Here is a 122,684-nt window from a genome sequence, read left to right as displayed (position 1 = left end):
CAATAAGTGTTTACAAGCCAGATTTACAATTCAAACCTCAGAGTTCAAATGCAGCGGAAAGCAATTTAGAGTTGAAAACAAGCTTCAAAATACTGTACGATAACCAACTTCGCAAACAAAGACGAGCTTCACATCTTGCCCACTGATGTGAGGCTCACCTGCCCGAACTTCATGGAGAAGACGGGACCCACTCGACCGACCAACCCGGAGGAAGTGGTTGACCGATCCACGAGGCGCAGATCTCCTCGGAGTCCTCCGGAACGCATCCTGCTAAAATAGATGGCAACAACAAGCCTGAGTATTCTAATACTCAGTAAGGCTTACCCGACTATTGGTATATACTTAGCCGACTCCTAGACATGCAAAGCTGTTTGGCTCTGGGGTTATTTTGCTAAAAAGCTACTAACAGTGAATCCTTACTTTCAGTATTTTAGCTCAAGGTTATTATACAAATACCAACTAGGTTTGCACCAACATCTAGAGCACAAATAGTTGATCACATTATCTTTTCAGAGTACCACAGCAAACATTCTCAGTTCAATCTCATTCCACTTCTTTACTACGATGTGACGAAGTGACCAAGGTTCTCTTAACCGAGAGAGACGGCGAATCGATCCGATTTAACCTTGGAAGATGGACCTAACACACACGTCACATATAGGCCCCGTCGGACCCTACGTGGCAACCCTTCACATATGCACACCGAATAGCCGAACTGCCCTACGACCCGGGACTGCTAGCCCCACCGATACCAACGAAGGGTCAGCCATGAGTTTGCATACTAGCTCCACTGGTGAAGACAGTATCAAGTCCACCTACCGGTGCACATATGGTACTGAGCTTACCGGTTTCGACTACCTCCTACTCCCGGCATGCGGTTAGTACTGTTCAAACTCGGTCAGCACGGCCAACAACGGTACAGTCCTTAATCGACACAGGCGGATGCTTACTTTCCATCCATTCCATATCCATAACCAAATCCATCTCCGCCCGGTCTCCATTTTTCCTTTCTTCTTCTCAAGGATTCGTTCTCCAGTAACTTTTTCATAAGTAACAAGACCTATATCTCGCGAGTGACAGGAATCACTCGTCTTCTACCGAATCCTAATTAAGTATTACAGTACTAACGACCTGTATACTAGTAGAGTGACTGAGGAAACCTAGGGATCATGCATCTAAGGTTCCAATCAACTCCTAGAAACTTAAATGCACAATAATTATATAACAAATATTGAATACTGAAATTAAGGGTTATGCACCGGGGCTTGCCTTGCCAGTCAGCGGGGTTAGCGACTTCTGGATCTGGCTCGACGGCTGCTTCGGCTTGCGGTTCCCCTGCTTGCGGCTCCGGGATCGGCTCAGCGACTATCTTGTAGACGGCTTCGCTCGTGACGTCTATACGTAAGGAAAGATGCCATGCACTAATTAAAATGGTGCAAAGAAATGACACAAGAGATCATGATGCAATGATAACACCGAAAGAAAGATTTTATGGCAGCGCAAAAAGGAAAACTGCGGCTAGGAGCGAAACACGTGCAGGAACTCAACTTGCCGACATGAATAAAGTAGCAACATTTTACTAGCATGAAAAATACATTGACAACACATGCAAGAAAAATTTATTAACTTTTATTGCAAAAAGGAAACATTTATTTTTGCCCTAGCAAAATAAACTGAGCAACAATAGATCCACAAACACGCACATAGGCTATGCACCTGAAATTTTTTCAGTGAACTACACATACAAAAATTAATTTACTGAATAAATTTCATAATTTTTAGAGCAGCGAAACAACCGGTATTAAATAAACTAGCTTAAACGCAAACCAAATTCTTAGTAGGGCAAAAGTGACATTTCACATGCCTGAGTATTTTTTCTCTGAAGATCTTGATCTTAGAAACCCAACAAAATTTAGTTTGCATTTTTCACATTTTTCTATATTTTTCTACACATTTTCAAAGTTTTCAGCCGAATAAATAAATAAATATGGAAAACAAAAAAAAGAGGGGGGCTGACGACTGGGCCCCACCCGTCAGGGAGCCCAGCCCGCCCCCTCCCCTGTTTTGCTCGTGACATGGCCGGCGCGCGGTCAGGTGGCTCGCGGCGGCGCTCCTCGCGCCGGCGGTGGCCGGCCGGCGGCGCTGCTTGGCCGGGTCGCGGCCAGGGCGCCCGAGTGGCAGCGGGCGCGCACGGGGTGGGGCGGAGGCGCACGCGGGGCGGCGGCGGCGCACGGTGTCGGCAGCGGCGTTACGGTCGTGGCTGGGCAAGGCGGTCGCGGGAGGGAGCGGCGCCACGCTGAAGGAGGCCAAGCGGCCCCGGGGCGCGCGCAGAGTGGCGCGCGGGCCCGCGCAAGGGTGCTCCGCAGCGAACGAGCGGCGGAGGTGGCGCGGCCACTGCGGCGCGGCGACATTCCAGAGGCGGCGGCGCTAGAAGGGGAGGGGAAGGAGCTCGGGGAGGACGAGGGGGACTCGGGGAAGCTCACTGTGACCTTCAATCGGACTGCGGAAGGGCGGAGGAGGGTCGTCGACGAGAGGGCAGAGCTTCGGCGCGGCAACGATGGCGGACGCGGGTCGGCTCGGGGAAGGGGCGTTGGAGGTGGAAGGCGAGGTTAATCGGCTTGGGGTGCGAGCAATCGAAGCGGAGCGGCAAGGGGGTGGTCGGAGCGGCGAACGGTGACGAGCTCCGCTCGTGCTCGGGCTCATCTTGACGAGGACGCGAGGAAGGAGAAAGGAACGAGGACGAGAAGCCTCCAGAGCTCGCGAACGGATAAGGCACGCGCGGAGAGCGAGGTTCGCCGGCGGTCGCGACGCGTGGAGGTCACCGGCGCTGTGACGGTCGCCGGTATGGCGTCGGGGTGCACACAGTAACACCACAGGGAATAACAGTAATGTGTTTGACTGTTTTTGACTCGGTTTTGATCGCCCAAAACTCAAAATTCCATATTGGCACTCGAATTTCGGCCAAAATAGGAGTTGTAGAGAAAAAGATGTTCTACAACTTTGCTTTTGGGCAAAAGTTGATTCGAGGCACGAATCAAGGAGAAAAATGAGATCGAAAATGGCTAAGCGAACATTTACTATACGGACTTAATTAGCGCTAATGACCTTGATTTTCCCTGATTAGCAACTAAACACTTGATTAGCGTCAAAATTAACGCCGGGATGTTACAGCGGCTTCATTGTCTTTACCGCTTCTTGACTCTTCAAGCCGATCTCGATTCCTCGCTCATGTACCAGGAATCCTAAGAACTGACCGGCCGATACGCCAAAGGCACATTTCTTCGGGTTCATTTTGATACCAAACTTCCGAGTCCGCTCCAAAACCTTATGCAAATCTTCCAGATGCCCCCAGCCGATGTGGACTTGACCACGACATTATCAATGTAGATTTCTACCAGCTTGCCGATGAGATCATGAAAAATGTAATTCATGGCGCGTTGATACGTTGCACCGGCATTTTTCAATCCAAAGGTCATAACCAAGTACTCGAACAAGTCGACTGCGCCTGGTACTCTGAACGCGGTCTTGCTTATATCCTCTAGGGCCATGAAGATCTGGTTGTAGCCGGCGTTACCATCCATAAAGCTCAGTATTTTGTGACCGGCAGCAGCGTTGATCAATGTTTCTGCCACAGGCATCGGATATTCGTCCTTTGGCGTCGCTCTGTTGAGGTCTCTGAAATCCACGCAGACTCTCCATCGGCCATCCTTCTTCTATACAGGGACCACACTGGAGATCCATTCTGCATACCTACATGGCCTGATGAACCCTGCGTCCAACATCTTTTGCACCTCTTTCTTGACCTCCTCCAGGACTTTAGCCTTCATCTACCTTGCTCGTTGTTGAAACGGCCGAAATCCTTTCTTAAGCGGGAGCCGATGTTCGACGATGCTTCTATCCAGACCAGGCATTTCAGTATACTCCCACGTGAAACAATCCCGGTATTCCCTCAACAGTGCTATCATCGGCTCACGCAGGCTCGGGTCTAGCTTCTTGCTGATAAATGTTGGTCGCGGCTTATCCCCAGGACCGATATCAACTTCCTCCAAATCGTCAGCTGATGTAAACCCGTACCCCAACTTGCCATCGCCTGTAAAATCGAATGTGGATGCAGGCGGCTCGTCATCATCTGCCACGTCGACAGCAAACACGAGGAGATGACAAAAGAAAATTTTTGGCCGACCGCAAGGGCCGGCCGTCTCTATATTACCCCTCGAAACTGAATGCTCATTAACTAACCAACTGCCAGAGCCGGCTAAAGTCTGTCCGCAATGTAACAGTTTCGACTCTAAACAAGAATTGTCTATTTTTTGGGGCCAGTCGCTGGGACCGGCCTCTCTAAACCTGCTAGGCTCTGTAGCGTGCCAGGATGTATTTATTCTGTGAGGCTAGTGGATAAGACCAGCCTCAATCCGTTTTTTGTCGCTTCGATCCGATCACAGTCTTCTAGCGCGATCCCTGAGATCGGCTCTTGCCCTTCCGCGTCCCAGGCGTTCATGTCTGCGAGCGAAACCTCGCTGGAGTCATCTGCACGGACCACCTCCACTTCATTGCCATCCCATTGGACCAAACACTGGTGCATCGTGGAAGGAACACAACAATTGGCGTGAATCCAATCCCTCCCAAGTAGCACTGTGTACGTACTCTTACTGTTGACGATGAAGAACGAGGTTGGGACGGTCTTGCGGCCAACTGTCAACTCCACATTGAGGACGCCCTGTGCCTCTGACGGCTGGCCATTGAAATCATTGAGCATCACATTGGTCTTGATAAGATCAGTAGCAGAACGACCCAATCGGCGCAGTACTGAGTACGGCATTAGATTGACCGCGGCGCCAGTGTCGACCAACATCCTGTTCACAGGCTTGCCGTCGATGAGGCCCTTGAGATATAATCCCTTCAGGTGCTTGTAGCTTTTCTCCTTGGGCTTCTTGAAGATGATCGGCTGTGGGCCAAGATCCAGCCGCGCGACGGCCAATTCCTCCGGTTGGGGCGCCCGAAACTCCAACGGGAGCACGAACACCATATTCACATCAGCCGATGGCTTTTCATCGGCTCTTAGCTGCTTGGGGCGCCACTCCCTCCTTGGAGGGCGCCTTTCCACCCTTCGCGGGTGCCTGACTTGCTCCGCGAGATCCGGACGCGCTTTCCTCAGTACGTCGAGGTACCTTGCTTCTGCCTCCTCGAGATTGCGTAAGCGCTGCACTCTGTGCTTCTGTGAGCGGCTGAGCCCGTCAGGACACCATCGTGGACGATGATACTTATCTTCCCCTTCTAGCTCAAGATCATCCCTGGATGGCCGCTCAATATGGTCGTTGTGACGTGCTTTGGGCCCCAAGCGCTGGAACACCGACATCTTGCCTGGCTGGCGTCCCCGAGGCCTGCACTCCAAGCAATCATCGATAGTAGGCAATCGGCTCATGCCGGAATTCCAACAGTACCTGAAGAACGGGCAATGCCAGTGGTCGCGTATAGCCTGGCGCCTCCCCAGCATCCTCTCTGTGCGGTGCTCATACTCCTCCTCTTCCGATTCATATCGGCGGCGCAACTTGTACTGATATTGGTATTTTTCCAGAAGCCGATTGGAAGATGGGAGTTGATTGCGGTTGTGACGCACTTGTTCTTCAGTAACATGTTGCTGCTCCGGCTCGTCTTCATCCTGGGGCCGTTTGCCAGAAGCGGCCTCTTTCCTCTGCTCGTCACGACGATGCATGGGTCCCGCCATTTTAATCTGGAATGCCAAGTTCTGGTCCTCAGGTCTAAAATCCGACAGCTCCACCATGTTAGCTTGTGCGAATGGTTTATTGTCCACCTTCATCGTGTGTTGGGCCAGAATTAATCGGCCTTGCTCGATAGCCGATTGGATCTGCCGACGCAGCTTCTTGCAGTCATTCGTGGCATGGGTGAACGAGTGATGCCACTTGCAGTACAGCCTCCCCTGCAGCTCTTGCGTCGTTGGCAGCTTGTGATTCTCTGGGAGCTTCAACTGCTTTTCCTTGAGCAGTAAGTCGAATATCTGCTCTGCCTTGGCCATGTCAAAATCAAAGCCCTTCACAAGCCCCTTCTGTTTGACCCACTTGCACGGGACGGGGTTTGCCCCCTGGGTCCACTCTGCCACAGCCATTTCTTGTTCCCCGCTAGAATCATCAGAATCATCTGCTTGGGCCATATTCACATGACGCTTGAATTTTTCCTGGTACAGCTCAGGGTGATAGTGTTCATACGTCGTGAGCTTCTGTACCATGTGGTGAATTCCAACTGATAAGCCAGATCCTTGATCGGCTTAGCGAGCCCCAGAACTGCCAAATCGACTGCCTCCTTTTCTGTGATGCGCGATGAGTAGCATCGATTCTTAACCTCTCTGAAGCGCTGCACGTACTCCGACACACTTTCCCCTCGCTTCTGCTTGACTTGGGCGAGGTCGGCAATCCCGGCTTCAGCAGCCTCTGAGTGATACTGGGTGTGTGGAACTGATCTTCCAGCTGCCTACAAGTGCGGATCGAATCTGGGGCAAACGATGTGTACCATCCAAAGGCTAAGCCCATGAAAGACTGGCAGAAGAACCGGACCCTCAGAGGATCCGATAACGAAATCATCCCGAGCTGAGTTAGGTATCGGCTCACATGCTCGATGGAGCTGGCCCCTTCTGACCCGCTGAACTTGGTGAACTCCGAGAGCTGATACTTGGGTGGTAACAGGATCAAGTCGTATTCGCTTGGGTACGGCTTGGAATAGCCGATCGCCTTTCTCTTGGGCAGAATGCCGAACTGATCCCTTAGTATTGCGCTGATCTGATCCACACTAAGAACTCCTGGGGCCGAGGGCTCAGCACTCGTCCCGGTCGCGTACTTCGCTAGCCATGCCTGTTTCTCTGCATTTGCCCCTGAAGCTTCTGTACCCACCAGATGTCCTGCGCACGTTGGACTGATGCTGTCAGGTATGTACACGCACGTGTAGCCGTGCGGGATCTCCTTAGGCGGCTCGTTCAGGAACTGGCCCTCCCCGGGATCACCGCCGATCTTGTAGACGACGTAGATCGGCGAAGCCTGCGGACCTGGATTTGTGAGCGAATACGATATTGGCGGCCTAGACTGAAGTGAGTCCTCTCCCCTGTGACTCCCCAGGATTGGTTCTGATGGGGAGTACTAGTTCTTGATCACCTCCTGGACGACACGGTGTGCCACACGCTCGAGCTCATTCACCAAGCTTTCTGAGTGCCGATGAAGCGTGTGAGCCACCATGTAGTTCATCTCCTGGCGCAGAGCTTTGGTGCGCTCCTCTGATGGTACGGACAAGTCAATGTTGTCAAGAGCGCCTTCGGGTGAGAACCCCTTCCACCTGATGCCGTGGTTGCGGGTCCTCTCGAAAGAGCCGATGAGATCGGCTTCGAACTGAGCTTTGACCTCATTGTATTTCTGCTTGTGCTCGGGGGTCAGCTCTTCATACGTGACAGGGCTGGTGATCGGCGCTTGGCTCTGAGGTCCAGTCATTCCGGCGGTGGACGTTGTTGCTGATGAGTGTCCCACCGGGTGTGCCAGAATGTGTTGTCGGTCAAAATCCACCGACGAGTAGTGACAGGCAACACAAGGAGCTGGGAGGCTGCCGGGGCACTGGCTGGCACCGGTCCCTCGATCAACGGCCCAGATCCTGGCACACGCCGTCGCTTCCAGAGATGCAGGGCGTGCCACCTTATCTATACCCGATCAGGAGGGTGCGAACGTGCCTTTGACGATTTGCCTACAAGCACAGACACGTGTAAACATTAGTCCGAGCTATGGTCGGCTCCCCGGGACGACTCTTGCATCGGCTTTAAAGAGTCGATCGAGTCCCGGTGTCAGATTGGATCTGCATATCCAGATGGTAATAGATCAAGCAAATAACTGCAAAAACTGCTTCAATTAAATCTAGCTAATCTAATCCACGACGGTAAAAGCTTCACTGCTAGATCGGAACATCCTACACGTAGTTAGGCCTAGCGAGTGTAAAAGATAACCGAACCTTGACCAGAAAAGAGGCCTAAGAACAAGCAAAAGCCGATTCCCGGATCAATCCCTATTAAGATCAAGGCAAAACATCTAATACGTCGCCAGATCGTCCAACCCGTTTGCAAGGCCTAAACTAGCAGATATTACGCCAATTCTTAAGTATAAGAACTAACCATAACAGATTAGATCTATTAGATAAAAAAGGAGCAGAGTGTCATTTCTACGCGACTAATTCCATGCAACGAGAATTAGTGTAAGATTAAAACATGATTGCGCAGAGATGACATGATGTTCGTAGATGATAAGCAACAAAAGCACGATGAACCTACTAAAAATCATGCTACGAAAATCAAGATAACTAGCACTACTCGCTATCAAAAATGCTTCAGTACGAGTAATACCAAGGTAAAAGCAAGAACAACGCTGCCCTGGTCGCAAGAAGCGATCAGGGCAGCATGACGCTTACTTGGACGAAACCATAGAATTAGGGGTGGTGGTGCGCCGAGAGTTGTTGTTTGTAAAACGTGATGACGATCTCCTTTGACAAATGTCATAGAGTACATATTTATAGTCCGGAGACTTGGACAACAATATAAACTAACGTGTCCATATCGGACTCTATCTCTAACTCAAACTAAACTAAATCTAAATATACATAGCCCACATGGCCCAAATGCTCACGCAGGAGCCGATTCGTAAGCCTCCTTTAATTTCTTCATTAAGCCCAACTCACTCGCGACCCATTAATTAACCTGTTAATTTATGGCGATAACACACTTACATACAACGCTACCCATCTCCTCCCTCAAAATATCTCCCGCCATCTTTCATGATGCTGAATGTCACGATTTTGACCTTAGCAATGAGGAGAAGCCCACCATATTAGCATGCATTCTCGTCCAGATACTATGGTCTGATGAACGAGCCAACCTTTTTTTGCTCGCCAATTGTTCGCTCGCCGATGTTTTCACCAGTTTTCTTATGTGATTACCTTGCTATATATGGTTATCTTGCGAATGTCGCCTACATGTTTATGGCGTGGTGTACTTGGTCCTGCTCATGATCTTTCACTTCACCTCTTGCTAATTATTTGTTTATAAAGTAGATAAATCAACCTCAATTTCAAGTTGGAGGTCACTACAACCTAGAGGTGAACTCTCCGTCCACTTTCAATTCTTTATCTAGTGAAAATTTTAATGACCAAAATTAATAACAAACTAAGGACATAGTTTGTTCTTTCTAGAAATAGGAAGAGATATTATTTGATATGTTAGAGGTCAAGTTGAGCATGGGTCTAACCTAGAGCTCATGAGCTCCAACGATTCGAGGTCGAGCTATTCGATGAAGTTTGAGTATTTCTATTTGCATGGATCATTACCTCTAATAAATTTTCAACCATCCAAAGTTAAAGTAATATAGCTGGAGGCTAGAGCGTTTCATTAGCTAGCGAGCATTCTGTTACCTAGCGAGCTGTTGTGTCGCACGAGCTAAAAAATATAAAATAATAAAACTAATAATAAGACTAGATGTCTAGGTATGTATTTTTTCAATTTCTCTTCTCATTTATTCATTGATCGCTTATACATACTTATTCTTATCTATCCTATTGATGCTATGGATATATGGTGTGAACAAAAATTAAGAACATCTCAGGCTCAGATCTGCCTCGGCTCGAGACGCTGCACCTTGAGGTGGCAGGCTCGCTCGAGCTCGGCTCATTGACAGCCCTCCCGCTCAGGGCTCAGGGCTCCACGGCTCACGGCTCAGGACCTCAGATACCCTCTCCTTTCCCTCCTCTCGAACCCTCTCCTCCCTTGTTCTTCCTTCCCTGGCGGTGACGGCTGGGCGAGCGGCGGCGCCATTTATCACGTCTTCACCCAGCCCTTTGCCGGCACCGGGCATCCACCAGGTATGCCCGCCCTTTCTCTTTCCTTCTGCTATGCGAGACGGAGCACCCCGAACCCTAACAAAACTATTTGTATTCGGATCTGAATCCAGTGACAATATATTACCTACTAACTTCGATTTCGTTTGCAAAAATTATCGGGTGTACATGTGTACACCCATGTCCTATACAGCTATACTGGGTCCGCCCTGAGTCATAGTACTGTGGAGTGGATTGGGTTAGGAGGAGGTTGTAGAGATGCTCGCTCGTATGCTATGCAAATATGCAATTGATTTCCGTGAGGGCATGGTTGCTCATTGTGGTGTGTGTTTTGGTTTGCAGGGAAGAGTTGCATCTCTCCTATGAGAGGATCAATGTCCAATTATCACGACTACCACGCTGAAGAGATGGAGGATGATTATGATTACGACATGGATGATCCTGTTGATGGCATGGTCGATGAGCATCAAGAGCGAGGGTTTAGGGACTCCGATTCGGATGATGATGATGATTATGTCCGCTCTCGGTATGTTTCCCTTTTATTTTGTCACCTTTCATGGTGCGCGCTTCTTATTGGGTGAGTAGAATTCTATGTGGCTGACAACTAGAAATGTATATTGTTACTAATAATGTTGCCTTCTCGTATCCTTTGCATAGCCCACGTACTACTTGTAATGGTAGGTCTCGTTTGATCAGTCACAATATTATGGGTTGCAACAAAATCGATCATCAACAGTTTACACTTAATTTAATCTAAACAATCCTTCGCATAACATAAAATTTGTGTTCAACTTGAACATTGGTCTGGTTGATTCACTAATCACTTGAATGCTCTAATGGCTGTCTGCTGTCAATTTTATTTTTTCTGTTCAGAATGCTGATATCCCAGATACTTCATCAGCAGACGCAAGAAAAGGAAAAGACATGCAAGGAATAGTCTGGGAGAGGCTAGCTGTAACTCGTGAAAAATACAGGCAGACCAGATTAGAACAGTACAAAAATTATGAAAATGTCCCCAATTCTGGTGAAGAAGCAATGAAGGTGTGCCTTCTAATCTTTTAGGAGGTTCAACCCTGTAAAATATCCTGTCTCATGTGGTTGACACTTGTCATGGAACAGGATTGCAAACCAACAGAGAAAGGTGGCATGTATTATGAGTTCAGGCAAAATACTAGATCAGTAAAATCAACTATTCTACATTTTCAGGTGAGCTAACTGCCTTTTCTTTCATTTTTGGCCTTTGCGCTATTTCTCAAATTTGTTTTGATTTTGCTGTTATAATAAATTTTCTGAGTGTCGAATACTAACATAATATGAGAAGTTGCTAGATTCTGTCAAATTGTGGCTTAGTTGGTTTTCTTGGTTGAATAATGAGACACCCAAAACTTAATGAAACATGAAAATTTACTTAAAGTTTGCATGGATACTTGGATAGTGACACTTCTTCCTTTCTAAAGGGCACGAGGTACCCCTGTTAACTCTGTAAAGAATTGTGTTACCTTTTTCACCAATTCATCTCTATATCTGCTATCTGGAGATGTTCTACTGAGGTAAAAAAAATCAATATATTCAGGGTCCTGGGGCTATCTGCATGATCTCATATGTGGTTCTACCTATGTTCTCTTCTCAAAACTAAACAAAGATTCCACTGTGTTTGAGCTTCCTTGCAATCAGTGTTGAACTCCTTATCAATATCCATCCTCTCTTATATGGTTTTAATGCGTAAATGTTGAGAGAAACCAACATGTCTGGTTTTGTGCCTGCAGCTGAGAAATTTGGTGTGGGCTACATCTAAGCATGACGTCTACTTTACGTCACATTACTCAATTCGTCACTGGTCAGCATTGAGTGGCGCCAATACTGAACTGATGAATGTCGAAGGACATGTAGCGCCAAGGGAGGTATGATGTGTCATTGTATTTTCTTTTTCTGTATCGGACTTAAGGGGTCTCTCTTGCCATTCAACTTATATTATTAATGACCATCTTTATACAGAAACGCTCGGGAATTTTATCAGAGGGTTTTTCTCAGACTCAAGTTAGTACCTTGGCGGTCAAGGACAATTTGCTGGTAGCTGGTGGTTTTCAAGGAGAGCTAATCTGTAAAGTAAGTTATTTTCAATCAAAACTGTTGATGTATCTATGGCACTGTACTAGCTTTGACATGGTCATATTATTTTGATTCACTTATTCAGTATGTATCAATTCGCTCTTTTACTAGATACTCATGGCTAACTTAAAGGTCGTAGTGCATACTTATTCTTATCGATGGTGTTTTCTCTCATGGAAATTCAAATGTTATGGTGAATGCAAATATGAGACCAGTATAATAGCTGATTTTGATATATATAAAAAATAGACTATCCAATGACTCCTTTTACTACCAAATAATAAACTGATCACTCTTGTGCTTGTGTTCATATGGTTAATCTGTTTGTTTGTTCTAAATAACGATCTTTTGTTCAACTGATTATCTTCTGTTAATATGCATTGCAGCACCTTGATCGGGAAGGAATTAGTTTTTGCTGCCGAACAACTTATGATGACAATGCTATTACCAATGCGGTTGAGATATTCAATACCTCTAGGTAACATCCTATCTATGTTACTAAAGATGCTACCTATGAACGTATGTGTTCATTTGAGTTCTGATTTTACACCCTATGAACGTATGTATTCATTTGAGTTCTGATTTTACACCCCCAGCGGTGCCGTTCACTTCATAGCATCAAATAACGACTCTGGTGTGAGAGACTATGACATGGAGAGATTCCAACTCTGCAAATATTTTCAGTTCGAATGGCCAGTGAATGTAAGTTACTTTGGTTTCTTTTACCTTGTGCTTTGTTTGGAACAACGCATTGGTTGCATCACTACTGTTGAAACAGACATCCCTTTTTGCTCACACGTTATCAACACTGGTATTTACAATTTTTATTTTTTTGGAATAACTGGTTCAGTGACACCCAAAGTTTCCAGTTTCAGAAATATACCATTGAACTGACATAGTACGCTTCATTTCCATTGAAAGGGCGCGCCGTTTAGAAATGTCCTGCTCCATCCACTTCCATTACAGGCTCCCCCCCCCCCCCCAACAAATTTTCTGTTTAGGCTGGGAAAGGTGAAATACCATCTTTGCCCCAGGGGCTGGGGGTGGGGGGTTCTGTTATCATTTGATTTGAGAGGCAGAGGCCACAAGCAAACTGCTGCTTTGTTGGTACCATTGATGTCACCTCATAGAAGCTCCCCTCCTGGCTGTGGAGGTTAGTGTCAGCAACCTAAACCTGGTAGGCCACATTGGCGGTTGGGACAGAAATTCGGCAAGACCTTGGCAAGTATCACAGTTGTTTGCGCCTGGCAGCATGCAATGGGGACCACAAATCTGTTTGCTCTGCCAGGAGTCACTCACCCAGCAACAGCACCTGAACTACAGGCTGATGAAGGAGTCCACTGCACAGACGAGGTGGTTGCCAGGGAGATCTTCTGTGACTTAACCTGGTGATGGATTGTCAGTGTCACTCATCAGGCATTCAACCAGCCCAGAACACCAGCTGTGGAGTTGCCGTGGCCTAAGGAACATACACAGGGACATGGAACATTGCCCATCCGACAGCTTCTGCTCCGAGACAACGGGTTCCATTGATTAGAGCCCGGTGGTGAAATGGATGCCTGGGAGCAGCTCATGGCTGTTTGATGGAGGAAGGGAGCAGTCCCTTCAAGGGCAGAAAGGTTTGAAGTTTCATTGTTATCGGTTCACCCACTGAACATTGTATCATGGGCCACCACAGCTGTTTGCAAACCTGAGCACCTGCCATTCTGGAAGCAAAAGTTGTTTCTTAGCTTCCACAAACTCCAATGACAGCATAATTGAACATATTCAGCACAGCATGTTTCTTGGTGCGAAGCCAATAGTTAGCTAGAGATTCAAAAATCTGAAATCATATTCCAACCTAACTGTTCAGATAATGATCACCAGATCTCTCTAGCTACACACATTCAACGAAGAGGTAGTGAGAACTTTTGTTCCCACAACCAAATAAACACTTTCCACCCTCTTCCGTTTTCCTCTAAGCCACATTATCTCTTGTTAGGAGCTTGTCCATAGATAGACGCCAAAGGAAGATATTGTGCACTCGTGGGGGAATGTGGATTTTCTAAACCACAGGGTTGAACACAGGAGTGACTCTAAAATTCAATACTTTGTACAAGGACTGAGAAGAGTACAGTACATAGAGCTGTACTGCAAAATTACTTCATCCTACTCATGAAGTCATGAGTAAAGGATATGCTAAGCCAGCTGCACCGCCGCCTCCCAATTTCTATGCTGATCCACAGTTGTACACCTAAAACTGCACTTTAGGTTCACACCGTCCTATATGCAGCTACCATTTGCAGTTTGTTCATTCACTAAAACATATCAATACTAGAAAAGGATTGCAATGTAGCTGAACCTAGCCAGTTCTTCCCAAAATTTAATTTTCTGTATCTCATCCTTGCTACATCTGATGCCCACATAACCCCTATCCAAAACAACGAAGACTTGATCCCCATCCAAAACAACAATGACTTGTTATCCTTGTAGGCAAAAACATTAGGTTTTCGGTTTTTTTATATTTAATTTGACAAGTTATTTCCACAGCTGATCCTCTTGAACATATCTTGAGGTCTTTGAGGTCAGGAACTCCCAATCCCCCATAATACTTTCTCGTACACACTGAAGGCCAGCTAACCAGATGGTATGTCCTATGCCCATCAAAGCTATACCATGGGAAATGAGCCAAGTGAGAGTTAATGATCTGCATGGCCCATTGTGGGAACTTGATGAAATAGAAGTGGTTTAGGGAATGCTCATTAAGCAGGTCTTGATGAGCACTAGCCGTCCTTCATAAAATAGCGCTAGCCCATTTTGGGAGCTCAATTATCTTGTCAACTACTGGTTGTTTCTTCCCCACTTTAAGTTTGGAAAAATGAAGAGGCACACAGAGATACTTCATAGGCAAGCTCCCCACTGCCCACTGGACACCCCAGGAGAAGTTAGGTCAACTTGATCAGGTCCCAAGTTCATGGCTATTACCTCACTTCTGTGAAAATCAATTCTCGTCCCTGATAGCTGCTCAAAGCAAGATAAGATGAATTTCACCTTTCTCAATAACTCTACCCCAGGGGACGAAAAAGTGACCGTGTTATCTGCATATTGCATCAACACAATAACAGCTGGACTAAACTAGTTAGGAGCCCTCGGATTAGCCTCTTATTTGCTGCTCTCTCTCCAACGGCCTTGAAGTACAGCACCTTCTAAGTAGAACAGAAGATGAGAAAGAGGGTTGGTCTGCTTCCCTGAGGCCCATCCCAGTCTTGAAGTGCCGCTTTTTCTCCGACCATAATTCCAACCGGTCCACCTTAAATTTACTCCATAGACCAATTATATGTTGATACCTGCTAATAGCTTCTTCTTATATTTATATTCTAGATATAATGATTAATAAAAGAAAGAATGACATTGCCCCGCTGGCACCCTTCAAGGCACTTCATCACATAGCAACCATGGAAACTTTTACTTTCCTCTTTCTTGTTGCTATGAGAATGAATTGGTAGATAGTAGGTCAACTTCAGTGAATGTTTCCATACTTTTATTATTGTTTCTGTTCTTACTATGTATATTTTGTTGATGCAGCATACTTCATTGAGTCCTGACAGAAAGGTGGTTGTTATTGTGGGGGATGACCCTGATGGTTTACTTATCGATGCCAGCTCCGGAAAGGTATTCAGTCGCCATGAGGATGCTAACTAAGCTCAGATCAATAGATCCTTCACATTAAATTGCTGGTAGTTACATGCGATTAACTGAGTTCACCATTACCTCTGGTTGCTTGCAGACTCTTCATTCCATAAAAGGTCATCGGGACTACTCATTTGCATCGGCTTGGAGCCCTGATGGGCGAACGTTTGCTACTGGTAACCAAGACAAGACATGCCGGATCTGGGACTCGAGGAACCTCTCAAAAGCCGTCCATGTTCTTAGGGGTAACCTAGGAGCCATCCGGTCAATCCGCTTCACCTCGGATGGGCAGTTCATGTCGATGGCGGAACCAGCCGACTTTGTGCACATCTACGATGTGAAGAGCGACTACAACAGAAGGCAAGAGCTGGACTTCTTTGGCGAGATATCCGGCACGTCCTTCAGCCCTGACACCGACATGCTTTTCGTCGGGGTCTGGGACAGGGTGTACGGCAGCCTGCTTCAGTTCGGCCGCCTGTACAACTACTCGTACCTTGACTCCCTCTTTTGACGTGGGAACCAACCAAACGGGTGTTGGGGCCTGATGTACCGCAGCTGCGCTGGTTGCTGTCACTGTCAGCATAAAGTTTCAGGTGGTTATCGTTATATCGGAACTCTAAGTTGACCTGATAATTGAATTAATAAATGTTGTACCATGCTCGATTTGTGTATATATAAAAAAATGTACAGCAGATAACTATATAGGTAGCCTTCATGAGGATGTGGTGCGGCCGTGCAGGTCATGTGTTAGATTCCGATGAACAGAGTCCTGAGGATGTGAGGCGGTTGGAGCTGTGCTCTGCCCTCGTTGCCTCGCTCTAAGGTGCCCGAGTGAAGAAATGAATTTCGTGAAACATGTATGCTGGGATGCGACTGAATTTTGTTGCATGTGAATTTTGCCTCGGTTGTGATTGCTTGCAGTGTCTACACCAATGTCAGTGTAGCAGCGACAAGTGAGCCCAGTAAAGCCCACGGCGCAGAACCGCCTCCAGGGAAGAAAAAGTCGGAACAAAATTCCGATCTCTCCTATCATGAACATGTATGCTGGGATCCGATCTTACCCGTTTCCTGCATCATACTCTTTCTCTGAATCATATGCCACGTTTTTTTCGGTACAGTGTAGTGCCTCCGAAGTCGGATCGCGGAAGAGGATCGTACACGGAATACAGCCTATACATTGATCTCGCAGGTCGGGTGCACGCGATCAATCTCTCTCCAGCGGTAGCACGTCCGTACCAAGTACCAACGCAGCCTTGGCCTGAACGAATAGGGTTTCCCCAGTACTGGTAGCGACTAGCGAGGGAGGATGGGATTGGAGCCTCTCAGAGGACGGATCCGGAGGGAGCTCCGCTTGATATGGGTCGAGCCGCCGGCGTTCTGCCAGCCCGGCGCGTCGCCGGTGACGGACCTCCTCCACTGGGAGGTGGTCATCGACGGCCCCGACGGCAGGCCCTACGCCGGAGGGACGTTCCCCGTGGACATCAACTTCGTCGGCAACTATCCCTTCAAGCCCCCAAAAATCACCTTCAAAACCAAGGTGCGTACTCCAACAATTGCATGGTTTGTTTATTTCAATCGATCCAACGATCTCTAACCGTGCCATCCATCATCCTCAGGTGTACCACCCAACATCAGCGCGGAAGGGGAGATGACGCTGGACATCTTCCGCGACGAGAGCTGGAGCCCGGCAACAACGACTGTCCACAAGCTCCTCCTCCTCATCGTCTCCGTGCTCCGCGACCCCATGCTCGACGACCACCCGACCAACGACGAGGTGTAACATCAAGCCTCGCGGACAGTCTCCTTGGGGCTGCGGACGGTCTGTGACAGCTCTGTTTCACCTGCTCCTCCGTGACCGAGGATCGTCGGTCGCCGCCACGTGCCGACCGTCGAGCTCTCCCAGACCTCCCCGTACGCCGCATTGAAGTCGCGCACCGCCCTCCACCCACTCCGCGCCCAAGCCCTCGTTCTCTCTCTCCCTCAGTTCACTCTCTCTCTCCCGACGCCATGGACGGCGCGTGAGCACTCCCGTTCGTCGGCCGATTTCGCGAGCTCTCCCCCATGGATTTCAAATCCACCGCACCGGAAGCTCGACCACCTCCCTAGCTCCCTCCTCAACCTCTCCAACCACAGCCACAACCCCCACCTCACCGGGAATCTCGGATTCCCCGGCCGTCGGTCTTAGTTTGGTCCAAACTCGACCTCACCATGGAACTCCATCGTCCGAGCACCGTTTCCTTCGCCCAAGGGCTCAAATCGATTGTAAGTGAGTCGCTAATGCTCATGCTCCCCTCGTTCCTCCACGTTCTTATTGTTTCCACGCACGTTCACGACGATATCGTTTTGACCGCCACGGGCCGCACGTCGCCGACTAGGTTAGGCTTGAGTTCTTTGCGTGCATCACCCATGCCCATGTGCGCCTTGTCCAGTAGATGGTTAGTGCTAGCCTCGCCGTCGGTCGGGCCATCGTCGGCGGGAACGGCGCGCCGCGGCGCCACGCCGGCCTCACTGGTGGCGGCGCGCGGTGTCAAAAGATAGGAATCGCGGACGGTTCGCCTAGGAGGGCCGGACAGTCCGCAGGTCAAGTTAGAAGTTGTCCAGAGATGATGTTGTCTCTGGTGTTTTCGTAGGATTGAACTGCGGACGGTCCGCTATTGGAGAGCGGACAGTCCGCCGTTGAGTTCGAAATTTGTCCAGAGACGATGTTGTCTCTGGTGGGTTTCGTAGGGTTGAACTGCGGATGGTCCGCTAATTGAGAGCGGACAGTCCGCCGTAGAGTCTAGAATTTTGTCCAGAGACGTTATTGTCTCTGGTGGAATTGGCAGAGTGAACTGCGGACGGACCGCCAAGGAGGGCCGGACAGTCCGCCGTAGAAATTAAAAATTTGTCCAGAGGCGTCGTTGCCTCTGGTGGTTTTGCGGAATTAAACTGTGGGCAGTCCGCTATTTTGGAGCGGACAGTCCGCCATATAGATTTGAAATTGTCCAGAGAGGTAATTGGTTCTGGTGGGTCTGCAGAGTTGAACCGCGGACGGTCCGCCACTTGGGTGCTGACAGTCCGCAGGGCATTTCAGTTTGAAGTATAGTAGTTGCATCATTGAGCTGCACTCAATTATTTCATATACATTCGTGTAGCATCCGCCGTTGAGGACGTCGTGTTTGAGGTGATTGCGGCACCGCAGGAGCAGCCGGAGCAAGCCCAGGAGGAGAGGCGTGAGAACCCGGCCCAAGGCCCGCCTGACCCTAGCTCTGAGCAACAGCCCGAAGGCAAGCCCCGGTGCACATCCGATTATTTCAAATTATGACACCTTTATATGTCTCTATTATTTGTGCATTAGGTTTAGGAATTGTTTGAAACCCTAGTTGCATGATCCCTAGGTCTCCTTGAGTTATACTAGTATGTATAGGACGATAGAAGTGCTATGCTTAATGGTTTCCGGTAGAAGACGAGTGCTCTCCTGCCACTCGCGAGATATAAGATGATTAGAAGGCGAGTAATTTTCTGTTACTCGTGAGATATATGATATATGGCTATTTCAGTACATGAATATTTGAGTATGATTTGAGATAAATGGATAATGTGAGACCGGACGGGGAAATGATGACAATGTATAGGTATGGCAGCAGGACAGGGTTTTTGAGTGTCTTAGCCCCGTCTGTGTCGATTAAGGACCGTCTGTTGTTGGCAGTGCTGATCGGGGATGGAATTGTACTAACCGCATACCGGGAGTAGGAGGTAGTCGAAACCGGTAAGCCTAGTACTACCTTGCTTCGAAAGTACAGGACTTTTCCCCACCCCTTAGGGTAGTCGAGTGGCCGCGGAGAATTGGCTTGCATGTATTTACTTTTGGTGGTCTCTCGTAGGGCTCGGCTGACTATACGCTGGTGGGGCGGTCCTGTAGTTCGTGGCGGGGAGGGGAATGGTTGGTGCGTGTAGTTCGACGGGGCCTAAGCGTGCCGTGTTGGTTAGGTCTACCTTGCAAGGTTAAATCGAATCGATTCGCCGTGTCTCACAGATATGAGGGCCTCGATCTCTTTGTTGTCTCGTAGAAATGAATTAAAAATATTAGTGATAAATGATGGAACTATTTTGAATCATTATTGTAATACTCCAACATGATTGTTGTAGATATGCCAACATTAGATGGGAGTCTTTCTATATAGAACATGTGGCTAAAACATTGAAAGTAAAGATTCAACTATAGATGCTTTTCAGCAAAACAACCCGCTGGCCAGAAAGCCGTGCATGTCTAGATACGGGCTATGTATACCCCTGGTCGGGTAAGCTTTGCTGAGTATTAGTATACTCAGGGTTTGTTGCCACAATTATTTCAGGACACCCGGACGTTGACTTCTGTCCCTGCTGCGTTAAGTTCATTCATCGGGACGCAGTGGGATGGGAGGTTGTGGAGCCCGACGCCTAGTTAGGGGACTTCTCGTTGTACACTTATGGCAGATGTAGGTCTTTTACATATGTTCGAACTCTAGATTCGGTGATGTAAAGTTTGTAGATTATGCAGGTATTTAAATTTGGTTTGAAAAACTTATGGCAGAATCTCGTGTATATTGTTGTATTTTCAAATATGTGTCGTGCTTTTACCATCTGCGCTCACCTTTGCATGAGACTATTGGTGATGTTTCGATCGGGACGTGGGCTGAGAAAGGGCTGTCAAATTAAATCATTAAGTTAATGTGCCCGATATGTTCAAATGACGGTCATTACGTTTAATTTAGAGTTTTAATTTGGCGGTTCCGTCACACGAGGCCAACGAGGTGTACGAGAGCGACCTCGAGCTCTATGAGCAGATGGCCATGGCGTGGACCTAGGAGTACTCCTCCACGCCCATCATCTCCTACTACCCGCCGATCGAGAAAGACGAGCGGCCTTCTGCCGACGAGCCGGAAGATTGGCTGGAAGTGAACCGCCGCTGCTAGGCATTCTGCCAGAGAGGCGGAAGAGTGGCTGCACCACTACGAGGTGGAGAAGAGGCGGCTCCGCCAAGAGCAAGAGGAAGAGATGTTGTTGACCGCGTCGTCGCCCGCACATGAGAGTTGGATTGCGTTGCCCCGCGTGATGTGGAACCGGGCGGTGGCGTTTCTCCAGGGATGGGCCGTCGCATTACCATTTCCTACCTTTAGGAGGCGAATTTCTTCTGCCGTACTCCCTTTGTCAAACTATAATGGACGCGCTTGTTTTTAGAAGAAGATCATCCATGGATGATGAAGAAGACATTAGAAGTGGATTTGTATTTTAACAAGATCTCACTCTTTTCTCAGACTTTCTATATATATATGGACCTAGTTGAGGATTATTTAGGTCATTTCACTTATTTTGTTACAAAACTACTCGTAAAAGTTTTGTTTATAGATTGTGTGGATGTCCAAAATGTTACCTGCAAATGGAGGAAATATATGCAAGTCATTTTTACTGCAAATGCATCCCATGTTCCCTTGATGCTTGGTCGGTATTCGTAGCTCTGTTGTTTGGATGATAGTTTTTACCGGTGAGGTTTGTTGTCATTGTGTGACACCCGGATACTCCGGCCATTGGCCCGGATACTCCGGGCGTGGAGTTTCTATTTCCCTAATTTAGTCATCTGGGTCCAATAAATATAATAAATACTCTATTTTTTTCTCTCACCCTCATCAGCACTCTCTCCCTCTCTCATGCCACTCCCTCTCCCTCTCACTCCCTCACCGTGGCCCCCCTCTCCCTCACAAGCTCTCCCTCTCCCCAAACCCCAAACCCCAAACTCCAAATCCCCCACCCCGAATCGATCCCAAGACTAGGGAGACTTCGAATCCGCGTGGAGGGCCATCTTCCCCACGTATTCCTTCCCGGGGTGCCCTCGGTTTCAAGTTCTTCGCGCGGAGAAAAACTCATCCTAGGTATTCAAACTTGTGCCGCCCCGATCTATGTTTCTAGGAGGTTCTAAGTGATTTCTTTTGGTCAATCAACTCTATATGCATCCCTCAACTAGGATCTAAAAGGGTTTTGATTTTGGTGGGTTGGTTTTGTCAAAATCAAGATTTCAGTTTTTGGGGCGAAAATGCTGTTAAGCCCGGAGACTCCGGGTATAAGCCCGGATACTCCGGGTTTTGAACACTCCGGGCGAAACTCCGGGTATAAGCCCGGATACTCCGGGGGAAACTCCGGGTATAGGCCCGGAAACTCCGGACTTGGGGTCCAGATACTCCGGGTATTCGTCCGGATACTCCGGATTTTTGGGGAATGTTTTGGGTCAGGGAATGCAATTTTTGTGTAAATTACTTGTGGTAGCATCTAGTCATTGGCTATTTTAAGATTGCAACCCATGCATGCATTTTCATATCATTATGCATACGTATAGCAGCCGCGGCAGAAGAGGTCGTATACGAGGTGGTTGCGGAGCCACAGGAGCCCCAGGGGCAAGCCCCGTAGCAGGAGGATCGTGGGGAGTCAGCCCAAGGCCCCACTCACCCCAGTGTTGAGCAGCAGACGCAAGGCAAGCCCCGGTGCACATCCTTTTATTTCAAACTATGACACCTATATTTATGTTGCTATTATTTGTGCATTAGGTTTAGGAATTTGTTGGAACCCTAGTTGCATGATCCCTAGGTTCCCTCGAGTTGTACTAGTATGTAGAGGACGATAGAAATGCTATGCTTAATAGAACTCGGTAGAAGACGAGTGATTTCGGGTCACTCGCGAGATATAGGGTATTTAGTTATTTTGAATATATGGAATATCGAATTAGGTAAGAAAGGAAAAGAATTTGGAGACCGGGAGGGGAAAAGTTAGCCCCGTCTGTGTCGGTTAAGGATCGTTCGTTGTCTGGCCCTGTGATTGAGTTTGAACAGTACTAACCGCATGCCGAGAGTAGGAGGTAGTCGAAACCGGTAAGCCGAGTACTGCTTTGCTTCGAAAGTATAGGAACCCGCACCCAACTCCTGGGGCGAGTCGAGTAGTCGCGGAGAATTGGGATGCATATGTTTATTTTTGGTGGTCTCACGTTGAGCTCGGCTGACCATATGTCGTTGTGCTGGTTCCTGTAGTTCGAGGCGAGGAGGGGAAAGGTTGGTGCGTGGGGTCCGACGGGGCTTTTGCGTGCCGTGTTGGTTAGATCCACCTTGCAAGGTTAAATCGGATCGATTCGCCGTCAGTCGCTCTCGGATATGAGCACCTTGATCGCAGCACCGCATCGTAGTAATGCTATATGGAATTTTAAGTGATGTTTGGAAATGACTATCATGAATTATTATCCCATGTTTGTCATGATTTACTTAGCAGGTGCAAATACTAGTTAATGATTTTTGTACATTAAATTTGGAGCTAAAAGTGGAAAAAAAGGACTTATTTTAGAAACTTTTTATGCAAATTAACCACCAGCCAGAAAGCTTTGCATGTCTAGTTAGGTGGGCTAAGTTATACCCACTGGTCGGGTAAGCCTTACTGAGTATTAGAATACTCAGGGTTTGTTGCCACATCTATCATTGCAGGACACCCGGACGTCGACTTCTGCCCCTGTTGTGTCAAGTTCATCCGCCGGGATGCAGAGGGGTGGCAGGTCGAGGAGCGGGACCCATAGGTTAGGGCGCTGTCGAGTTGTACACTTGTGGTCTGACTGGTCATGGTTAGTCAGGGCTTTTGCAGGCTAGTGTAGTTGTAGGATCTAGTCTATTCGAATTTTAGTGAAAAGTTTGTAAATTATGCAACTCTTGTAAATTATACGTATAATTGAACTCGGGTTGTAAAAACCTAATGTTTTGTGCTCATTTGGTGTTGTATTTTAAGTATTATGTTGTGCTTGTACCATCTACGCCCTCCTTCGCGGGGACTACCGGTGTTGTTTCGATCGGGCCGTGGGTTGAGAAAGGATCGCCAAATTAAGCCGTTAAGCTAATGCGCCCGATGTGTTCAAATGACGGCCATTACGCTTAATTAGAGTTTTAATTTGGCAGTTCCGTCACTGCTGGTATCAGAGCCGAAATGCACTTGGGGTGGTACGAGCATGACTAATTTTGAGGTTTTTACGACTTAGAAACGAATTTCAACTTAAGACAAAGGTTATTTAGTAGCGTGGGCGGGGGGTTAATTGTAATAGCCCTGTATGGTTAATGTTAGAGTCGCAGCTAGATTATTGGGATGGAGATGAGAGGTCACCGTAGGACGGTCATGCATTGTGCATCATGTCATTCATTGATTTAAAAAGAATTCTTGCATTTTGAGGGTGGGGAGGAACTGAAACACAACGAGTGTATCCGGAGACTCCGGACATAGGTCCGGATAGTCTGGGTGGGGATATCCGGATATTCCGGGTGAGAATCCGGATAGTCCGAATTTAGTTGCAAAAAGAATTCCGGCTTTTGATTTAATTTACGCTTTCTGCATTCTTCCAGGGTTGATTGTTTTGTAATAAAAAAAATTCGGACTGACCCAACCATGGTTGAATGCAGAATGGGCGAACCACCGAACCCTCCTGATTTGGCCCAAGCCATTGCGGCCATGCTCACCGGACGCGATGAGCAGACGGCACTCCTCCGGGAGATTGTGGCGCAAGGCAGGGCACAGCGGCACGAACATCATCCCCAGCCCCCAGCTCCTGGATATCCGGAGTTTCTGGCTACTCAGCCACCACTCTTCCATAAGGCGGATGAACCATTGGAGGCGGACAGCTGGCTTCGGACTATTGAGTCCAAGTTCACCCTGCACCCCTACAATGACAACGACAAGGCAGGGTTTGCAGCTCAGCAGCTCCGGGGTCCCGCATGCACATGGCGGGACAATCATGTGGCAATGTTCCCCGCGGACACCCGGTTCACTTGGGCACAGTTCAAGGAAGCCTTCAGGGCACATCACATTCCAGCGGGGGTGATTAGGAGGAAGCTCACAGAGTTCTTGGCCCTGAAACAGGGCAATAACAGTGTGCTACAGTATTCCTAGGCCTTCAACACTCTATCACAGTATGCCGGGTACCATGTGGACACCGATGAGAAGAAGTAGGCCTGTTTTAGGCAGGGGCTCAGTAGCAAGCTCCAGGATCGCTTGGCAATGGTCAAGTTCGACAGTTTCAGTGAGCTAGTCAACGGGGCTATCATTCAGGAGGACGCCCACCTGGCTCATAAGGTAGAGAAAAAGAGAAAAACACCGGCAGCAGGATCTTCGAGCAGCGCCCCACAGCGGTTTCGATTTGTCCAGTCAGGATCACAGAGAGCCCCCTTTCAGCACCAGCCACAGCAGCAGTGGGGGTATCGGCCACCCCAGTACACACAGCCTCAGGGGACGGTCAGGCCTCCTATTCCTCAGCAGAGCAAGCAGAAGGTCTGGGTGCAGCAGCTGGGGTACGCCCCAATTTGTTTCCGTGTTACAACTGTGGGCAGCCGGGGCACTTTGCACGGAACTGCCCGATGCCACCAAAACAGGGCCAGCAGTCCGGTCAGCAGAGCCAGAAGCAGCACGTGGCTCATTTCAAGCCGGGGCAGGTGCACTACACCACCCTCGAGGGTATTCCTGAGGGCGCTCCAGTGATGGCGGGTATGTTCTCAGTAAACGATCGACCCGTTACAGTATTGTTTGATTCAGGGGCATCCCATACTTTTATTAGCAAAGAATGTGCGGTTAGATTAGGGCTGAAGATAGAGAGCATGCCCAAACCGTATCATATTTACTCACCTGGGGGAAAGTTAATTACTAATCAGTTTGTCAAGCAAGTACCCCTGCAATTGCATGGAAAAAATTTTCCTACAGCCCTGATAATGTTACCAACACAAAGGATAGATATTATATTGGGCATGAATTGGATGGAAGGTCAGGGAGTTAATCTGGACACGACCTCACAATCTGTGCACATCAAATCTTCTATCCATGGTAGTATGACCTTGAACTTGAAGAATCACATGTCAGTGACTCCCATGGTCAATCAGGTTGAGGGCAAAAAGTTAGCCGACATACCAGTGGTATGTGAGTATCCGGATGTCTTTCCGGATGAGTTGCCTGGAATGCCTCCTGATCGTGATGTGGAGTTTGCCATTGAGTTGCAACCAGGCACGGCACCCATTTCCCGAAGACCCTACCGTATGCCACCCAATGAGTTAGCCGAGCTAAAGAAACAATTGCAAGAGTTGCTTGATAAGGGTTACATTCGTCCTAGCACTTCACCTTGGGGCTGTCCTATACTCTTTGTGAAAAAGAAAGATGAAAGCCTCAGGTTGTGTGTGGACTATAGACTTCTGAATGCCGTCACAATCAAAAATAAATATCCCCTTCCCCGGATTAATATTCTGTTTGATCAGCTATTCAGGGCCAAAGTATTTTCCAAGATTGATCTCCGCTCTGGCTATTATCCGATAAAGATTAGAGCTGAGGATATTCCCAAGACGGCTTTTTCCACCAGATACGGACTTTTTGAATATCTGGTCATGTCTTTCGGGCTAACGAATGCCCCTGCTCATTTCATGTATCTCATGAACTCGGTGTTCATGCCCGAGCTAGATAAGTTCGTCGTGATTTTCATTGATGACATCCTGATATTTTCCAAGAATGAAGAAGAACATGCAGAGCATCTCTGCATTGTGCTTCAGCGCCTGCGGGAGCACAAGCTGTCCGCCAAATTCAGTAAATGTGATTTCTGGCTCAAGGAAGTCCAGTTCTTGGGCCACATCATCTCAGACAAGGGGATTTCTATTGATCCTAGCAAGATTCAGGATGTCCTGAATTGGAAGACACCAGAGTCTGTTTCAGATATCCGGAGTTTCCTTGGGCTAGCAGGCTATTATCGCCGGTTTGTACCGGAGTTCTCAAAAATTACTAGGCCCATGACTGAGTTACTCAAGAAAGGGGTGAGATTTAGTTGGGACGACAAATGCGAGCAGGCCTTCCAGACTTTGAGAAAGCTTCTGACGTCTGCCCCTGACCTCGCTCAGCCAGATATTACCCGGCCTTTTGATGTGTACTGTGATGCATCAGGTACGGGTCCCGACTACGTTCTCATCCCTGTTTGTTTTCACCGGACATTACTCGGCCATTAATACTTGTTGTAATGCATCAGGTACGGGACTAGGCTGCATCCTTATGCAAGACCAGCGAGTAATTGCTTATGCCTCCAGAGTCCTCAGACGACATGAGGAGAATTATGGCACTCATGATCTAGAGCTGGTAGCAGTCGTGCATGCATTAAAGATCTGGCGCCATTATCTTCTGGGCAATCCTATTCATATATACTCAGACCACAAGAGTCTCAAGTATATCTTTACCCAGAGCGAATTGAATTTGCGCCAGAGACGGTGGTTAGAGTTGATAAAGAATTATGATTTGGAGATTCATTATCACCCGGGTAAGGCGAATGTCGTTGCGGATGCACTGAGTCGCAAGGCAAGTTGCAGTTGCACCTCAGCCTCAGTGGTGCATGAAACCTTGTGCCAAGAAATGGAAAAATTAAATCTGGCTATTGTATCTGAAAGCACGCTTACTAATCTTACCCTCACACCTACACTCAGAGATCAAATTGTGGAGGCTCAGAAAAATGATACGGGCATGGATAAGATCAGGCAACGGCTCGGTGAGAATGATCCTCAGGTGCAGTGCTTCCATCGAGATAGTGAGGGGGTTCTTTGGTTTCAAGATCGGTTAGTAGTGCCTAAAAATTTTGAGCTTCGGAAACAAATCCTTGATGAGGCTCATCTTTCCCGATATTCTATTCACCCGGGCAGCAACAAAATGTATCGAGATCTAAAATAGCGATTTTGGTGGACGATGATGAAGCGGGAAATTGCCAGATATGTATCTGAGTGTGATATTTGCAGAAGGGTGAAGGCGAGTCATTTGAGACCAGCTGGTCCCTTGCAGCCCCTGAGTATACCATCGTGGAAGTGGGAAGATATTAGTATGGATTTCATTGTTGGGCTTCCCAAGACCTCAAAGGGGTACGACTCTATTTGGGTGATTGTGGACCGTCTCACGAAGTCAGCCCATTTCTTACCGGTGAAGACCATCTATAGGGCACAACACTATGCGGAGTTGTATATCAGTCGGATTCTTAGCTTGCATAGGGTACCCCGGACTATTATTTCTGACCGTGGTGCCCAGTTTGTTGCACGCTTCTGGGAGCAGTTACACTCAGCCCTCGGTACTCAGCTCATTCGTAGTTCAGCTTATCATCCTCAGACGGACGGTCAGACGGAGAGGATCAATCAAATTCTGGAGGATATGCTGCGAGCCTATGTACTCTCTTACAGTAAAAAAGTGGGATGAATGTCTGCCACTTGCAGATTTTTCTTACAACAACAGCTACCAGGAGAGTATCAAAATGGCTCCTTTTGAGGCATTATATGGACGGAGGTGTGGGACACCATTAAATTGGTCGGAAGCTGGGGAGAGAAATTTCTTTGGGCCTGATATAGTTCAGGAAGCTGAGGAGCAAGTTCAACTCATACAGAAAAATTTGAAAGCGGCTCAAACCCACCAAAAGAGTTATGCGGACAAAAAGCGACAAGCTATCTCCTTCCAAGTGGGAGACCATGTTTACTTGCGGGTATCTCCGATGAAAGGAGTCCAGCGATTCGGTGTGAATGGAAAGCTCGCCCCTCGCTATGTCGGGCCTTTTCCTATCATTGAGCGGTGTTGGCCGGTAGCGTATCGCCTGGAACTTCCTACCCAATTATCCGCGGTTCATAATATTTTCCATGTCTCTCAGCTTAGAAAATGCCTCCGTGTTCCAGAAAAGGTGATTGACATAGAAAAGTTGCAACTGGAGCCCGGTCTTGTTTATCCAGAGCATCCTATCAAAATTGTGGATCACAAGACTCGGGTCACTCGCAACTAAACCAGCCATTTCTACAAAGTCCAATGGAGCAATCACTTCGAATGAGAAGCTACCTGGGAAACGGAGGAGTTTGTTCAGTCAAAATGTCCGGAATTGCTCCAAACTCACCACGGTACCTGATTTTTTTCTACATTGTTCTTAAACTGGCACTTTCACCCTAAATCTCGGGACAATATTTCTTTTAGGGGGAGGGATTGTAACACCCGGATACTCCGGCCATTGGCCCGGATACTCCGGGCGTGGAGTTTCTATTTCCCTAATTTAGTCGTTTGGGTTCCACAAATATAATAAATACTCTATTTTTCTCTCTCACCCTCACCAGCACTCTCTCCCTCTCTCACGCCACTCCCTCTCCCTCTCACTCCCTCACCGTGGCCCCCCTCTCCCTCACAAGCTCTCCCTCTCCCCAAACCCCAAACCCCAAACTCCAAATCCCCCACCCCGAATCGATCCCAAGACCAAGGAGACTTCGAATCCGCGTGGAGGGCAATCTTCCCCACGTATTCCTTCCCGGGGTGCCCTCGGTTTCAAGTTCTTCGCGCGGAGAAAAGCTCATCCTAGGTATTCAAACTTGTGCCGCCCCGATCTATGTTTCTAGGAGGTTCTAAGTGATTTCTTTTGGTCAATCAACTCTATATGCATCCCTCAACTAGGATCTAAAAGGGTTTTGATTTTGGTGGGTTGGTTTTGTCAAAATCAAGATTTTAGTTTTTGGGGCGAAAATGCTGTCAAGCCTGGAGACTCCGGGTATAAGCCCGGATAATCCGGGTTTTGAACACTCCGGGCGAAACTCCGGGTATAAGCCCGGATACTCCGGGTTTGGGAAACTCCGGGGGAAACTCCGGGTATAGGCCCGGAAACTCCGGACTTGGGGTCCAGATACTCCGGGTATTCGTCCGGATACTCCGGATTTTTGGGGAATGTTTTGGGTCAGGGAATGCAATTTTTGTGTAAATTACTTGCGGTTGCATCTAGTCATTGGCTATTTTAAGATTGCAACCCATGCATGCATTTTCATATCATTATGCATACGTATAGCAGCCGCGGCAGAAGAGGTCGTATACGAGGTGGTTGCGGAGCCACAGGAGCTCCAGGGGCAAGCCCCGCAGCAGGAGGATCGTGGGGAGTCGGCCCAAGGCCCCACTCACCCCAGTGTTGAGCAGCAGACGCAAGGCAAGCCCCGGTGCACATCCTTTTATTTCAAACTATGACACCTATATTTATGTTGCTATTATTTGTGCATTAGGTTTAGGAATTTGTTGGAACCCTAGTTGCATGATCCCTAGGTTCCCTCGAGTTGTACTAGTATGTAGAGGACGATAGAAATGCTATGCTTAATAGAACTCGGTAGAAGACGAGTGATTTCGGGTCACTCGCGAGATATAGGGTATTTAGTTATTTTGAATATATGGAATATCGAATTAGGTAAGAAAGGAAAAGAATTTGGAGACCGGGAGGGGAAAAGTTAGCCCCGTCTGTGTCGGTTAAGGATCGTTCGTTGTCTGGCCCTGTGATTGAGTTTGAACAGTACTAACCGCATGCCGAGAGTAGGAGGTAGTCGAAACCGGTAAGCCGAGTACTGCTTTGCTTCGAAAGTACAGGAACCCGCACCCAACTCCTGGGGCGAGTCGAGTAGTCGCGGAGAATTGGGATGCATATGTTTATTTTTGGTGGTCTCACGTTGAGCTCGGCTGACCATATGTCGTTGTGCTGGTTCCTGTAGTTCGAGGCGAGGAGGGGAAAGGTTGGTGCGTGGGGTCCGACGGGGCTTTTGCGTGCCGTGTTGGTTAGATCCACCTTGCAAGGTTAAATCAGATCGATTCGTCGTCAGTCGCTCTCGGATATGAGCACCTTGATCGCAGCACCGCATCGTAGTAATGCTATATGGAATTTTAAGTGATGTTTGGAAATGACTATCATGAATTATTATCCCATGTTTGTCATGATTTACTTAGCAGGTGCAAATACTAGTTAATGATTTTTGTACATTAAATTTGGAGCTAAAAGTGGAAAAATAAGGACTTATTTTAGAAGCTTTTTATGCAAATTAACCACCAGCCAGAAAGCTTTGCATGTCTAGTTAGGTGGGCTAAGTTATACCCACTGGTCGGGTAAGCCTTACTGAGTATTAGAATACTCAGGGTTTGTTGCCACATCTATCATTGCAGGACACCCGGACGTCGACTTCTGCCCCTGTTGTGTCAAGTTCATCCGCCGGGATGCAGAGGGGTGGTGGGTTGAGGAGCGGGACCCTTAGGTTAGGGCGTTGTCGAGTTGTACACTTGTGGTCTGACCGGTCATGGTTAGTCAGGGCTTTTGCAGGCTAGTGTAGTTGTAGGATCTAGTCTATTCGAATTTTAGTGAAAAGTTTGTAAATTATGCAACTCTTGTAAATTATATGTATAATTGAACTCGGGTTGTAAAAACCTAATGTTTTGTGCTCATTTGGTGTTGTATTTTTAAGTATTATGTTGTGCTTGTACCATCTGCGCCCTCCTTCGCGGGGGACTATCGGTGTTGTTTCGATCGGGCCGTGGGTTGAGAAAGGATCGCCAAATTAAGCTGTTAAGCTAATGCGCCCGATGTGTTCAAATGACGACCATTACGCTTAATTAGAGTTTTAATTTGGCGGTTCCGTCACACATTGTCGCCACGCCAACTCACCATACGTCCACTCCTCTCGTTACCTCGCCATTTTGACATTCATTCGCTTGTACCAATGGCATTCTTCAAGTTTACTTCCTCGGTCCCAAAATACAAGTCACTCTGAGATTCAATTTTTGTCAAAAAACAAGTTATTTTTCCCTATCTAGAAGGTGCATGTGCATGTAAAAATCAACTAGTGCCAAGTATACTCCCTCCGTCCCAAAAATAAGTCACTGTAGAAATTTAAGAGATAGATTAAGAAAATGATAAAATGACCTTATTTGCCTCTATTTATTAGCCATATTTGGTACTAATTGATTCTTCCAAGCGCATGCACAGACTAAATAGAGTAAGATGATATATTTTTAGGATAAAATTTGAATTCTAGAATGACTTGTTTTTTTGGGACGGAGGGGGTAAATGATAAATAGTGGGCAAATATGACCATTTTATCTAAGTGTTAATCTTTCAAAGAATTTTTAGAATGATTTGTGTTTTGGGACGGAGGGAGTATGGCCGTGTTTGGTTACACGTTCCATCAACTTTACACAAAAAGACAAATATCCGCATGGAGTACTAAATAAAGTATATTTGCAAAACCTTTTTAGAGATGGGTGTAACTCTTCGAGACGAATCTAATGACGGAAATTAATTGATAATTTGATATAATGGTGCTACAGTAATCACCCTCTAATCACGCGGTCAAATGCCTCATTAGATTCGTCTCGCGATTTACACGGGGGGTTGTGGAGGTGGTTTTATAATTAGACTTTATTTACTACTCTAAATTTTTAGTCAAAGATGCAAAAAGTTTTTGCGAAATTTTTTAGAGGCCAAACCTATGTTAGTATAAAGAGTAGAAGAGTCAGAGCAGTCATCAGTCAACCGCATGGGGTTCTTCAACTTTTATTTCTCGGATTTTCCATGGGACTAGTTGAGACTCATCAGCCACCCGCATGGCGCCCAATTGGCAGCAACTGCAGCCCACACATTCAGCAGATAACTAGTGGGCAGAGGCCTTTCCTGTCAGAGAAGAGATCTTGACCATGGAGGAGGACTGGAGGAACCTTATCCATGGCGTCCATCCTGTATATCTCACATGCTCGGCTAATTAATCAATGCTGCCGAATAATCTAATGGAGTACTCCAACATTAGCAGTGGAGGGGAATGAACCTACGCTCGCCGGCTCGCGTCGGCGTCGTGCGGCTGCCAGCGAGACCTGCCGGGCTCGAGTCTCCATGTCCGTCGCTTATCATAGCTAGCTAGACGGCGTTCGTCCGCACCAAAAGCCTCACGGCCGGCGGCCGGCGGCTCGACAGAACTTCTAGTCGTGGCGAGCAACCCCGGCGCGGCACAGCGTCCAGAGGACTAGAGTAGCGTAGGAAGGGAGGACTCGCTGCCTCGCAACCGGGCTTGATCGTGGCCGTGAGGGTCAGACCACCCCCTGGGCTCGAGCTGCCCGGCACCATCGATGGCATGGGCTCATCCGCATGTCCACCACGCCGGCGTGACCTCAACGGACAGCGAGCTCTCACAGCCGTCCGCGTCTTGCAGATGCACAGTACGGTTCAGCGCCCCGGCGGCGTCCGTCGGTCCCGCGAGCGTCCACGGCCGGAGCACGGCTGGTGTGCGGCGCCGTTGATTATCTTCCCCGACGAGGTTGGTCAGCGGGCAGCGGCTCAGCGCTGGAGGGAGCGGCCGAGACGCCGAGCGCGAGCCAGCGGGAGTCTCTTGCTACGTTGAAGTCGATCCTGACCGTACAACACCAATCCGACGGTTTCAACAGGCCTAGGGGTGGACGGTATTTCATTTACCGTCCACCCCCGAGTCCCCGACGGTAGATGAAACACCGTCCACCTCATGCCCGGCGCCGTCGATGGCAGCCACGCCGTGCCGACCTCCGCCGCCGGCGTTCACGGCTTCTGCGCAGGAGATAGAGGTCCGAGGGCCGTACAGCGTAGCTTCCGATCATTGCACACCAACACCGGTGTCCGGTGAGGCTGCACGCGTGACGCGTGTCCTCGTGATCCTGTACGGGCATGCCCGGCCGGCCGGCGGCCCGCATCACCCACCGGCGTGGTGCCGAGGAGCAGCTAGCGTGCCTCCATGGCTGTGTAGAGCAGGACCGCCGTCGAGAGTACTTTCTACCGTGATTTTGGGGGCAGAGAAAGAAGGAACTCCCCGTAGTTCGTTGTATGAAACCGAGATGGCCGGCGCGTGCCGGGCCGGACCTCTTCTGCCGCATCGAACCGTCGCTCGCCAGCTCGACACGACGGCCCATCTTCCCCGTCCACGCTCGCCGAGATTGCCCGCATGGTCTGCGCTAGGCGCGGCGAAGATGGACCGGAAGGCTTCGCAAGATGCAGTGCATGGTCGCGTTCACAGGGCACCTGAACCAGAGCTTCGACTACGCCGTCCGGCTGCTCGCCAGGTCGCTGTCTGCCGAAGCGTTGGTCTGCTCAACAGGCCGCCGCTTCAGATGCCCAAGCCAACCGAGAGTGCGAGAGCGACGCTCTTCAGATGCGTGGTGCTTTGATGCGTTTTGTCCGTATCAGATATGTTTTCATAGTCTGGATGAAACTCTGAATTCAGATTCCAGAGTTGCTACGATTGTCTGAGAAATTAAGGCTTGTGAATTCAGTTGTGGATTCAGTCTCGTATCAGCTCCAAATGCTTCGAGGAATCGAGGAGACTGTAGCCTAATTCAGTTGTAGGTGTGCTTACTTCTGACCGGTATGAGTTGCTGCCATGATTCATGATAGAGCACTATTACTCCTCCCGTTATCTTGTCATATTTGGATGTTGGGACTTGTGACGGTGGCCTTTTCCAGGTTTATGTTAAGCAAGCACTAGTGGTCATCGTTTTCATGTTAAAAAAGTATACCTTTTATGCATGTTAGTGGTCAGTTATACATGGCCTGTTATTTACTGTATATTATATGATTCTGGACGAAATCTAGTTCGAGAATGATGTTAGGTTTCAGTGTTACTACTACTGGTCCACTGCCTACCAAATTGAGCTCTTTTTGGCAGTTTGGTTTTGTTAAAGTTATATTGACTCTTGGCACAGCACAAATTCTTCAGTTGACATGCATGGGATATTTTTGTGATATATAGTTTATCAGGTTGGAATTTTTGTTTTGTTTATGAGTGTATATGATGAGATCGTGCTGTCCATGCTTAGTTAGTTAGATGCAATTCTTGATGTGTAAATTCCTCACTTTTCTGAATTCCACTACGTAGCTTTAGCTAATCTAGATGTTGTTACGTTCTGTCACAAGCCACACCCACCTTGATCAGTGGGAGCATTTCTATGGTTGAACATGTTCTCTCAGATCAAATAGATCCCATTGATTTATCTCGGTGCTTCAGAGTTCAAATCCATCTAAATTTCTTTATGCAGCACGCATGCCTCTTCCATTTCCATCCCATAGTGGCGTGTTGGGGTATCACGTATGGTAACTGGTATACCTCACGCAACTACTTGTCTAAATGGAGGCTCCTCGGCCAGTCACGGCCTCACGGCGTGTCGCCACGTACGCAGTGGGAGCTAGCAAGAACTCACAAGCCATCTCGCTCCATTCCTAAATCATATCCTCCATCTATATAATGCCTGCTCCGTCTCCAACCCATCTAGCTAGAGTTTAACCAACGCAAGTTCGTTCCATTCCACGTTACTGATCTCTGTTGGCAGAGGTAACTATCCATCACCGGAATCATCTCCAGGCTGCTGATCGCTGCATCACCACTCACCATCCTGCAGCTAGAGGCAAAGGCGGCCACCATGGTTGCCGGCGGCGGCGCTCTCCATCTCTGGCGGCTCGAGAGGGAGCTCGATGGGCTCTGGGCCGACCCGCCGGAGTGGTGCGTCCCCGGCGCCGACGCGACGGAGGACCGCCTCCGCTGGCAGGTCGTCGTCGTCGGCCCCGAGGGAAGCCCCTACGACGGCGGCGTCTTCACCGTCCGCGTCGAGTTCCCGCGCGACTACCCCTTCAAGGCTCCCAAGGTCACGTTCGCGACCAAGGTGAGCACGCGCGGCGCCCTGATCGCCCTGCTCGTTGCAGTTTGATGATCCCCTCTGTGTCTGAATTCTGATCGTCGATCGAATTCTCGTCTATTTTTCGGGCTCACGCGCGCATCCATGTCGCCTTTCGCTGCTCTGCACCGGCGATTTCAGGTGTACCACCCGAACGTCGATCCGAGGACCGGGCTGGTTTGCCTCGACTTCCTGACCGACAAGAACTTGTGGACGTCTGTGTGGACGGTGGACAAGATCCTCCTGGTCGTGGTCTCGCTTCTGCACGAGCCTGTCATGGATGGCGGAGCCATCAACCGGGAGGCCGCGTACCTCTACAAGAGGAAAAGGCTAGTGTACGAGGAGATTGCGCGGGCCAAGACCCGGGAGCACGCGTCGGCGGCGTCACCGGAGGAGTCGTCGTCTTCATCAGAGAAGAAGGAGCGCCGCCCATCGTCCCGGGGCGTTTCCCAGCTGTGCCGCCGTCTCATGAGGAGGGTGGCGTCTCTTCGGAGTTCAGGAATTTCTGCTTGCTGGGTGCCGGCCTCTCGCTTGCTGAGTGCTGACAAAATTTCTGCGATGCTGGATGCTGGAGCTTGGACACATAGGTGATGAGCCTTTCATCTTCAGGCCATTCCATGCTTGCTACTACGGTGCTACCTTATCATTCGTAGATCAACTAGTGTTCAGTCAGTAATGGAGAGATGTGTGCGTTGTTCGGATGGTTTAGAAAATGATTGTATGAATGATGACAGTAGACATCGATGAGCTTGTGGTCGCTTGGTGTTCCGAATAGCATCCCACTTCTCTTATTTCGGTGCTTTACTTTTGGCGAGGAGGATCCGTTGGGACTCGCAAGAAAACAATGGACTGTGATGCATTGTGCCGCAGAAACCTTTGGATCGAGACGCAGTTATCTTCGAAGGCGACGTGCTTGACCTGTTTTCCAGCTTTGAAAGGGTGGAGATTTCCAAATGGAACAAGCCGGAGGTGCCCATCGCTATAGGTCAACCTTTTTTAGAGTTCTAAATATAGGTCAAGCTTTCCTAGAGTTCCAACTATAGGCCAACCTTGTGTACTAAGCTTCGCAAATTTCTACTTTAGCGGTCTCTGTTTAGGGAAAAAGGATGAAGCTAGCACACCGGTTGCTTACAGCTGGAAGGGCAGCTTGCGGTGAGTAGGCGTAGTGACTTCCTGACAAGGACTCCTATCGCCAAGAAAAGAAAATGCAGCATTATCGCCGCCACGACGTCGAAAAAAAGGCATATGCTGAAAGGATCGAGGAGCGCACCGTCCGTTCGCTCTTCGTCCCACCCAGTGACAATGCGGGGCCACCGCGCCCACCAGGAGCGCACCGGCCAGTATGTGAATTTTAATCTTCTTTTGGATTTCTACGTGGTTTCACTTTTCACAGATCTTGGTGGCCTGGACAACGACATAATAAATAGCCTGCTACTCCTAAAATGTTTTATGTGTTTCTTTTATGTAACGACGATGTGTACACCAAACGATCAGCTAGGTGCTTGAGCAACACTTCTTTAATTTACCAGCTTTGACTTTCCTGTACCTTGCCTTGTCGAAATGATGACCTACCAGGTCGATCGGTCCGTGGGCACGCGTGCATAGCTTCCTTCTTCTCAGCTGCATCCGCCGGCGGCGAACCCGATCTTGTTGCTCTTGACGTCGTAGACGACGCTGAAGGTCTGCTGCTGCGTGTTCCCGATGATGGCGGCGCTCCGGGAGGGCGCGAACGCCAGGCATGTCGTGGCGCTGTCCACGTCCACGAGCAGGTTCCGCGCGGCCAGCTTGAGCACCGCGCCGCCGGCGAAGGCCATGCTGACCGCCGGCGCGCGCACCTGCGAGGCCTGGCCCTGGAAGCACGTGTCGAGGATGGAGAAGGCCGACGCGCGCGGTGTCCCCTTCATGGCCGCCGCCACGGCCTTGCTCAGCGCCGAGTACACCCCCGTGGGCAGGCGCGTGATCACCGTGCCGGAGTCGATGATCGTCGGCAGGCTCGAGTAGGCCGACGAGGACACGGAGAGCGGCCTGCCCGCGACGGTGATCCCGGTCAGCTTGATGAAGTAGAGCGAGTCGTCCAGCGAGCTCGACGCCATGGGCGTGTACGCGTACTGCCCCGGGTTGTAGGAGCCGATGGACAGGTACCCGGACGACGACGACGTCGGCAGGCAGTAGGAGAAGGAGTAGCCCAGGCTCGGCGCGAGCTGGTAGAGCAGCGACAGCTTGTTGCGCGCCAGGCCGATGAGCCCCGCCGAGCGCCCGAAGAGCCCCTCGTTGTCCTGCCCGCACCCGTAGTAGAAGTTGGGCATGCTGCTGGAGCCCAGGGTCACGGTGTCCTTGCTCAGGTACCCGACGGAGAAGGAGCTGTCGCCGTAGCTGGCCTGGTAGACGCAGACGTTGGACTTGGAGCAGGCGGCGGGGTTGAGCGTGGCGGAGGTGAGGTCGCCGCACTGCGGCGCCGAGCAGGAGACGGAGGCGTAGGAGCTGGACGCCTTGGGGTTGAACACGGGGCCGGCCTGGCGGTGGCACGACACCACGCACGGGGAGCACTGGAGCCACGTCAGCGAGGAGCCCGTGTCCACGACCATGACGTACGACTTGGCCGGCGTGCCGAGGCCCATGCGGGTGACGTAGTTGCCCACGCCTATCGACGTGCCCGGGCCCAGCGGCACGGACGAGAGGGACTCGTCGGGCACCGTGGACGACGACGACGACTCGTCGAGCGCGGTGGGCCGCGAGGACGGCGTCTTGGCGAGGCGCGCGGCGAGCGAGGCGACGCGCGCGTCGTCGTGGGTGAGCACCGCGGAGAAGGGGAGGTCGGCGGGTAGCGGCGCCGGCGAGCAGGGGCCCCGCGGGTGGTGCAGCGTCAGGTGGAGCCCGGAGCCGTTCAGGTGCGGGAAGTCTGCAGCTGCAAGTAGTTTTTTTTTTCACTTCCGTCAGTCCGTGCAAAATTACCGCGACCGTGACAAAAACAATTGTAACGTTCTTTTTTTGGCTGCCGCATGGACGCCAAGAAAAGAAAAGGCAGCATTATCGCCGCCACGACGTCGAACACGTACGCCATGCACTAAGCCTACCGCACCAGTTGCTGTCGTACAGTTTTTGTAGTAGTGCTATGATTAGATAGTGATGCAAAGCTATATATGGACGTCTTACCAAACGTTGCAACGTGGCCGATACAAATGGAATGGGAATGCAATCGTGTAGTACACATTGCCATGCTATTTTTTTCTTAAAAAAATTAATTTATGCTCCCTCTCCGTTCCAAATTATAGACTTTCCTACACATCTACATATACATTATGTCTAAATGTATAGTAAAATGCATGAATCTAAAAAATCAAAACGATTAATAATTTGGGACGAAGGAGTACTAGCTAGTGTTACGGTGAAGTTGGATTACTGGTGTTTTTGTTTGTCTTATTGGAACATGCAGAGCAGTTAGTCAGATTTGGAACGAACGGCTGGCCAGGCTAACTCTCCTTCCCAAGGAGTTCAGGATCACATGATGGAACAAACACATGCAAGTATCTCTTTTTTAAAAGAAAAAGTAAAGAATCCTTTTATTTTACAGGTTGGGATGGCTTTGCTGGCGGCGATGTGAAACAGCCATACAGGGCATATGTATGTACCATGCATGTACACTTACAGTTACAGCTTGGTGATCAGATCGCCCTATCACGAGAATGGCGCGGCTTAGAGCGTAGGTAATGTACCCATCAACTGGTTGCAATCATATTAATTCCGTCCAAGACGTGATAGAGTAGGGGTGGTAAAGGGCCCAACATTTTGAACTAGAAAATCTAAGGATCGGGCCCTAAAAGAGCCGGGCTCTAAACATATGTATTTTTGAACTAAAAATTTTAAGGGCTTTATTGGGCTGTGAAGAGACCATTAGGGCCATGGCCCATTACCACCCCTAGATAGAGGCAGGAGTAGCTGGCAGAGAAGAAGCTATGGGCATGAAGTTGCGAACAGTACGGCGCCTCCTTCATGACTAACAAGACGCATCAAACTTGTCCTAATATATTCCCACACATGTATACATATACAAATAGTAGCTTGAAGACGAATTGGGCAATCACGTGTAAGCTCGATTCACAGAACACATAATAGCTCTAGCCACCTGCTAAGAACAATCGAGTTGGTAGGTACTCATGTCCACCGAAGATTTAATTATTCCCACCTTGTGTTAAATCTGTGTGTGTTTTATTTCACTAAAAAACATGCAACACGAGAAAAAGGAACGGAGATAATGCGTTTAGGGCAGTCCCAATGCAGACTCCACTCATAGAGTCTAAACCTCAAAGACTCCATCACAAGAAACTATACTTCCCAATGCAAAGTGTGTTACTTTGGTTTATATGGTGGTGGTTGGCGCGGTGGGAATTGGGGGAGGACCGGAGGAGCGGTTGATTGGTTTCACGGGGGAGAGAAGTAGTACACGCTTCGACTGAACCTGAACTTTGCCAAGATTTCACCTTGTCAGGATTAAGTTCAGAATGGCAAATTGCCAAAGATGCGTGCTGACGTGCGGTGCCTGTGTGTGGCTGTGAGCGTGTCGGCAGACACAAACAACGAACGGTGTCAACAAATCGGCGTACGGCGCGTCGTCTCCTCCACTGTTCAGAGTCAAAATCAGAGAATAAACCCCGACCCCAGCCAGAGGCTATCAGCAGCAGGACAAAGGGTGACCACCGATTGGCCGTCAGAAAGTATATGCACCTAGCTAGCTGGACGCTTTTCGAGCTGGTGGCCATGGAACCATGGAAAGTACTCGTAGTCTACGGATCGTACGTATGTGCGGTGTACCTAACATACTATTCTACTGTTGCTGCGGCGATAATATTTTTCCTGCGAGTGCTGAGAAGATTCGATCTGGATTGAGTAGCTGTCAACTTTCGTTCAGTCATTACCCACTTTATTATGCCTGTCGTGGACAAGGCAACAGGTTCAGCATCCGAGCTTTAATAAGAAAACTGTATTTTTTTTACACGAAAAAAGATGGGCTTGACCACTACTTTTTTTTTTGCCGTAGCAGTTTCAGCTTTCAGGTTCTGCGTAGAGATTGTAATTCTAGTGCCAGCGATGATTTTTTGCTTCGAAAGAGAGAAAACAAAACAGGTCTGTCTAAGGTCAGTAAAGCTTCACATGCCCGATCGATCAGTTACATGCAGAAACCTACCAGAGCTGACTGAAAGCAAGCGAATTAGCGACACATGAAAAATTAACGGAGGCCAGGAGCAGTACCCTTGACTTGAGACGAGCACGCATTGGTGATGTCCCTGACTGGAGTGGCCACTGCGAGGAGCAGCGAGAGGGCAACAAGCCGAAGCAGCAACGCCATCTCCATCTTATCTGAAAAGCAGCTTCCTCTCCTCCTCCTTGGGTGTGTGAGTGTGTCTGGCTGTGGCCTGTGACTCAGCTCTATAGCACTACGGAGCACGGCCACCTCGCGGCCTTTTTATAGGGATCCCGACGGAGCGCCCTTCCTGCTTGGGAATCCCAGAGGTAGCTTTCACTCTCGGCGGTTGAAAGCAAACGACCCGTTGGTTTTAATCCACTCCAACCACCTGATCACTACCGTACCACTGCTTCTATAACTGTTCCTCTTTTTTTTTTGGGTTCTGATAAGGCTCTACAGGGGGTTTGATCAGGCATCAGTCTCCTTTCAAAATTATATTTGTTTTTTTTTCTATGCATGAAAGCTTCTGATGCGCGTAGTACTTTGTAAATGGAATTGTTGCCCTCAGAGTTAGAGCTAGGCCTGTTGCTCTCATGCAGCGAGATCCGAGATGGTGAGGTAACGAAGCAGACCAAGAGGCAGCTGCTTTTCTGCAACCCGAAGCCAAGGTAGGTGCGTGCACAATTATGGAGCCGGCTTCTGCTAACCAGGTCCAATTAAGCCGGCGGTTAAGCACACCTGTCAATCTAAACAGAACTCCCGTCGGCTATAAATGGCTGGCGACATCAGTCGTCGTACTAGCTTTGACATATGGTGGACCGATCGGGGTGGTTACCAAAATGGCAGATGATATGCACCAGCTCTTGGTGGTGGATGGTGGATGCTCTTTTGGAACCCTTAATTTTCCTCGCTTTATTTCATCAGCAGAGCTCCTACCACATGCGCGAGAGGGAGGGAAAAAAAAGAAAAGAAAATGAATAGTGGCTTGAGCCAGAGCTAGCATCTACAAGTAGGTTTGGCACTACCACATGTATAGATAACCACTTGGTTTGTTTCAAAAAAAAAAAAGAAGATAGCCACTTGGTTTAGGGCTGCTGTTGCTAAACCTAGTGCAGCCTCACTCTCTTGCTTCAGGATCAGAGGAAAAAGGAGAAAGCGACCTGCTATCATATCATCCCATCATATTATCATGTTCCTGCAGCGCTAATAATCGAGCTTGAAGTTTCAGTCATCGTAGAAGGAAGTAAAAGAGAATCTAGCTAGGCGGCATCTGCATCTGATTAGCCGGCCGGCGGTGGAATCTTTCTCCTCGGAAGCTTCAGCCTGACGCCTCTGATGGGGCATCACCACCACCACCACCACCACCAGCAGCACCGGAACACGGTGCTGCCTGGAAACGATAGGGGAATGATCCGAAGCAGCATGCAGGCACCGAGGCACGCACCAACCGGCGACACGAGCACCAGCAACGAAGCGCCCATCTCACCAACCACGTGAGCTGTTCTCTTGTTCCGCCGCGCGCGGCCTCACCGATCCATCGCCAGCGGCGGCGGCAGCTCGACCGGCGCCTAAAATTCGTGCCCGCCCATCAAAGGCGAAGAAGAAAATGGTGCGCGCTCGTACGTGGCGTCGAGGGAGAGGATCGCCGCGGGGGGGGGGGGGGGGGGGGGGGGGTATTAGGTAGCGCGATGGTGCGGCGAGAGCGCGAGTGCTTTATGGGTTCAGACAACCTGCATTTGATTATCTATATACGCTGCTCCCTTTGGGAAAGGAATCTGAAATTCTGAATGCTGTCCGGCCGGTACGGGCGAATGGGCGATGATGAAAATGGCGATGAGCTGCTCCATTCGGCCGCGGATGACGACGTCGTGCTGAGTTCGATGAGGTGGGTGTAGTGCTAAGATGTTTCGGCCGGCATGGTGCAAATGGAGAAGAACGGTGGTGTCTACGAAGAAATCTGAGAGATGAACCCATGCAATCATATCTCCAAATCCAAGCACACAACTGGAAAACCCATATTTGCCGTGTCGATGCCTTTGCCGAGTGCCAGACCACGGGCACTCGGCAAACATGTGGCACACAACATGCCCAGAATTTGCCGTTGCCGAGTGCAAATCGGCCTTTGCCGAGTGTAACTGACACTCGGCAAAGTTTGGAAGTCCGGTAGTGGCAGTCCTCTTCAGGTCTTTTTCCTTCTCTTTTTTTTGTTTGAAAAAAGTGTCTCTCCAGTCTCCTTCTGAAGTGAGGAAATATACACAGCCAGCTCTGTTTCTGAAGAGAAAAAATCGATCTGCCTCGGTTTTAGCCGTATTTGAGCCCATGAGGTGTTCAAAGTTTGAGCCAGCAACTATGCAGGACTATGTGGCCCAATCTTGTCGCCTTTTGGGCTATTACATTTTTAGTATTTTTAGTGTGTGGGCCATTACAACTACACGAAGGCCGAAATTAGCTGGGCCAACTTACCTACAACCCACCAGATCAGTACGACTGGCCACTTGGGCTCCATTTAAGCAAGAAGAATAAGCCCAAGCATAGGTAGCACAGCCGTCTGGATCAATTGCTCGTTTGGTCCAGTCAGATCGATCTTTGTGCAGACAATTTGAAGTTGGAGCTACAGTATATTTGAATCCCCATGTATGTATATGTTTCATTAGGCACCTCGCTTTCAAAATTTGAACATTCGAAATAATTGGCTCGCATGGCTTAATTAACTAACTTTTAGTTTTACAATATCCGTGGATCGCCTCACACCCTTCATTAGATGCCATAGCCCCCAAGAAAGAAAAACGGAAGAAACATTTTGGTGCCCGGGGTGAGAAATTAGAACGGCACAATATCAATGGACTACTGCTAGTAGTCAGCACGTTTTCCCCAGAAGATGTCCACCGCCAGTCTCCAGCAATCACCAACTCGAAGCACATGCCTTATTATTATTATTATTTTGTAGCGTTGCTGCGGTCAACATTTGTCTCACGCGCAGACAGGATCAAACATTTGATAACCACTGCCATCTCGTTCCGCTTCCCAGGAACGCGACGCTCCAACAACCAGTTACCATCACGATAAAAAAAGTAACGCAACTTTTAATTATTACCCTTACGGATCCTCGTCAAAGATCCACACACATGGGGGTACACCAATAGAGTTGTGTTTTTTTTTCCGAAGTAAATAGAGTTGTTTTCCCGACAATAAAATAATTGTGCTACACCAAAAGAAAAGAAGCTCCCCAGCTTCACGGCGCAGCTGCTGACAAGATCCGGTCCGTTCCTCGCTGGGGATCTCACTCGCACTGTCAGATCAGATTCACACAGGCAGCGCGCCATTGGACTTCGGACGGCAGGCGCGCCGGCGCCCCCTGTCTCTGTGTTCTCTGCCACTGCCACTCTGCCCGTGCTTTGCGCTTGCGTTCGTAGTCTCCCCCTCGTGGCCTCCTCACCCCCCTGCCTGCCTTCCCGCGTCGGCGTCGCCGCCCTCCCCCGTGTAATAAGAACCGCCACCTGAGCACGCGCACGCCTCCGCACTCGTCAACCTCTCCGCTTCGCCTCCCCGCCTCGCATCCGCGTTCCCTCGCGGCCTCCAGATCTCGATGCGGGGCGCGCTCCCCTGACGCACACCCAGCTGCGCGGCGCGACGCCACCATGTCGGCCTGTGACGACGACCACGCCTCGCTCCTCAGATCCCACGCGGCCGGCGCGCCGCTGTCGCCGTCCTGCCCCTCGCCGCGCGGCGGGGCGGCGGGGCACCAGCAGCAGCACCACGCCGACGTCGAGGCCGACGAGGCCACCGTCACCGCCTCCCCGCGGCGCGGCGGCGGCGTGCGCGGCCTCCTGCGCCACCTCGAGCGCCGCATGTCCGCGCGCGGATCCGGGCACGGGCGCCGCCCGCACCAGCAGCTCGACCGCCCCGTGCTGGCCGAGCAGCCGTCGCAGCGGCAGCGGGAGAGGCCCGAGGCGGGGGAGGACGACGAGCTCGGGGACGGCGCGCCGCCCGAGTGGGCGTTGCTGCTCATCGGCTGCCTCCTCGGCCTCGCCACCGGCATCTGCGTCGCCGCGTTCAACCGCGGGGTGAGTCTGCGCTTTCTAGTAATTGGGATGTTGGACGTTGCAGTATGAGTAGCAGTATACTTAAGTTGGTTTGGTTGCGGAGTCGTTGGGTGTAAGTGTAACATTTTAGGTATAGCCTATTTTTGGAATGTGTAACTGCTTTGGAAAAGCTAGTGGATCAGATTCACCACATGCTGCAAATTTGGTTCCATTTATGTCTTCTCAGCTAGATGACATTTTCGTGCATCTCCCTATATAAGGTTACTTGTTTTTGCACTTTAGTAGTATCAAACTAATATGGAATTAAGTGATTGTTATAGTGTTATGGGGACTGAAGTGACGGATGTCCAAACACAATAAAATTGTTTAAAACCTACTTGGTTTGAAAATGGAGTACCACATTATGCTAATGTGTAATTATCTCTGACCCGAATACTTCAGTTTGAAAATAGCTATGTTTTGTGATTGCATCTTGAACAACTGATTCCATATACAGCTGCCTTAATGGCTTTGCTAGGTTCATGTCATCCATGAATGGGCATGGGCAGGTACTCCCAACGAAGGTGCAGCTTGGCTCCGCCTGCAGAGGCTAGCTGATACTTGGCACAGGATATTATTGATCCCAGTGACCGGAGGTGTGGTTGTAGGAATGATGCATGGGTTGCTCGAGGTATTTGAGCAGCTAAAACTTGTGAAATCAGGGCAGAGGCAAGGAATCAACTTTCTTGGAGCAATCTTCCCAACCGTAAAGGCTATCCAGGCTGCTGTTACTCTAGGGACTGGCTGTTCATTGGGGCCTGAAGGTCCTAGTGTGGATATTGGCAAGTCGTGCGCAAATGCATGCTCAGAAATGATGGAGAATAACCGGGAAAGAAGGATTGCCCTTGTTGCTGCTGGTGCTGCTGCTGGCATCGCATCAGGTATAGTTTTCATTCAATGAAGGATAACAAAATGCTAGTGTCATCTAAGACCTGGTTGTGTTGGATATGCGAAAAGAGTTAGATGCTATTGACATGTCAACTTTCATTTTCTTAGAAAATTGGCCTTTGGCTATTCAACAACTATATTAAATAGAGTAAACATAGAGTTGCGATCATTATAACAAGAACCCCCCTGAAATAGAATAGCTAATGACTAGTAGTCACAATGCTGTTCAATAGCCCTACTCAGTTTTGACTTCCAATATATGATTTCACTCTTTTTCATGATATAGTTTTGCTTACATACTGCTCCTGGTGTGTGGCTTTTCAGGATTCAATGCAGCTGTTGCTGGGTGCTTCTTTGCCATTGAAACTGTATTGAGGCCCCTTAAAGCAGAAAATTCGCCTCCATTTACAACTGCAATGATAATATTGGCATCTGTTATATCATCTACTGTATCAAATGTTTTGCTTGGAGCAAGACCAGCTCTTATAGTGCCAGCATATGAGCTAAAATCTGCTGCAGGTAGCTGCTCTGATCCTTACGTACTTTTAGTAGCTACCCTTTTTTATCAAGCTGTGGGGCACCCCTTGCAAGGATTTTGTGATTTTCTCATAAGTTCCTGGATTGACCTTTTCTATAAAACTTTCAAGTTCCATTCAGAAATCTCAATATTCTGTGATGTTGGCCCTCCTATTTTTGTCATTTGAATGTGAAAATGTGTCCCTTTATGGTTATCGTAATTTTTTTTATATCTTCAACCTGTCTGCAGAGCTACCCCTGTATCTCATCTTAGGAATGCTCTGTGGAGCAGTCAGTGTGGTATTTGACCGTCTGGTAGTGTGGTTTTCAAGGTTATTTGGGCAGATAAAGGAAAAGTTTGATTTTCCTATTATAGTGTACCCTGCTTTGGGTGGGCTGGGGGCAGGCCTCATAGCTCTGAAATATCCAGGGATTTTATACTGGGGTTTCACAAATGTTGAAGAAATACTGCATACTGGGAAAAGTGCTTCTGCTCCTGGTATCTGGTTGTTAACTCAACTCGCAGCTGCAAAGGTAGTCGCAACCGCCCTCTGCAAGGGCTCTGGCCTCGTTGGAGGGCTATATGCTCCAAGCCTGATGATTGGGGCTGCTGTTGGAGCTGTATTTGGAGGCTCAGCTGGTTATTTAATAAATTCAGCTATACCTGGTAATGCCGCTGTTGCACAGCCACAGGCCTATGCTCTGGTAAGTTTTGCAACCCACTTTCCTTATTGCTACAAGTAAATGTGCATGAACACCGACTTTCTGAAATGTAGGTTGGAATGGCTGCTACACTAGCTTCAGTTTGTTCAGTCCCATTGACTTCAGTGTTGCTTCTCTTTGAGCTGACAAAGGATTACAGGATTTTGCTTCCTCTCATGGTAAGTGTTAACTTTTAATTTGATCTTTCTGTATTTTCATTACATAATGTACGAACGTAAATTTCTCTAGTTATTTCTATTACCATTTTTATGCAGCGGACATACCGGTCATTTTCATCTCCTATTGCATGTTTGAACTAATACACATTCTATTTCCTGGCAATCTTCTAACAGGGAGCAGTTGGGTTGGCAATCTGGGTCCCTTCTGTTGTAAACCAACCAAATGACAATGAGCCTTCTGGTTTTAGAACACCAAGACGAGGGTATTCTTCAATTTCATCAGAAGATAGAAATGGCAGCTCAAAGCGAGCTGATGGTGCGGATGACCTCGAACTCAGTATTATACAAAGTGGTATTAATAATTATGGAACTTATAATGAAGAAATGCTTCTGGATGATTTGAAGGTTTGTCAACCTCTATTCTGGCAACTTTTACCCATATCCAGTTCTTGCTATCATATATAACATGTTTAATTGGCTTATTAATAATGCTTGAGGAATGCAAGTTTGTATTGTGCGGTTGTTTATGTTTTTGTCTATACTTTTTTAATCAGGTTTCCCAGGCCATGTCAAAGATTTATGTCAAAGTGTTACCATCTGCAACAGTAACAGAAGCTTTTAAGCTATTGCGTGATAATCAGCAAAATTGTGCCCTTGTTGTGGACCCTGAAGATTACCTTGAAGGAATTATTACATTAGGAGATATTCGGCGCATGGGATTTGAATTACATGAGGAAAGCTTCATTGATGATGTAGACTACCCCAAGACTGATGTATGTTTACATGGTGAAAGAAACTTCTTCCTTCCCATAAAAATACTGCTGTGTGTTTTAAAGATATGGCAGGATCACTGTTCTTCATTAAGAAAGAATGGAATTTTCTTTTTACAACATAAAAACATTACATGCAGATTTGGTCCAACATTGGCAATCTAAATAATGAGCTATGTTACTTTTTGCAATGAGAGCAATTCAGTAACAAAGCATTAATGAGTACAACATAACTACGCCTGTGCTAACAAATAACAAATTAGTGTGTACCATTTTTACTTGGTTTAAGCTGACCATGTGTTTTAAGGAGTCGGTTAAAAACTTAAAAAGTGATTTAAATTTTGATGTCTATTGCATATGCATTCTTCCTGGGTTCTAAAGATAAACAAACATTTTTCACACTTTCTGTTTGGAAAAATGTATTAACTCAAGAGTTATTTTGCAGAACTCATCCTCCATTTCGTCATGTGTTACTCGAGGTTTTCATTATCGGGGCAGTGAGCGAGGATTGTTAACATGCTTTCCAGATACTGATTTGACCACTGCGAAAAATCTGATGGAGGCCAGAGGGATAAAGCAGCTGCCTGTAGTCAAGCGTGGTGTGGGCCATAGAACTACAGGAAAGCGCAAACCAATTGCCCTTCTACATTATGATTCTATTGGTTGCTGCTTGCGGTTAGTCATAAGCTTATATCCTTTCTCTCAACCTTGCATTTTCTTTGCTTTATTGAACTTTCCTTGACCTACTAGCATAAGTTTGTTAGTACTACTGCTCATCTATGATGCTAATACAGTTAAATTCATTTGCTTATCAAGGGAGGAGATTGAGAACTGGAAGACTATATACCAAAGAATGGCTTGTTAATAATGCAACTCTGATGATATGATATTATTCATTCAATTGTCAAGGAGGAAACTGTAAACTGAATAGCATACATAAGAGAAAAGAAGATTTTGCTAAAAAGGAAAAGAAAAGAAGACGCCCCTCCCCTGTAGCAAATGGGCACTGAAACACTACAGTGCCCTGTGATACCACAGAAGCAAGTGATTACTTCAAGATGTCTCTACGAAATGCAGATACACTGGTACTGGTACCATACAGGCAGTTTAACATGTATCGTCTGATTCCATTTACTGTAATCGTAAGGGAAGCTGCACGGGCAAAGCCTGGCGAACTTTGCAATTACTTCCTGTTTCTGCCGGTTTCATGTGGTATCCCTGCTTGGCACGGGAGAGGGGTGTGCAGTATGGATGTGTAGAGTAAGAAGGCGGTAATTTTTACCCTCGTACTGCCTGTAAATTGTAAGCTGTAGCACAGCCTGGTCTCACTTCTTTTGCTGTGAAAGCAGCATATATAACGCTCCAGTGTGGCCACACGAGAAAAACTGCTTGTGCAGTAGAATCTTCAAGATGCAAGATAAAGAGACGCTTCGACATGTATTTACTCATGTACGCTGGCAGGAAGACCCTTGTGCCATTTATCGTGTCTTGGAGACTGCCTGCAGGCCGCCGCAACCGCCGCGCGCAGAGGCGGCTAGCTCGGCAGGGGACCGTGTACTAAAGAATTTAGTCCTGTGTTGACCCGCTAAGCCTTGCCGGAGCATGCAAGCACACCTGCAGGCCGCCGCAAGCTAGATAAGGCTTGGCACTCAACCGCCGCAACACCTGCATTCGCTGAATAATCCTCTTCAGATGCTTCTGTAAATAGTCGATGGAGCCTGTCCAAGCACCCTTGGCATGAACTGTACAATGTTTCAGAACAGATGTCTGAAGATCCGTCAGTGCAATGGCTGCTGTCCTTGAGAAGATTCAGAACCAAGGCTTTCATTTCCCGACGCCCTCGATCATAGGTGCTCGTCAGTACCATCTCCATTATGTTTGCTAATGTGTCACCTGGTGAGTTCAGATTCTCAGATGAAATCCTCCTTAGGATGTGTTTAGTCCGCAAAAATTTTTGGATTTTGGTACCGTAGCACTTTTATTATTATTTGACAATTAATGTTCAATCATACACTAATTAGATTTAAAAAATTTGTCTCGTCATTTACGGTTGAACTAAACAGGGCCTTAATAGCGGGCTAACTCCATAGTCCTTGCTCTGAAGACGCCGTATCGATGCCCTCCTTCCCGTATAGCATCACCGTTAGGTCACTGGTCTCCGGCCGCCCGAACCCGACACAGATCTTGTGCTGCGGCTCCTGCTGCCCACCCGCCGGCGACGGCACCTCAGCGGCCGGTTGGTCCTGCCGCCGCGGCTCGTCGGCGGGCGCCGGTGGCTCGTCGGTCACGGACGGCGCGGTCTGGACTGATGGCGCCTTGGACGGAGGGGCCGATGGGGTCTTCTGCTGCTGCTTCGGCGCCTGCCTGTTGCTGCCGCCGGCGTGGTGGTGGTGCGGGTTCTTGAGGCTCTTGTGCAGCGGATTTTGCGGAGCTCTGCATCGCCGGAGTGAGGGAGGGGGCGGCGCGGACTGCAGGAGGGAGGGAGGGGGCGGTAGCGGCGGCACGCAAGGGCGCGATGCCGATGGGGCATCGTCTGCTCGTCGCCCTGATGCAAGGAAGGGAAAAGGAAGAAGGGCTGCCTGCACAACCCATTAGGCTTGGCGGGCTGTACATTTGAGGTCCATATGCAAAACACGGGCTCCTGCAGATGTTTGGGAAAGGAAAAAGTCATTTTTGTCTCCCTCAACTTGTCGGTGTCCCGACCCGGGGGTCCGGATCCCAATTAGTAAATGCCGTGTGTTTCCTCGTCCCAAATGATGATGCAAGAGGCAACACAGTAACGCACGGGTTTATCCTGGTTCCGACCACGGGGCCGTACGTCTAGCAAAGGGGGTGTGCGAGTACACTGTATTATCTTGCACCCGGAGTGCTTATAGTAGGGGGTACAAGCGAGGCGAGAGAGAGAGGGAAGCTCCCAAGTCTCTGCTAGAGGAGGAGTCGGTTGAGGTTAGAGCTCAGGGGTGCTGAGAGGTGGCGATGATCGCATGTGGGTGAACGTGGTTGCTGATGTCCAGAACGTCCCTATTTAAAGGAAACCCGCCTCCTCCTTTTATAGTCACAAGGAGGGGCGGGGTACATAAGTAGGGGAGCGTGGAAGTCGTCGTCTTCCCCCGAATCGCGGGGGTGCAGTGGTCGGATACTGTAGGAAGTACACTGTGGGGCATGGCGTCGGGCGTGGCGGTCGTCCGGGCCATCGTCCTTGGTCTCGCGGAGATCGCGCCGGCGTCCTGCCAACCCCTGCAGGCGGAGTGGTCGTCGCTGTAGGGTGTACAGTTCTCCAGATGTGGCGTTCCGTGGGCCCTGCGGGTCAGGGTCTTGCGTACTCCAGCGGCGGCGGGGCACGCGGTGGTCCCGGACCCCCTGGACGGAGTGCTGATGTGCGCATTTTAGGAGGTCTGGGAGACTCGTGGATGTCCCGGACCCCGGCTGCGAGTGATGGGCATCCCTCTTCGAGGGGCCCGTGGCGACACCGGACCTCCTCCCAAGCAGGAGGTGGGCCCGGGGCCATACGTGTGATGATGTAGAGTCCGAACGGCCGGAGTTGGCAGAATAGTACAGGGAGCAGTGCCGAGCACGCTCCGTCCCGCGTCGTAGGTCCCACAGTATCGCCACAGCGCCCGGGATGGCGGAGCAGTGACCGGAGTTGGCGGATGGGACTCCGGTCACAGCCACCGTGGGAAATGGCGGTCTGACACCGTTTGTCCTGAGCACCGTGGAGGAGTGGTTGGCACTTAAAGCCTCAGTACGAAGGGCGGCGAGCTGCAGGGCTGTGCGTCCTTTGCGCCAAGGGGTGGTCTCGAGCGAAGCAGAGATGAGTTACTCCCTCGAGGGTAGGTTCGCTACCCTCGAGCGAGGCGGAGATGATTCGCCCGCTCGAGGGTAGGTTCGCTACCCTCGAGCGAGGCGGAAATGATTCGCCCGCTCGAGGGTAGGTTCGCTACCCTCGAGCGAGGCGGAAATGTGGGGCGCAGTCGAGGGGTCTCGACGGGAGCCCTCGACCGAGGCGGAAAACATCCCGCGGTCCGAGGGGAGCGTGGATGAGCCGCACTGTGTCAGTGGGCCGCGTATTGGGCTTCTATGAGTCCATTCCTTTCTTCCGGATTGGAAGGAGGCCGTGGGCCTTTGTGGGCCCAATTGCCTTAGCATGTGTTTGCGTTCTTTGGAGTGGTCTTAGTACCCCGATTAGGGTGCCCCTAATTGTGGTACCCGACACAACTTTTAGACGAATCTGCTTTTCCTCCCTGAACCACAAAACCGTCTGTCCAGGCTCCTCAGACTCACAAAACCTTTCACATAAGCTCCCCGAGCGGTTTGAGGGTGAGGTGACAACGATTTTTCTATTTTTCTTTTATTTTTTATTTTGACTAAATTTTTGAAAAATCACAATAAATCTAAAAAATTATAAAAGAGAAAATCTAATTTTGTTAAACTCCACGTAAGTAGATCTATGCATTGAACATATTATATGATATACTTTAGTACAAATTTTTTTATGTAGTTTTAGATATATGCTTTTCTTTAATTAATTTATATCTACAGTTTCTGTTGTCCAATTATGGTGAAATTTTTATGGTGATCTAATCATTATATGATTAAGCTATAGTAAAAAATTATAATTATTGGATCATATTTGACTGAGCTATAGATTTATCTATATAAACCTAGATAAATCTAGACCAATCTATAAATAAACCTAGATAAATCAATAACTCAGTTATACATGATTTGATAATTATAAATTTTTACTACATCTCAATCATATAATGATTTTACCACCATAAAATTTTCATCGTCATTGGACGACGGAGACTATAACTATAAATTAATTATAGAAAAACATATATCTAAAACTACAGAAAAAAATTTATACTAAAATATATCATATAATATATTCAATGCGTAGATCTACTTACGTGGAGTTCAAAAAAATTGGATTTTCTCTTTTATGATTTTTTTATGATTTACTGTGATTTTTCAAAAAAATTAGTCAAAATAAAAAATAAAAGAAAAATAGAAAAACTGCTGACACCTCACTCTCAAACCGCTCAAGGAGGTTATGTGAACGGTTTTATGAGTCTAAGCAGATTGGATGGATGGTTTTGTGGTCCAGAGAGGAAAAGCATATTCAGCTCAAAGTTGAGGGAGGCAAAAATGACTTTTTTTTCTTTGGGAAACTATTTTTGCAGGATGGCCCATGCAGGCAACCAGGCCGCCCGGCATCTGCCTACATCTTGAGTCTAGGATTCCAGCGAGCGTGAAAGGTTAGATTGTCTCCAACAGAGACAACCCAAACACAAGACCTATTCGGTAGTATAGGTCGCGTACAGTAAAAGGGTAGGCACCCAAATCTCGCCCTTCTCCAATATAGCCCGAGCCACCAAGCCCCAAATCCTGCACGGAGCACAGCGCCGCCGCCCTGCGCCTCCCTGCCACCGGTGCAGCAGGCAGCACGCGCCTCTTCCCCCACGCAGCAGGCCGGCGCGCCTCCCCTCCCTCCCTCCCTCGTCGCACATGGCGGATGAAACGAAGCAGCTCGCCCCACTCCCTGCCGCACTGGCCGCTCCCCGCATCAACGTTGTCGGCCGAGCTCGCCTCGCCGCCGCTCCTCGCCTCGGCGTCGTCGGCCGTGCCCCGCCTCGCCGCCGCTCCCCGCCTCGCTGTCATCCCGCCTGGCCGCGGCAGCAGCTCCCCGTCGCGGGCCCGCCTCCTCCGCACTGCTGCACGCGTCGTCGTCGTCCGCCTCGCCGTCGCAGGCCCGCCTCGCCGTCGTCGTCCCGTTGCCCGCCTCATCGTCGTCGTCCCGTCGCGGGCCTGCCTTGCCCCTCGCTGTCGTCCTCCCGTCGCGGGCCCGCCTTGCCCTGTCGTCCGCCTCGCCTGCGCACATTTGGGTCGAGGAGAGAGAGAGACACATATTTGCGTCGCCTCTCACCGACGACACAAAATACGTAGTATGTATGGGTACTCCGTTGGAGAGGGTTTTTTTAACCCAAAACACTATTCAGAACCCAAATTTGGGTTTGGGTCATGTTGTTGGAGACAGCCTTAAAGATGCTCGATCCCCAGGACATCAGCTTCGGCATTCGGCTGCTTCTGCTGTTATGGGGACGGCACGCACTCCTGAAAACTGAGTACACACACAGGCAGTACGCCAGTACCCCGTAGGGGATGGAGACGGAGAAGATACTCGTCGATCAATCACAGTTCAGAGATAAACCGCCGGCCGGAGCCGACGGAGCAAGACTCTGCGTGGAGAAGGAATCTGCATCTGCTCCCCGATCGACGACGACGCGCGTCGCTGCTGCGGAAACGGACGCTCCGCTGTGCAACAGTGTTCAGTGCAAGCAAGGAACCCCGGATCCCGACAACAGCTGTCGAACACATACGTACATCCCGGCTGCGGCCAACGGGCCAAGGCAGGCGAAAGCTCAGTGCACGCGCCCACGACCACGATTTCCACGGAAACAGCAACCGTTTTCACACAGCCAGCCGCGCGAGAGGAAATGTTAACGGACACCACTGCGTGGTGGGAACAGGTTGCTTGGGCTCATCCAGAGCCGGGCCATCGACGTGCGCCGGCGCAAGCAAAGCCCATCGCATTTCCGCGCCGCGTTGCCGGGAGAACGCCAGACAAGGAGAAATTACCAGTTGCATAACGACAGACGGGCCCAGCTGCAGAGATGCACGGGTCAAGAAATCAAGCAACTGTAATCACGACCTCCTTTGCAACAACGGCCGGCCGTTGGCTGGAATCCAGCGTATCATCTATAGAGATTCTGTGCAGCTACAAACCCAAGCATCCAAAGCAACTAGCTAGCCATGGTTGACACACATTGACCTAAGTGTATATAAAATTTGCAAACAAATCATTGGAGCGTTCCTTGCTTGCTTGATCTTAACGCGTGGGTGTCTGTTTATAGTTAAGGAGTTTATTATCAGGGACTTTTATTCGTTTGAAACGACACAGCAGGAGACTCATCCATTATTAGAGGACGTGACACGCCAAGAAATTCTACGACTTTGTAGGATGGCGAGCGAGCGAGCGACGTGACGTGCTGCCGAACCGGCCGGGACTTTCTACGAGCTGCGTCCTCATGGGGATCGATCGGAAATTCGGAAGAATGGCATGACGCAACGGGACAAGAGAGATAGCGATGGAATGTTTTTTTAATAAAGACGATGAAATGTGCATGCTAATGTAGTTTACTGATGGCCATTACAATTCTATACACATACGCCAGCTAGCGGATGAGCCCGAATCCGCTGCCCTAATATAACACACACCGCTGTTCTCACTTGAAAGCCCCATTTGAAGCACAGTGACTTTAAAAAGAAAAGAAAAGGATTAATCTATCATTGTCAAACTAATTCATGATCAATTACAATATCGACGTCAGTGATGAGCAGAGACTTCATCGTTTAATGATGGATGTTGGATACGTCAACCGCCGAATAAGCAAAACAATCTTGCACCACATTATTGCAAAATAAAATACCAAAGTAGGCGTATTACAAGGATTTTTATTTTCTATAAACTCTAAAGACGCAACCTATATATATTCTATTTTTTGTATGTAAGCAGGGCCTAATGATTCGTATGGTTCCCAACAAATTAAGTTTTTACCATACATGTACGGCCAAGTGGCCAACATGGCTTTATGCCTTTCCCGGCAAAATGAAAAATTGACATTGTGCTCAAGTTGTGAAATCATCTAAGTGACGAAATGACTAAAATATTTATGTAACGCATATCTTAATATCGACCATCTGACGTGTTTATCTAACTTGCTTTTAAAACCCACCTCTCTCTACTAGTACCCCTAAACATGAAGACAAATTAACAATAGGTATCATTATGAAGAACAAAACTCAACATCGGACAATGAATTTTAATATTCTAGAACACGGCTTAATGGACTAGTACAATTAAGTAGACTTTCAAATTTCAATCATGATGTTTTCATTATTCCAACAATGAATAGCTAGTAGTATATCATTTTTCTCTATACCTAGCTCTATCTATTTCTTAAAAGCATGAATTATGTTGTAACCCTAGAATATTTTGACTATTAAGCTACGAATATGTTTATATCATCATTGTAGTCCTAAACTAGTCCAAATGTCTAGGTTAATTAGCCAGTTTCTGTAGAAATTTATAAATTAAACTCAGCGCTCAAAAATAGCTTGTGTACTAAGCTTACTTAGTTGGGTTCCTTGTACTGAAAATTGTTCACATAGCTTCGATCCTCAACTTGTGCTCATATTATTCCACTGGTAGATAATGTGCTCGTTGATATCGATGCACCTGTGGCAACTTCACCGAACAACAAATCCATCGACAGCGAGACACGTATGATGACTTCGCCAATCTTAATATTTGCAAGACCAATTTACATGAGGTACTCACATAGGGGTAGAGCTGCGTGTGTTTATTTGTAGGAAAAAATAAGGATGCATTTTGTAAAAAAAAACCTAACTCGTAGGGAAGATGACATTATTGCCTAATCTTTGCTTCCCGAGGACGTCCAATCTTATCACAGCGAAGAATTCAAAACTGGCGCTTTTGTGCGCTGATCAAGGCGCCATCATCAGCTAGAAGAAGACCACACGTCTTGGGTCTCCGATGTGGTCGTCCCCCCATGTATGCACGCCACCGTTGCCCAGTCCACCACGAGTCTCCGACGTGAAGCCTGGTTTGCGTTTGCCGGGGCACCCCGTGCATGCCTCCTCACTCTATAAAAGCAGCTTGCCAGTCTGCAGCTGCAACTCACATCTCAGTAGCTGAACCTAGCAAGTCACAGTACGCCATGGCCTCTGTTCCGAAGCTTCTGCTCCTCCTCCTGTGCAGCTATCACACTTTCGTTGCTCACGCAGGAGGTGATCGCAGCTACAAGCTTCTGTCCATTGGCTCTCTCAATTCTGACTCCGTCTGCTCCCAGCCCAAAGGTGCTGCACTGTCCGAGCACGCAATGCGCGATTTCATTTGGTTATTCTTGTGCGCGGTCGTAATCGTTTCCCCTGCTTTGATTGTTTCAGCGACTCCATCGTCGATAGGCGTCACGGTGCCGTTGCACCACCGGCACGGCCCGTGCTCACCGGCGCCCTCCAAGAAGGTGCCAGCATTGGAGGAGATGCTCCGGCGTGACCAGCTCCGAGCTGACTACATCCAACGTAAGTACTCCGCCGCCAAGGGCGGCGCCGGCGATGTCCAGCAGTCGGACGCCACCGTACCGACCACGCTGGGCACGTCCCTGAACACGTTGGAGTACGTGATCACCGTAGGCATCGGCTCGCCGGCCGCGACCCAGACCATGCTCATCGACACCGGCAGCGACGTGTCGTGGGTGCAGTGCAAACCGTGCTCGCAGTGCCACTCCCAGGCGGACCCGCTCTTCGACCCCAGCTCGTCGAGCACCTATTCCTCGTTCTCTTGCAGCTCTGCCACCTGCGCGCAGCTCGGCCAGGAGGGGAACGGCTGCTCGCGCTCCCAGTGCCAGTACATTATCACCTACGGCGACGGCTCGAGCACCACCGGCACCTACAGCTCCGACACGCTCGCGCTGGGCTCCAACACCGTCAGGAACTTCCAGTTCGGGTGCAGCCAGGTGGAGTCGGGCTTCAACGACCAAACCGACGGGCTCATGGGGCTCGGCGGCGGCGCGCAATCGCTCGCGTCGCAGACGGCGGGGACATTCGGCAGGGCCTTCTCCTACTGCCTCCCGCCGACTCCGGGCTCCTCCGGGTTCCTCACGCTCGGCGCCGGAACTTCCGGCTTCGTCAAGACGCCGATGCTCCGGAGCAGCCAGGTCCCCACGTTCTACGGCGTCCGCCTTCAGGCGATCAGGGTGGGAGGGAAACAGCTCAGCATACCCACCTCGGTCTTCTCCCCCGGGACGGTCATGGACTCCGGCACGGTCATCACGCGCTTGCCGCGGACGGCCTACTCGGCGCTGTCGTCGGCGTTCAAGGCCGGGATGAAGCAGTACCCGTCGGCACCGCCCAGCGGCATCCTCGACACGTGCTTCGACTTCAGCGGCCAGTCCAGCATCAGCATACCGACCGTCGCGCTGGTGTTCTCCGGCGGCGCGGTCGTCGACCTCGACCCGAACGGGATCATACTGAGCAGCTGCCTCGCCTTCGCGGGCAACAGTGACGACAGCTCCCTCGGCATCATCGGCAACGTGCAGCAGCGGACGTTCGAGGTCCTGTATGACGTTGGCGGGGGCGCTGTGGGCTTCAAGGCTGGGGCGTGCTGATGATCGCCGAGCACAAGAACATTATTGACACGACGGGGAGGAAGCAAGCAGGTGGGCTTCTCCTCTCGAGGTGTTTGTGGCTGCGAGGTAACAGACATGAAGTGGGACAAACCATCAGCTATTCAACTATAGTACTCCGATTTGAATTATTTTTGTGATTGCGACGTGATGCAAATGTGCAAACTACCAACCAAAAGATAATTGTAATTTTCTTCTGATATTATATGAATAAAGATTAATAATATACTATGTTGCTTTTCTCAATGATTGATGATACTAGTTATTGGTTTCATTTTTCCTATGAATATGGGTACGCATGCATCAGGTCGTACCAGACGTCTGCCTGTTTTTATGAGCTACGCCTAACAAACCGTCTTGAGGTTGACTATAGATGCCTCGCTGTCGATAGAAACGTCGACTACTACTAAAAGTGCATAGGCGTTAAATCCTGGAATATTTGCTCTTATGGGGAGTCGAACCTAGGATCTCAGGTACTACTGAGGCTCTTATAACCATCAGACTACAGGCTCTTTCGCACTAACTAAACTATTTTGACTCAACAGTTTCGAAATTGACTCGATTTTTGAAACTTTTGTATTGATGTAGATCGAAACTTCCAACCATTTTTTTTCATCCTGCAACCGTCAAGCTTCAGTTCAGCAATTGAAATGTTAACTTTAAATGTCTTGAAAACAAATTGTTATATGTTGCCAACTCGAAACCCAAACCTTGTAACAAATGCATTTGAATATTTTCAACTAGTAGTAGTACCAAATAGACCTGATCATCCATCGGATCGGGTCAAAAAGAACCCGTGGATTTTTTTCCTTTAGCCCGAGCCCTATGGCACATTAGTCAGGTTGGGTCGGGTTTTTTCGGGTCGGTTAGGTCGGACGGCCATGATCAGGTCAGTACAAAACGGTTCTATTTTCCATGGAGGTGACCAATTATCAGCTCTATCCATAAACTGTATAAGGGGGTTACAGTAATGCATTTTAACTTTGACTAGCTGTATATGCCATTCTACACAAGTAATGTGTGCGCATATTAAATTACCTTTGTCTCTGTACATCTGAAACCGTCCTTTATCTAAAAAACTACACCTTAGACCTTGGATGTTCAACTAGTAACAATTATAACATCCATTTACCCTCCAAAAGAAAAGACAAGGAAAAAGCCGCTCGTCCTTTACTACTGTGAACTATTTTTTCCTCTGTGCGTCCAACTATTGTTCTCAGCCTCCTCTCGTGGGCCTCGAGTCCACGATGACTTCGGCGCCTGTCATACAATCACAAGTCCAAATTAAGATCCAAAGAAGTGAGCGAAGTAGGTCCACACGCCCCTCCTAACACTGCACTAAGTTGGTCACTTAATTAGCATCCCACCGTCAAGTTGCGCACCGAGATATCGACTACCAAAAGGCAAAAGTATGCCCAATCAATCGGAGGGGGAGGGTGTCATGCGTCAACACGTTTACACCTCTGCCTAGCTCACCAACAACGCACACAACTTTCACCAACTGTCGTCTAGAGATGCTGTCATGTGTACTCTGTAATAGGTCTGTATGTATGTATACTGTCATGTACTATGTATCTATGTACTCTCGTGTGCGTACACGCATACTCACTGCTAGTGCTAGATTGTAATTCATTAATCAGAAGCTAGTCACTGGCCGGCACCGGCTGTTAAATTGTTAATCGATGAGCGAATGGGTGAGGAATGATCAGCAGGCGCCGGGCCTGAACCCGACGGAGGCGCCGTCGATGCGCACCTCGAACGAGCGCTGCTGCACGTTCCCGAGGATGGCCATGCCGCCGTCGCTGCCGCTGGCCGCGAACGCCAGGCACCCGAACGACAGGATCCCGTCCGCGCCCAGCGTCAGGGTCGCGCCGCTGCTGAACGTCAGCGCCACGCTGGGGATCGTCACGGCGCCGTACCCGGCGAAGTTGTAGCACGTGTCCAGGATCCCGTTCGGCGGCGCAGACGGGTACCCGTACGCCGCCATCCCGCCGCGGAACGCGGAACGCAGCGCCGCGTACGCGGCCGGGGGCAGCCGGGTCACCACCGTGCCCGTGTCCACCACCGCCCCGCCCGCGAACGCCGACGGCGGCACGCTCAGCGCCTGCCCGCCCACGCTGATGCCCGTCAGCATCACGATGTAGTACGTCGGCGCGCCCGGCGACGGCAGCAGCTGCGTCGTCGCGAAGCCCGGCGCCGCGCCGCCCTCCGCGGCGCCCAGCGTCAGGTACCCCGCGGTGGACGGCTTCGTCGGGAGGCAGTAGGAGAAGACCCCGCCGTACGCGCCCGCCGTCTGCCCCACGAGCGACACCTGCAGGCGGCCGAGGCCGAGGAGCCCGTCGATGCCGGTGAGCAGCCCGCTCTGCGCGTGGCCGCAGCCGAAGAGGAACCCCTGCACCGCGTCCGTCGCCGTCAGGGTCAGCGTGTCGGAGGCGTACACGCCCGTGGTGTTGGACCCATCGCCGTAGCTGACCACGTACCCGCACTGCGCCGCCGAGCAGCCGGCCGCGTACAGGCCCAGCCCCGCGCACGCGGGCCCGCCGCACGGCACGGCGGCGTACGACGACGACCTGGCGGGGTCGAAGAGCGGGTCCTTCTGGCTGTAGCACGCCGCCGCCGCGCACGGCTTGCACTGCACCCACGACAGGTCGCTGCCGGTGTCCACCTCCAGCGTCTGCGCCACGCCCGGCGTGCCCAGGCTCGCCGTCACCACGTAGTTGAGCGTGCCGATGTCATAGCCCCAGCTCGACGGCACCGTCGCCGCCGCCGCCTTGGATCCCAGCAGCTGCTGCGCGCCGGCACCGGACACCCTCCTCAGTATGTACTCCGCCCGGCGCTGGTCCGCGCGCAGCGTGTCGGCGACCGACGGAGCCGCCAGCGAGGACGCCCGCGAGGGGGCGCACGGGCCCGTGCCGGTGCGTCAGCCGCAGCACGGCCGACGTGCCGTCCCGCCGCGGCGCAACTGAAACCTCACCGTCGCCGAATCCCGTTCCAGCCGACGAATCAGCACGCTTGAAAATCGACAACTGATCGATCAGGTTGCCAGTATCCGCGTACCTGGGTCGGGGGCGCTGCACGTCGTCGCCGGCTCGAAGCTGGCGGCGGAGACGGTGACGTAGCCGGGCGCCTCCACGGCGCGAGCGCCATGGCCGCGGGGGAAGAAGCCGAGCGCGCCGGCGCACAGGAGCAGTGGCAAGAGGAGGCGCGCCACGGGGGAGGAGGAGCTCATGACGCCTTGGCTCAGCTCGGCTCGGACGGGGCCAAAACGACGGTGCCTAAATAAGGAGGACCAATCGGGCCGCCACCCCCGGCGGCGCGACGCGCGAGACAAGGGCGGGTGCGCCGGCGGGCGAGCACATCGCCCGTGGAATTCCGGGGCCCCTGTGAGCCGCTGCCGCCCGTGTATAATACGTCTTCCTCCCTCCCCCCACTTCACCCCACCGGCACGACCAGACCAGCTGTTGGGCACGAACGCACGATGCGATGCGACACCGCGGACCAGATGGTCTCCCTTTCGGTAGGCCGCCACCACCAGGCAGCTTGAAATTGAATTGTAGTCGATCGATCCCAACTGTACAACAGCGCCCCCCCTGAGTTCAGCGGAATCGACCTGTGATCAAACGTAGCACCAGTCAATTCGGATGGATTCGATCAGGTCAGTCTTGTATGTCACTCCTCTTCAAGGTACGAATGAACTCGCTCGCTCACTCCACCACCAACCGGCTCTGATTCCTTTCCCCGTGAGGCCATGACATTGTAACATACAGCCTGGCCGACAGTCCGCTAGGAAGCGGTGGACGGTCCGTCATTGTAACGCCCAGATATTTATCCTGGTTGTGGGACCCACCTGTCATATGTTCTCTTATCCTCCTCACGACGACCAGAGGCGAGCTCCGCTCGAGCGCTCGCGCCGCCGTCGCCCCCTTCCGTCGATCTCCCTCCTCCGGCCATCATACTTCGATTCCTCGCGCGAGAACCTTCCCCAACCCCCAGCCCAGCTTCTTCCGGCCGGAATCGCCCCAACCGCCGCCGGTCACCATTGGAGCCCGCTTGAAGCTTGCTCCACCGTCGATCCGCTTCTCCGGTCATCCCCCGCCCGAACCGACCGTGGGAATGGATTCGTGGTGAGTTCCTTGTGCTCCCCGGCCTTTTTTCCCCTTCTGTTGTGCGCCGCCGGCGCCGGTGAACGGCCACCGCCGCCGCCGCCGCGCTTGTTGCCGCCTGTCGGGTGATGTTAAAAAGACGAACCGCGGACGGTCTGCTAAGGGGGGGGGGGAGCGGACAGTCCGCAAGTTAGGATAGAGTTTGTCTAGAGGCGTTGTGTTTCTGGTGATCTCGCGTAAATGAACCGCGGACGGTCCGCCAATGGGGGCCGGACGGTCCGCCGTTAAAGCTCGAAATTTGTCCAGAGACGATGTTGTCTCTGGTGGGTTTAGAAGGGTTGAACTGCGGACGGTCCGCTATTGGAGAGCGGACAGTCCGCCGTAGAGCCTAGAAGTTGTCCAGAGACGTTATCATCTCTGGTGGAATTGGCAGAGTGAACTGCGGACGGTCCGCCAAGGAGGGCCGGACAGTCCGCCGTAGAAATTAAAAATTTGTCCAGAGGCGTCGTTGCCTCTGGTGGTTTTGCGGAGTTAAAATAAGGACAGTCCGCTATTTTGGAGCGGACAGTCCGCCGTATAGATTTGCAAGTTGTCCAGAGCGGTAGTTGGTTCTGGTGGGTCTGCAGAGTTGTACTGCGGACGGTCCGCCACTTAAGCGCGGACAGTCCGCAGGGCATTCCAGTTGAAGTATAGTAGTTGCATTATTGAGCTGCAATCAATTATTTCATTTGCATTCGTGTAGCATCCGCCGTTGATAACGTCATGTATGAGGTGATAGCGGCGCCACAGGAGCAGCCGAAGCAAGCCCAGGAGGAGAGGCGTGAGAACCCGGCCCAAGGCCCGTCTGACTCTAGCTCTGAGCAGCAGCCCGCAGGCAAGCCCCGGTGCACATCCGATTATTTCAAATTATGACATCTTTATATGTCTCTATTATTTGTGCATTAGGTTAGGAATTGTTTGATACCCTAGTTGCATGATCCCTAGGTCTCCTTGAGTTATACTAAATATGTATAGGACGATAGATGTGCTATGCTTAATGGGTTCCGGTAGAAGACGAGTGCTCTACTGCCACTCGCAAGATATAAGATGATGAGAAGTCGAGTAATTTCTAGTTACTCACGAGATATATGATCTATGGCCATTTCAGTACATATATATTGAGTATGATTTGAGATAAATGGATAATGTGAGACCGGACGGGGAAATGATGACAATGTATAGGTATGGCAGCAGGACAGGGTTCCTGGGTGTCTTAGCCCCGTTTATTTTGATTAAGGACCGACCGTTGTCGGCAGTGCTGATCTGGGATTGAATTGTACTAGCCGCATGCCGGGAGTGGGAGGTAGTCGAAACCGGTAAGCCGAGTACTGCCTCACCTCGAAAGTACAGGACTCCATCTCACCTCCTGGGGTAGTTGAGTAGTCGCGGAGAAATGGGGATGCATATGTTTACTTTTGGTGGTCTCACGTTGAGCTCGGCTGACCATATGATGGTGGGGCGGTCCTGTAGTTCGAGGCGGGGAGGGGAAAGGTCGGTGCGTGGGGTCCGACGGGGCTTTTGCATGCCATGTTGGTTAGGTCCACCTTGCAAGGTTAAGTCGGATCGATTTGCCGTGTCTCGCGGTTATGAGGGCCTTGATCTCTTTGTCGCCTCGTAGAAATGAATTAGAAATGTCAGTGATAAATGATGGAACTACTTTGAATCATTATTGTAATGCTCCAACATGATTGTTGTAGATATGCCAACATTAGACGAGAGTCTTTCTATATAGAACATGTGGCTAAAACATTGAAAGTAAGGATCCAACTATAGATGCTTTTCTGCAAAACAACTCACTTGCCAGAAAGCCGTGCATGTCTAGATAGGGGCTATGTATACCCATGGTCGGGTAAGGCTTACTGAGTATTAGTATACTCAGGGTTTATTGCCACAATTATTTCAGGACACCCGGATGTCGACTTCTGTCCCTGCCGCGTTAAGTTCATCCGTCGTGATGCAGAGGGATGGGAGGTTGTGGAGCCCGACGCTTAGTTAGGGATCTCCTCGGGTACTCTTTGGTAGTTGTAGATCCTTTCCTCTATTCGAACCTTATTTTCGGTATTGTAAAGTTTATAGGCTATGTATGTATTCAAATTTGGTTTGTAAAACTCAAGGCCGAGTCTTATGTATATTGTTGTATTTTCAAATATGTGTCGTGCTTGTACCATCTGCGCTCACCTTCGCGTGAGACTATCGGTGATGTTTCGATCGGGACGTGGGCTGAGAAAGGGCTGTCAAATTAAGCCGTTAAGCTAATGCGCCCGATGTGTTCAAATGACGGCCATTACGCTTAATTAGAGTTTTAATTTGGCGGTTCCGTCACAGCTGGTATCAGAGCCGAAACGCACCGAGGGTGGTACAGGCATGACTAATTTCAAGTTTTTCCAAAAATATAAAAATGAATTTTTGCGTAGGGCGAGCATGCATCATATTTATGTAGTGTTTTTGGGATTTTTCCCTAGGAATTGATAGAGGTGTGAGTTTATGGCCCTAAGGACCTTTGTAGACGAAGTTCGGGTCGTAAGGTTTCATAGACTTGCCGTGAAGCGTTACAGAAGTGTCGTCGGCCGGGCCGAAGACACTGTCTGGTAGTTCAAAACGTGTCCAGCGGACAGTCCGGTCATGACACGCGGACGGTCCGCTGGCCATTAAGGAAAAACACACAGAACCATTTGAAAACTGAGTTGGGTTGACATTTTGTAAAGCGGACGGTCCGCAGAAGCTCAGCGGACGGTCCGGTTAGTTGGATTCTTGTAAAGCGGACGGTCCGTCCTGGTTTACCGGACGGTGCGCCATATATTTTTCGGCTGGACCAGGGCAGATCGGTCAGACCGACTGGTTGAGCCGATCGAACCGTCTGGCCCCGCCTGCAAGCATTACACTGAATTGTTTTTAAAGCTATACATTCTGCAATGTGTCATGTATTGAAAGATTAGTTACTATCAAGATTGTTTTAATTAACCCGGATGATGGAACTAATCTTTTCATGGTTAAATGCAGAATGGCAGCACCCCCAAACCCTCCTGATTTGGCCCAGGCCATTGCGGCCATGCTCACCGGACGCGACGAGCAGACGGCACTCCTCCGGGAGATTGTCGAGCAAGGCAGAGCGTAGCGGCATGAGTATCACCACCAGCCAGCTGTCCCTGGGTATGAGCAGTTTCTTAACACCCAGCCACCGCTCTTCCATAAGGCGGATGAGCCACTGAAAGCAGATAGCTGGTTCCGGACCATCGAGTCTAAGTTCACCCTGCACCCGTACAATGATGGGGACAAGGCAGGATTTACAGCCTAGCTGCTCAGGGGTCCCGCACGCACTTTGTGGGACAATCACATGACCATGTTCCCCGAGGGCACTTGGTTCACCTGGGCCCAGTTTAAGGAAGCATTCAGGGCGCATCACGTTCCAGTGGGAGTAATCAGGAGGAAGCTCACGGAGTTCTTGGCCCTAAAGCTGGGCAACAACAGTGTGATGCAATATACCCAGAATTTCAACACACTCTCACAGTACGCTGGGTACCACGTGGACACGGATGAGAAGAAGCAGGCGTGTTTTAGGCAGGGGCTTAGCAGTAAGCTCCAGGATCGCCTGGCGATGTTCAAGTTCAATACTTTCGGCGAGCTAGTCAATGGGGCTATCGAGCAGGAGGATGCCCATCTAGCTCATAAACCAGAAAAAAAAAGAAAGGCACCGGCAGCGGGATCCACTAGTAGCAACCCACAGAGGTTCCGCCTCGTGCAGTCTGGGCCACAGCGAGCCCCCTTCCAGCATCAGTCTGTGTACAGGCCACCACAGCAGCAGTGGGGATATCGCCCACCTCAGCCACCACAGCCGCAGGGGGTAGTCAGGTCTCCTGTTCCTCAGCAGAGCGAGCAAAAGGTCTGGGTGCAGCAGCCGGGAGTACGCCCCAATTTGTTTCCATGTTACAACTGTGGGCAGCCGGGGCACTTTGCACAGAACTGCCCGATGCCACCAAAGCAGGGCTAGCAGTCCGATCAGCAGAGCCAGAAGCAGAATGTGGCTCATTTCAAGCCAGGACAAGTGCACTACACCACCCTCGAGGGTATTTCTGAGGGAGCTCCAGTGATGGCGGGTATGTTTTCTGTAAACGATCGTCCCGTCACCATATTGTTTGACTCTGGGGCATCTCATACATTCATTAGCAAGGAGTGTGCCATTAGGCTGGGATAGAAAATAGAAAACATACCAAATCCATACAATATTCATTCGCCCGGGGGCCAATTAATTACCAACAAAATTGTCAGGCGAGTGCCTCTCCAGTTACAAGGAAAATGATTTATAGCACATCTTATAGTACTCCCAACTCAAAGAGTGGATATTATACTTGGCATGAACTGGATGAAGGAACAAGGAGTTCTTTTAGACACTAATGCACATTCTGTGCACATAAAACCATCTGACCATGGGTCTATGACCTTATCTTTAAAGAACCTTGAGTCAACCACTTCCGCTGTGAATCACACTGAGGGCAAGGCTTTGGCTGACATACCAGTGGTGTGTGAGTACCCGGATGTTTTTCCGGAGGGTTTACCCGGGATGCCACCGGATCGCAATGTTGAATTCGCAATTGAATTGCAACCGGGAACGGCACCAATTTCCTGAAGACATTATCGGATGCCACCTAATGAACTGGTGGAATTTATGAAGCAATTGCAAGAGCTGCTCGACAAAGGCTATATTCGTCCTAGCACTTCGCCCTGGGACTGCCCAGCACTTTTTGTTAAAAAGAAGGATCAAAGTCTCAGGTTGTGTGTGGACTATAGACTTCTGAATGCCGTCATAATCAAGAATAAATATCCACTTCCCCGGATTGATATTTTGTTTGATCAGCTATTCGGGGCCAAAGTATTTTCCAAGATTGATCTTCGCTCGGGTTATCATCAGATCAAAATCCGAGCCGAAGATATTCCTAAGACGGCTTTCTCAACCAGATATGGACTTTATGAATATCTGGTGATGTCCTTTGGGTTAACAAACGCTCCTGCACATTTTATGTATCTCATGAACTCAGTATTTATGCCCGAGCTGGATAAGTTTGTCGTGATTTTTATCGACGACATTCTTATATTTTCTAAGAATGAAGAAGAGTATGTAGAGCATCTTCGCATTGTCCTTCAGCGTCTCAGGGAGCACAAGTTATACGCCAAATTCAGCAAGTGTGAATTTTGGCTCAAAAAGGTGCAATTTCTAGGCCATGTCATTTCGGAGGACGGTATTTCTGTCGACCCCAGCAAAATCTGAGATGTGCTAGATTGGAAGACCCCTGAGACAGTTCCGGAAATTCGAAGTTTTCTTGGGCTAGTAGGATATTATCGCCTGATTGTACCGAACTTCTCCAAAATTGCTAGGCCCATGACAGAATTGCTTAAGAAAGGGGTGAAATTTGTTTGGGACGACAAATGTGATCAGGCTTTCCAGACTTTAAGAAAGCTTTTAACGTTGGCCCCTGTTCTGGCTCAGCCAGATATCACTTGACCATTCGATGTTTATTGTGATGCATCAGATATGAGTCTTGGCCGCATTCTCATTACTGCCTTTGGCTTAGCCAGGTATTACTCTGGCCTTGATGTTTGTGTGTAATACATTAGGTATGGGCCTCGGCTGCGTCCTTATGTAAGATCAGCGGGTGATTGCTTATGCTTCCAGAACTCTTAGGCGGCATGAGGAGAATTATGCTACTCATGACTTAGAGCTAGCCGCAGTGGTCCATGCACTGAAAATATGGCGGCATTATCTTCATATATACTCAAACCACAAGAGTCTTAAGTAGTATATATTGTTGTATTTTCAAATATGTGTCGTGCTTGTACCATCTGCGCTCACTTTCGCGTGAGACTATTGGTGATGTTTCGATCGGGACGTGGGCTGAGAAAGAGCTGTCAAATTAAGCCGTTAAGATAATACGCTCGATGTGTTCAAATAACAGCTATTACACTTAATTAGAGTTTGAATTTGACGGTTCCGTCACGGACATCCTCCAGTCCTCGCCGAAAAGAAGGCGCTCAAAGCTGTGGCATACGATTCGTTACGGCACCTGGGGACCTTGTCGTCCCTTCCCCTGATGCTGATGGAGACCATTATCTACCGCCCCGCCTCTTTCCAGAGCGCGAGGGTTTGGGATCTTGCTGGAGCCGCGCGGGGCCAGGGCCGTGACCGCGACAGGACTGGTGCGCCATCGCCGTGTAGTCGCCGGCTCGCGGCCGCTCCGGTTCTCCGCCTTCCGTGCGGCACTCCGCGTCGTCAATTTTGCCGGCGAATGCCAGCGCGGCAGCGCCCCTCCTCAAAGCTCAAACCTGTGATGCGAGCGTGCGGTGAGCGTGAGGCTGACATGCGCTATGCCCCCTGCTGCGTTGCCCTTGACCATGTGGTGGAGGTGGAGCTGGGCCAAACAAACATAGCTGACGTGTTTCAGCGTGATTTCCCTCCCCATTCCTGGTAACCAGGCTTGATTGGAATGTCTTGTTCGTAGTTGAGCCGTCACTAGCTGACCGGCAGTCAGGCGGGTAGCCGGGCACCCACTTTGTGTTTGGTGCTTACTCCTGACAAATGATCCGTGGAGACCAGAGTCAGAATAGAAGAGTCATTGCATACTACCTAGTGTTTGTTTAGAAAATTTTATACATATTACTAGTAGTGAAAAATGACTATATTATCCTAATTAACTATAACGGTTGAGATAGAAAACCACGCTCTTTATTTGGTTATCTGAATCCTCAATAAATACAAATATATCGGAACCAGAAAAATAATATCTATTTAAACATTTGATTAGCTCAATACCCTTCTTTCTTGATATTTGATATTCTTTTAATTAGATGGAATTTATTACAATCTAAACAAACAATCTTTATGAGATAAAATTTAAAGACTAAATAAACAATACTTGTGAAGATTGGTTTCCAAGTCAACTAGTAGTAAAATAAGTTTCTCGTTAGCGTGTCAGACCCAACACTAGGCCAGAGCCTACCGTAGCACACAAGACACTACGAAGCTCAGTAATCTTTGTATTGGTTCAATTTCATTTCAAAGGAACCCAAATTCCCAAATGTACAGTTATGTACAATAACTTTAATATTGTTTTGTAATTTTTCTCCATCCACATGGGTCGTGCCAATTGAGCACACTCCATGGCCCAAAAGAATACTGCTACGAGAAGCAAGGAGGCCTCAGAACAATCCTCGCTCCCGCGCCCGCCCACCCATGTCACAATCCTCTGAACAAGGGCCTCACGCTCACCAACGCCTCCCTACCCATGGCCACCTCCCGGCGCCCCATCTCCATCCCGCAGTTCTTCCTCCCGCCAGGCCGCCGGGCGCGCGCCGCCGCCCCCGCTCCTGCTTCCGGCCGGGACCCCGCCGCGGCCTCCACCCTCTCGAACTGGCCGCACCACTTGGCCTGCACGTACACCGCGCGCCTCCACGGCGGCACGTGCATGCCCGCGCCGCGGATGGACTCCGCCGCGGCGCCGCACATTGCCGCGGCGAGCTCCTTCAGAGCCTCCGGCCTCGCCACGAGCACCGGCGGCAGGGACGAGAGGAGGTCCTGGTACTCGGCGCTTGGCCTCGCGATCTCGAACTCGGCTGCGACGTTGACCTCCACGATGTAGCGAGACGACGCCGACGGCGAGGAGCCCGCCATTGCGACGTCCACGTACTCGTGCGAGCCCGGCGCGGGGACGCTGCTGGTTCTCTCCCACGACGACCTGCAGAGACCTGCACGTTCGCCCAAGCACGAGCGAAATGTTAATGATCTAGGAGTTGGAAACAAGAGTCCAAATCCAAATTATGCTATCGAAAAATGAAAACTGAAGAGCAGTTAGCAGTAGTCCAGCAGAACACTAACCGGCGTTGAAACCCCTCGCCCGGAGCCGCTCCGCGAGGTGCTTCCTCATCCCGCCGCCGCCAACGACGACGGCTGGCCCGGCGTCTCGACAATGCGCTCCGCCTCGGCGCGGATTCGCGCGGCCTCCGCGTCGGCCGCCGCGCCCGCCAGCGTGAGGCGCAGCGTTTCCGTCCACTCCGGTGCCCGCGCCGCAACGGCGGCGTCCTTGGCGGCGGCGGCGCCCGCGCGGTGCTTGCCGTATCCGTTGTAGAACTCGTCCACCAAATCCATGAGACCATCGTCAGCATCTGCGCCCCGGGACGGCGCCGGCGAGGGCGCGCTGTCGCTGGTGAACGGGCCCCGTAGCCGAGCCCTCGCCGCCTCGTCGAGCGCCGCCGCTGCCTTCTTGTAACCACCCAAGGGCTCCATCGTCACCGTGGCGATTCGCCGCGCGCCCTGAACAAGGCCTTGCCGCGGGCGTCAAGAACCAATTATTCTGCCGTGCCGCCGCCGTGGCCGATCGCGTGTGCCGGCGAGCCAAGTTCCTCTCGGGGTCGGCGAATTGGCGGTGGTTGGCGTGTAGTTGGACGAGGGGGGCGGGGCGGTGTTATATATGTTTCGACGGGCGGCCGGAAGTAGAGCCGGATCGCTAGTGCGTCCAGGTTCAACGTATACCGCTTTCGAACGTCCAGATGCGATGAACCAACCGGGCGCATCATGCCAGTACGTGTTGTGTAGTAGTAGTCATTAGTATAGTTGTACGAAGTCTCTACACGTACACTGTCACCGTCAGGATTGCGTCCCCTTGAGGAGATTTGGGAGAACAGTGTTCAATTGAAACACGCCCCTGGTCATCCATGTACAAATGGATTTTCTCGGGTTTACCACGCAAGTACACGTCGGTCGACCATGCGTCTACATACATTGAGCGTCATGCATAGCAATAGAATTCCTTACTACCTCCTCCTCCACTTAGCTTTTCCTTAGTTAAGAGGTGACTTAGGACAAAACTAAAATGAATTGGTACAATTTGATACACGAGTAGGATGGAGATGGATCCCTAATTCCCGACGACAAAAAAAAAATGATTTGTGTGGCCGCTTCATATCAGCAATACTTCACGAGTATGGGACCGGCTACGCATAACGAATCATGGCAACATAACGAAACAAAATAGGATGAATTGAAGTTGTACGCAAAGGAGTTGAGATACGAGCCACCATCCAGCTTGTCAAACATCATTTACTTCGACTAGTGCCAGTCACTCTACACTCTAGCACGGGGGCAGTTTGCCAGAACCATTTCTCAACTCTCAAGTGCACAAAAATCAAAATACCCCTACGAACCTGAACTCCCCGGTAAGTAATCTAGTGGTTGGTTACTTCGGCAACATGGAGATCCAACAGCGTGAAATCATATTAAGAGCTGTCCATCACGTTATCAGTTGAAGCTGGGTTGGTCCCACCATTGTTATCACTATCTTGAGGTTTGACTTCCACCGTATTCCGGGCTCCAAAAGTGAAGTTGGCAGGAACGTCATTTGGGCTGACTCGCTCGAATATGGATGGCGCAATCATTTGGTTGAACGTAGGTGCTTGGGTGCCACCTGCTGGTTTTGTGTAGCCAAATCCAAGAGAAGCAAATGATTCAGTGGGAATAACGGGTTGAGCACTGAGTCCAAAGAGCTTCTGCTCGTACTCCAGAAGCTCGTCCTGAGAAGCTGCACAAAAGAAACATGAATATATTTGAATCATCATGAATCTAAAACATCACATCACGTGGAAATGGAAATGCATCTGTGAGAATAAAAGGGTTAAGTGTGGACTAAACAAGGTACCGGTCACAGCGTTCATGGTCCATTTTTCACTAAGAATAATAATAACAATCAACTGGTTTCCAAAATTCTCAGAACTCCCCTCAGAAACTCTCTAGTCTGTACACTATCTTAATAAGGAAAGGGAACTGATCACCAGTTTACGTTGTCGACCGCTGGGTCAATTATGTCACAAGCAATAAGGGTAACAGGTCATCCGATTGCCTCTAGTGAAACTTGCAATACTCATGATATATTAACTTAGCTCCTAAATTTTGATAAAGCGCATACCATCTGATTAAACTAAATATGAAATTAATTGCTTCCATACTGTTTACTTCAGGTAATAAAATTATGAATCGTTGATTAGCAAGGACCCAAGGATATAGTCACAAATGCATGAGACACGATATCTTTGGTTACTTAACAACTTTTAAAGGTTATAGAGCTAACCATCTGTCAGTTGAACCTGTGGCCGACGGTCTTTCACCCACTGTAAAGCCTGAGCAAGTCTCCATGCTCTAGAGTTCATCAAGAAGGCTGCAACAATAGCTGCTGACCTAACAAATATGTTCCAAAGAAGTATTTATCAATCAATGACAACATTGCTGACAGTGCCAATACCAATGAAAAATTCTCCACAAGCATGTACCTGTTTTTTCCAGTCATGCAATGAACAAGAACACGTGATTTATCTCTTTCACATTGTTCTGAAATTGCAGAGAAGGAAATCACAATTTGCTATTAGTGAAAATAAAGAGGTCTCACAGCTCAGTACATGAGAAGTAAAATACAACCTGTTCCCTTTTACAGGAAAGTACATTTGTGAAAACTTCAGAAAGAAGCGCTAGGGGAAAGGATTTTGTGCAACATACAAACAGAAAATAACCTGGAGAAAGACAGTACACCTACAAATGTTTATTCCATCTTAACAGAGACATGAATCAAGTTGAATGGAAGCAAACATTAAAAAATCAAGTTCTAACAATTATATAATGAGCATATTACTACAATGAGTAGAGGAAATGGAATATGTTAGGATGAGGCAGAGGATATTTTTCACAGGGGCAATTCTAAGGGGGAAAGTAGTCCATGGCTCACTGCAGTTAATTCCACACCAAAAATGCTGAGAGAGTAAAAAGAATAATACCTAGAAACCGGATTGCCCCATCAAAATCCAAAGGCCTGTCACGCTGAAGACTGTGATACGTGAATGAATTATGGTATTGATTGTGGCAATCAGGCACAGTCTGTTAATCAATAAACACAGCAATTAATCTCCAACACTGAAGGACGCACAACATTCAAGGGCAAACATTGATTTTAACAGTCTAGCAGGAGTATACAAAAAGTTGGCTGCCAAGTATATGTCAGCCTACAGATTCACAGGAAAAACCATATTGAGAAACTAGGCAGAAAAAGCATTGATGTGAACATGAATACATGATTCATATGACAGCAACATAACTAATACTGAATGCAAACAGGTAGCACACACATCCATCCTACTATGAATATTAGATGTTGAATTCTTAGAGCTATCGCAACGTGCTTAAAACTTTTATGGTACGAAGAGTGGTACTTGTCGCTGTGTAATGGAAACTATTTAAAAACATTCCATAGACCGTGCCTTTGGAATTCTCACAATAAACACAACCATATCAGCTAGACTATCAGGTTCATTAATTTTAAAATTCCATAGGAACACTTAGTCAGTTAAGAAGCCAATTATGATTATAATAATCAGTTAATCACCATAGGATACTCGTCTTCCATCAAGATATGCTAACTACCCGTTACTCCCGTTACTCCAATTATCACATGCGAGAGTTTATTCTATTAGTTTCAATCAAGCTGCAGATCAATCACTTAGAAAAAGGCCGTACCACCAGTACACAAAACGAAAACATTCGCCGTTTGTTTGCTATAAACTGAACCTACCTAAATAACCTTTAAAGCAACAACAGTACAAATCGGTAGCGTGTAGCCTGTCCTATGGATCAAGACAAACCACGGATAGACCAACAATGTCATCAATAAACCATGAGTTATCATAGATTACAGAACCCTAGATATCGCCAGTATCATCCGTCCCCGACTTGTTTATTTTTATTTCCCTGGGGAATCATTGTTAGTTATCATAGATTACCTAATGCCCTCCGGGATCAAAAATCACAAACGAGAAATCAAACAGGGGGATGGGGGGGGGGGGGGGGCATTACGTACGTTGAGGATGTGGGAGATGCCGAGCATCTTGAGGACCTCGGAGCGGGAGGCGTTGTCGTAGCTCCCGAGGAAGAGGAAGTCCTTGAGCACCTCGGTGGGGATGGCGGACTCGTGCCTCGCCGGGGTGCCCACCCCTACCGACGGCTTCCATCGGTGGCCGCACACCCCGCAGACCTCTCCCTCCTCGAACTTGTGGTAGTGCCCGCAGATCCCGCACGGGTTCTCCCGCTCCCGCTTCCTCATCTCCGTCGCCTTCCTTCCTTCCTTCCTCTTCCCGCCGCCGCGGCGCTGCTCGATCCCCGCGGGAGATCGCAGGCGGAGGGATCGCGCGGGTGATTGGAGCCGGAGGAACAGGCAGGGCGGGGAAGGCGATTCGAGATAGATTTTCGGGGGGTTGGGGTTCGGATTTGGATCGGTTCGACGGGAGATTGGGGTTTTTGAGCTCGTTGTTCCGTTCGAGGCGAGACGCCCAGAGACTCAGCCAGGGGATATCAACCGTTGGTGACTTGGTTACAGTCTCGTTAATCTCTTCGTAGGATATCAACCGTTGGTGACTTGGTTACAGTCTCGTTAATCTCTTCGTACTCGTTACAGGTTTGAAGTACCGTTTGGTTAAAGAAAAAACCGCTTCATGATATAATTTTCTCTTTATATGGATAGGTATAGAATCTAGGGATTATTACTTAGACATCTATTTTGTAAAAAACCCCTCTTATCTGACAGAAAAGGGCCTCATGATCCCGAGCCGATCTTATCTTGGCTCGCAAACCCCAAATTCTTTCGTACCCTAAATATAAAATTAATACTTTAAGTTATTGAGTTAAGAGTGTGAATATTACACCATGTTCCATTAAAATACTCAAAGGGTTATATGATATATATGTAGAAGTAGGCCAACACTTCTATTAGCAATGCCATGTTTTCAAATTCATGCCCAAGTACTCAACGCTTCCTAGTACTCAACACTTCCTGGATTGTAATTACTATTTGAGTAAAATGCACTGGGGGTCCTTAAACTAGTTGATCTGTTTTGTTTAGGTCCATGAACTTTGAAAGTGTATTTTTAGGTCCACAATCTATTCAAGTGTGTCACTTGAGGTCCAAAACACCTCTTACCAGCGTTGACCGCCTACGTGGACCGCCACGTAGATATATCGTGGACCGTATATTTGCAAATCACCCCTTTTCCTACACTTTGTTCCCCCAAACCTTTCGCCGGGAGGGAGGAATGGGCAACGCACAGAGTTGCTCGCCGGCCGCCCCTGCTCCGCGCCCCGCCCCGGCCATGGAGGTGCTCGACAGCCCACCCTTCTCCGCGCCCCGCCCCGCGCGCAGAGGTGCCATGGCCGCCGCCGCCGCCGAGCTTGAGGGCACGGGCACGCCCAGCCCCCCCCCCCCCCCCCCCGCGCGCACGGGCCGCCTCCTCGCGCCACTCGGCCCTGTCCCACCGCGCGTGCCCAGCTCTGGCTCGCCGCGCATCTGCCATGGCTGCCGGAGACGCGCGTTGGAGCAGCAGCCGGCCTCCTCCGCGGCGGCCCCGCCATGGCGGCCAGATCCGGCCGAGCTCGAGCGAGCCAGCTGTGGAGGAGTAGTTGAGGGGGCCCGGGCCGCCCTGCCTCCGCCGCGCCGTGGGCGAGCCACCCGCGGGTCGTCCGCACCACTCCGCCGCGTCTCGTGTGCAGGGGAGGGCCGGGGATCCGCGGCGCTCGCCCGGTCGCCTCCACCTTTGCCTCGCGCATGCCCGCAACGCCGCGCCGCGTGCAGATCCGGCCGGTGGCCGGGCGCCTCCGCGCCACGGGCCTCCGCGGTGAGGGAGGAGGGGGAGGACCGGGGCGGCGCGGCGAGGGAGGAGGGGAGAGGCCGCGGCGGTGCGGAGCTGAGGCCGGAGGAGGGAGGGAGAAGGGGCGCGCCCATGGGCGGCGCGGGGAGGGAGCAGGGGCGCCCATGGCCAAGGCGCGGGGAGGGAGCCGAGCAGCGGGCTGTAGCGGCCCGGCGGTGCGAGAGCAGAGGAGATGAAAGGATGGGAGAGAATTGAGGAAGGCTCGGCTTGGGAGGGGTGATGTGCAAATATACGGTCCACGTTGGATCTACGTGGCGGTCAACATAGGCAGTCAACGCTGATAAGAGGTGTTTTGGACCTCAAGTGACACACTTGAATAGATTGTGGACCTAAAAATGCACTTTCGAAGTTCATAGACCTAAACAGAACAGGTCAACTAGTTTAAGGACCCCCAGTGCATTTTACTCTTACTATTTTACTAGGTTCAGTTATCATAGTTGTTCGGAATCCACATTCCAAACTTGTTATTCTCTTGCCTAATAGACAAAGATTGACCTCTATAGAAAGAATGATTCATTCGGATTGATACGAGGATCCAACTCCGTTGCATTGCTAGAATCTACGTTGGGTTAACCTCGGTGCTTCTTCCATGATATAATCCTCTTCCTGCGGAGCTCCTTTTCTCCTCTGTCCATAGAGAGAAAAAATGTACATGCGGTGCTCATAGTTCATCACAGAAGAAAAAACTTACAGAGCCGGAATAGCTAATTAATAGAACAGTACTACTAAATAATACTAATATATAGAAATAGATATCTAAAAATAGAAACAAACTAATAGATAATGCATTTTTTGGATTCTATATTATCCGCATCTCTAGAATTCTATCAAGAAAACATTCCTCACTTTTTAGGTAATTGAAGTGGGATTGACGAATAATATATAAAAATAATGCTTCAATTCAACAAGGTGCCAATAGCTTCTTGATGTTGGATTGAATCTTCGCCTTGGAATAGAACGAACTGATATTTTTGCGATCTAACATATTATTGGGAATCAGCCCTACATATCAAGTACCTTCAGGGATGATGATCTCGGCAAGAGATCCAGTTCTTGAAGAATAAAAAAGAACTGATCTACTTCTCGATATGTTCTCTTTGAACCGAGTTGGTGAGACGCAGGTTGGATTAATAATCTTCAGAAGTGTTCGTTCAAAAATAAATAATTTGCAGAAGAGATAAAAAAAACTTGACCGGAGGGGGATATGACGGCTTCGCTGTTTTTTATTAAGAGGAAGCTGAAGAAAAGATCATTTGCCAAAAAGTAAAAAAATTCTCTGTTTCATTTAACCGAAACTATATACCGATTGAGAGGGAGAGAGGATAGTGGAGAACTAGAGTTACGGCTGAGTCTCACCAAACAAGTTTTGATGCAAGTTTGTTTCGGGGGAAAAATAACTTGCACGTGTCCCGAATAAGCTGAAGAGCATCTTGAATAGAAGTATTGGTGTATTGTTGCAGTAACCATTCCATTGCAGCAGTGGCTCCTGTTGTGAGAACTAGAATCACCACGAATATCTAGTTAGTTGGAGTCCATGCAAAAATCTAAGTTTATATTTATTATAAAAGAGATTGTGACAATTGACAAAATGTTAAAGGCAACGTATCCGGTGAAAACCATAACTTCGTGAAAACCCGTGCAAACCACGGCAAAAATGTCGTCTAAATTCACAAAAAAATCACACATATAGATGATATGATGATATACAACCTTGTAAAATAACTTGTCCAAATTTGTGAGATATAAAAATAATAAATTTCTAACAAAGTCGAGTTTGGACAAGATATTTTGCAAGGTTGTGCATCATCATATTATCTATATGTGTGATTTTTTTGATGAATTTAGACGACCTTTTTGCCATGGTTTATACGGATTTTCACGAAAATTGTGGTTTCCACCACATACGTTGCCAATATTAAATGCCTGTTATCCAAAGGCACACGTTCATGTGGTGTGGATATAGTGTTTACAATATGGTTCAAAGTATCCATTCAGGGACCTGTTCGTGGGGAACGTGCTCTACTTCCTTTAATCCAACTGTTTGGTTTAGGTTATTGTGGTTGAAATTCCTTTTTACGGTTACTTCAAACTTACTGAACGGACAGTGCACTGTGGAAATCTTTTTTTCTTCTTCTAATTTTAGCATGCAATTTGTCAGGCAGGCAGGCCTGAGTGGCTCGCTTTGGCTGTTGCAGAGAAGATCTTTTAGTCTGTTGCCGGAACACGGTGCCGTCGACATTCCGGACACCGTCACGCGGCCCATCGTCCCAGAAGCCGATTGCGTCTCGACGACGCGCCGCCCCCAATAGTCCGCCGCGCATTGTTCGTCGGGGCGCTGCTTAAGCGCCGGCTCCGGGGCACTTCCGTCCCTGCAGCTCAGTTGTAAGCGCCGGCGAGGATCGCATCAGCCACCTCCCCGACGAGCTGCTCTCCAGCGTCGTCGCGCGACTCCCCCTCACGGACGCCGCGCGCGCAGCCGTGGTCTCCCGGTGCTGGCGCCGTGCCTGGAGCGGCTCCCTAACCGCCTCAGACATCACCGGCGGCGGCGAGGATCGCGTCAGCCGCCTTCCTCGCAAGTTGCTCTCCGACATCGTCGCGCGGCTCCCCCTCAAGGACGCCGCGCGCACGCCCACGCTTTCCCCGCGCTGGCGCCGTGTCTGGGCCTCCACGCCTCTCGTCCTTCGCGACGTCGACCTCTTCCAGGTGCTCCCCGGCGGCGGCTTCGTGCCGCGCCCGCGCGCCATCATCGATACCGTCTCCCGCATCCTCGCCGTGCATCAGGGACCCTTCCGCTCCATCCGCCTCACCTACAGCTTCTACTGCGTGGTAGGCCGTGACGTCGCGCTCGCGCGCAGGTGGCTCCGCGTCCTCGCCGACAAGGGTGTTGAGAGCCTCGAACTTTCCAACCACCCCGGTGCCATGTTCGGCTCCGCCTCCACGAGCCTCCCGTCAGAAGTGTTCCTCATCGCCTCCCTTGTCCGCCTCGACCTCAGGCACGGGGACTTCCCTAGCACTGATTGCTTCCCCCGAGCTGCCGATGTCTTCCCGCACCTGCGTGAGCTCTATCTCCGGGACATCCACATTGGGGCCACGGACATTGATCGTCTCCTCCAGTACAGCCCTCAGCTGGAGATCTTTGCACTCATTTACAGCAACTGCATGCCAATTGCCACCCAATGTTTGCATCCGCAATCGCAGCCTTCGGTTCCCGATCCTCTGGATGTCCGTTGCCAACATGTTCGAAGTGCTTGTCGCCCCGAGCCTTGAGCGTCTCATCTTGTGGTGCACGAAGCGAGATGGCCAGCCCATCCATGATTCCCCCATGCGGCTCAGCATTGGGTACACCAAGCTTAAGGTGCTTGGCTACTTGGATCCAAGAATCCACGAGCTCGAGGTTCGCAGCACGGTTATCAAGGTCAATCCCTGCAATACATTGTTGTCATATATAGTGATTAATATGTGTGGGATCGAAACCGGCGACCAGAGGGGGGTGAATGGGAGTCGATTAAAATTTCTTCCGAAATTCAAACCGTCGGCCTAAATCCCGAAAATCACCCAAGCCCTTAAGCGTTCTGGCCAAAGTTTGGAATAGCTATGGAAAAGCTAAACCAACACAAAAGGCCTCGAACGAACGAGCGAAACCACGAAGCAAATCGGAAGCGAATCGGGAAAACTGCAGAACTGATCTGCCTGGACCGGTCTGACCGGTGCGCTGGACCGGTCTGACCGGTGCTCTGGACCGGTCTGACCGGTCGTGCCTACCGGTCTGACCGGTAGCACCCAGAAAACCCCCGAGAAATTGGATTCAAATGATGAATCCTGAGCAAACGAGCACGGAAACCGATGAAACTTGGGGGATTGCTTCGCCCCTATTCCGTGAACATATCCCCAAAAGATCTCGTCCTAAAGATCAACGAAACGTGAGAATTATGGAGGAGATCAAAAGGGATTGGGGTTTTCTCAAGCACTCAAGAACTCGAATTCGAACACGCCAGTGATTCCAGAGGGTTTAGGTCAGAGTTAGGAGCACGGGAATCACAGCAAAGAACTCGTAGCCTCCTCTCAAACAAGTGTGTCAAAAACGAAATCGAAAATCCATTGCACAAGGCACAAAACCAGGGGATTGAATCAAATCAAAAGCCCAGAGAGCACGAGGAGGATAGGGCCTCCTTTCCCAATCAAATCTCTTACAAGGTTTCAACAATCCATGGACAAAATCAACTCAAACGAGAGGAATAGAGGGAGAGAGACGCAGGGGCGGCGGCCTGGAGAAACAGAGAGTCCACGAACAGATTACAAAAGCCGCTATAACCTAACACAAGTGAAGGGGTATTTATACCCGCGGGACCGGTCAGACCGGTACGCTGGACCGGTCAGACCGATTGGTTAGACCGGTCAGACCGGTGCCAGGGACCGGTCAGACCGGTTGGCCTGCAGCACCCCCTGTACAACGATCTCATCCGACGGCCGAGGTTCTTTCTTCGAAACGAAGTCTTCTCCGCGATGCCGCCGTCTTGATGAAGATCCAGTCCGCGGTTTTGGAGGGTCCGCGAAACCCGGGTAGGTGGCCGGTTTTGAGAAAACCGCCAAAACCTCACGCGCGGGAAGATTCCCGCCTCCACGCCGTGGCCCTAAACGCCGTTCTCGCCTCGGCCTTCTGACGGCCCTAGACGCCGCCCGACGCCCGTCACCTCCTCGCCCGCAGCGAGGCCCTAGACGCCGTCGACGCCCGTGCCTCCACGACTCGGCGTCTTCAACCGCCGTCCGCCTCCTTGGTTTTGTGGCGCAAACCAAGAAACTCGCCTTCCATCGCCGCTTGAGCCCTCGATCCAGGAGTGGACGCCACAGATGCCGCCCGGTCCGAGCTCCGGTCCCGGCTGCCCTTCACCGCCGTCCACCGCACGGTCCATCAGCCGCAGCACCTCCACGGCAGCTCCCCGTCGACACTCGACGCCCGTGTACCTACAATCCAAAGACCAAGCGCACGATCACATCGCATGGTTGACAATTCACTCATCACAAGCAGGATAGAGTACTCAACATTCCTCAATCTCCCCCTTGATGAGTGCATTGTCAACACACCACCTGAAACCAGAGAAGTGATAAAAAGAGAAGCAAGAAAGTGAAGAACTCAAGCAAGTGACACAAAGCTCAGAAAGGCAAGAACAGTCACTTACTCAAGCACATATCGATCCCCTAAGACAAGGGCAACGGCTCGACGCAATCGATCAAAAGCCAAAACATGACTCCTCAAAGACAGAGGTAATGCTCGACGCAGTCATGCAAGAAGCAGAGGGAAAACGAGGAAACCAGGAGCCAAACCAAAGCAGAAACTCCTCAAGCAAAGTTTTTCCCTCTCACAAGTGCAACTCTCCTAAAATGATGCACTCTCAAAGCCCTGTGCACAACAAGTCTTTCAAAAATCAAACAAGTCTCCCCCTTGTTCGATCACTTCTCTCAAAATTCTCCCCCTTGTTGGCACATGCACACATCAAGCCTAAAAAGACCTAAAGCTCCCCCTGAAGCTGAAACTCCCCCTGAACAGATGCTATGCAATGAATGCAATGCAGGAGGTGTAAGTGAAAGCATTCAGGGATACAATGATATGAGCAACATCTAGTCACAAGCACGTGTGTATCCATAAACAAGACCTGCATCTAGCTCAACAGGGAATATCAAATCAGTCTAGAGCTAGGCAAGTTCAGTTTAGGAGAAATAAAAGCATCACCCATGATCTAGCACTAACAAGTAGGAAATGAAAGCAGTGCTACTCAAAACCATACAGGTGAGCGAAACCAGCCAAAACATGTTGCGAACATTCATTTTTCAATCAAATTTATAGCAATCAATTCTTAATGCCAGGGGTTGAAAGCTTGTCATGCTTTACTTAGCAACGAGGCCAAGCCTATGCCAAAAGACAATCAGAAGCTTAAAGCACTCGTTTCAGTCATGCACAGCCTTACCCTGGTTCTCACAAGTGCAAAGTGAGCCGTCCCGAAAGCTCGATCAGTGCGACAAGCAATCCCACCTGGATCTTTTCAATCCATTTCAAGAACAGTTCAAGCAATTTTATCAGATTTAGATCATTTCAAGTGTGAATTGATGAACAGAAGGCTATACTAGCATGAATAAGATAGCAAAGCATATCAACACGCCCTAACATGCTAGTAGCCAAGACAAGGTGATCATGTTTTCAGATTTTCAAATCAAAATAGCTTAACTCAGATGATGTCATATACACAGTGGAGCAAACTATACATGATCAAGTTTATCAACTCACACTAGCAGGCACTAGAAGATCATAGCAATGTATTCAAGAATGCTAGTGCAAGTGAGACAATGCAAAATACAAATATGTACAATGCATATGCATAATGCAACTACCAAACTAAAACTTAAAAGAAAGACAAAGAAAATCCAAAAGCTAAGCAACTGAAGAATTCAGCAAATACAACGGCTCAAAGACACACAGGACTAGACCAAATGGATCCAACTGAGTACCATGGAAAATGTAACAATCAGAAAACCACAAGTCCATCCTGAGAGGAAAATGTACAAGCCGAACGCTCACATACCTCGATGAAGATCCCGCTGGACCTAGAGCATAGCAAGCTCGAGGTCACCTCCCCTGCGTCCTCAGCGGGTCCACCTTCTGCTCGAACAGGTTCTTGTAGAGGTGAACGATCAAAGTAGAAGTAGTGGTACTGGATCGTCCTCCTGAGCTGAGGTAGTCGAAGCAGAAGGGGCCGGAGCCTGCATCCGGCGCAGTAACTCCGGACCATCATCGGCAACTGAGGTAGAGCTCCCCCTCAACAAGTGATACCTAGCACAAGAGAAGCTAGGACACAAGAAAATAGCAAACACCAAAAATCCAGAGCAAAACTCAAGCAAACGATTAGGTGTTAGTCAAGCTACATGCAAAAGTAAACCAAAAGACACTCTAGAACATATCAAGACAAAAGATATTCCTAGAAAAGTCTAAAGACACTCAACAACATGATCCAAGGCAGCAAGACTATATGAAGAAGATACTTGAGCTAGCAACCAGACCTAAGGAGCACAAGCTACACAAGCATGAGGGAAACTGAACAAAGCACACACCCTGAGCTAGCAAGAGTCATGACAATATAAAAACCACAAAAACTAGCATACAGAGTGGCTAGTCCACCAAAGCACAAGTACAGGCCTAGCAAGCAGAGCAAGTATGAGATAAAGAATCTACAACAAGTCACAAGCAGAAAGTGTACAAAGAACTCAAGGAGCAAACTCAAATGTACATATGATACACAAACCACCACGGACTATCCATCAGCCTTGGAGAACCATCAAGTCTTGATCAAACCTGCAAAAGACCAAGATCCATGGAGCACTTGTTCTCCAAGCCACCAACCTGCATCACCAACGGGACATAGGGAGAGCAAACGTCTCGACACTGGGGTTAGCAAAGTGAGAAGCAAACCAGTGACGAGCCATTTGCTCTACAGAAGGGTAACCAAAGTCAGGCAAAGCGTATCCCCTGTCCCGTCTACTGCGAGGCTGACGATCACCACCGCGAGGAAAGCGTGGTTCCTCAAAACCTCCTCCAAAGCCTCGGTCCCGTGGTCCATAGCCGTACTGAAAACGACCAGGAGCACGGCCGGCAAAGCGACCACTCGCTGGAGCACGGTAACCACCACCGTCTCCCTGACCTCCACCTACACGGCGCGCCCTAGCATCTAGCCTACCGCCACGCCGAGAAGGACCATGCACCCGAGCAGAGTACATGTCTGCGTTCCGTCTCTCCTGCTCTCGCCTCACAGCCCGCTTCCTCCTGAAGCAAAACTCCTCCAGGTGACCTTCCCTATCACAGAACTCGCAGTGGTACCTCACCTCACGCTTGGGAGATGGAGGCCTAGCCTGCGGACGGGGAGGAGCAGCCCTCTTCTTCTGGGCAACCTAGGCTGTGGCAGCAGGGAGCGTGTCGAGGGGATTTCTCAGCTCATTGGGCTTTGGAACCCAAACCTGCTTCTGCGGAGGTGCTTTCGGTGGTTCTTTAAGCACACCATCCACGGGGTCAACAAGCGAAGACTGCGTGTTCGTGCTAGCAGTGTTTCCAGCAGCCTTGCCAATCTTACAATATAACCTGTCAAAGTCTGACTTCGTGTATGTGTAACCGATCCCAAACCCATCACCATGCTTGAACTGCTTGATCATCATGCCCAACTGCGGCTCACTAGCAGAAACCCAACTAAGAATCGCCCTAAGATAGGTATTCTCATTCTCCAGATTGGCTTTCTCTACCGCAAGATTATTCAAATCAGAAATCAAACCAGGGCAAACAGAGCAGTCAATAGGTGGGCTAGACTCTACGACCTTAGTCTTTCCAAAAGACTTGATCAAAGCGTTCTTCTCCTCTAGCTCCAACCTAAGCGTGGGACAAAGCTTACAAGCGCCAAGCAAAACTGGCATAGACTTCATCTCCTCTAGCTCGCACACAACAGTAGCAAACTTGGACTGCAATGAAGCTAGATCGGACTTAAAGATAGGACACTCCTCGCATTCAAGCACATCGCTAACAATAGGAGCATCCTTAACCAGTTCTAGTTCATGCTTGGCCTTAGCGAGCTCATGAGACACGTCAGCAAGCGAAATCTTAGCAACATCTAAGTCCGCGACGTTTTCATCATGCTTGGCACGGAGAGCAACAAGATCGTTCATGTGAGATATGCAGCCAGCGCACTCATCCTCACTAGACTTCTCCCTAGCACAAGCCAGCTCAGCCCTAAGCTTTCTACGCTCTCTAGCTGCTTTCTTAAGCAGCCTCTTCTGGTTGTCGAGAGCGGCGTACAACTCCCTAACCTCTGTATCAAGCAGGTCGATCGTGGAGTTTACCTCTGAATCGCTCTCGGATCCAGGAGAAGAGCCGGAGTGCGTCGGTGTAGCATGTCCACCCGAAGACCACGAGCACCATCGGCTTCGCCTGCCATGGTGCAGAAGCTCTTGCGCCGACCGGCCGCCAAACAAAGGCCGATGAAGCCGGTGGCTTCCTTGTCCCGCTTCTTCTTCTTCTTGTCGTCGTCGTCGGAGGTCGGTGAAGAAGAGCGGTCGGTGTCGGAGCTCTTGTCGAGGTCGCCGAGCTGCGCCAGAAAGGCCTTCTCCCGCTTCTTGGCCTTGTACTGGAAGCGCTTCTTGAGCGACTCCTTGTCGAAGCATCCTCACCGGTCACGACTGCGGTGCTTGTGGCGCCGACACTCCTTGTTGGAGCCTCCCTCGTCGCGGTGGCGGTGGCGGTAGTAGTCGAAGGAGTTGTTCTGGCCACCGCCGGACTTCTTGGGGCAATCGGCGATGAAGTGGTTCAGATCGCCGCAGTTGTAGCACCCGGGGTTCTTCTTCCTCTGCCTATTGTGGTAGACGCGCTGGAACTTGCTGATGAGGAGGCACAAGTCGTCGTCGCCCAGCGTCTCCAGCTGCTCATCTGAAACAGAAGGCAAAGAGGCAAGAGAAAAGCCAAGAGCAGAGTTAGCGTTAGAGCTCGATCCACCTGTGCCAGTCACAAGAGTGACGCTCTTGGAAGGAGGGGCACCATTGAGCTTGGCTCGTGTCTGGTTATCCACCTCCGTGGCCTTGAGCTTGCTAAAAAGCTCATTCACGGTCAGAGTCTCATAGCCTGCAGACTCAATGATCGTGTTCACCTTGAGATCCCATACAGAGCGGTCAAGTGCGTAGAGCAACTTGAGAGCCTTCTCGTGCTCTGTGTACTCAAGGGCACCAGCAGATCTGTTCGCATTGACCTTGTTCACAATCGACTGAAAACGACTGAACATCAGGTCAATGCTCTCACCCGGCTCCTGTGTGAAGTTCTCGTACTCACGCCGGTGAGTCTCGAACAGTCTGGCCTTCACCTGAGCTGTACCCTCGTGGTAGTTCTCAAGGCACGTCCAAATCTTGTGGGCTTCCTGAAAACCCTGGACTGCGTGAGAACTCCGCACGAGAAACGCCAGCGAACAAGGCATTGACAGCCTTGGCGTTAGCCTCGTGCTGGGTCACCTGAAGAGGCGTGGTCCAAACAGCCAGCACCTCGTAAAGCTGGTTCGTAGTAATCTCCCAGACATCGGCTCCCATGCTCTGCAGGAAGGCTCTCATGCGAACCTTCCAGTAGGCATAGTTCTCGCCGGAAAACACCGGGATCTTATCAAGACTCGCCATGGTCGCCGAGTGGTTTTCGAACCGGTTAAGGTACTGAAAACCTCAACCAAGCTTTGATACCAATTGTGGGACCGAAGCCGGCGACCAGAGGGGGGTGAATGGGAGCCGATCAAAATTTATTCCGAAATTCAAACCGTCGGCCTAAATCCCGAAAATAACCCAAGCCCTTAAGCGTTCTGGCCAAAGTTTGGAATAGCTATGGAAAAGCTAAACCAACACAAAAGGCCTCGAACGAGCGAGCGAAACCACGAAGCAAATCGGAAGCGAATCGAGAAAACTGCAGAACTGATCTGCCTGGACCGGTCTGACCGGTGCGCTGGACCGGTCTGACCGGTCGTGCCTACCGGTCTAACCGGTAGCACCCAGAAAACCCCCGAGAAATTGGATTCAAATGATGAATCCCGAGCAAACGAGCACGGAACCGATGAAACTTGGGGGATTGCTTCGCCCCTATCCCGTGAACATATCCCCAAAAGATCTCGTCCTAAAGATCAACGAAACGTGAGAATTATGGAGGAGATCAAAAGAGATTGGGGTTTTCTCAAGCACTCAAGAACTCGAATTCGAACACGCCAGTGATTCCAGAGGGTTTAGGTCAGAGTTGGGAGCACGGGAATCACAGCAAAGAACTCATAGCCTCCTCTCAAACAAGTGTGTCAAAAACGAAATCGAAAATCCATTGCACAAGGCACAAAACTAGGGGATTGAATCAAATCAAAAGCCCAGAGGGCACGAGGAGGATAGGGCCTCCTTTCCCAATCAAATATCTTACAAGGTTTCAACAATCCATGGACAAAATCAACTCAAACGAGAGGAACAGAGGGAGAGAGACGCAGGGGCGGCGGCCTGGAGAAACAGAGAGTCCACGAACAGATTACAAAAGCCGCTATAACCTAACACAAGTGAAGGGGTATTTATACCCGCGGGACCGGTCAGACCTGGTACGCTGGACCGGTCAAACCGGTTGGTTAGACCGGTCAGACCGGTGCCAGGGACCGGTCAGACCGGTTGGCCTGCAGCACCCCCTGTACAACGATCTCATCCGACGGCCGAGGTTCTTTCTTTGAAACGAAGTCTTCTCCGCGATGCCGCCGTCTTGATGAAGATCCAATCCGCGGTTTTGGAGGGTCTGCGAAACCCGGGTAGGTGGCCGGTTTTGAGAAAACCGCCAAAACCTCACACGCGGGAAGATTCCCGCCTCCACGCCGTGGCCCTAGACGCCGTTCCCGCCTCGGCCTTCTGACGGCCTTAGACGCCGCCCGACGCCCGTCACCTCCTCGCCCGCAGCGAGGCCCTAGACGCCGTCGACGCCCGTCGCCTCCGTCAGTCCCGAGACCGACGCCCGTGCCTCCACGACTCGGCGTCTTCAACCGCCGTCCGCCTCCTTGGTTTTGTGGCGCAAACCAAGAAACCCGCCTTCCATCGCCGCTTGCGCCCTCGATCCAGGAGTGGACGCCACAGATGCCGCTCGGTCCGAGCTCTGGTCCCGGCTGCCCTTCACCGCCGTCCACCGCACGGTCCATCAGCCACAGCACCTCCACGGCAGCTCCCCGTCGACACTCGACGCCCGTGTACCTACAATCCAAAGACAAAGCGCACGATCACACCGCACGGTTGACAATTCACTCATCACAAGCAGGATAGAGTACTCAACATTCCTCAATATGTAATGATGGATGGCAATTTGTATAACTGTCATGAATCTCAAATCAACTGCAGGCTGAAACAAGACCAGGACCATACTCTGTGGCTCCAAGTGTCAGTATTCTGGCCCTAAATGTGCGCTTCAATGTTCCCAAGGAGGCCCAGATGGTGCCAAGCTTCCTGGGATGCTTTCCTTCTATCCACACTTTGCACGTGCAGGTTGCATTCTACTTCCTTCCTTTCTCATTGATTATCTGCTTCATCTGTATCTTTATGAATGCATCCCATAGATCCTGGTCAATGGGCAATTGAAGTAGTTACATCTGATTCTGCAGTCTGGTGGAGGTGACGAGCCCATTGGAGAGCCCAATTTCAACTTCTGGCTGGAGGCTAGCCCCATCAAGTGCTTGAAGTCAACACTGAGAAAGGTGGTGGCCAAGAACTTCCGAGGGTATGGCAGTGAGTTTTCATTCCTTAGGTTCATATGGGAGAGGGCAAAGGTGCTTCAAAAATTGGTGGTCGATTTGGCTAGTGGAGATGATCCTGCTTTGATTGAGGAGATCCGCACCAAACTGAAATCAGTTTGTGTGAAAAGGGTGAAAGGCCGCAATTCAATGTTTATGCTGCGTTCTGGAGGAAGCAGATGGTGCTTAAAGATAGCGTCCAACCTTACCCGAAGTGACCCGTTTGATTTCTGATTGTCACCCTGGAAAGCAAAGGGTACCTTCGAACAACAGGGAAACCACATTCCCAAACTCAGTTCGTCGAAAAAAGCATTCTCAAACTGATTAGCTTCTTCTGTTAGTGATTAGTGATCCACTTATGTTCAGAACTTGAAAGTTTATCTTCATATGTGCTCATGCTTGTCTGCACAATTTGGTACTGTTTTATGGAATAAAATGTTTACTGGTCACTACTAATATTCATATGACTTTGTTCGGCTGGCTGTGACGCGTGGTTGATGCTGATTTGTTGTGAGAGAAAAGTACTACTGGCTGGTGGATGGTGCTGATTTGGTGTGAGAGAAAAAACACTGCTGGCTGGATGATTGACAAACCAGTTAAAGTCAAGATGCATATGTGTTTCGGTCGTGCACAGTTGAAGTCTGTTCTCAAGGGGTTTGCATGTTGTCAATGTTCGGATTTGTGCGCTTTCTTTTACAGTTGTTCGTGTGCTTGGATTGTACTTGTGAGCTGAATCTCATTGCATCTGACTTGCGCGCTGCAACTTATTTGTTCTATCTATTGCAGTAAAATTCAAAATCAGGGAACAATTTATTCTCCACAAGCACAGTTTATGGGGCAAAGCCGGGAAGGTAGTCAATGACTCATTGTACTGTTAATTCAACAGAAAAGGCATGCTGAACAAACAACAGGGTGGTACCTAGAAGCAGACCTGACGTCCTGAGGCTGTGATCTTGTATGGAATTTGGCAAGCCAGCACAGTATATTACGCAATAAAAAATGGTGACCAATCTTCAGCTCTGAAGTTGAAGCATGCCCAAAACAGTAGACGATAGCAACTGACTAACCGTTCATGGTGGATATATATGAACGTGAGCAGTAGAGGATGTATATGAATGTGAGCAGCAGAGACACATGCCAACCTACAGATTCACATGAAAACTAACCCAATTGAGAAGCTAACAAAAAAATCGTTGATGAGTCCGTATGATAGATAGAAAACTAGTTTGAATATTCAAATCGAAAAAATAAAATACACTTTGATGAGTTCATATTACACATCAGGTTCTTGTATCTGTCATAATGTGCTTGAACAAATTTAGTGGAACATTAAGATTATGTATTGCAACAAGAATGCACACTTGGGGTATATAATTAGCTTAAAATTTTCAATGAAGCAGTTCTTGGCTTGAGCTATCTACACAAACAAGGAGTAATGCATCGGGACATCAAATCCAGTAATATCTTTCTTGATGAAAAAAACCTTGTTAGAATTGGAGATTTTGGCAGTGGTAAGTATCAATTACATTTATCCTAACTCTGTTATCCCTCAAACATAATTTAAATTTTGGCTGGCATCTCAGTACAGTATGTGTCATTATCTTTCTAATAGGTGCACTTATTGGATCGTCTTCTTGCATGGGAGGGGGTAAGTTTTGGGGTACCGCATTCTATGCATCTTGTGAGTTATGGTGTTCGAATGCTCACAGTGACATAGTAAAATTCAACATTTTTGTTTGTACTCCCTCTGTCTCAAATTATTAGTCATTTTAGTTTTTCTAGATACATTGATTTTGCTATACACCTAAACATAATATATATCTAGATGCATAGTAAAAATTATGCATCTAGAAAAGCCAAAACGACTAATAATTTGGGACAAAGGGAGTATTTCATACTTGATAACCTGAATATATGTTCGTCGAAAAAAAACTGAATACACTAGATATTACTAGTATTATTAACTCTTCTTTAAATTCATAGAATCTTCTTGCTAAAAGAATTTATATATAATACACAAAAATTGTACAAAATAACACTTACAATTACTTTTTGTTAATCCACAGCCAGATGTATTCAGTCTAGGAGTTGTTTACTTTGAGCTTTTTGGAGATTTTGGAACAATCGATACAAGATGCAGGAGACTAGAAGAACTTGAAAGGGCCTTGAACAGTCGAAGTTGGAAGACAAAACCACTCGAAACGTAGTTGAGGTCCCCTGTCTCGAAAGGATGGACCGGGAAGACGGATCTGCTGATCCGGATGCTCCAAACATCCCCAGGGCGCCGCCCAAAATGTAGTAACATTTTGGTATGTATATAATCAAAACATCATCACTTCTTTCGGCAAGGTTTGCCTATCTATCTGTGCTCCTCATCTTATTGTTGCATTATTTTGCAGCTTATGCTTCCCCCAGGATAATTCCCAAGGAAAGAGAGTGGATGCTAACCCCATGCAATGTGTGAATAAGTGAGCATTTGTCATGTGAAATGTGAGTAGTAGAGAATGTATATGTTTATCTATTTGACTTTTTTTGTGCACCTACTGAGCAGGTGATGGAGTGGAATCAGAAAGCCGAAGGATTAGTCAGAGTACTGTATGATGTGAGAAAGGAGTGTCTCAAGTTTTGGGCTCCACAGATGCTGTTGTCTTGCAATACTAAGCATGGATTGACTCTGTCACTGTTTAGTTTTGGTTTCTTTAAAGTCCTCTATGGCTACATGAACTATGCAGTGCTATGCTTCCACTTGGTGGGTTGCTTTTACGTTTATCCCTCTGATTATCCAAAGTATCGTAATACTGGGATTCAGATAATGGAAGAGCTACCCGTTATAGGGGAAAACAAAGATGAGCAAATTCTATAGGTCAAATCATGACAAAAGATTAAAGGGGAACTGCTGCGAAATTAGAAGCAAACCATTACAAATTAATATGCTGGAGCAGCAGGCGTGCGACGATAACAGAGGCAGCTTCATCGGAAACTGTTGCACCAACATTCACGTTGGATATCATTTCCGTCATAGGAATCGATGAAATAACATCCATCCAAGGTCTTGTGATGCGTCGAATCCCTTGATCAGGCCTTTGTTTCAATGAAAAGACGCCTATGCCAACGTAGACGTGTACATAAAGCCATAGAGAAAGAGGTCGGTTTGGCACCTATGCCATTCAGACCAAACAGGTTTAGATCTCGAAAAAAAGGAGGAAAAACAATGAACCAAGACAGTAGAGGCTGTTGACCAATTACAGGCCAAGTTGCCTGCCTTGTGTGCATACATTTGCAGTAGGGCCATTTTTTAGTCTCGAAATTTTACCAAACCAGACGTCAACAAGCAAACGCAATTCAGGATGTGAGCAACAAAACGGAGCAAGAAAACATTGACCTGGTGAAATCTGCAATATGCCAACAATTTCTCATTCAAATACACAATTTGATTGAGTGTGCGCATAGCATTGAAACTCTTAATGCACACTGATTGTGAAGATCTCAAATATTAAGATAATGCGAATTAATGACCTTGTGACACAAAAGGACCGAATGAGGCTAAGTTACAAGATGGAGACCAATTTGTTTATTATCTGGCCAAAGGTGAGAACACTACTACTAAGTCTAGCATTCTATGATTTCTATGAGAATAAGAATTGATTCAACGATATCCTCAGTCAGCAACGTAGTATTCCTGCAGAAAAAAAAATGCAGCAGGATTACATAATACAGTGTGGTCAACTTCAAACAGACAAGCAACAGCTGCAAATTGGTAACAGAAATGAAGCCCATATACAGGCAGCGCTTAACATGATTCCCAGCAGAGTTTCCAGTGCTTAACAGGCAGCAGGCACTTCGACATTTTTTAAAGGAGATAAACTGGTCCCCTACAGATATATGAGTTTCCAGCTTAATGGCTGGACCTAAGATTTTCTCCCTCGGAGTGAGAAAATTAGCCACCTTACTTAACATCACAACTATACTTAGCAGAGTGCATGTGTACTGTTAGATATATATGTGCTGTGCGTATCTCTCTTGTATTTCCCTTTAGTTGGAGGGCCTCTTTGCATATTGTACACATGTATATTCTGCCCCTTTTGGCCATGGAATAGATTGAGTTTGCTCATTCTAACATGGTATCAAAGCTAAGGCTAGCTAGATCCTCCACCGTCGCCGGCGTGCCACCGGCGACCCGCCGGTGAGCAGCCACCGCCGGCCGGCGAAGAGCAGCTCCACCCCTCTTCTTCTTCCTCTCCCCCGCCGTCCCACGCCTTGTGCCTCCACGCGCAGAGGTGCATCTGTGCGCCCCGCCGGCCCCGTGCATCCGCCCGCCTGGCGCACGCCCGAGCCTGCTCCGCCGCCGGCCCTGGCGCCCCCGCCGGCGCGCCTGCGCTCCAGCTCTCCCCTGCTCGAGCCCTCACTGCTCCTCTGCTCTGCTCGAGCCCTCTCCCCCACACCTCCCTAGCTCGAGCCCCTGCTCTGCTCGAACCTTCCCTCTCCTGCTCGAGGCCCCTGCTCTGCTCTCGAGCCTCCCTGCTCTAAAAAATAAAAAAAGAAAGAAAGAAATACAGAGTGAGCTGAGCAGTTCTGGTCTCGCTGATGACCTCTTCCACCCCTGTCTTTGTCTCTGCCTTAGAGCAAGAGCTGCTCACGTTGTTCCGCCGCCTCAATGCAGCTACTTCCTCTCTTTCTGGGACTATTGCTCGTGCTTCTGATTCTCCACTACCGCATTCTTACCAAGACACATCGTCTCAATGGTTCCCTGATTCTGGTGCTTCATTTCATATGACTCCAGATTCAACCCAGCTATCTTCCTTGTCTTCTCTTGATCACCCTCTCGTTGTTCAGACAGCTGATGGCACCTCTCTTCCAGTTACTGGATGCGGTGTTCTTTCGACGTCTTCCTTTCATGTGCCTACCGTTTCACATGTTCCTAACCTCACTATGCAGCTGATGTCTGCTGGCCAAATCACTGATCATGGATGTCGGATCATTCTTGAGTCGGACTCTTGTTGTGTTAAGGATATTCGCACGGGACTTCTTGGGGACTGGGCCTCGACGCCATGACTCTCAGCGTCTTTGGGAGCTTGACTGGTTTCGCCTTCCCTCGTCCACTGTGACGAATCCCTCATCCACCTCACCTGCACTCATGGTTGTTGCTTCTACTACTACACCGACCTTTGCTCAGTGGCATCGTCGCCTTGGCCATCTCTCCGGTTCGAGGCTTTCCACTCTTGTGGGCAGTGGTGTTCTAGGTCCTATGTCCGGTGATGCTGCACTTCATTGTATGGGTTGCAAACTTAGTAAACAGTTGCAACTCGCTTATACATCTAGTGATTCTGTATCGCAGCGTCCTTTTGATCTCATTCACTCTGATGTATGGGGGCCAGCTCCTTTTGTCTCCAAAGGGGTTCACTCCTATTATGTCATTTTCATCGATGATTATTCATGGTTTACCTGGATTTATCTTATGTCCTCTCGGGGTCAGTTTCTATCTATCTACCAGCAATTTGCCACTATGATTCACACTCAGTATGATTCTCCCATTCGTGCTTTTCGTGCTGATTCTGCTGGTGAGTACATCTCTGCTGCGCATCGCCGCTTCCTTGCTGACTAGGGCACCCTTCCTCAATTTTCTTGTCCTGGTGCCCATGCTCAAAATGGTGCTGCCGAACGCAAGCATCGTCACATGCTTGAGACTGCTCGTGCTTTACTACTCTCCTCTGAGCTTCCACCTCACTTCTGGGCTGAGGCTGTCTCTACGGCTGTTTTTCTCATTAATAGACAGCCTTCCTCAGTTCTTCAGGGTTGTACCCTGTATGAGCGTTTGTTTGGCCATCCACCCAACTACAGTCATCTCCGTTGCTTTGGGTGTGCCTGCTTTGTTCTTCTCCCTCCTCGTGAGCGCACTAAGCTAACTGCACAATCCGTTGAGTGTGTTTTTCTTGGGTACAATACGGAGCATAAGGGTTATCGCTGCTACGACCCTGTTGCCCGTCGGATGAGGATATCTCGGGATGTCACATTTGATGAGTCCCGCCCTTTTTACCCTCGTTCCTCCTCCACCTCCTCTTCCACTACCGCGGAGTCTATCTCCTTCTTGACTCTTCCTGACGTGTCTTTTCCGCTGCCATCCACTCCACTACCACCACCTTCTGCTCCTTCTATAGTTCCTCCACCTCCACCTGAGCCATCCACTTCACTGTCACCACCTTCTGCTCCTATAGTTCCTCCACCTCTACCTGAGCCTTCTCAGTCGCTCTTTGGGCCTCCTCCCGTCGAGGTTTCTCCTCCTCTTGTGTCTTCTCCGTTGTCCCCTAGTCCTACTCCTGTGATGGTCCCTACACGTGAGATCACTCACGTCTACTCTCGTCGCCCGAGACCTCCACCTTCGCCTTCACCTGAGTCGTCTTCCTCACTCCTCGGACCTGCTCCTGTGGTGGTCCCTCCTCGTGAGATCACTCATGTCTACTCTCGTCGTCCGCGAACTCCACCTTCACTCGAGTCTTCTTCCTCACTCCTTGGTCCTGCTCCTGAGTCGCCATCTCGTTATGATCTTCGTGATCGTGGTGCTCTACGACCTCCAGAGCGCTATGGCTTCACTGCTGCTGCACTTGTTGAGCCAGCCACTTACCGAGAGGCTGTTGTCCACCCTGACTGGCAGCACGCCATGGCTGAGGAGATTGCTGCCTTGGAACACACTAGTACATGGGATCTTGTCTCGTTGCCTTCTCATGTGACTCCTATTACTTGCAAGTGGGTCTATAAGATCAAGACTCGCTCTGATGGCTCCCTTGAGCGCTACAAGTCTCGTCTTGTAGCTCGTGGTTTTCAGCAGGAGCGCAGTCGTGATTATGATGAGACTTTTGCACCAGTTGCTCACATGACCACAGTTCGGACTCTTCTCGCTGTTGCCTCTGTCCGACAATGGTCTATCTCCAAGCTTGATGTCAAGAATGTCTTTCTCAATGGTGCGCTACGTGAGGAGGTTTACATGCAGCCACCTCCAGGCTACTCTGTTCCGGATGGCATGGTTTGTCGTCTGCGTAGCTCCCTTTACGGTCTCAAGCAGGCTCCTCGGGCCTGGTTTGAGCGGTTTTCCTCTGTTGTCACGGATGCTAGTTTTAAGCCCAGCGCCCACGATCCCGCTCTCTTTGTCCACACTTCCCATCGTGGTCGCACACTTCTTCTTCTCTATGTTGATGATATGATCATTACTGGTGATGACTCTCAGTTCATTGACTTTGTGAAGAAGCGTCTTAGTGACAAATTCTTAATGTCTGATCTGGGTCCTCTTCGTTACTTCCTTGGTCTTGAGGTTTCTTCCACGCCTAATGGCATCTACCTCTCCCAGGAGAAGTACATTCAGGATCTTCTCTCTCGTGCTGCTCTCACCGATCACCGCACTATTGGCACACCCATGGAGCTTGGTGTTCAGTTGCGAGCCACTGATGGTGAGCCCCTTACCGATCCGACTCGCTACCGACATCTTGTTGGTAGTCTTGTCTACCTTGGGATCACTCGTCCTGACATCTCCCATGCTGTTCACATCCTGAGTCAGTTTGTCTCTGCACCCACCCAGCTTCATTACACTCACCTCCTTCGGGTTCTTCGATATCTTCGTGGCACTAGCTCTCGTCGGTTGTTCTTCTCTCGTTCTAGCCCTCTTGAGCTTCAGGCATACTCTGATGCGACCTGGGCTAGTGATCCTTCTGATCGTCGCTCTCTCTCTCTCTCTCTGCTTATTGTGTCTTCCTTGGGTCCTCCTTGATTGCTTGGAAAACCAAAAAGCAGACAGCAGTTTCTCGTTCAAGTGCTGAGGTTGAGTTGAGGGTTATGGCAGTAGTGACAGCTGAGATCACCTGGCTCCAGTGGCTACTTGAGGATTTCGGTGTGATGGCTTCCACACCAACTCCTCTCTCCTCTGATAGTACTGGTGCGATCAGTATTGCTCGGGATCCTGTGAAGCATGAACTCACCAAGCACATCGGTGTTGACGCTTCTTACATGAGATCGCATGTGCATGATCAGATTGTGGCTCTTCAGTATGTGCATCATTCTATTAAGAAGAAGAAAAGGGATAAGAACCCAACGGGTTGGGCTTCATATGCCATCGCTGGATAATCAATCCTTTGATGATTGTTAGAGTAGGGCGACTGACTCAGTCAGTGGTCTGGTGCAGCTAGACGTCAACTCCCTAATCAGTTATCATCCTTGGCGACTGGACTCTCTGGAAGGATAGAAATTGCTGTTCTTTTTATGGCACTGTACCAAGCATAGCTTGTGCTCTATTGCCTGCAGAAGAGGAGGCATGGCTTTGGAGTCTGCCTGGGGCTCGATGGCTCTCCCGCATGACTGACCTGGTTTCAGAAGTGAAGCTTTAGGTCATGGTCATTCACAGGCAGTTAGGGGCATGTGTTCCTCTAAGAAACTGATGACGTGAGTGTGAGTGGTGTACTCAGGGTTTCTACCCTTTCTTCTTCTTTAATACTATCATACACAACTTTATTGTGTGTTTCATAAAAGATACCAAGCAAAGTGGCAAGTACCTTTACTCTTTGTCACTTTGTGTACTCGAGAGCTCTTATATCAAAAGGTTCGAGGTAAATTTATGTCGGGTTTCTTATTTAAAAAAAAAGATGCAACCAACAGAATATATATAACCAGGGTTAGAATCAAACAGGTAAAGTGTGCCGCTAGTAAACAAACCTTGTCATCTTCCATGAAGATAGCCCATGCTTGGATGCCTCCTATTCTCCCTTGCAGGGTATTGTAATAAATTAGGAAGCCTATCTGTAATTTGAGTCAAGGATCTGCATTCTGAGTATGTTTTGGTGCATGTCCTGTTCTCTGTGCAAAGTGTCTTGACATGAAAGTACCACCATTCAAGCACCAAATAGGCAAATACCAAAAGTACAAGCATACATAATGAATTGGAACAATAAAAAAGTGTAAAGATACTGTGCAAAACAGCAATTGGCATGCACTTCCTTTTGATATGTTTACAATATTGTTTAGCTAATAAGTTGACATCATGCTGATCCATTCCCAACAGCCATATGTCTGCCTGCAGTTCAGAATGTTTTTGTACATTACAAGATTGTAGGCTTTAGCGAAGTTCATTACAAAAACCTACAGATATCATGTAAAAATAGAAGCATATTCCAACACCTTCCTTTACTTGATATGTCAAAGAATTTGTTGCGCAAACTTTCACAACAACAACCATTCTAATGAAACTGAACAACTACACAATCTGCACTTCAAACCAAGAGAAAGATAAGTTATGTGATATTGATATGGTGGATGGATTGGTAAGTGTAGGTTAGGCAATGCCCGCCCTCCGAGGAGGCTTTGGGATTGTTTTGATCCTAATCTGTTGCTTGCTTTATTGATAAGGCCGGACTCCTTTATATAGAGCCGGAAGGGTACAGAGTACAAGTCCTTGTTTAACTCTAACTAACACAAATCCAAACCGAATAGATTACAAATTAACTAAAAATCACACATCTGCAGCCGTGGCCTCCTTCTTCTTGTGCCGCTGGTATGTGCGCCCAACAAAGGCGTCCACAACACTTCCGCCCTCCTTTCGAAACAGCTCGTCCTCGAGCTGGAATGTCGAGTAGTGCTCCTTGAATTGCTCCAACGGCTCCCAAGTCGCTTCATAAACAGCACGACCAACCCATTGAACAGAAAGTTCCCAGTCACCACGGTTGAGGCGTGCACGAATGACCTTGGCCGGTGTAGGAACTGCACGGCCATGCACGATAGGAGGGAGTGGCACTATCTCCGTTGAAGGATCACCCTGATGCTTCTTGAGGAACACCACATGAAAGACATCATGAATACGAGTCTTGGCTGGAAGACGTAGACGATAAGCGACATCACCAATGTGTTCCAATACTTGGAACGGACCATAAAACCTTGGAGCCAGCTTGCTGTTGGTGTTGTCGGTTATACCGGCGGCCGAACGGTGATGGAGGCGAAGCCAAGCCCAGTTGCCGACTGTGAGCTCCATGTCGCGGCGAGAACGATCAGCCCCAACCTTCATGTAATCCTGGGCTTGGAGGAGACGGTCACGAACATCAGCGAGGAAGACGTCTCGCTCCTGCAATTGGTGGTCCAAAGCCACCACTCGAGCCAGACCCGGCCTGTAGGACGCCAACGTGGGTGGCGAGCGGCCGTAAACGACCTCAAACGGCGTTGTCTGCAGAGCCGTGTGGTAAGATGAATTGTAGCAATATTCCGCCCATGGCAGCCACCTGAGCCATTGTTTGGGGCGATCTCCTGCTAAACACCAAAGGTAGACGCCCAGCACTCTATTGGTGACCTCCGATTGGCCATCCATCTGCGGATGGAATGCCGAACTCAGCCTCAACTTGACGCCGGCAAGCTTGAAGAGCTCGCTCCAGAACGAGCTTGTGAACACCGGATCCCGATCGCTCACGATGGAACATGGGAATCCATGCAACCGGACAATGTTGTCGAAGAACGCCTGGGCGACAGAGATGGCGGTGTAAGGATGTCCAAGCGCGATGAAGTGGGCGTACTTGGAGAAGCGATCGACGACAGTGAGGACGACGGACTTGCCGCTGATCCTCGGAAAGCCCTCGACGAAATCCATAGCGATGTCAGCCCACACCGAGTGCAGAACGTCGAGCGGCTGGAGGAGCCCCGTAGGATGCAAGTGCTCCGTCTTGTTGCGCTGGCAAGTAGTGCAGCTCTTGACGAGTGTGGGTTGTAGAACGATGCAACTCCCGTACCTTGCGCGACGCGTGTGGGTTGTAGAACGACGCCCGCAAGCGGACGAGAGTCTTCTGCGCGCCCTCATGGCCGGTGCCATGCGCCTGGTGAAGGAGCGCCGGCCACAAGGTCGACTCGTCGGGGACGAAGATGCGGCCGCGGTGCATGACAAAACCGTCAGCCATCGACCATGCAGCGCCTGTTGTACCGTCTTGAATTTCTTGGCACTTGGCGATGATGTTGGGGAGCTGCTCGGACTCACGACGGAAGTCGTCGAAGAGGGCGAACTCTGGCCGAGATGTGGCGATGGCGTGGACGGCCAACTCATCGCCCTCGTCCCTCCTGGACAGGGAGTCAGCCGATGCGTTTTGGCGACCCGGCCGGAACTGCACCTCGAATGTGTAGCCGAACAGCTTGCTCACCCATGTATGCTGGGGAATTGTGGAGAGCCGCTGGCCCAGGAGATACTTGAGGCTGCAATGGTCAGTTCGAACGACGAAAGGGCGAGTCCACAGATATGGACGCCAATGCCTCACAGCCTGCACAAGACCAATCAATTCACGTTCATATGCAGCAAGCTTAGTGTGGCGCGCAGCGACAGCCTTGCTGAAGAAGGCAATGGGGCCGTTGAGCTGGTGAAGGACGGCCCCAAAGCCGGTACCGGAGGCGTCGCAGTCCACCACAAATTCTTTGGTGAAATCGGGCAGCTGGAGGACTGGCCCCGTGGTGAGCGCCCTCTTCAGATCTGAGAAGGCGTCAGTGGCCGCCTGGGTCCACACGAACGCGTCCCTCTTGAGCAAGGCGGTGAGGGGAGCCGCGATAACGCCGTAGTTGTGGATGAACTTGCGATAGTATCCCGTGAGGCCGAGAAAGCCCCGCAATGCCTTCAGGGACGTGGGCAGCGGCCACGCCTGAACAGCTGCCACCTTTGACTGATCCATGGCGATGCCGGAACCCGTCACGATATGGCCCAGATAGGCCATGCTTTGTTCGGCGAAGGAGCACTTGGACCGTTTGAGCACCAGGCCGTGCTCACGCTGCGTCGAGAAAACAGCGCGGATGTGCTGAAGATGTTCGCTCCATGTCTTGCTGTAGATCAAAATGTCATCGAAGAAGACAAGAACGAACCGTCGCAGGTAGGGACGAAGTACCTCGTTCATCAATGCTTGGAACGTTGATGGCGCGTTGGTGAGGCCGAATGGCATCACCAAAAACTCGAAGTGGCCGTGGTGGGTACGGAACGCCATCTTCGCGATGTCGTCAGGGTGCATGCGAACCTGGTGGTATCCGCTGCGGAGGTCGAGCTTCGTGAAGAAGGCGGCGCCGTGGAATTCGTCGAGTAGCTCGTCGACAACTGAAATCGGGAACATGTCCCAAACTGTGGCGCCGTTGAGGGCGCGATAGTCCACGCAGAAGCGCCACATGTTGTCCTTCTTCCGAACCAACAACACCGGGGAGGAGAACGCCGATGTACTCGGCCGAATAATGCCTTGTCGAAGCATGTCGGCGCATTGGCGTTCGATCTCATCTTTGAGGAGCTGCGGGTAACGATATGGCCGCACGGCAACTGGCGACGTCCCGGGCAGCAGATGGATGCGGTGGTCCAAGCTACGGCTTGGCGGCAGTGTCGTAGGTGGCTCGAACAGGTCGCTGAAGGCGTCGAGCAGCAGCTGAAGGAGATCCTGAAGGCCGGCCGCCACAAGGCACCTGACGGATGGTGCGCCCAGACCGGCCCAACGGACCCGTCGCCGGCCATGCCAGAACGCCATGTCGAGTCGTCCCAGATCCCATGTGCTGGGGCCAAGGGTGCGCAGCAAGTGGTAACCGAGTACCAGCTCGTAGCCCTCCAGCGGGATGACGTGGATGTCGATGTGGAACATCTCCTGGCCGATCGTCACCGGGACGGCCTTGCAGATGCCCGAGGAGGCGAGGGCATCGCCATTGGCCACCTTGACACGGATGCCGGGAGTTCGCTGCGGGGAGAGACCCAGTCGCACGGCCGTAGCTATGGCCATGAATGAGTGAGTCGACCCAGAGTCGACTAGGGCCGTGACGTCCTTGCCGGCTGAAGCGTCCCCTCATGAGAGAAGACTTAAAAGGGATACAATATCAGTCCCAGAAGGCTGATAACACTTTTATTACATCAGATGGTACATCACCGTACAACTCTACGCGGAAGTGGGCAGTGAAGCGCCACTATCGCGAGGATAACAACTAACACCCACACAACGATATTAACTACGAAGAGGGGGTCATCAGAGTCTTGCGCCATACGGAACTTCCTGCGGGTGACCCTATCCACAGGCAAGGTTGGGTGCAGGACGGAACCATTACTCAACGTCTTCGGGAACGAAGTCTGGATCTTCCTCTGTAAAAATTAAGAATGGGGTGAGTACAAACGTACTCAGCAAGTCCAACCACACCCACGGAGGGGGTATAAACAAAATATAATTCACAGAGTAAATCAAGGATGAGGCTAGGGTTTTATTTGCGGAAAGCAAATTTTGATGCAGGGGTTCATTTAAAAGAAAGGATTTTCAAAGCAAGTTTTATTGTACCAAGTAACACGTAGTGTTGATCCACACAGGATCCAAGTTTTAAGTTGCTACCGGACTCCTCATCCGCCGTAGCACACGACACAACTGCCGGACACTTCTCCCAAAACAACTCACGCCAACCCGTCCATTCCCAGAAGAAACACTAGTTATGTGACCACACCGTAACTCGCCCAGTACCGTGGGCACGGCTATTCGAATAGATTTTAAATCTGCAGAGGTGTGCAACTTTACCCACAAGCGGGGTACCACAACTCGATCACCGTAGTGTCGGTGCAGATCCCAACAAAGCTATTACCCACCTTAGCTAGACCTGACTAGCCATCACGGGATCCACCAAGGGGTCATTGACCTATCAGAGAGGTTGTAACCGGGGCATAAGTCACACAGAGCTAATCCATTCTCCTTGATCACCCGTTGCTCTCAGCTCTCCTGATGGCTATCAGACTAACTAGTGGGGTTTATGCTAAGCCGTTGCCCATACAACGGTCGAGTGGTTTGCACAATAGTGGAGTTAGGTGAGATGACACACCAACTCGGTCCTTAATTGTGACAAGATGGATATCTCCCTTTCTTGCTCTGCCACACAGGCACGAGCACACCGTTTGGCAAATCACACAGAAGTGCCATCCATCCTGTCTAAACTTATCTTTCGAAAATTCAACATTTTTCCCTTCCCACACACTCACGCATTTTCCTTTTATAAAACAAGTTGTATCGTGTTTAAAGTCCTAAGCGCTCTAGCTGCGATTAACATCCAAACAAATCACATTCAGACATTAATCTAGGTGGTCAAGGAATGGTTATAACAAATCAAGGGGTGGCTATCCAACCATGTTTTCAGCAGGCAAAATATATGCAGTTTTATAAAACAGGCCAACAGGTTGTGTTTATAAAAACTAGGACAAAACATGCATCAAAGGGCGGGATTGAACTTGCCGTCTTCGAAGCCTTCCGGGAAGTCCTGCTCGAGGTACTGTCCTTCGGGTTCGGGGTCGCGGAACTGATCCTCGTTCGCTTGTTCGCAGTACTGCTCGTCGACGGGTTCTCCCTCATTCACACCGTGATCTACGACGCGTACAAACAAACACACAATCAAGAAAAAGAAATAAAAGTTCTATCGTTGAGCTCGAATCGGAAACAATTAAGATATGGAGATAGGAGTAATATTTTTGGGCGGTTTCCTAATGGCATGGCCAAAACTATGTTAGGATTGGCGTGATAAAGTTTCAGGTCGATCGGAGATTGTTTTGCGCATGAAATGATAAGTTAACGGGGTGTTTAGGGTCTAAACAAGGGTCCAGGGACTTGTTTGTAAATAGTGAAAGGACCTGATTAGAAATCTGGGGAATGTTTGGGTTATTCTAGGAAAGGGTAGGGTTTTGTTTATAAATATGTTTATATGGTGGAGGGTTTATTTAGGAATATAATAAAGGATAGGGCTTAATTTGCAAAAGGCCAAAGGTTGGAAGGCTTCCTAAACAAATAGAATAGAGGGGAGGGGGTTTTGAGCATATTTGCCCTCCTCTCTTTCCTCCCGACCGAAGAACAGGGGAGGGAGGGGCGGCTCGCTGGCGGCGGCCTGGGCCGGCGGCTCGGGGCGCGAGGGCGGCTCTGGAATGAGGGAAAAGAGAGAGGGAGGAGGGAGGATCCGATCCCGGCCGTGGCTTGGGCCGGGGTGGTCCGAGGCGGCCCGGCCACGAGGGTGGGTGGCGGTGAGCGGCGGCGGCCGTGGTGGCGCCACTGCGGAGCTCGGTGGCGGCCAAGGGGAAGGGGGAAAGTGAGAGGGGCCAAGAGGGTCCTATCCCTACCTTGGCTCGAGCTGGGGCGTGGCAAGAAGATGGGGCGACGGCGGCCACGGCGGCTCTGGGTGGCGGCGCAGCAAGGCCGGAGAGGAGGGGCACGGGGGCGGCATGGCTCGTGGTGGTGGTTGTGGAGCTCGGGGGCCTTTTTATAGCCGAGGAAAGGCAGTGGGGAGGGCTGAGCGCGTCGGGTGGCCGGCGGGTGTGCGTTCTGAGCGGCGCTAGCGGCGAGGCGGGACGGGACGTGTCGCACGCGTCGGCGCGCGTGGGACGCAGGCGCATACCGCGCGCGGGGAGTGAGCGGCGGCGAGCTGCTGCGGCTGCGCGCGGGAGGGCGAGGTCGGGGAGCCGGGGCCGTGCGTGCGCTGGCCGAGCGGCGCTCGGGAGCGTGCGGGAGGAGAGGGAGGAGGGAGAGAGAATTAAGGGAGGAGGAGAAAGAAAAAGAAAGGAAAAAAGGAAAATGGAAAAAGGGAAAAGAAAAGAAAAAGAAAAAGAGAGGAAGAGAAAGAGAGAGAGCGCGATTGTGCTCCGGCGGCGATTGCGGCCCCGGTCGGCCACGCGCAGCGGTCGTGTGTGCGCGCGGAATGAGGGCCACAGAGAAATGGGTCGGGGATTGGAAATCGGGTGGCGGGACAGAGAAAGGATTCCGGGAATTAGGGTTCAGGGTAGAAGATTTTTGAGCTCAACGATGAAAGACTTCGAAAATTATATTTAGCGTGTGATTTAACGGGGTGAATTTTCCGGGACGTTACACCGGCGATGGTGGTGGTGAGCTGCATCATGTCCGCGTCGCCGATGCCGGTCAGCGCGTTCAGGGAGATCGTGGCGTCGAACTCGTCGTCGGAGGCGTCCTCCACGAAACCATCCGCGGGAGGCTCTTCATCCATGAGCTCGATCATGTAGACACCGCGCCCCTTGCACACCTTGTTGTGCTCCCTGGAGTACTTCTCAGGGCAATTGAATCAGAGGCCCTTGGAGCGTCGGTCATCCATCTCCTCCGGTGATAGTCTGCGAAAACGACCATTAGGAGGGGCGACGCCGCTATCAACCGCGGCTGCCGGGGATGGGGGCGCCGGCTTGGGCGCCTGAGGGAGTTGTCGCGATGCAATAGGGACGCGCGGAGGGGCACTGGAGGAGGTCGGCTTGGAGTCGCTCCCGAGTGTCGCTACGCGCCGCTCATAGGCCCGTGCAAGGTTCATGGCGTCTTCCAGGGTAGCCGGGCACTGCATCTCGACGTCGATGCCGAGAGTGCCGCCGAGCCCAGCGGTGAAGAGGGCCACCTGCTGCGCTTCGGTGACGTCGTCGCAACGCGCTAGGAGAGTCAGGAACTGGTCCTGGAAGTCCTCGACGGTGCCGGTGCGATGGAGTTGCGCCAGTTCGCCTAGAGGATTGCTGCGGATGGGCGGGCCGAAACGACGGCTGACCAGGTCGACGAAATCCGGCCATGTTGGGATGCCGCGATTGCGCTCCAGGCGGAAGTACCAGCGCTGTGCAGTGTCGGACATGTAGAAGGATGCCGTCCACACCTTGTCCGTCTCCGGCGTGCGATATGCACGGAAGAACTGCTCGCACTTGTGGAGCCATGGCGCCGGGTCCTCCTTGCCGTTGTACTCCGGAAAACACAGTTTGTGCGTGATCGGTGCCAAGGGTTGCGACGCCAACGGTGGACGGGAGGACGAGGAGACGTCCTGCAGCTGGAGATCCAGGGCCTTGGTCTGCAGCCGATTGACGGCCACGTTGAGGGTGGAGTATTGGCCCTTGATCTGTTGGATGGCGGAGGCTTGGTCTTCCGCCAGCTTCAGCAAGTTGTCAAGCTTGGTGGAGAGATCGGCGTCCGCGGTGCCTGGAGGGGCGGCTGCGGCAACGAGGAGCACGGCGGCGCGAGCGAAACGAGTGAGGTCTAGGGCACAGGATCGTAGATGAAACCTGATACCAGATGATATGGTGGATGGATTGGTAAGTGTAGGTTAGGCAATGCCCGCCCTCCGAGGAGGCTCTGGGATTGTTTTGATTCTAATCTGTTGCTTGCTTTATTGATAAGGCCGGACTCCTTTATATAGAGCCGGAAGGGTACAGAGTACAAGTCCTTGTTTAACTCTAACTAACACAAATCCAAACCGAATAGATTACAAATTAACTAAAAATCACACATCTGCAGCCATGGCCTTCTTCTTGCGCCGCTGGTATGTGCGCCCAACAAAGGCGTCCACAACAGATATATATTCATATGTTAAACAGGCCTTGTGCAAGAAGTAATGAGGTGCAAGATCAAAGGGAAGCAAACAGGGTTGGACCACATGGTTTGTGACTCCATATTAACAGAACTACACTAATTGCTTCCTTCCTTTCTCCCTGCTAAGTTTAAAGCATGGCTATAGCCATCCCTTCCACTAAGATTATCCTCTCTCTCTCAAATTTTTGCATGTGTAGCGTGTGAAGTAGAGCAAGTATATTAAGAAGGGAACATATCTGGTGGAAACCACAACCTTCGTAAAAACCCATGCAAACCACGGCAAAAAAAAATCGTCTAAATTCACCAAAAATACACATGTAGATGATATGATGATACACAACCTTGCAAAATATCTTGTCCAAACTCGACTTTGTTTGTGAGATATAAAAATAACAAATTTCAAGCCAGAAAGCTGTCCAGATAGTTTGTTAGAAATTTGTTATTTTTATATCTCACAAACGAAGTTGAGCCAGAAATTTGTTATTTGAAATTTACATGGTTGTGATTTTAATCTGGTGAAGATAAGGTCTAACAAGATGATGATTGAGCCAATATCAATAGCTTTACTAAACAGACAATCCAAGCAACATATTGTCGTTATCTCTCCTTCCTAAACAGACCATCCAAGCAACATATTGTTGTTATCTCTCCTTCGGTCCTTCCCAAAAAAGACCATCCAAGCAATATATTGTTGTTATCTCTGCTTCCAGAGGATCTATTCCACTTATGAGCAGTTTAGTAAGGACTGAGACTCAATCCCATGCTGTGAAAATCCTGTCAGGACCTTTTCTACACACTAACAAATCTTCGACTGCAGAGTTTATTAGTACTCTTAAAAATTTATATTGTTTCATTATGTTGAAGGTTGAAGCACTTGGTTCCCTCTGGTTTGGCCAACTATGTTTTATCGTTCATTAGTCCCTTCATTTGCAAACAGGGGTAGCAATGAACAAACATACTACAATGGATATATTATTCAATATAAACATACCTTCTGAAATAATATGCCAGCAGACTGCAGGCAAGGGTGAAACATCTCAGCCACAGTTAGTTGTCCCATCGTAAATGGGTCTCTACTACTACAATATCTGATAAGTAAACAGAAATGAAAGGATGTGCATGTTTGAATGATCCACCATTCAATGCTCAAATCATAAGGCTCTTCAGTGAAATAAACCTCGAAAACTCAAAATGATTAAACAAGAATATACCTTCTAATTCTACGCACACTATTCTTCCTTGCAATATCCATGACAAGTGGCCAGTATTCATCGCCATGTTGACTTATTTCATCTGACAACCAGACTAGCTCAACTTCATCAAGAGCCATGCCAGTTGCTTTCCACATCTCAATATTGTACCTGCCAATAGTCCGCATCTTATTTAGATTACCACCAATCTCACTGTTCATCTGGGCAAACCAGTCTGCCATTAGGATTTTAACTTTGAAACCAGATTTAACCATTTTGTTAATACTGAGTGTCTTCATGATCCCCTGTAGAACAAGAACGGATCCATGCAAAACTAGTGAATCTCGCATTACAGAGTTGAACAATTTGCATATGTCAGCATTAATTTAAATAGAATAGTGGCACCATATCAAGTGTTAAAACAGTAGAAATGAGCAATGAATGAACCAAATAGTGCAGTAATGAAAGACAAATTTTACGCTAACATATAATAGATTTGCTTCAACCCATGAACCAACAACAGCATCAGCACAAGACCTCTTGCCCAGAAAGCTAATGTCATCAGGAATACATACATAAATGAAAGAACAGTATAATTACAGCTAATTAAATTTCACTTAAGTATAACAAATATCAATAGTTCAGGGAAATCCCACCCTAGCTGTATCGCTCCTTTTATTTTTGCATGGTATTTATAGTATAGTAGTGTATACTAACAGACAATAGAGCACCTGGTTCTTGAAACTTTTAATAAGCAGGATAGCATGCAATGAAAAAGTTTTTTTTTCTAGAACTGGATTTATTAGGTCAGTCAAATCCTAAATACAGGTACCTATTCATTTCCTAGATGGTGTCCAAGGAAAGGTATTCAATTGGACAATAATTTTACAACAAGGTGGCCGACTCTCCCCACTGCTCTTGGTTCGGAAAGTTTATTCTACAGGATTTATTTTTAAAAAAATGCATCTTGGATTGATTTCCCTTGCCCATGGACGTGAAACTTCATTCTTTCATCTTCTGAAATGTTGATGTCTGGATAGTAAGAGAGCATCTCCAAATAAGTTATTGCTTATCAAAGCAAGTTTGCAAGTATTTTTCCGATTTACAGGTTTGCGTAGATAATTCCAGATATCTCCGTCCCTCCTATCTTACTGCTGTGTAGTATGAATCTACTTACTGACTGATTAGATGCAAAGATGAATCTTTTTCATTCACATTGGACTGGAACTCACTATTGACAGCCAAAGTTAAGAGGGAATGCTTCTCCCATCTTGTGGACAAATTACAGCCTAGGCTAATCTGCGTATAACAACAAGATGCCTCTGGAAAGTAGATAAACAATGGGCACTTCTATTTCTTCTCAGCCTGTTTTGTTAATGTACACATTTCAGCTTGGTGGATTTGTTTTGTAATACCCCAGCCCATTGGTGTTCCAGTTTCAACCCATTGTGGCCCATCTGTCTTGTTCTTGTGGAATTAGTCCCACCTTGGTAGTCTAAAAGTAGGTTCAGACCAACTTATAAGCCTTCGTCTTCCAAATGTAGCACCTTAGTGCTTTTACACGGGGTGCTATGCATATGAAAGGCCTGTTCCATGTGAAGAGCTGATCCGTAAGCAGAAACGCGGGGTGTTACACTTTGCAGAACCAAAAGTTACTTGTGAATTCTTTTGAAAATGATAAAAATATATTCCATGGGCAAGCTGATGGTACTATAAGAATTGAGTCTGACTCCTCAAAGTAAAATAGGTTCAATTTGGTGGAACCATGGAAGCATGTTCTCAAGAAGCTGCAATTTTGAAGCGCATAAAGCGAACGGGTGCCTAGCCGGATTGGTTAGGTGGCCTCAAGTAGCACTCCTCATGTCCTAAGTTCGACTCCCGATGGGAGCGGATTTCAGACTGGGGTTAAAAAAATCCCATCGCCTGCCACAACGCCAAATCACGAAAGGAAGGTCCCGGCCCACACTCACACGGGTAACAGCACCCCCATGTAAGGGTGGGGCGGGGGTTCGGGGGTTTTCTTGGCCTGCGTGAGAAGTCTTCTCTTATTCAATGCTTGGGGGTTTCTTCCCCCCACAGGCCGAGTTTTTTTTTTTTTAAGCGCATAAATAATTGGCATGTATTTATTGCCTGTTACTCCTTTGTGCTAAAGCACAACCACAACCATTGATTAGCCATCGCACAAAGAACAACTGTCTTTTCTGAATATTTCGGTAATAGAAATGTTGTAGAATCCTAACAATAATTGTAAGCCACCACATGTTTTTCTACGAGACACAATTTAACTTTACAACTGAATCCAAAGGATGTACAAAAGTAAAATTGCAGAGTTCTTTTGGATTGTTCTGCAACCCAAATGATTGTACACTTAGGCAACTTTTCATAAAACTTCAAGTCATTATTGATGATGTTGCAGTGCATTGAGACATATTTATGCAGAAAGAGAATTACTTTTAGCTACACTACAGACTAATGAGCACATCCACATAAAAGCTAAGCCCATAATTCCTTAACAGCACTAAAAAATGCCAGGTATGAATCACATATTCCAATGTAACTATCAGTTTCAATAAGTAACATTTAAGAATGCTACCAAAAAAGTGCTCCTATACCTGAGAAATGTGCATCCAGGGGGAGGGATCACACCAAACATAACAAATGGGGGCCAGTTTCTTCTTTAGCAGTAACTTGAGCTCAAGGTCGTTGACACGATCCTCCCCAATGCTCTTCAGTGTTGCAAACCTCTGATCAAAACACACGTCAACTGTATCCCTGAATGTAAACTCCAAATTTAGCATGCTAACATTACAAAGATTAGGGCACGATTAACGTTTAGAAGTGAGCAAGGTTACCTATTAGAATCGACGGAAGCAAACGCTGAATTCTCCATGTTGATATTATTAGTCTGCTTGCTCCGGCTCCGGTTCAGCATTGGCGGAGCTCCTCTGTAGCAATTAGCAAAGTAATTAGGTTGCAGTTCAAAAAACCACGAGACTTAACATGACTTTCGAACTCATTCATCTCTTCTATCTAACCTCGAGATTCGACCGACCCTGCTGGCGAATCTGTTACAATCAAAGAAGCAAAGCGACAGATCTTACCCGCTATTATTTTGAAGCGGGTGCAGTTCTTCGGGGAACTTTTCCGGTTCCGACGGCCTGCTGTGGAGGCGACGAAGCTGCGGTGGCATGTGGGAGCGGCGGACATATGCGGCGTTCGCTTCCATGCTTTGCTCGCAAGGCCGAACACCCGCTCTAGCATTGCAAATCTAGAGGCGAGGTCGGAGCCTCCGCGCCTGCTTTCGTCGACGTCGATCGGCCTCCGCCGCCCGGGGTTTGGCCGTTTGGGTCAGGGCCGGTTATTGCTTTCTATTTTCTATTTTCTATTGCAAAAATATAAGGATAAAACGATGCGGTCCCGTAACAAAGACGGCTTGTAATAAATCCTCCTGCATTCCTGCTGCTTTGCAGGAGGAACAAACGGCACCTCCTTTCAAAAAAAAAAGAAAAAAACGAAAAGAACAAGAAGCACCTTTTAATTTCCGATGAAAAAAAAAACAACTGGGAAGGCTAATCCACTAGAATTCTCTTTTTTTTTTCCCTTAACGCCTATCAGTCGTTGCCCTGCCTGTGTGGACAGCTTTACTTCTTCTTTTTTCCCTTAACATCTATCAGCCGTTGGCAGGGATGGATAACGAGCCGGCCGGCCGGCTCGGCTGGCTGTTATCCTAACGAGTTAGCTCGGCCCGGCTCGGCTCGTTAATGAAACGAGGGAAAAAAAACCTAGCTCGGCTCGGCTCGTTTCAGCTTGCGATCCAGTTCGGTTAGCTCGCGAGTTGAAACATGAAACATGATCAAATATTCATATATCCATGAACATATAATATCAGGTCCATCTCAGTTTAAATTAAACCAAAAAATATGCATCTCAGCTTAAATTAAACCAAAAAAATATGCAACAGTTGAACAACCACATAAATTTGATTCCATACATGAGTATATGATAATCCATCAATCGATGTCCATGTTGGAGCGAGGGAAGCGCTGGGGTAGGGGTGGGGGACGGCGGCCAGGCGATGCGACCAAGGCAGCAGCCAGAAGGTAGGAGGTGTGGGGTCCGAGGGTTTGGGGATCGAAGGGAGTCTAGGATTAGGTAATTGGGTTTGGCGGTGAGTGGGCTTGTTGGGGCCATATTGTTTGGGCCTGCTAGTGCGTGCAGCTCATTAGGCTCACGAGCAGCTCGCGAGCAACTCGAGCCAACTCGTAATCGTAATATTAACGAGCAAATAATGCTGCTCGGTTCATTAGTAAATTGTAATGAGCCGAGCCGAGCTAGCTACGAGTCGAGCGAGCTAACGAGTTACGAACATTTTATCCAGCCCTAGCTGTTGCCTGCCTGTGTGGACAGCATTCTAAAACGTCCAGCTTCTTCGCCAATGGCAATCATCTACCCTTTTCCCATTCCCCTTCCTCCGCAGTGTATGGCATCTGAGGGTGTGCTAGGATTTAGCCACCTCATGGTTGCTATCTTAGCAAAATTCAATCTAGTGTATAGCATCAGTATTGCACCTCACCTATGGATTAAGCTGGACCCACAAGCTAGAGTCTTCCTCTCTCTCCTCTAGCACCGGGTGCTTGGATAGGATAACGATGCTAGCAATTATTAAACTAGCACATTCACTCCAATGTATAGCACTCTCCTTTCTTATTTCTCTCTCTTCCTAGCACCACCTTAGCATATACTCCCACCACCTTAGCATATACTCTCTCCGTTTCAAATAATAGGTCGCTTGACTTTTTCTATCCTAAGTTTGGTCACTCGTCTTGTTCAAAAATTTGTGCAAAATATCATCTTTTTTTTTTGTTATGGCTTACTTTATCAATATGAATTCTTCAAGAATGACTTAAGTCATTATGTTTGCACAAATTTTTTAAATAAAATGAGTGGTTAAACTTGAGATTAAAAAAACCAAACGATCTATTATTTGGAACAGAGAGAGTACATTGGAGCTCACCTGGTATCGAGCGGTATAAGCGAGGGAACCGTGCGATGGCGAGGCAGAGGTAAAAAGCATGCTCGAACCATATTCAAAAGCTATTGTGATAATTTAGACCTCGATGTCAGCCGGGAGGAGATTACTTCCGAGGAACTTCCATTCCAGAGTTTGGCGCGCCAACAAACCGGCTAGTAGTGCTTCGCCTCAACAATTCTCGCTAACACTGGTCTAAAATACAATTATGTTGAAAGTATGGCGGCCATTCTGTTCGCCAGCATTGCAGCACACGCTCTGGTTACCCTCATCCTGACGCGGAAGGTTAACGGCCTAGCGCTCGAAAGTTTGCGCCCATCCGATTGAAGCCCTTCCGAGTTGAAAAACAAACATCCCGAGCAAACCTTTCCCATTCTCTACACATGCATATCTAGCAACCTGACAGAACGGAACAACATTGGACGGCTAATGGACGAATTAGCAGCTCAATGATCATAATTTGTAGGGTATACGGTACCATATTGGTAACTAACCCAAGGCGATGGCGAAGGCAAGTATCATTATTGTGACATGATAATTCAATCCTCACTCAGCTAAACCCTATCTAATTACAAGACTACAGATAAGCAAGGGACAAACAGATGAGAAAATGGAATTAAATAGTTAGGAACTCAAGATTGTCAATCTACATAAAGTACAACATCAAGAGGTCATGTTTCCTGTGTTCTAGGCTTCTATAGCTACACCAGGAGGTAGTAGTTACCTACAGAGTTACAAGTAAGCCTCATGTCAGCAGGAATGTAAATATTTTTAAAAAGATATGGTCAAACTACTAAATATGAAAGAAAATAAGAAATGACTGGGGAGCATGTTTCCAAGGATACTAACTTTTAAAAGAGGTTATCTTTAAAAAAATGAGGTACAGGCTAGGGACATACCCCCTGGAAAAATGGTTGGCGGTGGCTAAATGTATAATGTCATCCAAGAGAATGCAGAGAACACAGTTGATCATGACGCTGGTATCATCCAAGAGAATGCAGAGAACATAGTTGATCATGACGCTGGTAAAATTAATGGTAGATTCGGCATAGTTCCATCTGACAAAACATTAAATATAAAAGGTCAGATACAAATGTTAATTCAGAAAGGTATGGTTTCAGTTTCCGGAGTTTGCACAAAAACTTGGACCGACGTCAATAAATATGGGTCATTGAAGATCTCCTTAGTATACTTGTACTATGACTCTATGAGTTCAAATACGCTGAAGTTAGAGCAGCTCAGAACTACAAGAATTATTTTCAAATATGTTAGTTTAAGAGTCACTATCAATCCTAAACCAAAGACTAAAAGAACTCTAGAGAGTTTTAATTTTGACTGGCATAAAGATTTGTAACAACTGGTTTGATTAGAAACACACCTGAAAAAAGAAAATTGGACGCAACCTGCTACTGGATCTAGTTTGCTTCTTTTGCTTCTGTGTTGCAACCCACAGCTTCATTTTCACTAGTACATGAAGTTTCATCCTTAGGGTATATGATGCCATTTGAAGCTATTTTTTGGGTAGAAACACAATCTGAGACTATATTACAACCTAATTTGTCTTTATATGGTTCTCCATTGGGAGGTTGTTTCACTGCATTTTCAGTTGAACCATTCGAATGCTGTGTTTGATCTGTTGGTATTCCAGCATTAGCAGGGACATCTGTATCACCAATTGAAGAGGTCTTCTCTGACTGGGACATGTCTTCAGCAACAATATTGCTGCTTTGATCTGCTGGTGGTCCATTGTCGGTACTCATTTCCATATCTTGGATCCTATGTGGATCAGAGGCTGGATCAATCTGGAGCTTTTCTTCAATAGTAACAATGTTGCTTTGCTGTACAGGTATTCCAGTATTGATAGTCATTTTCACATCATTGATTGTGAGTGCCTCAGAAGTTGCTTCAATGGGGAGCTTTTCTCCAGTAGCGAAGTTTCTTCCTTGATCTGTTGATGTTCCAGTGTTGGTAGTCGTCTCCTCATCTTTCACTTTGTCAGTCATGGGGGTTGCTTGTGCCCTGGGCTTTTCTTCAGTAGCAACAATCTTAGTTTGTTCAACAGATGTTCTACTACTATCAACCAATTCCTCATCCCTGCTCACAGGGGGCTCAAAGTTTGCTTCAGACTTGATTTTTGCTTCAGCACCAGACATTTCTGCGGTTGGCTCACTATTCATGGTATCATTTGCTGAACCCGCAGAGTTCAAAGATGAACCACTTCTCAACCTTAGAGGGGATTTCACATCAGGCTGTGTCATACTACTGCCCTGCTGACCAGTTCCTTCCTTTCCATTAGAGGAAGTTTCAGCTTTAACAGTATTTACTATTGGAGGTCTCAAGGTAGAAGCTAATTGTGATTGTGAACCAGCCGCCATGGCACCCAGTGCCAATACATTTATGTTGTGTATCGTGCTGCCACCTTGTGTGGAGATTGGCTTCATAAGATTTCCATTTGCAGCCAACTTTTGGTGATTCTCCTTTGCAGCCATGTTTTCTGCTGATCCCTGCAAAGAAACTTGTGCTCCACTACCAGGTGGTGCAGCCTTTGATGCAACAACAGTTCTTGTAACCTTGCCATACTTTGGTGGCAGGGGTTTGCCTTTACTCTGTGTCAGGCATGCTGAACAATGCCACTCAGCTTTAGGAACACCCTTATTACCATACTGCTGAAGGCATTTCAAGTGTACTCCCCTCTCACAGGCATCACAAACAAGTAAACTGTCTGTATCAGTGATAGCAACTTTGCATATTTGACAGCTCAAGCGAGAATGCATGTACTCAGTTGATGGTGGAGTCCAACTAGGATGATTCGTAGGTTGGTGCAGAAACTGTTGAACAGACTTTGCAATCTCATTGTGGTTGACAAAAGTAGGTTTTGGTGGAATAAATGCCACACCTTGTGTAGCATGATGCCCCACAACACTATTACCGGTTGCAGCTTGAACTGCCACTGGCTTTGTGTCCTGGTTTTTCAACAACGGATTGGAACTCTGTACAGCATTTACATTGGGCCTAGCAGATGTATCTAGAGTAGACTTGTTTGGGTGGACAACAGTGGCTGCAGAAGTAAGCAATGCACAAATAAGTTTCTGAGCAAAGCTGATAAAAAGGAAACCATCCTTTCTATAATCAGGGATATTATACATATAAAATAAACTACCCCTTGTATGTGAAAGAGAATGTAATAATAACAGTTTGATCAAGTAAGCATGATTTCTCAAAGCAAGAGTGTTCAGAAAAAGAAAGATAGAAATGCTACTGTAAAATAGTTTCACAAGTTTATATTAACCACAGTGACTGTCATACAACTGCTGCATTTTAGGTTATGTCATTTGTGCGTTCCTGAACAATACACTAAACTTTGTGCAGTTGAAGGATTTACTTGTGAGATAATATCCAAAAGCAGTCAACATGCATCAAGTTTGGGCAACACCTCCACTGTGTGCTAAATTCAGAGGACCATTGACATTTTTGTCCAATTTAAGGTGTGACGGACCAGTATGGGGTAGAGCAAAACCTGAGGAGTTGGCAACTGGTTTGACAGGTGATGATCCTGGTGGCTTGAAGATAACACCTGAGGAGTTGGCAACTGGTTTGACAGGAGATGATCCTGGCGGCTTCAAGATAACAGGGGATGTCGAGGTTAATGGGGCAGTAGCAGCTACAGCTACAACTTGTGGGTTCCTAGGAACTCCAACACCAAACTTGGAAGCCCCATTTAAACTATGGAACTCGGACATTCCACTGACGACCGTTTGAGTTGCGCTAACTGTTGGTTGGACTGGAGCTTCCTTGACTTCCTCCATCTGTATGTAAGCAAATAAATGAAATAGTCAAATGGTGCAAATATATAGTGCTTTGCACACGGGCCATATGTAACCAGATTGAACTCATCATCTCAAAACTGGTTAGACAATTCCATAATAATTAGGTAACATAATAGTTTGTGACTAATTTTAAAGTAAAAAATGGAGACAGTTCATAACCAAAAACCCATATTAAACCACCTAAGCTAATATAAGTCATGTCAACACAATAATAAATTATTTCAGAGAGATCTATGAAAACAAATAGCAATCTTAATGCGTGCAAGCAAGGGGTGACACTGAAGACACAGACATGCTGATTCTACAACAAGCAACATAAAGCTAAACATTTGCCCAAGTGCATTCACGCAAAGTAAATATATGCAATACTCCAGTAGCAAATAAAATGTGTTGAACTAGAATACGACAAGCATAACAAAGCATATCGATACACAAGCAGTGGTCCAAGAAATCCCTCAGAATCAACTATTCGGTAACATATCATTCAGATGCTATAGCTTATGCCGTGCAAGCAGGCTACGAACTAATACAGTTCAATAGTCGCACGAGCGTTCTCACATCGCAATAATCACCAATTGTTCAGATTTTTTTCGCAGATCATACCAGCTCACCACCACAAGGCTATTAAACAGGGCGGGAACGGGTCGAGAGTAGACAGAGTTGGCAAACCTTGCGCTTAGTAAGCATGAGCCTATCGGCGATGGATGCCTTGGGCGGGCGGAACCCCATGGCGGCGGGGTCCTTGGCGCGGTTGAGCCCGAGATCCTCGACGACCGCGCGCACCGCCTCCGCCGGGAACAGATCCTTGGGCCGCACTGCCCCCTCGGCGACGGCGGCAGCCAGCCTCTCCCGCGCTTCGGCCGCGAGCGCCCGCTCCGCCGCCGTGGGCTCCCTCCCGCCCCGCACCTCCCCGGCCGCGGCCAGCACCATCACGATCTCCGCCACCCGCCTCAGCCCCGCGACTTCATCGCCGCGCCGCCGCTTCCCCGCGGGCGACGTTGCTGGCGCGGCGGCGGCGGCGTCCCCCATCGCCGAGGGGGGACGCGAAACCCTAGGGGGGGAGGGGATAGGGCCGGGCCCGGCCGGCGGCGCCTCCGGACGGTACGAGGCCGCGCAGGAAGCGGAAGCTGCGGGGAATTCAAATGTCCCCCCGCTTTGGCGCTCAATTACGCGGGAAGGTAAAGGATGGCGGTGAGATGCGCGAAGCGGAGGGGGGAGACGAGACGAAGGGGAGAGGGGGATTAGTCGCAGCGCAGGTGGGAGTAGAACGCAGGGCAGCAGAGCACGGGGGGTTCTCTTCTTTTCTCTTTTTTTTTTTCCTCTCGCCGATTTATTGAGCGGAGGGAGTCGGGGGTTGGGTTGGTGGGTGGATGGACGGCGGGGATGAGGCGGACGGGACAGAGTTGGGTTTCTCGGCCTGCGTGATGCAGAAGAGACTGGGCCGGGCAGGTGGATGACGGAAGCAAGCTGGGCTGCTAAAAGATATACAGCCTGGGCTTTGTCGGAATTATCCAGGTTGCGCACGTCATCCTGGTCCTCTAGAATACAAAATTTTGTTTTTACATGAGCCTGTGCTATAGTCATATAGATACTTTTTCTATTTTATTTATATATTGTATTAGATTTATCATTCATTAAACTTCACTAATTTTGACCGACTTCATAAAAAATACAGCAACAACTATGTTATCCAATCCATGTACTATCAACATAAATTTCATGGTGAGTTCAATATAACAAATTTGGTATTATAAATGTTATTATTTTTTCTATAGGTTTGATTAAAGTTTACCAAATTTAACTTAGAATAAATCCAATACGATATTTAAATAAAAATAGAGTAAGCAGCAGATATGGTATTAAAGTTTTTTACCTAAAGATGTTCGTATCAATTCACCCAGCACAGTTCTCTCCGAACCCTATCTTGGTGGGAGCACAAAATATTTCGCATTCGGAGATAGCTGCAACAAATATATAAAACACATCTAAAATGCATGTATCTTACACTTCATAATCGACCATCTAATCACCTCAACCTCATTGTACACCGCACAATCTTTTACCAGGCGCTAGATGCCATCCTGTTAACTACACTCCTCTCATGCCACCTTGCACCCACACCCCACCTCGACATGTTCGGCTTCTTCACCACCACCACCATCGCTGGTAATCAACGCGTTTCCAATGCCCTGTACCCTTCCAGGGACAAAGGTACGTATAGTAATTCGGGGGTGTAAATGCACCCCTAAAAAATAAAATAACAGTGAGTATAACTATATTTGACACCTCCTCCAATGATTCAACTCTATATATCCATAAAGCAAGCATATCCCCTTCTAATTTGCTATTTTGGCAACCTGTTGCCTTCAGAATTCTCACCTTCGGTACCCGCACGTCTACTCAAGATGCTATTGTCACGGCATCAAGGTACCTTTTTGCAGGCCGATGATGCGGCGGCTCACACAAAAAGAGTGGGAGAGATAAAGTACAAGAGTGGGAGAGATAAAGTTTAAGAATCAAAATGGAGGTGCTCATATGCAAGATACGATGCTCCAGGTTTGGGAATAAAGGGGCAAGCTTGATTGCCCTAGGATTTAGTATAAAGGGTGGACGATTAGATGATGTGTTGAGGTATCCGGTCAAACCGGCTAAGAGGTTTTGTTTGTCATTTGGGTAGGGACAAGAAAAGGGTTTTGTTTGTTCCCCCAATTGCATGATCAATCCGTAAATTTCTTCATTTCCCGTTGGACTGAAATTCTCGTATCACTCTAGCTACCATTTTTGGACCATTTATCCTCGTCCAATCATCCATCAAGGAGATTACAATAAATTAACTCTAGTTCACATTTCCAACTCTAAAATCGATTTTCTTTCTATGACTGTATGGCATTTTCAATTACATTAAAGTGATTACAAAATTAACTTGGAGTTTTGGCCATCTACTCTCTTTTTTTGAAAGTTATTTGGCCATCTTCTCTCAACTCCGGAACTCACCATCACCAGGTTATAGTTGTATATTCCTTTCACGCTCAGAGATCACTGCAAGCAGGGGCGGCCGCACTTTTTGTTTTTTTAACCTTTTTAGTGAAATATATCCACATTTGAACCTTTTGATAAACGAATTGTGTTTTTGTACCCTAAGGATCGGCGCCATGATCCATGGCGCCGAGCTTCTTTTCGTCGCATCAGACGTGGCGGTGATCTGGTGCTGACATGTACAATACCTCAGCGCCGTGTTAAGATCCATGGATTTGAATTAAAGATACAACAAATATTATTTCTAAATTTTGTTCAACAACACATCTGTGGTGCAGCTGGTTAAGAAACTTGTCTCCTAGCCGTGTGTTTGGTTGGAGGTGCGGAGCGAACCTGGTTGGAGTCGACCTATTTTTGGTCTGTTTGGATGAGGGGCAAAGCGAGCGGAGCGGCTCCAGGAGAGGATATTCCCGCAAGATGCGGGTTCGCTCCGCCCGTCGAATTTCGAGGGACGGAGCTGTGACACCCCGGCCCAGGGCTTAATAGGATTAATAGGATACTCATATCAACAAGTTACAACTTCTTTTCCGGAAGCCGATCTCCAAAGAACTCCGAGGTTAAGCGTGCTTAGCCCGGAGCAATTTGGGGATGGGTGACCGACCGGGAAGTTCTTCCCTGGTGCGCACGAGTGAGGACAAAGTGTGCAGAAAAGACTGGTGTTGGTCTGTGAGGACAGTCTATGTCCTAGAAAGCAGCCAGATGTAAGCGGGCCCGGCCTCGGGGAGGCGGGACGTTACAAAATGGTATCAGAGCCGACTCTCGCAGTTTCACGGGCACGTACGGGCGTAAGTGCGGAGGCATGAGTATGGGCGCGTGGGGGCGCAGATGCTACCGGCATGTGCACGGGCGCGTGGCGAGTCAGTGCGCGGGCATCTGGGATGCGCCGTTGGCACTGGACGCACGGCACATGGCACAGGGACCGTTGGTACTGGACGCACGGACGTGGCACATGGGCAACTGGCACTGGACGTACGGGACGTGGCCAAGAGAGGACGTTCCTGGCTTGGGATTGACCGACGAGGACGTCGGTCTCTTAAGGGGGTGAGCATGTGACACCCCGGCCCTGGACTTAATAGGATTAATAGGATACTCATATCTACAAGTTGCAACTTCTTTTCCGGAAGCCGATCTCCAAAGAACTCCGAGGTTAAGCGTGCTTGGCCCGGAGCAATTTGGGGATGGGTGACCGACCGGGAAGTTCTTCCCTGGTGCGCACGAGTGAGGACAAAGTGTGCAGAAAAGACTGGTGTTGGTTTGTGAGGACAGTCTATGTCCTAGAAAGCAGTTAGATATAAGCGGGCCCGGCCTCGGGGAGGCGGGACGTTACAGGAGCGAACCCGGACGGGTTCCGTCGGCGTCCGTCTCGTCCATCTCGTCGTCCTCGTCTCGACCTCGTTCCGTGCCGCCCGTCGTCGTCCTCGTTCCGCGCCGCCCGTCCTCGGCCCGACCCGCGGCGGCTCGCGCCCACGGCGGAGCTCGCCCGTGGCGGCTCGCGCCCGGCCAGGGAGGGGAGGGAGAAGGGGGAGGAGCAGGGGCCACCAGATCTGGCCGCTCCGCTGTGTCGAGAAGGCCGCCCCACCAGCCGGACCTCCGTGCAGGCCGCGCCTCCTCCATGACGCGGAGCAATGCCTCCCGCTCGGCGGCGGAGGGTGGTAGGGCGGGGCAGAGACCGGGAACGAACCGAGGAAGAAGAAGAGTCCAGATAATGACCGGTGGGACCCACCAAGCAGTAGCTCACGGTGTTAAATGAACCATCCATCCTCTCTTTTTCATCCCTCCAACCAAACAAAAAATGGGATCAATCCAACCCCGACCCTAAATACAAACCAAACATGATAGAGATTGGAGCCAATCCCAAAACAAGGGTTGGAGCCGATCCATCCAATCTAGTCCCACAACCAAACACACGGTAGGTAGCAGGGCTGGGTTTGAGGGATATGTTTGGCATGATTTAACGTTATGTTTTTTGCACTGTTGCTCGGCTGTGTCTCCTCCCAAACCGTTGCTCGGCTGTGTCTCCTCCGTAACGGTGCAACGCAAAACGTAATTGTTTTTTGCATTCCTTTTAACTGCAAAGGAATTATTCAGCAAAAAAAATAGATAAAAATGCAATACGAGGACTCAAACCTGGGTCTGCTAAGTAATAACTAAGGGACTTAAACAACTGAGCTACGAGGACGGTTGTGTAAATTATAGAGAGAAGCCAATTTTTTTCAGAACCAATCGATAGTAAGATCCACTATGCCGAGCTCGGCACCACAGATCCTCGGCGCCAAGATCTGTGGTGCCGAAGTGGTGCCACATCGCCTCCACATCGCCTGCCACGCTAAATCGGGTTGCAAAGCTCGGCGCCATGACTTATGGCGCCAAGACGTGTTATATTAGCGCCATAGATCATGGCGCCAACTCCTAAGATCTAAAAACGTAATTCGTTTTTTCAAAGATCCAAATGTACAAATCTTTCACTAAAAAGGTTAAAATGCAAAAAATGTGCCGCAAGTCTGCATACTGTATACTATACAACCACAAAATACATGTACAGATGAGTACGTATCACACTTGGTATTCTACCGTCACTAAACGCCTCCTTGTACCGAGTAACACTAACCCTGCTCGCTACACGCCTACACTCCCCCGAGAAACCACCCCCAGCATGTTCCGCTCCTCCTCACTTCCTCCTCCACCGCCACCGGCGGCGGCATCGGCGGCTCTGCGGCGCCCCAGATCCCTTCGAGGACCTGCTCCAGGCTCGCCGGCACGTCTGCGCCTCGGGCGCCGCGACCACGGCGTCGAACACCTCCTGCAGGCCGACGACGCGGCGGCTCACGGCACGCCGCGCGTCCCGCACAGCCGGGTAGCGCCCCGGCACGGCGTCGAGGCGCAGCAGCGCGGCCATGAGCGCCTCCGAGAACCGGGCCCGCTCGCGGTCGTCGCCGCGGACGGCGTCCACGGTCTCCTGCCGCCGGAGCAGCCGCTCCAGCCGCGTCGCCTCGGCGTCGGCCGCGTGCACGGCCGCGACATGCCTCCGGACCTGGTGCCCACGGACCTGGTGCCCACAGAAGGCCGCCTGGATCTTGGTGGCCGCCGTCGCGTCAGGCGGCGGCCCCTCCTCCCGAGTCCCCTCCTCCGAAGGGGACGTGATGGGGATTTGCACGGTGGTCTTTGGCTTGTTGGTCGGCTTGGGGTTGGAATCGACGGCGGCGAAGACGAATTGAGAGGTGGAGGCGTAGTGGTAGGATCCCATGGCGACCTGGGACTGGGCGCAGCTTTGGAGAGTGCGCTCTCTCTGCAGCTTGTGCAGTTTGCTTTGGCCGATATCAGGAATCGTCGAGTGCATAGTGACGCAGTCGAGATCCACGGCGCCGCCTGTTCCTTTCCCTCAGTCCTGAGGTCATGATGTGCTTTTCCGCACCTGCATTTTCTTCTTTCAGTGGCTGCTCTGCGCAGACCAGGGAACCTGTGGCAGAACCGCCTAAATTATCCCGGCTCAAGTGCGCAGGCCATCACCAATAAGGCAACATTAGCCTAAACGCACTTCAAACGGAACAATTCTTGGTCTGTCGGGTAACGTCCCGATACAACCACCGATTCTCGGATCGAACAAGCATACCCCGCACGAAGGCGAGTCCGGAGATATTACAACCACAATCTTTTACATCACAGGCATAAACGTTATTACAAACTGGTTCTAAAACATTAATACAAGACCAAACGTAGTAAAACAGTTATACAAACCATAACTTAAGTTCAGAGTTTAAAACAGCGGAAGATAAAAACACGACGGCTACGACACGTCGCAAAAGGACACCAGGCTAGCCCAAGCATGGTATCACTCGTCAAGGTCATTACCGGTCGAAGACGTATCCCATTCTACGGACCAGCCAGGAGGCAACGAGCAAGGATAGGTCAAGCTAGCGATCTGATCCTCAAAACTCATACCTGAAAAAGGGTTTCAACAGCAAGACTGAGTATTCTAATACTCAGCAAGACTTAACCGTCAACGGGTATAAGTAGCCCATTCTAACTAGACTATGCAAGGTTTTGTGAGGCTCTGGTTTTCCTTTTTGCTGAAAAGCAATAAAGAGTATGTCCTTACTTTCAAGTTTTAGCTTTCAATATTCTAGTTGATTAACCATTCTATGTAAGCAACTACTATCCAATCATGGTAGAAATCTAAGCAAACATCAAGATTGATTAAAGTATTGTTGCTCTTCTTACTCTGTGTGGCAAAGAGATCAAGCAGTCTCATTTCATCGTGAGAGGCGGACGATTCTGAATCGAAATTCAACCTTGCAAGGATAACCTAGTACACACGTCTGGAACACCGTCGGGTCATTCCCAAACAACCGTTGACCTTTCTTTCCGGCTTGTGGATAGGGTCACTCTCCCCGACTACAGGGCTCCAAG

General features: G+C 49.2%; 10 protein-coding genes and 3 pseudogenes across 13 annotated transcripts; 6 read left to right on the top strand and 7 right to left on the bottom strand.

The window, feature by feature from the left end:
• Positions 1 to 9,759: 9,759 nt before the first annotated feature.
• Positions 9,760 to 16,348, top strand: LOC120657067 (uncharacterized WD repeat-containing protein C2A9.03-like). The gene is made up of 10 exons (XM_039935312.1): positions 9,760 to 9,894; positions 10,213 to 10,385; positions 10,744 to 10,911; positions 10,990 to 11,076; positions 11,637 to 11,771; positions 11,866 to 11,976; positions 12,366 to 12,457; positions 12,576 to 12,681; positions 15,544 to 15,630; positions 15,746 to 16,348. The coding sequence occupies exons 2-10, from the start codon at positions 10,233 to 10,235 to the stop codon at positions 16,157 to 16,159; spliced, it is 1,353 nt and encodes a 450-aa protein (XP_039791246.1). The 5' UTR covers positions 9,760 to 9,894; positions 10,213 to 10,232; the 3' UTR covers positions 16,160 to 16,348.
• A 606-nt stretch (positions 16,349 to 16,954) lies between these two features.
• LOC120653729 (probable ubiquitin-conjugating enzyme E2 12) lies at positions 16,955 to 17,428 on the top strand. Its single transcript, XM_039931408.1, has 2 exons — positions 16,955 to 17,189; positions 17,265 to 17,428. The coding sequence occupies exons 1-2, from the start codon at positions 16,955 to 16,957 to the stop codon at positions 17,426 to 17,428; spliced, it is 399 nt and encodes a 132-aa protein (XP_039787342.1).
• A 17,174-nt stretch (positions 17,429 to 34,602) lies between these two features.
• LOC120657066 (ubiquitin-conjugating enzyme E2 28-like) lies at positions 34,603 to 35,921 on the top strand. Its single transcript, XM_039935311.1, has 3 exons — positions 34,603 to 34,790; positions 34,858 to 35,118; positions 35,272 to 35,921. Exons 2-3 carry the CDS (start codon positions 34,879 to 34,881, stop codon positions 35,719 to 35,721), a joined length of 690 nt encoding a protein of 229 aa, XP_039791245.1. The 5' UTR covers positions 34,603 to 34,790; positions 34,858 to 34,878; the 3' UTR covers positions 35,722 to 35,921.
• Positions 35,922 to 36,475: 554 nt separating this feature from the next.
• LOC120657065 (aspartyl protease family protein At5g10770-like) lies at positions 36,476 to 40,692 on the bottom strand. Its single transcript, XM_039935309.1, has 2 exons — positions 40,378 to 40,692; positions 36,476 to 38,035 (listed from the first exon to the last, which is right to left on the bottom strand). The coding sequence occupies exons 1-2, from the start codon at positions 40,478 to 40,480 to the stop codon at positions 36,747 to 36,749; spliced, it is 1,392 nt and encodes a 463-aa protein (XP_039791243.1). The 5' UTR covers positions 40,481 to 40,692; the 3' UTR covers positions 36,476 to 36,746.
• A 3,028-nt stretch (positions 40,693 to 43,720) lies between these two features.
• Positions 43,721 to 48,889, top strand: LOC120657064 (chloride channel protein CLC-f-like). Of its 3 annotated transcripts, none has more exons than XR_005668077.1 (9): positions 43,721 to 44,376; positions 44,873 to 45,275; positions 45,607 to 45,801; positions 46,049 to 46,503; positions 46,575 to 46,679; positions 46,854 to 47,084; positions 47,234 to 47,465; positions 47,895 to 48,124; positions 48,266 to 48,889. XR_005668077.1 is itself a non-coding variant. In XM_039935307.1 (9 exons), exons 1-9 carry the CDS (start codon positions 43,951 to 43,953, stop codon positions 48,312 to 48,314), a joined length of 2,313 nt encoding a protein of 770 aa, XP_039791241.1. In that variant the 5' UTR covers positions 43,724 to 43,950; the 3' UTR covers positions 48,315 to 48,889. The 3 variants fall into 3 exon arrangements, 2 of the variants coding, with proteins under 2 accessions (XP_039791241.1, XP_039791242.1); XM_039935307.1 differs by having other exon boundaries at positions 43,724 to 44,376; positions 47,234 to 47,452; XM_039935308.1 differs by having other exon boundaries at positions 44,222 to 44,376; positions 44,852 to 45,275; positions 47,234 to 47,452.
• A 7,314-nt stretch (positions 48,890 to 56,203) lies between these two features.
• On the top strand, positions 56,204 to 57,966 carry LOC120657062 (aspartyl protease family protein At5g10770-like). The gene is made up of 2 exons (XM_039935306.1): positions 56,204 to 56,392; positions 56,483 to 57,966. Exons 1-2 carry the CDS (start codon positions 56,254 to 56,256, stop codon positions 57,700 to 57,702), a joined length of 1,359 nt encoding a protein of 452 aa, XP_039791240.1. The 5' UTR covers positions 56,204 to 56,253; the 3' UTR covers positions 57,703 to 57,966.
• A 1,148-nt stretch (positions 57,967 to 59,114) lies between these two features.
• LOC120657061 lies at positions 59,115 to 61,480 on the bottom strand (annotated as a pseudogene).
• A 7,348-nt stretch (positions 61,481 to 68,828) lies between these two features.
• Positions 68,829 to 70,267, bottom strand: LOC120654231 (annotated as a pseudogene).
• A 599-nt stretch (positions 70,268 to 70,866) lies between these two features.
• LOC120657060 (protein-tyrosine-phosphatase IBR5-like) lies at positions 70,867 to 74,245 on the bottom strand. The gene is made up of 5 exons (XM_039935305.1): positions 73,745 to 74,245; positions 72,669 to 72,768; positions 72,171 to 72,228; positions 71,972 to 72,078; positions 70,867 to 71,425 (listed from the first exon to the last, which is right to left on the bottom strand). Exons 1-5 carry the CDS (start codon positions 73,985 to 73,987, stop codon positions 71,124 to 71,126), a joined length of 810 nt encoding a protein of 269 aa, XP_039791239.1. The 5' UTR covers positions 73,988 to 74,245; the 3' UTR covers positions 70,867 to 71,123.
• Positions 74,246 to 87,495: 13,250 nt separating this feature from the next.
• On the top strand, positions 87,496 to 88,306 carry LOC120657059. The gene is made up of 2 exons (XM_039935304.1): positions 87,496 to 87,632; positions 87,749 to 88,306. Exons 1-2 carry the CDS (start codon positions 87,579 to 87,581, stop codon positions 88,109 to 88,111), a joined length of 417 nt encoding a protein of 138 aa, XP_039791238.1. The 5' UTR covers positions 87,496 to 87,578; the 3' UTR covers positions 88,112 to 88,306.
• Positions 88,307 to 96,774: 8,468 nt separating this feature from the next.
• Positions 96,775 to 109,863, bottom strand: LOC120657058 (tyrosine--tRNA ligase 1, cytoplasmic-like). Its single transcript, XM_039935303.1, has 5 exons — positions 109,487 to 109,863; positions 109,238 to 109,330; positions 108,998 to 109,157; positions 106,407 to 106,690; positions 96,775 to 96,929 (listed from the first exon to the last, which is right to left on the bottom strand). The coding sequence occupies exons 1-5, from the start codon at positions 109,609 to 109,611 to the stop codon at positions 96,881 to 96,883; spliced, it is 711 nt and encodes a 236-aa protein (XP_039791237.1). The 5' UTR covers positions 109,612 to 109,863; the 3' UTR covers positions 96,775 to 96,880.
• Positions 109,864 to 111,844: 1,981 nt separating this feature from the next.
• LOC120657057 (PHD finger protein At3g20280-like) lies at positions 111,845 to 116,548 on the bottom strand. Of its 2 annotated transcripts, none has more exons than XM_039935301.1 (5): positions 115,911 to 116,547; positions 114,932 to 115,220; positions 112,793 to 114,472; positions 112,314 to 112,472; positions 111,845 to 112,138 (listed from the first exon to the last, which is right to left on the bottom strand). In XM_039935301.1, the coding sequence occupies exons 1-3, from the start codon at positions 116,268 to 116,270 to the stop codon at positions 112,830 to 112,832; spliced, it is 2,292 nt and encodes a 763-aa protein (XP_039791235.1). In that variant the 5' UTR covers positions 116,271 to 116,547; the 3' UTR covers positions 111,845 to 112,138; positions 112,314 to 112,472; positions 112,793 to 112,829. The 2 variants fall into 2 exon arrangements, with proteins under 2 accessions (XP_039791235.1, XP_039791236.1); XM_039935302.1 differs by having other exon boundaries at positions 111,897 to 112,138; positions 114,989 to 115,220; positions 115,911 to 116,548.
• Positions 116,549 to 120,694: 4,146 nt separating this feature from the next.
• Positions 120,695 to 121,732, bottom strand: LOC120654230 (annotated as a pseudogene).
• Positions 121,733 to 122,684: the final 952 nt, after the last annotated feature.

Source organism: Panicum virgatum, chromosome 1N, assembly GCF_016808335.1.
Source record: "Panicum virgatum strain AP13 chromosome 1N, P.virgatum_v5, whole genome shotgun sequence".
NCBI lineage: Eukaryota > Viridiplantae > Streptophyta > Magnoliopsida > Poales > Poaceae > Panicum > Panicum virgatum.
Note: the sequence above shows the minus strand (reverse complement) of the source record. Positions and strands in the feature narration are given on the sequence as shown.

Excerpts from the sequence above, each read along its gene's own strand:
- LOC120657067 (XM_039935312.1), top strand. The coding sequence starts at position 10,233 with ATGAGAGGATCAATGTCCAATTATCACGACTACCACGCTGAAGAGATG. Across the intron at positions 11,772-11,865 it reads GACATGTAGCGCCAAGGGAG|AAACGCTCGGGAATTTTATC; the intron begins GTATGATGTGTC and ends ATCTTTATACAG. Across the intron at positions 12,682-15,543 it reads AGTTCGAATGGCCAGTGAAT|CATACTTCATTGAGTCCTGA; the intron begins GTAAGTTACTTT and ends TTGTTGATGCAG.
- LOC120653729 (XM_039931408.1), top strand. The coding sequence starts at position 16,955 with ATGGGATTGGAGCCTCTCAGAGGACGGATCCGGAGGGAGCTCCGCTTG. Across the intron at positions 17,190-17,264 it reads CACCTTCAAAACCAAGGTGC|GTGTACCACCCAACATCAGC; the intron begins GTACTCCAACAA and ends CATCATCCTCAG.
- LOC120657066 (XM_039935311.1), top strand. The coding sequence starts at position 34,879 with ATGGTTGCCGGCGGCGGCGCTCTCCATCTCTGGCGGCTCGAGAGGGAG. Across the intron at positions 35,119-35,271 it reads AGGTCACGTTCGCGACCAAG|GTGTACCACCCGAACGTCGA; the intron begins GTGAGCACGCGC and ends CGGCGATTTCAG.
- LOC120657065 (XM_039935309.1), bottom strand. The coding sequence starts at position 40,480 with ATGGAGATGGCGTTGCTGCTTCGGCTTGTTGCCCTCTCGCTGCTCCTC. Across the intron at positions 38,036-40,377 it reads GTGCTCGTCTCAAGTCAAGG|CTGCAGACTTCCCGCACCTG; the intron begins GTACTGCTCCTG and ends AACTACTTGCAG.
- LOC120657064 (XM_039935307.1), top strand. The coding sequence starts at position 43,951 with ATGTCGGCCTGTGACGACGACCACGCCTCGCTCCTCAGATCCCACGCG. Across the intron at positions 44,377-44,872 it reads TCGCCGCGTTCAACCGCGGG|GTTCATGTCATCCATGAATG; the intron begins GTGAGTCTGCGC and ends TGGCTTTGCTAG. Across the intron at positions 46,680-46,853 it reads GGATTTTGCTTCCTCTCATG|GGAGCAGTTGGGTTGGCAAT; the intron begins GTAAGTGTTAAC and ends ATCTTCTAACAG.
- LOC120657062 (XM_039935306.1), top strand. The coding sequence starts at position 56,254 with ATGGCCTCTGTTCCGAAGCTTCTGCTCCTCCTCCTGTGCAGCTATCAC. Across the intron at positions 56,393-56,482 it reads CGTCTGCTCCCAGCCCAAAG|CGACTCCATCGTCGATAGGC; the intron begins GTGCTGCACTGT and ends TGATTGTTTCAG.
- LOC120657060 (XM_039935305.1), bottom strand. The coding sequence starts at position 73,987 with ATGAGGAAGCGGGAGCGGGAGAACCCGTGCGGGATCTGCGGGCACTAC. Across the intron at positions 72,079-72,170 it reads TGCATGACTGGAAAAAACAG|GTCAGCAGCTATTGTTGCAG; the intron begins GTACATGCTTGT and ends CATATTTGTTAG. Across the intron at positions 71,426-71,971 it reads ACAGGTTCAACTGACAGATG|CTTCTCAGGACGAGCTTCTG; the intron begins GTTAGCTCTATA and ends TCTTTTGTGCAG.
- LOC120657059 (XM_039935304.1), top strand. The coding sequence starts at position 87,579 with ATGGTGCCAAGCTTCCTGGGATGCTTTCCTTCTATCCACACTTTGCAC. Across the intron at positions 87,633-87,748 it reads TCCACACTTTGCACGTGCAG|TCTGGTGGAGGTGACGAGCC; the intron begins GTTGCATTCTAC and ends CTGATTCTGCAG.
- LOC120657058 (XM_039935303.1), bottom strand. The coding sequence starts at position 109,611 with ATGGAAGCGAACGCCGCATATGTCCGCCGCTCCCACATGCCACCGCAG. Across the intron at positions 106,691-108,997 it reads CCTGGATGCACATTTCTCAG|GGGATCATGAAGACACTCAG; the intron begins GTATAGGAGCAC and ends CTTGTTCTACAG. Across the intron at positions 96,930-106,406 it reads AGTGTGCGTAGAATTAGAAG|GCAGACATATGGCTGTTGGG; the intron begins GTATATTCTTGT and ends TCTGAACTGCAG.
- LOC120657057 (XM_039935301.1), bottom strand. The coding sequence starts at position 116,270 with ATGGGGGACGCCGCCGCCGCCGCGCCAGCAACGTCGCCCGCGGGGAAG. Across the intron at positions 115,221-115,910 it reads TCATGCTTACTAAGCGCAAG|ATGGAGGAAGTCAAGGAAGC; the intron begins GTTTGCCAACTC and ends GCTTACATACAG. Across the intron at positions 114,473-114,931 it reads ACCAGTTGCCAACTCCTCAG|CCACTGTTGTCCACCCAAAC; the intron begins GTTTTGCTCTAC and ends TTACTTCTGCAG.